The sequence below is a fragment of the Sinohyriopsis cumingii genome, chromosome 5 (assembly GCF_028554795.1).
Source record: "Sinohyriopsis cumingii isolate HCF-2022 chromosome 5, ASM2855479v2, whole genome shotgun sequence".
NCBI lineage: Eukaryota > Metazoa > Mollusca > Bivalvia > Unionida > Unionidae > Sinohyriopsis > Sinohyriopsis cumingii.
In genome coordinates, this window is record NC_142965.1 from 12,655,518 (window position 1) to 12,761,752 (window position 106,235).

The following is a 106,235-nucleotide window of genomic DNA, read 5'->3' on the forward strand; positions in this document are numbered from 1 at the left end:
AGTGTTGTGATGCACGTCTATATTTGTTTGTAACTCACTGTATATTCTGTTTACTTTTGTTCATGACTGTAAATTGTAATGATCATCTAATATCAAGATATTAGTTACGTTTTATACATGGGTATATTGCGTAGGACCAATGAATATTGTTGACGTACGTGTTTACGAACATTAATAATAAAAATATTAATTTCAAAACCTGCTAACAACGTCGGGATAATTTCTTATTGGCTGGTGGGGTCATGTCTGTTCTTAGAGGAATTAAGTTGTTTTCTTTTGGATGGGTTTGGTGAGGTGGGTTCTTTTACGATGTTGGATACTTGCATATTATCACATTGTGATTAAGTGCAAATGCGTTTTCACCATTTTTGCTTGGATATAAGTAAATGGAGCTCGACGATTTCAGTCAGTCTTATTTCCTATGCTTTTGTTTTAACATCAGCCTGAAGACGTATGTTTAATGTTCTGCCTAGACATTGTTTAAGAGGAAACATTTGTTTAGATCATTCGTTGAAATTACAAAGCACTCATTGGACTAAAATATTATCCTTGGACTATTGAACATTTATTCAAAAGAGTTCTGGACAATACCATTGTGATACATCAGGACTGGTGGCAAACCAGTCCATTCGAAGACCTGAAATTCATTCGAAATATTCTATTCTTTAGGAATTGTGATACAGCGTTTGGAATTATTTTGGATTCAATTCATAATACTGTAATTTGCACTTAAATTTTCATTTTATAACTTTGATAATTAAATTATTTGTTACGTTTTTACAAACCTTGATGGTTTTGCTTCTTTTGTTACTTTGATGATGACCACAAAGTCGTAACAGTGTTGTTTCCGTGAACTTTTAACAAAAAGCACATTGATCAGTAGTAGACATTTCAGTCATAAAATTCTGAGTAACACCACATTGAAACCATTGTAATTTTGTTATTTTAAAAACATTAGTATACATGTTAGGCCATATATCCATATTCAAATTTACAATTTTATTCCATTTATTTTCACTAGTTGGTTAGCATGTATTAGTCTGATACATTTAACATTTAACATTTGTGAATATTCTTTAATAATATAGGCAATATTTCTGCATATAATAAGAAGATGTATGGGGTTAATTGATCACCGTACCTACAACCTCTGGAAATTTGGAAAAACTCTGAAAGAAAGCTAGTCATGATTAACTTACTTCTCCATCAAAGGGTTTTCTTTCATCTGTAGTTAACTTGAACCAACTATCGGCGGTAAACGTTTATATAAATATCCGAGCTTTGGGAGATAGGATCTGCGTTATATATTTAGCGTAGTGGCAATTGTTTCCGCGATGTCTAACATTTATGCTTATTTACAATTAAAACAAAAACAACAACAAGAACAGCAACAACAACTTTAGAAACAACTAAAGCAAGAACACGAATAGCGTTATTAATAGTAAAGGAAAGGGAAGAGAAAAAGAAAACAAAGAAAAAAACAAAACGAAATGGAACATTTATAATTAAGTTTATTGACTGCCCGTAAGTACATACTAAAAGATAAGCATATTGCATACATGTGTAATGTATTCAATTATAATATAGAACTAAGTGGCATAAATGTTTATCGAATATATATTTACAATGTAAAAACCTTTTTGGCATAAACGTGTTGTATATCCAAGTACTGTTATGTGCCCTCTTAGTTTTCAGATTTCTGTATTCTGAGAAGGTCCCAATGTATAACCGTAATATGTTCGTCAACCTTTGACCAACTGTATTATTTGTATGCTGACATGGGTAGTGTTGGACACCGATCACAAACATTGTTCCTTCTCAGATATATTTTGATGTTCACTTCCTTTGAAATGAATTAATTTGAAGTCTAAGAGCTTCATAAATGTAAGTCTTGCAAACTTAAGTTTCGTGTTGCTACTATAAAGGTATTGAACATGTTCATTCTGAGACGAATGAAATAATCATAATAATCCTAGAAGAAAACGAATAAATCAAACTAACACTGCAACTTCTTCAGACATTATTAAATTGCAAAATATTATATTCCAATACATAGTAAATCAATATACATCAAATAGTGAAATACATCTGCTTTACCGAATTGCGTTATTTCTCGGTGAATCCTGTGTACTAGTGAGACATCGCTTGTTGTACAGAAGATATTAAGACGATCTGCAACACTATTAACACATATACCTGAAAACCTGCGGTTTTTAAAAATAACTAACCGGATGATGTTGATATAGTTAAGCGTCAGCACATTACATTATAAAACATTCTGTCTAATAGTACGTTCTTAAATCTGGTGGGCTGATTGTGACAGATCTGCAACCGAGTTTATATCTGGACAGAATGAACAATCCCTATAATCTCACATCTGAACACAAACAACATTAACCAATAAATGTCCTCAATGACTATTTTTCATTATATGCCGAACTCCTGGTATCAGTTTCATCTAAGAACCCTCTGTAGCTAAAAGCAAATGCATATACTTATAAGGGTATAGCATTTTATGATTTTATGATTTATAGTCTCCACACTACTTCAGGACTATCACCTGACGTCAGAAAATAGTAACTAACAAATGACATGTCATGGTGAACATATTAACAATAACCCACACTTATTACAATCAATATTGGAATAACTAAAATAGTATCAATAAAACGTTTATATGCGCATTATGGATACAAAATAGGATAGGAGACAACACCCTGTCTGGTCTTATATGGATGGTTACCGGAAATTACTTAAAAAATCTTGGTGATACATAACGAAGAATATCTGCGTATAATATTTACGGCATTCTAAGCTTCTTTATACCGCCGCACGTTTCTGTGGAGCAATTTTATGAACCTAGATGAGTAATTAATCTTGTCAAATGCCCGTTAGTGTCAAGCAGAACGTAAACAAGACTTCATTATCAAATGTAAACTTAATTATACCTTAAAACACACATAGACGTCTTTTGATAAAAAGGGCTTCACTGATTCTGAATTAGACTGAAGTGAGCATAAACAGCTCGGGTTAACTCGACTGTAGTGTCTTGAAAGCTTTAAATATACTTACATATGCTTTAATTCCGATATATCGAATGAAAAAATTAGACCTAACAATCGCATATGAATCTGTTATAAAAAGATAAATTGCAGTAGAACATTGACTAAAATAGTGCAATTATTTAAATGAAAAAAGTTCTACTTTTTCATAGTGCAAACTTTTTAAAAAAGTTGTGTTTGTACATATATGTATATTTCTTACTTTATTGCCTTAGGAAAACAATCTTTGTATGAAACAATCGCTAAAATAACAGGATATCAAAACATATCCAGTTCGCTTGATAGAAGTAAATATATTTAGAATAATAAAACGAACATGCCGATAGAAGAATGTAACTAAACACCATTTTGAAAGAAATAAGATACCATATATTAACTTTGCCCCTATGAAATACTTATGAAAAATAGGGCGTCGACTTGTGTATATAATTTACATAGAACACAATTTTGTCAACCGCTATTCTCAAAAGGAGTGCCTTGACTTCATATGAGCAGTAAATATTTACAGTGTGTTTCATAAATTGGTTCCACTAAGTAAGAGGAACGAAAGGAACGCAGAGCAAGTTCAGAAGATTTTTTATGGAGATAAACATAAGGATGCATTTCTCCTAAACTGTGAAGTTATCTTATTCTAAGGTGAAAAGTCGGGTTTTTCGAAACCTATTATGATGGGAAAAACTTTAGGCAAATGGTCCAAATGAAAATAAATGGATTTCAAAACTAGAAGTGAAACATCGATATCAAGGTTAGTAATCAGACACTTAAAATCGATATCAGGCTTGTAATCAGACACTTAAAATCGATATCAGGCTTGTAATCAGACACTTAAAATCAACCTCAGGCTTGTAATCAGACTCTTAGAATCTTTCCCACCTTTCATATTGATGAGTATCATTTCATGTATCATAAGAGGATGAGACGTGTGACCATAATATCCTTATTCTAGCTTCAGACGCCAAGTCTGATAATGGAATTTATGCTAATTGGAGTGGATAAGACTTGTGTAGTGGATCGTATATCGCAGTGATTGTCTTCCATTCAAGTTCAAACGTCTCGTCCAACAAGCCATTGGTACAGGTGTCATTTCTAAAATTCAAAAGTTATCCTGCTATAAGCGAGTAAATAAATTAGATAATTTTAAATCATTAGAAATTTGGCTCTGAAGTCAATGAAAACTGGTAGGATTTGAATCCAGTAGTTCGAATTTCGACATCTAGATACTGTGCAAATATCTAATATCTTTGTGACCGATCATAATGAAAACTTCTTCCATCAGGATATCGCCCTTGGTCTGAGGCACGGGGACCATAGTATCCCCTTGCTTGTTGTTCAAACATATCCCAAGGCTGGTAGCGTGTAGATACATCTGAATTTGCAGAACCTCTTAGGAAACTCTCGGAGGAACTTTTTAAGTATCCATGATTGTCTTCTTCAGGGAGTGACACTCTTAAGTCATTAAGGCCTTCTTTTAAGGATCCCGCAATTGATGCTGTCAGGTAGTCATCATGGATAGTCTTTGAAGGTCTATTGCTATCGACGATCTTCCGCTTGTAAGGATCCTTCTCTGAGAGTTTTTCGTAATCTCGCTGCGATTCCGAGAGCTCTATATAAGGTGGTGTTTGACCATTAGCCGTTTCACTGGACAACGTGGAATCATTAATGCAATCGTATACTTCTTCTAGCTCTTGTTTTTTGAACGTGTCAACACGAGGTACTGGCACTGGAGGTCGTAGTCTATCTATTCCTCTAGGTACCTTTTTAGACCTGCGAAATATTACGCATGGAAAATAGTTATGTTTCTTATAAATCACATTTTGGTTTAGCAAAATCAGATAATATAATCTTGAATAACTCTAAAATACCTTTACACTTAAAACACATATTTGTACCAAAATCTTGAAAAGAACGTTGGGGATTATGCTTGTATTGCGTTTGTTATACGACCAGACTATACTAAACGAGAAGTTATTTTTTATATGATTGTTGTCGTTTTCAAGACGGAAAAAGAAATTTTAGAATGTGTGAAATCAGTACAAATTTAATATTCTTCAAATACGAAGTAAACCATACCTTCTGCGTTTGAAATACACGGCTGTAAGAAATACTGCCAAAAGAAAACAGCCACCTCCAACAGTCGCTCCTATGATGATAGGGTAAGGTAGATCTGAAAAAAGACTGTCTAGCATGATTAACACACAAACTCATGTCAATTTATACACATAGGCATGCAATTAAAGCACTTTCAAGTTCACTGAGAGGACACTTTTGGCTGTCTTTCATTTATGTACGAGCGTCACAGATATAATGCTCACAACAAAGCGAATTAAAACACTTTAACATAACTCCAGGAACAATGACTACAAAATCCAAAATATTCTACATGAAACGTTATCACATTTGCTCTTCAAAATCTCCATTTACTGTATGTACATGACACTGAATGGCTTATCTGTTTTGTCATCTCAAAATATGGTAGTTTACATGAAACGCAACATTATCTATATGTATATTCATATGACCATTGGCTTTAAATCTATATCCACCAACCAAAAGGTGCTATTCATATCCACCAACAAAGAAGCGCTTGGACAATTGAGAAAGGAGTGAAGAATTGACACCAGAAGTGAGCAGAATTGATAGATAACACGCAGATCAACAAAAGTGTGGTGAAAAACTCCACAGGCATAGTCACCTGGTCTATCTACATGCTAAGTCATTCTATGTCATTCCTAGATAAAGCTATCGCAACATGTTTGATGACATGACAATATTTGCAAATATACGTAACATGACTGACTAAGTAGGTGTACAACATGCGTGTATAAAGTTTTTAACATTAGGATCCTGACTTAATACTTTTCAGACGCCATCAATTGTAAATGGCTAATTTATAATTAGACTATATACGTTGAAAACAGTATAATCAAGCAGGTTAGAGCAAGGTGGGCAAAATACGGCCCATGATCTAGTTCGATCCGTTAATTTACATCATAGGATGTGGCTTTAAAAATCATTTATCTGCCTGCGCTCTGGAGGAAGTTGCCCATGCTTGGGTAAGAGTGTTACACCTTGTTTCAAGATCGGACAATGGGTTTTTGATGCAAGGGCTGTGCGTTCCAATATTTTCACAGGCCACTCAGTGTCATCTGACTCGGTGTGTCTATAAGAAAGGCAATCACCTCCCAGTTATGAGAATGATATTGCCAATGTGTTAAAACCGACCAACTTACGAATAAACCAATCATTTCCAGCAACCTCCTATCGCCAAGTTCTATTTCGCCAGCGGCCTCATCCACTCGGTCAGGCAATCGATTGCAAATACTAAATGTTCTAGAAAGCACACCGTAGAATTTATATTGGAATGAGAAAATCTAACATGTTCTCTGAAGCCTTTAGAACCCAGCTCTGACACGAACAAGGAAGTATGAATATTCGATTGTATATATTTGAGAAAAAAAAGGACTTTTATGTAAAGATAAAAACCTAATTTGCTATCTGAATCCTTCGGATCTCTACTCTTCTCGCATCATTCTCTTTAACACTAGTGTCTTATACAGTCAGTTTCTTGACACTTCATTATTATTTTTGCATTAATGACAAATGTGTCATACTATATAGAACGTGTCTTCTTTGCGCGCATATGAGTGTTTATGTGTGTGTGTGTGTGTGTGTGAGATTTGGATTTTTAACGTAACGTTAACAATGTTTTAGTCATATCGCTAGGAGTCTGCAGTGTGACAGTTTATAGTGATGTCTAACACTGGGGCATCATGCCGCAGTCATGAAGCATGATGTCTCACCAGTCACATATCTTGACACCAGGCCAACCAGTCCTACCACTAACCTCTTAATGCTGAGTGCCAAGCGAGGCAGCTGTTAGTACCATTTTTGTAAGTCTTTGGTATGTCTCGGCCGGGGATCGAACCCACGACCTCCCGCATCCGAGGCGGAAGCACTAACCACTAGGCCACCGGCGCGGTTTGCACGCATATGAGAACAGTTCGCAGTTCTAGTCTTCATTGTGCATACAATTTTATCCGTGATATTTTTGGAGTAGTAATTTTAATGATTTAAATCACGGTGAATGTGTGTGTATGTGTGAAGCAGCTTTTTTATTTATCAACGTGTGCCTTTTCGTTGTCCGCCAGTTTATATTTATCTTTCGCTTTTGTCAGTGTCTCTATATTTAACACATTATGTGCTTTAATAAAACCAGTAATTTATTTAAGACCATCACCGTCGCTTTAAATATAACGCATTGTTTGTGAACTTGTTTTCATACATTCTGTTTTTCTTATTTCAGCTATGTAAAATATCTCTTCCTAACTTATCACGTAGATATTTTAGCTTTTTACGTGCCGGTTTTATTCCTGTAATTTTGTCTTTTTCCCCCCGACAAATGATTTGTTTAGCTCTGCATCCAACTGCTTTCCAGAACAAGGTGTATTCTCCTTTGCGTAAGAATTTGTTTATGTGGATGTGCAACGTTATTCTACAATGAAAATATTATAAAGTTGGCGTTTGCTGGAAACGTTCTGAGATTCTTTGATTTTGAGATGCAGTGTGATTAACCTGACAGGCTGTAATACATGCTGCTTGTACTTCAAGCTGAAGAAAGTTTGGAACTTTTATTAAAAAATTGCCATATTGTTCAGTTATATTTAATTACTATAGGAAGACATTTTATCAGCGAGAAAGGTCACGGGCTGCAGCAAGATTTGCTTTTTATGTTTGCAACATTTCCGCGTTGATGGATATGTTATGTGAATTTTTATTGAGTGTGCTTATTTGAGAATAAATAAAGCACAAGAAATAACGGAGAAAATTTGAAAATATACAAGATGTTTATGCTACATACTCGATCCACTTTTTTCATCACGTGCAAAACAAAATGTTGTTTGCGTTGACGAACATATAGGTTTGGTTTATTCTTTTAAAGATATATTATGTTTTTCCTTTAATCAGCAAATTTTGTGAGGCAACTAACTTTTATGCCAATATTCAAGGGGTGAGTCTGCTTAGTTTTCCCCGAATCTTCGGCAAAGCGTTTATCTGAGAGATCAATTAGCACGTGTAGGTGTATTAGAGCTTTCATGACCAAATGATCATTTCTGAAAGTTTAAACGACAAACTAATACTATCATTTTAATGACCAAACTGTGAATAATTTAATTACCCGGATGCATTGACGGATGATATACAGTAATAAAATGGAGATGAAAACAGGACATTCGGACCAATTCAACTTTAGCCGACTGGTATTAAGCTACGAAGAAACATTTCATATAGGTAGTGATGACTATCTTGAAGAAACATACCAGGTTTACAGACTTCATCGGAATAATTCCAGTTTCCAAGGCCGCCACACTTTAAAATAGATCTGCTGACAGTAAGCTCGAAGCCATGCTTGCAGGTGAAGGAACAATGGTGATTGTAGCAGGGGAGACAGGTCCTTTCCAACTCAGCATTTGGAATGGAAAGTGGGCATTCCTTTTCTTAAAAAAACAGAAGTTTTATCTTAGCATTCAGAAAATGATCATGTAGGAACGACTATGCAAATCATTATCGTACTTATAACCCAAACCAATCAAAATTAAGGTAGCAGGGCAGACATCTGAAAAGAGGAAGACATTTTTAAAACGTTTTTCTGTTTGTAACTGGACTGGCGTCGAATAGGAAACGAACAGTATTTTAGACAGAAAGGACGGAAATATTAGATAGACGTGCTTGACAAAGTTAAGGCCCTCTGCACCTTCTGCTGTAGCTTCGCTTTTATCGTTATGACTTACCCTTTTATTATCCAGTTTGCTGGGGGATTTTTGTTAGTTGAACTTGAATATGTTGTCATGTCCCGTTGGACAATGTGCAATTTACATAGCCTTTGTTCCTGTAAACAGGAAGCGGTCGTCTACAGCCATCCGGCTGATCCATTACATACACAAGGCTTGACGTGATACACTGTATCCATTCGTCGAAAAGAGGTTGTATGGTGGTGGTGGTGCCTCACCACTTTCCATTGGCTTTCTTACTTAGGAAACTGAAATATTAAATTATTTCAGCCAAGCTACTATAACCACTCGTCGCATCTTCGCTCGTTTTGACTTGGCCAGTAGTAGGCTTTATTCCATAAATTCAAGTGCATTCGGGGCCCTGAGTGGCCGAGTGGTCTAAAGCGCTCTCCGTTACGGATCACTGCCATCTCACGTCTGTCTGCGTGGGTTCGAGTCTCGGATTCGGCCAATGTGGGTATGTGAGAAAGCTTGCCAGTAGCTTCTTGTGGGTCGGTGGTTCTTATGAGCTTGTACTCCTCAACCGATACATCGGAATCCTCTAAGGCCTTTGACATGTGATAGACTATCGGATCAATGACACCTCGACCTCCCAGTGATCCTCTCATGTGGAGCTGTTTGAATGCAAACATTTATCCAAGGTATTTTGCCATGCATGTACCAAACAGAAATGTTCATCGATTGTTTACTGATCAAGAAGAAACATAACTAGGACAAATATGTGAGTTCTACAGGTGCTATAAATTAAAACAAATATTATATATGAAAATAGACCTTGACGTGAATGACGAAAACATAATGAAAACAAAATCCGCTATTGTTAACATCGAATTAACAACGCTAAGACAGCTAGAGAACACAAATTGTTGGAGAATACACGCACACACACGTATATATATATATATATATATATATATATATATATATATATATATATATATATATATATATATATATATATATATATATATATATATATATATATATAATGGTTGTCGATTGTACTATAACATAATGGTCATTGGGATACGGGATGTTTACAAGAATATCGTTTGTCCATAGTTATAAGTTGTAAGTTAAAGGTTGGCTAACATTTGAATTTAGAATATTCTAGAAACAGGCTTGTTTACAACTTGATTGGAATTTTCCATCGGAGTTATTCACATCTACATCATTTGAAAATGTGCATAAATATGGACTTAATAAACAATTAATTCATTATTATTTTAGATAAGACTTTGCATTTTAGTTGCCATCAGAGTTTGAATTTGAGTTCTAGTGTAATTCGAGAGGAAATATTTATTTACAGTATCACTGGAATTGCTAAGTGCTCATTGTTGTATGATAAACACATTGTTTTTGAGCTTCAAGTATACAGACAACGGGAACTCCGAATGAGAAAAATAAAGATTTATTTTGTCTGAAATGGTTTATTTCTCAATAACGAAATTAATATAACAGAATATACATGACCTGTTATTATGTTGCCTCTATTTAATTACATGTAATAATAACCAACAATCTCAACAACTTGTATCAAATAATAATATTGATGACAAAGAATTTAATATTAAGACTTAAGAATATTCATTAGAGTAACATTAAAGTCCCAAAACAATTTCAAATAAATATAACTATAATGTGATATGGATAACCATTTCTGATAATAGTCATGCAAATGTGCTGAAATAGCGTCAGTTTTATGATATTCCAATATCTCTACGTACTACTCCACGATATTTTTGGTGCAAGACGTCGATGATGCACATTATGTTGATATTGTGCGATTTTACAACACCACGCTGAAAAAGAGTTGACATCAAAGTATAAACTGTCTAAGCCTATATATTTTACCAAATTGTTTAGATCCCCATTATACCTATGAAGAATCGCGCCACTCTTTTGTTGGTCAGTGTCTACATAGAGACCATGCAACTAATGCTCTGTTTAGGGTCTTGAAACGTTCTGGCGTCATCCTTTCCCGATGATATTCTCTGCATGGCAGTGGCGTTCTACGCCTGCATGTACGTCATCTCAAACTCTCAGATAACCACCGAACTGGGGAAAGTCGCATAAATTAAATAATAAAAAGAAAGAAAGAAAATGTATGCATGCTTTTTTCAGAAATAAAACGTACACTATGATAGTATGAGGGTAAAATCGCCTTCGTAAAATCCAGTTTTGTACTCAATTTCCAGGTCACGAAATATGGGTCTTTTAATTTTAAAACTTACACTCTAATTATATTCTCAACCGTTAACTCGTACAAAACGTATGCAAAACTTGGTATTTAAAGATGGCTGGGTCTTTCTGGTCGCTCTCGGCGAAGGACTACTTTTCTGCTGTTTTATATATTTCGTTAGATGTTCAAGGACCTCGATTCTCTATATCATTATTATCAGCTGAGTTTAAAAAGAAAACCAAATATTCTCATCCGGGTAGTCTCTTCGGGTGATACCATGACCATACGATCAAGATTATTATCCAAATCTATAATTGACCGATCTGTTGAAGATGACTATTGGATGCTTCTTCCATGAAAAGGATCGGGAGTCTTTCTTGGAGGCGCTACGTGGAAATGATGTTATTCGTCAAGACCAGCAGAGAACTCTTAAAACAACAATTCCTGAGGTTACCCATATTTATATATATGTTTGAATGTCATTGATATTGTTGGGTACATTGCTAACAGTCAATCACGTGACTGGCTTTCGAAATAACGTCATGATTTTCTCCAACGGAATACTTTCCAGTGTACTTTTGTGTCGCTAACCAAGCGATGTTTAGCCTGCCAATTGATTCCTAAGAATAAGGATGCATAATATCACTTCTGGATAATTAGTGCTACATGATGTATTTGGATTGTACGACAATTGCATTGAGATCGTACGATAGGATCCAATACATGGCAGACGCTTGCATTGAGATCGTACGTGAGGTCCCAATACATGGCTGACGCTTGCATTGAGATCGTACGTGGGGTCCCAATACATGGCTGACGCTTGCATTGAGATCGTACGTGAGGTCCCAATACATACTGACGCTTGCATTGGATGAAATGTTTCAAACTGCAAACTCTCAGCAAATAAAGCACATAAAATAGATTATAAGAATATACATTCAGACTGGAATTAAGGCATAATTACTCTAGAAAACGGGCACGTTTTAAAAAGATCTTTTAAAGCAGGCATGCCACATTTATTGATTAAACATTCGTCATTCATATAAACTACCACTGAGGAGAGTTTCGGACTCAGACATGATGAATCGTTCTTGTAATGTTAGTGTTGGTTTAATTACATTTAGCATCGATCACTTCTACTTGAAAATAGTTAGTCAAAATCTATTGTATATCGAAGTTAGCTTCAACACATTTAGTGCTGATTTAATTAAATTTAGCATCGATCACTTCTACTCGAAAATAGTACGTCGATATCTATTGTATATCGAAGACACATTTATGTAACAGGACCATATAATTACGGATATAACAGTGTGTAGGAGTAAGGTCTTTCGGTCATACAAACGGTCCTTAGTACATATGATTGATATAAACTCCATATGGAAAAATGTCCCGATGTATCTCGTATATATCTCTTTCTGAGTACGCCGACAACCCAGCCACCCATGACCATTAAGACAGTTAAAAAATGGGCAGAGATCTTTATTATTCACAAATATCAAATATACGATATCTGAAATATGATATGTGAAATGTAACATATCCTATATTTAATGAAGATCCGAACATCCACCATACCATCCACCATCTAGAAATATTTCACGCTAATGTCAGATATCAAGTCTTACCCGAGGAGCAGGTTCTCCCATCATCGTTCAGCGAAGAACCGTCTGTGCATGCGCACTTCTTCCTACTTCTCAAAGGCAAACAAAATTTACAGCATCTTCCGTTTGAAACGGAGCATTCCTCATTCACTGAAATTGGAAGGGTATGAATTGTAAATGCAAATAATGGTTTGCATAGGTATTTCTTGTTTTGATTTTTCCAGCTAAAATATGTTCATAGCTTGTACTGTTCATAATAAAGCTGTAATGTTTAGTACATTCTCTCTTTAATTCAGGGGACATGTGAATACAATTTATCTGTACATTGTTCAAGACGGCAAAATTAATTTGAATTGATTGTTGGAGGTATAATGTAGGCAGAATAAATATACATGTGTGTGTATGTGTATGTTTATGTATATATAATTGTCAAACTAACTTACATGCACTTAGTGGATTCTGATATACAAACAAAGAGGCTAGTCCTACAAGTGGAGACTCGAAAACTGTGCCGAAATCTGCTCCTTTCGTCTTTATTCTCCGGTATATAGCTCTTGAATAAATAAATGTAAATACAAATGTTGAAAAAAATTTAATAACAACAAAGTTTCCAGCACTAAAAAATTATACATATCTGCATATTCCTCTCATTTATTACACAGTTCATGCGCTTTCAAATATGTTTGCAGTTTGTTTTATTTTTCAATGTCAGCATGTCAATATATCCCGTTATGCGCAGCTGATTGTTCTAAATAAGCCCATCAAATTCCAGCGCAAAATTCTTGTTACTAATTGGCTACAACAGTGGGAATTTTCCTTACTCCCCCTTCTTTTTCTATATTTACTATCAACATACTGGCGGCCATTTTCGCTTCAGTTACTCAAGGAGCGTAGGGGAAAAAATATTACGTCTTTCGGAATATGGCCAAATTTTACCCCACAGAGGCTCCTTACAAATAAAACTAAGTCTATCGGTCAATGAATAGAGGGCGGGTGGTGGAGGGACATATAACACGGACGCCACCCTAGGACAAGTGTGATTTAAATGTTAACTACTAGGAATAAGTAAACTCCACTCCGTTTAAAGAAAAATGTGGACACATGCCAGTCTCACAACTGACAGAAAGTTATCCAACCACATCATTCTTTTGCAATAGAATACCTCGAACAAGCTAATGTTTCTTTTCATTTGATACACGTCGGACTCTAAATAGGATTCGTCGATGCCTACCAGTACTGTTCCAAATCAAATAATAAAAACATCCGCTCACAAATACACTACAGTTATCTGGAATTTCTGTATCGGATAATATCCTTCACATAATGTCCAAAAAATGGAATGATTACTAATAGAACGGACACACCTATAGTTGAAATATTGTAAACATTCTCATTGAAATAGATGTATATCGCCCATCTAACCTAACGCGATTCAACTATGTAAGATCACATAGGAATTTCCATCGGAGATTCATTGTGTGAAAATTATGCTGTCTGTGTCTAATCTACTGTCGATTTGGAAGGACAGTTGCTATTTCAATTATATCTTGTAAAATATACGTTTAAATATTACTAATTAAAATCATGCGCATTATTAATTTAACTAGCGTATAGGATAATTTGTTACGCACAACAAATACAAGATGCAGAGTTCGAGGAAGAATGAACGAAAATATTTCTTTTTCTTTCTAAAATATCTCCATGAAAATAAAAAACGTGATAAACAGAATTTCAAATGAGTTATGAGTTAATATTAAATTCATAAAACTCGCAAGGCTCGCAAAGCTCAACATTATTTAACTTGGTTCATAAATTCAATATTAAATCAGTACCCATTTGTGATCCTCTATACTGGTACACACACACACACACACACACACACACACACACACACACACACATATATATATATATATATATATATATATATATATATATATATATATATATATATATATAGAGAGAGAGAGAGAGAGAGAGAGAGAGAGAGAGAGAGAGAGAAAGAAAGAAAGAGAGAGAGCTTGTTGGTTCTCTTATTATTTCGGGTTTGGGGTTTAATATTTTGTATATTTCAGCACGTTAACATATCACTTTCGTTGAATCCAATGTAGCCTATCAATTTCATTTTGCAGTATTCTTCTGATTGGTTGACTACGACCATTGGAAGTGTCTTCACAACGCCTTCTGGAACCATTTTGCTTTAATATTACCATCAGCAATATGGAAGTCTACTTTCCAATTGTTAGCTGAATGTTGATTGATGTAAAAAAGTAGCAGTCACAATAGTGGTTTCGTATGTCGGTATGTCCTATTTATCCTACGTAGAGCTCCCCGAATCATGAGTAAATCCGCCTAGTTAAAATGAAAACGCGGGAGAACTGAGAAAATCAATAATTATGTCCAACATGGAAAACAAAAAGTCCGTGTAGAGATATGCCAGGCAGCCTGTGAAATACAGTTTTTTGACATTGCTCTTTCCACGAGATATTGAACTTCCAATTTATCCCCCGGACAAACGTGGATTAAGTGCCAGCCTAAAGGCCATAAGACAGGGGTGCACAACCCCCGGCCCGCGAAGGTGTTCTGTCCGGCCCTCAGGGCAACTTAAAAAAACACAGAAATCTGGCCCGTGAACAGTAATTATATTAAAGAAATTAGTGTTTGCGACCCTCGAGTGGTCTTAGAAAATGCAATCTGACTCTTGGCCAAAAGAGGTTGTGCCCCCCTGCCATAAGAGTAAATATACTCACTTTCCCTATATAGAGTTTGTCGATGTAGACTGGTATCTCAACTAACACAAGATAAACCTGACTACAGTATCCATCCAAAATAAAATAATGCAAACATCCAATGAAAAACCCCAAACATTCAATGTAGAAATCGTTGCACCAACAGCTTATAACACCTTTAAATTTAGTACTATTTATGCTCGGTAGTATTACAATAGACTTCAACATATGAGTTACAGTATAGGTGTATGCCTAAAAATATTTAATCTGCGGCAGAACATGTTATTACGAATAATGTAAATCGCGTTTGATTCCGTTACGTATTGGTCTCGGTGTTCAGCCATGTCTTAAAAGTGGTATTGGAGTCAAGTCGATAACTAGCGTTGCCGACCATGGGGATCTGATTACGAAAATTATCGTGCCCGCCGGCGAAGATTTGACAAAACAACAAATGCAGAACCTAAAATTGTAGACATACCCAGCAACAACAACGCCGTTGAGAAAAAAGACACAATACAATAATACAAGTATTGAACCGATGGCCGTTTAAGTCCTGGTAAAATAATTGGTAAAATAATAATATTTTTTTAATATAGGTGAAACATGTAATTACATAATCATTTTCTCTTATAGTCATCAAATTCAAGAAAGTGAAGCTGAAGTTGGCAAATGAAAGAATTTTATTATGATAAGATCAAAACAATTTACATGGATCGTGTCAAAATGCTTTACACGGACACCGACCCACTTGCACAACGCAACTGACAATGTATATACTGGTATGGCATCGGACATACTTGCATAAGAATTTGACGCAAATTTGACTTTAAAATTTTATGTTGAGTAAAACAGTCCCAGACAGCATTTGAAGCATTATTGCACAATTCGTGACCAATAACATTTTTTGAAAAGATTGCTTTCGTTTTTATAAATTACAATTAAAAATCTAGCTTCTTGTCAGTAAAACATTCGATGTGCAACACGGATGTCCAGCCGAGATTTATATGTAAGGTCATACAGTTCACTCAGTTACGGTCAGCTTGAGTTGTTGAGGGGACCATACACATGGATTTCTGGCAGCTGTTTACACAATGTACACCATTTTCCATATGGGACTGTAACTGGTGATAGGGATGACAATACTGGTGGTATTTAAGGACAATAATTTTTAACAAAATGAAAAGATTGTGTTGATATTTAGCACATTGTTTATTTATTTCGTCCAGCCCCAAAAGGTACGACCAGCCTTGTATGAAATCATTGGAGATGTGATAAGATGGTTTATTAAGAATGCTAGGCAAACAGTTTCTTTCCTTACTTAACATACTATCTGTTTTATCATTAGTGGTTTTATTGTTTGAATTTCTGTTTAAGCCAAGTAGAAAACAAAACATCAGATCAGGATTTGTCTGCAGCCCGTGTTAAATTTTCTCTTCTTTTTGTGTGATTTTAGATTGGACTCGATATGTTTTTATGTTGTTATTGTTACGCTACATAGTGATTAGACTTTAGCTGTGCTCTGAGACTGCCACATGTCTGTTAAAATACTTGTATTGGATAGTACTGGCAGATATTCGGCGCACAAGCTTCATCATCATGGCAGTAGAAATCATCGACGGAGTCCATGCAAAAAGTACGTACGTGTCCTCTGGAGACGAGGTATTGCAAACAAATATAAAGATCATAATCCTTCTTTGCATGATTTATAACCACTTTGTCTTCGTTTGTCACATATTATTTCCGAAAGCACACTCACATACTGTTTATCATCATATGGACCACCGCTCTTCAAGCTCTCATCACTGATGACAGAGATTATCCCTTGCTTAAACATCTGGTTCTGTTTACGTAAAGTGTTGTGTTACCCAATCATACCATTACTGTTCATCACCATGTCATTCAGCAACGAAATGATACCGTTACCATAACAACATATATTATGTATCGCTGGAAGCATGCCTTGATGTTTTCACCTCTTTCGTAACATCTACCTAAAAATTAATAGCTCGATCAATATTTTAAGTATTCAATAATGTCGAAATCAATTGTTCAATAAATGTTATATTGTATATTTCTGCATCTACAATACAGATTGTATAAGATCTAGTGATCTGATCATATCTATATATGATCTCATTACTCAACCTGTTGCTTTCATGCGGAAGAAAGTGTATCAAACCTATTCGATTGTCTTTTTCTCCCGTAAAATTTCATTTTTTCTATAGACAATATTTTTCAGATTTAAAACGGCACTAGGTCTATGCCAATTATGAGATTCTAAGACAACAACAAATGTATGCTCCCGAAAATCTTTGTTTAAAGTTTTATGTTCTTCCGGCCCGTTATCTGCGAATCATTAGTTCTTCATGTTGGTCTCTCCAGCCATTCTGTGGCGGAATTTTTAAAATTACTGATGATCAAATTAAATTGTTTCATAGCAATACTACTGTTATTTGATTTGAAGTCTCGTGATAGAGTGAAGGTAATTTTCCTTTTGACAACAGTTTTCGCACGAAATTTAGATATTGACTTGACTAAGAGTAGCATGGTTTTGACTATTAAATTTCATTATATCTCATTCTATCAGTTTTAATCTATTGAACTCGTAACAATTTACAACAGCAGATTCCACATCCAGATGTTAACATTCATATTTCCTGGTTTAATGTGTTTTTTTTTCTTTCAAATTCTATGTCACACTGGGATCTGTATATTTTCTAGATGTTGTATTATCAAAAGTTGAATGTGCTTCTGCGATGTTTCATAGTTTGAATGTGAAAAGTTGTGTGTTCATCTAGTTAAATATGGTTGCACTATCTGGATACATTGTAACGTTAAAATGAATTGAAGGGCAAGTGTATTGTGCTAGACATGTAGGTGGTTTAACTTTGTAGCAAATATATATATAGATAATAAATCATTAGTCAGGTTTACTAATAACATAGGAGGACATTAGCTTCCTCTGTTTACTCTGTTCTACATTCACATGTAATTCTCTGCTGATTTTTCTCTATAATCTGTATTTTTCCTCTATTGCAATACCAGATTAATCTATCCGAGTTGCTTTATATTTGCATCTTTGGTATTCTGCATTTCATTATATCTCATCTATTTATCAGTTTTAATCTATTCAACTCGTAACAAATTACAACAACTGTTGTTCCTTAAGGACGCGTGTCTTGTAAAGTGACTCTACAATTTATTCTAACAGTTTAATGTAAGCTACACTGGACGACTTCGCTGTGAAAATGGAATGTTCCAAATCTGCAGACCTGCATACTATGAAAACTTGCACTAGTTTTAACTTCATCAAGTGTACAATGTATGTCCATTTCATCGGGTTGATTTAGTGTAAACCGTTTGCGATGCAAGGTTTGATAAATGTGACAAATATTCATGCAAACTATTTTGTTCAGAAAAGTGATCACTTGACCAAATTTCTGTCGAAATCGCTTTTATCCCATTTTTTAATGAAATTTAAAAGAAATTTAAATATTATCATGATTGCCTGACATTTATGTGATTTTTTCCGTGGCATGTAACGTAATCAGATATGAAACGTTGTTTCCCGTGCCCTCGTCACTTGGTGAAACAAGATTAACACGCATGTATGTATGTATGTATGTATGTATGTATGTATGTATGTATGTAATGTATGCATGTATGTGATGTATGTAATGTATGTATGCATGCATGCATATATGTATGTATGTATGTATGTATGTATGTATGTATGTATGCATGTATGTATGTATGTATGCATGTATGTATGTATGCATGTATGTATGTATGCATGTATGTATGTATGTATGTATGCATGTATGTATGTATGCATGTATGTATGTATGCATGTATGTATGTATGTATGTATGTATGTATGTATGTATGTATGTATGTATGTATGTATGCATGCATGTATGTATGTATGCATGTATGTATGTATGCATGTATGTATGTATGTATGTATGTATGTATGTATGTATGTATGTATGTATGTATATGTGTGTGTGTGTGTGTGTGTAGGTAGGTTGGTGGCTAGGTAGGTTGGTGGCTAGGTAGGTAGGTGGGTAGGTCGGTAGGTAGGTAGGTAGGAAGGTAGATAGTAGGTAGGTAGGACCAGTGGTGTTTTAATGTGGTATGTGCCAATATTACTGGTTGGTATGCAATTATTAATTATATTTCACGCAAAATGTTTTAATATCGAGATACACGAATGAAGTGTGTAACTTTAACCATTTCCATTTTATAGAGTAAAAATTAATCGTAATTAAATTTAGAAAAGGACTGTAAGACTGGACCTGTTAAGTGCTATTTGGGATTATTGACGTGCATTCGACCTTCCGGCCCTTGAGTGTATTTTACGAGTGTTACCTTTGAAGCGTAGCATTTTGCACACACGCACACACGCCAATGAAAATTTCAGATCGATGCCATTTGGCAATTATAATGAAAATGCAAATCTTGTCGAACTCATTTGAGATTAGACACCGAATTAGTTTTCAATATAGTATACGTAGAAATTTGGATAGTTAAAACACTACAACAATTCACCAATTATATGGAGTATTCGATATCATAACAATTAGTCTCTCTCAATAGGATAAACGTACAAAGCTGCAAGAGAACATAAAATAAATTTATTCAGAGATATAATCAGGCAACTTCGAGAGTTACAATCGTCTCATCAGAAATCGAGCATGTTCCTCAAACACGGTACCTATCGTCTAGTTCACACCCCAACACGGTCAATCGTGTGCCCAGGTCCCTACAAATTATAGAACAAGGTCAAGGACAAAGACTCTTGGTTCACAAGACCTCATTCGTTCGGCAAATGGGATGCAGCTCTTTATGGTAAGCACAGACCAAATGAAGTATTTTCGGGGAATTCACTGAATTTATCCGAATATATATTCATAAACTGGCATATAAATAACAAAGAGCGAGGAACGAGCTTATCCCTGGGTTCCTAATTGTATGCACAGATGCATGATTATATGAAATAAATTTTTACAGAAAGAAACAATGTAATTAAAAAGGAAAGATTTAAAAAGGAAAGACGACATATTACCCGTGTAACAAACGTTTTACGTGTTCCTGGGTAGTAAGTGTTATTTCCTAATTGTTTATGCCTCAAAAGTAAAAGAAATGGCTATTATTCCCCACAAACTTTGCTTTTGCAACCAGGGCAGTGATATTTTGAAATTTACCTATTTTCCAGAACATTCCAGATAGATTCAGTGGTGAGTGAACTTGGAGTAACTTCTAGAACTTTCCAGTAATATAAATAGTAGTATAAATACAGGGACCTTAAGTCCACCAGTTCAGTTACTTTCAGCTGCCTAAGAGGCTACATATCTGCATTTTTTTTGAGATGGCATCAATAGGCTGTAAGCATCCGGCAGACGTATTTTGCTATGTCTGCGGCCCATTTATCGAGACAAGAGCGAGAAAGTACTCCATGGAAGCATCTGCTTAATGTGTAAGGCCTACGAGGCATATTTCGGCATGCCTGTAGAGGATCAAGACAAACTCTGGGCACCTCATTTCACCTGCAAGCACTGCAAAAAAACTCTGGAAGGTAAGATGAACAAATGTTGCTCGGAAATTTATGTTATAAAATTTGCTAAAATTTTAAATATTGTAAACGTTTTTAATTTTAAAATGTTTTACAACTTTCAATGTTATTGAAAAAATGTATCATATATGAAAAATGTTGCGAGAATCTCTTCCACATTAGTCATGGGTAAAATAAATGTATTTTTGTAAGAAGGTACAGAGGGGAAAAGAGAGCCATGAAGTTCGCTATCCCAAGAATTTGGCGGGAACCCACTGACCACTCAAGGAACTGCTACTTCTGTATTATGGACCCTTCCAAACGTCGGACTGGCAAGAATGCACCTGCTATCACGTATCCGGACCTTCCATCATCCATCGTCCTGGTTCCACATTGCCCTGAGCTCCCCGTACCCACTCCTCTGGAGAGAGAGCAGCCGTCGTTAGAAGAGGGCAGCAAGTCAGAGAGCGGGAAAGACGTTGTAGATCCAGATGACAATTTCAGAGGTGGAGCTGAAGAGAGAAACCAACACTACCCCATCCAAAATGACCTCAACGACTTGATCAGAGATCTTGGTCTCACCAAGTCCAATGCCGAGCTTTTGACGTCTAGGCTCAAGCAGTGGAACTTGTTACACGAAAGTGTGCAAGTCGCAGATCAAAGGAAGCGTCACCAAGCTTTTTCCAGCTTCTTCACCCGTCAAGATGGGCTCTGCTTCTGCCACAATGTAGCCAGTCTGTTCGAGGCAATCGGAATCGCCTGTAACCAGAGCGAGTGTCGCCTCTTCATTGATAGTTCATCCAGGAGCCTCAAAGACGCGCTGCTCCATAATGGGAACAAGTACCCGCCTCTTCCTCTGGCCCACTCGGTGCACCTCAAAGAGAATTACAACAGCATCAAGACCTTGCTGGACGCCTTGAAATATGATGAGTACGGCTGGGAGGTCATCGGAGACTTCAAAATGGTGGCATTCCTGATGGGTCTCCAAGGCGGTTTTACAAAGTTTCCCTGCTACCTTTGCCTTTGGGACAGCAGGGACACCAAAGTGCACTACCACAGGCGGGATTGGCCACAGCGTACCGAGTTCTCTGTGGGGAACAACGTCAAGTGGGAGCCATTGGTGGATCCCCGGAAGATGCTGATACCACCACTGCACATCAAACTGGGCCTTATGAAACAATTTTCAGAGCTCTAGATAAAGGATAGACAGCCCTCAAGTACCTTCAAGACTTCTTCCCTAAGCTGTCTGAGGCAAAGGTTAAAGCCGGTGTCTTCGTCGGCCCACATAAAAAGAAGATCCTGGAGTGCAATGAATTCCCCAGGAAGCTGACTAGTAACGAGAAAGCGGCTTGGAACAGCTTTGTCGCAGTGGTTCGGGCTTCCTGGGCAATCACAAGGCCGAAAACTTTGTGGAGATGGTTGAGACTCTGGTGAAGAACTACGGCAAAATGGGCTGCAGGATGTCCCTCAAAGTCCATTTCCTTGATGCTCATCTTGATACATTCGAGGAGAACATTGGAGTGTACTCGGAGGAGCAAGGCGAACATGATGGGATACTACGCTTAGGGGCTGATTCGTGAAAGTGATTTACAGCATAATCGTGAATCTCGAAAAACTACTCACTTTTAAATCTTTTGTGGTCATTTTTTTTATTACTTTAGTATAAATATGTGCTAATTTTGATTCATATGTTGCTTTTCTGACTTTATGTGAAGGAAAAGACACAAATTCGCCCGTTTTCTCGTACATTTCACAATATCACTGTCCTGGTCACAAAAGCAAAGTTTGTGGGGAATAATAGCCATTTTCTTAACGTTTTAGGTATAACCAATTACGAAATAACACTTACTACCCAGAAACAAATGTGGTGTACATATTATTATCTCTCTCTCTGTATCTATCTATATATCTATCTATCTATCTATCTTGTATGCTTGGATGCATGATAATATGGAAAAACGTTTTACAGAATGACAAAATATAATTAAAAATGATGAATACAGTATGTCTGTCTGTCTATCTATCTATCTATTTTGTATGCTTAGATTCATGATTGTATGACAGAAAGATTTACAGAATGACAAAATATAATTAAACCGGAATGATGAACACATTCTCTCTCTCTTTATATATATATATATATATATATATATATATATATATATATATATATATATATATATATATATATATATATATTGCCACCATAACTAGATCTACTTTTTATATAATTCATTCTTAATAATTTTGCTTCACTCAAACTTTAATACCATTTGCTAAAACAAATTTCTAGTTTCTAGATTAGAAACAGCGTGTTACTTTTTCCCTCCCTTCAATCGCTATATCTACTGATCAAACCTTCGCTGCAGCCATCTTTCTCTTCATAATGTCTCCAAACTCTAACTTGCCTGTATATGCAATTAATTGATTTTCCTGTATGTATGTATGTATGCATGCATGCATGCATGCATGCATGCATGCATGCATGCATGCATGCATGCATGCATGCATGCATGCATGTATGTATGTATGTATGTATGTATGTATGTATGTATGTATGTATGTATGTATGTATGTATGTATGTATGTATGTATGTATGTATTATTCTTCCACTTTGTGCCTAATGTGCAATAGCTCAAACCTGGAAACTTACCTGATATTGTTGGAGCTGGTGTAATATAAATATTGACCGGCAACGTAAATATTCTTTGGCTTTTCAGCAGTTCCTGAGACAATTACCTCAGTGCTAGCGGTCAACAGTTTTGTTCGTCCGATCTGATTTCCATCACACCAATATAGAGCTTCATCTATTACAAAAAGAGAAGATCTTTTGGTCCTTGCACTCATTGTCTTGTTGGCGTTATTATACATGATACTGATGCTGTAGTAGTTGTTGAGGTGGTAGTAGTAATAGCATTGGTATAAGTTACATTGGTAGTAGTACTTGTGGTTCTTATGAAATAAGATGGCGGCGAGAAAAGGACGAGGACAAATGCATGGAGGCAACTGATCCATAACCACCATCAGCAAGTAATCTCTAATTTGCAAATGACTCGAAATCTACTTATCCATTAAAACGGTCAAATATAAATTGTGAACAATAGGAGAAAATATTAAAATGCTTGACCACGTTATAGATTATCTCGTTAATTAATGTGATTAACAACTAATGATACAAATGAAATACCTTCATAGTCGAATGTTATGTCACTTGGACTTGTGATTCCGTCGGGTGTAAAGTCATTGGGTTCTGTACCATCCATTTTGGCCTTGCGGATTTGAGATCCCTCTATCCATACCATTTCTCTTTGAATGATATAAGGAAAATATACAAAAAGCAGCTCCGAGCAGGTAAGTATGAATACGTACATAGCATTCACAATAGCATTTAAAGTTACATATTCGTTAACCAGCACATCTGTACATTTAAGACTATAATTATTGTTACTATGAGAGTAAAGTGTTTTGCACAGGAATACCCAAAGGTGGCATACGGCATAACCAACCTAGTTTGGGTAGGAAACTCACCCAGATATGTGGACTTTACTTAGGTTGAGTCTTGAAATATTTATTTAATAAAAACAATATATGACAGGTTGGGGCGATATTTTCCGGTTTCTGTTTTTAAAAGAAATTGTTTTACGTACGTATGCTTATTCCTCAAGATGCTTATGTCCTAACTGTTATTTGTATTACGAATAGAAAATTGCTTTACGTATGTATGCTTATTCCTCAAGATGCTTATGTCCTAACTGTTATTTGTATTACGAACAGAAAATTGCTTTACTTATGTATGCTTATTCCTCAAGATGCTTATGTCCTAACTGTTATTTGTATTACGAATAGAAACTTGCTTGGAAACTAATGATGATTCTATTTACTCTTCTTACTTGTAGATCGAACCAAACTTAAACTTCAATGTGATAAATGCAAACAAGTATGGCGATATAAGAGTAAGTAGTTCTTACACTGGTTGGATAATTACAATTGTAAATAGTATAAGAGAATACACTACCCTAATTTTGGAAAAACTATCAACTTTCCGGGAGTTAGAGATGTAGTGATTAATGTTTTGACATCAAAGTCAGGATCAATGACTGCAATCGTTTTATTAAATGTAACGTAGAAATTTCCAGTGCTGACATCAACGGCCACATGCGAAGATTGTGTAATGCCTGAAAAACAGAAATGAGAGATTCAAGGATACTTTTATGCTTTTAAAGCTGAAGACATTGTAACATGCAAAGGATCTTGAAGAAGCTTCCTGCCGAGAACAACAAAACAAAACCTGTGTGAGACTGGCTTGAGGTCGCGGTTTGCCTATTTTCAATAACTTGAAGACAACAGTTGTTTCAAATTGAATGGTACTCAAATGCGCCGATATAATTCATACTTTTATCTAATCAGCTAACGACTAGACATTGAAGAGGGCCTAATTTCACTCTTACATGGTTTTTCTTCTTTCATATTTGGTTGATTTCTAGTATGCTTTTCAAAGGTGCAGATCAGTATATTATGCCAGGTACTACCGAGTATGACCCAGACACCTAATACGCAGATTTAGTCCCCGTCTCAAATGATCAAACACCTATACTTGAGAATATCACCATAATTCCCTAAGCTCAGAAATTAAGGAAGGTACAATTTATGACACTATTCTCGACTGCTATTAAGTCCCGTGGCTATATATCTATGACGTCTGCTCCTAGTAATTGGACAAATGCTCGATTTGAAAAATATCTTTCCAACACCGACTCTTCAAAAACAAATAATCATAAAAATCTAACAAAATTATTTAGGGAAACATAAGTACAAATATTACATACCGTAGGTTTGTTGCAGCATGTATTGCGTAGGTATACACCATTTTCCAGTATAGTGTGATATCTTAAGATTTGAACTGAAGAGATCAATGCAGTTAGGATCATACTTAAAAACTGAAATTAATCAAAATATTTTCTTCACAAGATCATCGCAAGATATTATCCCATGTGATGATTCATCATGTTAGAATCTTAAACCAAAGTTTGCCATCAGACGTGCACATTACCTTTTACATTTCTTTCTTTATTCAGAAGATTTCAACCATCCTAATCAGACAATGCCAATTGACTTATCTAACAAGAATTTGCTCTATACTGTTTTTAACCTTGTAAGTTTCAAAAAGGGCAGAGGACAGGTCATGTGAGCCGTAGGAAAAATTCCTCAGTAGGCCTTTTTGGGTTAGCAATTGTAACGGCAGTAGACCACTGCCCATTGATGGCCCCCAACGTTTTGTCCTTGTTGTCCTACACTGTCCGTGTGTGTGTGTGTGTGTGTGTGTGTGTGTGTGTGTGCGCGCGCGCGCGTGTGTATGCGTGTGTGTGTGTGTGTGTGTGTGTAATTCGGATTTTTAACGTAGCCTTAACAATTTTTCAGTCATATCGCTACGATATCTGCAATGTGGCAGTTTATAGTGATATCCAGTACTGGGTCATCATGCCGCAGACATGTAGCATTATGTCCCACCCAGTTACATTATCCTGACACCAGGTCGACCAGTCCTAACACTAACCTCTTAATGCTGAGCGCCAAGCGAGGCAGCTGTATGTACCATAAAGTCTTTGGTATGACTCGGCCAGGGATCGAACCCACGACCTCCCGCATCCGAGGTGGACGCTCTAACCACTAGACCACCGGAGCGGTTATCACTGTCCATGACTCTGGTTTAAACAGAGTGAAGGAGCTTGCTCCATCATGTTATTCTGATCAGTATTTCACAATCACCATAAAATGCTACTTGACCTATCTGTATATTCTGGACTGAAGCGGCGTTTGCTTGTCATATTTTATTCTTACATATTTCTGTACTGAAGTCTGTGTGATGTTGTCTCAGAAAGAGGTCATAAATACATTGAAGGTTGTGAGGATACTTACATGCCCTTACAGCACTACTTGAAGTGTGGGAATCTTGATTTGGTCTTCTCCGTGCCCACGTCCATTTGTCCGTCCGTCTCGGAATGCTAATTCACATAATCGCGCATGAACTACTTATACAGAGAGATGCTTTATCTATGTGTTCTTTGTATGTGTTCGTGTTACGTTTGCCAGAATTTAATGCAAGGGAATTATAACCTAGTTTTAATGTCCCTGACAAAACAAAAGTTGCAACCGGCTTTGTTTACCAACCCATGTAAGGTTAAATTAGGTACAGTAGTGTTCTAACGAGGAAGGGGATGGCTGACGGGGCGTTTGTCCCGGAGCCAGAAGTCTTGGTGCGTCAAAAAGTCTTTGTGCTATCATCGTCGCCCCTAGCGCCGTTTATCCTTAGTTATCCACTGATTCGGTCATCTTTTTGAAATCGTACGGGATATCCTAGCTTTCGGCAATAAGTTACCGTTTGAGAAGAAATCTTTAACGGGACACGGATGGTCTCTTTACATGTGAACACAACTGTATTAACAAATGAGAATCTGAATATATATATATATATATATATATATATATATATATATATATATATATATATATATATATATATATATATATATATATATATATATATATATATATATATATATAATAATAATAATAATAATAATGATATAGGTTCATTACCGTCCTTCTTCTCTGCTCTTTCTCCTTTACCGCTTAGCTGGAAATATTTGATTCGCTTTTCCGATTGATCTATCAAAACTATGCGCTGATTGATGGGGTCGAAATCAATGGATGATGGTAAAGTCCCTTTGCCCATTTTAAGTGCATTTATGTTTTTGCCGTCAGTGCTGATTTGATATACTTTGTGATCAATGGAATCAATGGCCAGAATGAAGTCTTCCTGTCTAACATCTGTAATATACAAGCGTACTGTGTTGGAATGAAAAGTGACTGAAATTAGATATCATCTACAAGAGATACCTATATCGGATTTGATTACTGTGAAGCCTTAGTGGCTAATGACGGAAATATTGATAAGTAAAGCTTAAACCATGAACGATCAACAACCAATACGTACCGGCTATTCAACCTACAGCTGAGTGTTTCAGGCGACTAACCAAGGTAAGCATTTTCATCTCTGTGTGAAATGCAGGTAACTAAGGTTAACCAGTTGAAACAAGCCCAGTTGAAATGTAATGTATGCTATCTACCTCATCTAGTCCAAACCGCCTGTGGATAAATCCATCTTAAAAGAACCTTAATTCCAATAGTCATTATTGTGAGATCAATTCCATATAATCAGAGAGCGGAACAGATTTCTTAAGAAAATATTTCAGTGGACAATTCATCTGTATGTGGTTTTACTTTGTTTTTAAACACAAAGTACCAACACCTCCCCCCCCCCCATCAACAAAACTACGAGTGCAATGTAAAGAAATTTCCTCGTCAAATAGTTTTACTGTGAAAGTTGCACTCGCATGACATAATCATTTCGCATAATTGGACAAAAATACGACTTTTATTAGAGTAAGGAAATAGATGAAGTAACCGCATGTGGTCAGATTGGGAGATTTTCCAATCACTGTCTGGACTGATTTTTAATATACATGAAGGTTAACAGACTGATACTTCTACAGAGAGATGAGACCATGTCAGCTAAATTCATCCGGAACTAAATTAATCTCTTTTCTTTTAGTTTATACGAAAATGTCATTTGAAAGAAGGATCTTACAAACAAAAACTCATTAAAAATACGCGATTTCCTATTGTCATACAAGATTTCCAGAATATTGCATTTCAAAATATTGACACAAACCAATAAAATCATCATCATCATCATCATCATCATCCTTTTTCACACATCCGATATCATGTGCATTTTAAATTGCTTCATGTTTTCTTTGCATTGTCTACGGAACGATTCGCACCCCTACTTTTATTCACTGGTTTTGTTTCATTTGAATTAAGTATTTTAAGAAGAAAATAACGATTCATAATATTGGTTTTGATAAAAGTAAAAGATGTAGCTAGTATTATATTTTGTAAACTCACCTGCCGTACATGTCTTTCCATCCTCATTGAGCTTATAACCAACATAACAACCGCAAGTTGTGCTACTCTCTGGTTTGCAAATCTGTTCACACCCACCGTTATTCCTCTCACAGGCCTCTTTATAATAATAAAAATAACAATACTACTAATAATAATACTAATACTAATACTAATACTAATAATAATAATAATAGTGTTTATTTGTAATATAGCTCACTGGGCCATGACACATATCCATACATCATGCGGTACAAACAGATGTTATAGTGCGTAACAAAATAGCGTCGTATTATTAAGAAGTAATATACATGAAAGCAATCATTATTGTTTTTGCGGATATAGGTAAGATACAAGTATATACTGCACAGTAATCAAACAAACGGATTTTAAGGGTAACCCTAAAACTTGTGTGGAGCAAGATTTGTGATACTGATATAAAGTCTCTTATAGCAGGATTCATTGATAAAAAGGTTTCTCTAATCTTTAAGGCTTTTATAGTAACATTGCTAAATTGGTCATCATAATTTTACTAGTATCATTATGTATAAAGGACATACATTTTTCTAAAGTTGGATTTTTATATACAAAGGTGGGTAGGTATTTTATTCGTAATTCTCTATTAAGATTAATAAAATGCCCCCCCCCCCCCTTTAAAATTTGACACAATCTTTCCTCATAGCAAATATTTTCATATTTTCCCGTGTTACCTCTGATTGGCAGGTTCCCAGCTCTAAGCATAGTGATTATATAACAAAGATCGCTATCACCCAACAATTCTAGATATCTTTGACAAGTAAATTATATTCCCAATGATCTATAGAAACGCAGCCTTCCATCGACTTAATCTCATGCTGCAGTTCTTGCCAATTCCAAATGTAAATAGAAGTTTGTTAACATAGTTCGCTCAGACATCACCCCCCCACCCATATTAACCGTAAATGGTAGCATTGTTTAGGATATCTGTCTTCTGGCACTTTTAGAATTCTTAGCCAATATTTCAAAATACGTTTATATCGGATACATTGCGTAATGATTCTTCCCAGTTCTTTATATACGAATGTATTTGGAGTTGACTTAGAGGTACCAAGGATATATTAAAAAAATTACAAATGAGCTTTTTCAATATCATTGGCATCATAAAACCCCCATTATCATTGGCATCATAAAATCTCCAATATCATTGGCATCATAAAACCCCCAATATCATAGGCATCATAAAACCCCCAATATCACTGGCATCATAAAAACCCCAATATCACTGGCATCATTAAACCCCCAATATCATTGGCATCATAGAAACCCCAATATAATTGGCATCATAGAAACCCCATTATCATTGGCATCATAAAACCCCCAATATCATTGGCATCATTAAAACCCCAATATCATTGGCATCATAAAACCCCCAATATCATTGGCATCATAAAACCCCCAATATCTTTGGCATCATAAAACCCCAATATCATTGGCATCATTAAACCCACAATATCATTGGCATCCTAAAACCCACAATATCATTGGCATCGTAGAAACCCCATTATCATTGGCATCATAAAACTCCCAATATCATTGGCATCATTAAACCCCCAATATCATTGGCATCATAAAACCCCCAATATCTTTGGCATCATAAAACCCCAATATCATTGGCATCATAAACCACCAATATCTTTGGCATCATAAAACCCCAATATCATTGGCATCATTAAACCCACAATATCATTGGCATCCTAAAACCCACAATATCATTGGCATCATAGAAACCCCATTACCATTGGCATCATAAACCCCCAATATCATTGGCATCATAGAAACCCCAATATCATTGGCATCATAGAAACCCCATTATCATTGGCATCATAAAAACCCCAATATCACTGGCATCATAAAACCCCCAATATCACTGGCATCATCAAACCCCAAATTTCAGCTCCACAATTAAGTATCGGAGCTATCTTCGCGTCAAACAGATTTCGGGTAATCTGCCAAATTGTGAAAGAATTTAGTTTCAATATATGCACAGTTTTCAACTCCTGCAAGGATAAGGTTTTCTAGCACATATACCTAGAGTTGTTTCCTAAATACTTATATTATGTTTCAATCTTTACTTCTGTATGGCTATAGTACCAATTTTCGTAACTTCCAAGACAGTCACCTCTGCGAAATAATGCCACACTTGTCTTTTTCCGTATTCACCTTTACTTTCCACTTTAGGCAATATGTATGCAACCTACTGAGCATATTTTGCAACTGGTGAGCAGTGTCAGCAAAGACAATTAAATCGTCTGCATAAGACAGGGATAATAGTTTTAAGGTTTCTACAGACACTCCTTCAGTTGAAAGGGTTTCAAATCATTCAAAAATAAAGAAAAGATTAGGGCTATACAATACAACTTTAGTGCACACCAAAGGGCAATTAAACACATCTGTGATAACACTTTTGGACTTAGCACATGCATTTACATCAATATAAATTGCATTAATGATTCTTAACATTTTTCCGTTATTATTGTCACTAACTAGCTTTTGGTACAGTAAACGTCTCTCCATCATGTCAAAGGCTTTTTCATAGTCAATAAATGCTACATAGAATCTACCCCTACGTTTTTCTAAATATTTACAAATTAATGTATATAATACAAATTTATTATCAGCTGTGGAATACACCGCTATAAATCCTGCTAGCTCTTGGCCCAGTAATTCGTTTTCCTCCACCCATTCATTCATTCTGTTATTTAAAATCGATGTAAACACTTTGATTAATACATGCAGTAGACTAATGTCTCTGTAATTGGAGGGTTGATTTGCATCCCCTTGCTGCAAAATTCGTATGATGATAGCCGTTTACCAATATTCTGGATAATATCCAATATCAAATATTTTATTAAATAATATTGTCAATATTGGTGCTATTATGTTTCTTGTACATATAAAGAAATCGCTGGATAAAGTATCGATTCCCCCAGCTTTGTCTTATTTCAGTTTACTTAATAATAATAATAATAATAAAATCCCGAGACACCATATGTTTTGGCTAATTTGTTTCAGTCAGTGGATTCAGAAGGGAAACATCTAAGTTTGATCACAAAGCGTAGTAAATACATACTCATGGCAGAAAGATAAATACACAGTGAATGGTAAAAGCAATGCATTTGTATCCGTGGATTCTAAATATAAACAACTCGCTGATGTTATTCATACAACTATAATGCCATTTAAGCTGTTTTTGTTAGAGTTGGTTTATATATGAGTAATTGTAGTCCAATTAACAAGGAAAATATCATATTGGATGCTATCTTGAATCATTATTGATTCTTGATGTATTATCCATTGTTAATATCAGCTGTTTACACAGCTACATATTTGTATTTCATCTGAAGATCATTTGAATTTGAAACATGAAAAGGACTAATAAAATGAATCGAACTTGTTTTCTTTTCCAGTAATATCGGTCTTATAACTTATGACAACCATTTGATAATAAATACAGTGTAAGCTATCTATATTTTGTGAATTACTTCAACAGAATAATAAGATCTGGTTTTCAATATCGTGTACATACATACATACATACACACACACACACACACACACATAGATACATACATACATACAAACATGCATACAATACATACATACATACATACATACATACATACAGTTTTATGCTCTTAGTCGCAGATACCAAAAATTATATACACAAATATATGCATATCTATCTATCTATCTATCTATCTATATATATATATATATATATATATATATATATATATATATATATATATATATATATATATATATATATATATATATATATATATATATATATATATGAGATTTTGATCGGTATGGAAATAACAAAGATATACATTTACAAAATAGACCTATACATGTTTAAAATATTACGCTGAAGAAATAAATTGATACCTATTGTTAATTGTTGATCATACACTTTTAAATCATCGACCCTCTTCAGGTTTGGTAATTGAAAGTTAATCTGCTTCGTAGTTTCTCCGTCCAGCACGACGGTAAATGCCGCATCATTCGGGTTTTTTGTCACAGTGTAGCCTATAATAGTATAATTCTGCAACATAAAGAAAAGAAAGTAAAAATTAAAGAACTTTCAGGACAATCTCTATTTAGTTTAATTTCAAATACCTAGGCATACTGAAAATATATCCGGTATAGGAATTATTTTTGAGTTTAAGGTTATGATCAAAATAGTTTTTGTATCCAATATATATAAAAGTTACCTTAATGATGAGGTTATAATTTCAATATAATTTTGCTTAAAATATTGAAATGAAGGTCGAAGCTTAGGCCTAAAACATTGATGTGTATATGTCATTTAAAGCCCAAAATATCAATGTCTGTTCATCATTTAGTTTCTGAAACTTAGACGTTTGTTTGCTAATTAGTAACCAAAAACATCGATGGATCCTTGCCAATTAATAACCAAAAACATAATGGGCCATTGCCAATCATTAACCAAAAACATCGATGTACCATTGCCAATTAGTAACCAAAAACAACAATGGGCCATTGCCAATTAGTAGCCAAAAACATCGATGGGCCATTGCCAATTAGTAACCAAAAACATCGATGGGCCATTGACAATTTGTAACCAAACAAATCGATGGACTATTGTCATTAAGTGACCGAAACATAGGTCATTAAGATAATATAGTAAATCAACTAGGTGTTTTCTCCCCATTGTCTTTTCGGGCCACTTTCTTTTCTTTTGATCTTGTTTTGTTAAGGATGATTTCGCTACAGAAAGGTTATAATGTCTGACATGCTCAAGCAACTCTTCTGTTTTCATAGACTGTAAGCCTCTCTAGGTAGGACTTGAAACAAAGTTTACTACAGTAGATACAGCCAATGAGTACTGGTTTCACTAAAGATTTCCAAAATGTGTGAAATTAATGGCTTTAACAGGGACAATGAAAATACCGAAAAGAAGTCAATAGGAATTCTGTAATATCTCTAAAATGTTCTAAAGAAGTTCAGATCTCGGACGAGCCCAGATACTGTTCTGACTCAAGTTCTTAAACTATGTAATAGCCAGAAGCGAGACCAAGTTTAATAAAAACAAAATTGTATTTCTCTAAGCTACAAAGTGAAACTTAAAAGCTACGCTTACAGTATTGCGAAATAAATCCCAAGTAACCCTAAATGTACAATCAGAGGTCCAAAAATAGAGACTGTTCCGAATGAATTCCAATAGTCTTGAATATCCTGATGTACCACAATGATACAATCGAGAACGTCTTTGAATAAGAACCCAATGATCCCATAGTAGTGTTTTAGTCCAAAAATTTAATGAGCACTTTGCAATTCAGGTGAATATGTATGATTATTGATTCCTAAGGAATGATGTGTAATAGGAATAAATAATTGATTACCTACTCTCCTTTATATACAAATAACCACTTGACCTAGGACGCAATATATTTCCAACGGAAAACCCCACTAACGAATCAACAAGGCCATGTCATGAACTCTGATTCAAGTATACATTTTGTTTACTTCTTACAGTCGATGCCAACGTGAGGTGCGCTAAACTACAACCTTCAATTACGAACAAAAGATAAGCACACAAGGAGGAAGGCTTTCGCCTAGTGATCTGTGCTATCATCACACTATTTTACCCATAGTTGGGAGCACACAATAACGATATACAAAACACAAAACTATCTAAAAGATACCGGAAAGACTAAATATCTTGTCCTTATTTTGTTTTTCTTTTGGGTCCCGGTCTCCGCTGACCTTACTTTTAATTTCTAGTTCTTTCTAGATGTACTCTTTAATAGTTGCCTTACAATGTGGTTATGATAATGTGCCCTCAATATTAAACAGTTTTCTAGATAACTACCGCTACAAATAATCAAGTTGCAATAACTTGTTTAGTTTCTAAGTGTATTACGAACCATTTTTAATTTCTTGCATTCACTTCGCAAGCAAAAGAGATGATTGATTTTAATGTCGACTTTGTTATGTAAGGATGGACAGTTTGTGTTAGGTTCTTTTAGCTCATGATAAATACTCAATATATCGTCAACAATACCCATGCCGTTAGTTCTGCGACAAACTACTTACAGTTAATTTAGCAGTAACTCCTTCAGTTCTTGAGCTGTTGTCTCACTTTTGTTTGGGTTCTACGCAAGCCGCGACCACTAGTAAGGCAAGTACGGTTAACACCTTAATGGAGAATTTGAGATAATGTCGACATACCTTAAGAACTTTTTGACAGTCTCGAGCTTTTACCGTTCGTATGAAACGACCAATGCGCAGCCTCCAGATATCCAACGATACGCCCATGTACAAGTATTTCACAATTTCATACGTGTCGCACTAAAACCATGACGATATCGTGTACTATATACGTGCCAAAGACTTATCTTAATGAATCATGTATGTCATTTCCCTTTTCGTTTTCACATTACTCAGCAAAACATATTTTGTGAAAATATATATCACTGGCAAATATATTTGTATTTATTTTTGTCATTTCATATAGTTGCATGTGAGCAAACTTTGCACGAGATAGAGAGACTTTTCAGTTAACATTTTTTATTCAGCGTTTCTTCTCTTGTGCCCTGTTTAACTGGTTGCATCAATTTATTACTATTTGTGTACGCAGTGGGGTTTTCGATACCGCAGTTGAGAAACCTTAAATGTTCTTTGACGTTAAGTTCAAATGACATAAAGCATGCAGTGTTCCTGATAAACTATCTGTGTTTTCAGCAGGACTAAAGACCAGGACTAAAGAGACAATGTCAGAAACATTCCTTTATATTCACAATTTAGAATGTTTCTTAAATCTGTTTCAAACTATTTCGGATATTTATGATATTGTGACAGTCCTATCGTTCAGTTCTAAAACAAATTGTATGCGCGGTCGCTATGTGATATTTGAAATCTAACATTGTCTTTTCGTCTTCAAATTCTCTCAGTTTTGTAAAATCATTCGTGGATGGGTGTGGTAAAGACTAAAAGTTGTTAATCTAGGTAAAAACAATATGTGTACTTATTCCTTATTTTGCAGTAATTTGATTCTATCAGGTTTGCAGCCATTTCGTTCAATGTTGTCAATATAAACAGTAATCTGTATAGCTAGATTTGTTTCTACAAAGACGAAGTCTACAAAGACGAAGTCTACAAAGACGAAGTCTATAAAGACGAAGTCTATCTTTTAACCTTCTTCAATTATTGCAGTATTAAGACATCATTAACTCCATCATATAGCATGTAGAAAGGAGAAATGATAGAAATATGATATCTCCATGTATTAATTTACTGCGTGGAGACTCTAATATTTCAAATTTCTAAATGTTTAACACCCTTTCTATTTACACAATATCTTATACTTTAAGGGCATAGGAAGCGTATTGTTCTCTATCGCAATATTTTGGGAAATAAAATTTGGCTATACCGATATCAATCAAGTTGTGTCGTATGGATTAGATTTTTCCATTACCTTGAAAACTGTAAGACTGTGGTGTGTCCTAGTGCTAGTAAGACCAATTCGTTTCTCATTTGTTCCATCGGAATTCATCCGTCCCATGAAACCGTCATCGGTCCAAACCAATCTGAAATATTAATGTTAAGTATATTAACATTTATTACGTATGCGTAATCCTATATATTATTTGGTAAATGATATTGTAATAAATTTACAATTAGAATTGGATTATTTTCTTTACTACTACAAAATTACTGCAAAATAGATTTTAGTTAGAGTTTAGCTTTGCAGATTTTGAAACTTGTTGAAATCTTTACGTATGGTGCTACAACTTGTAGATATTTTTAATGCAAGTAGAATTTATACAATATTAAAAAAGTTCTAAATAGCAAGTATTTACTTTTACTAGTATAAACGAATAAAAGTAAGAAACACAATCTATAATATTTATTTAAAAATGTATTCTTTATATATATATATATGTGTGTGTGTGTGTGTCCAATGCAATAAGCTAGAGGTCACTCAGAAAATGTGTGTTGGGTGTACCTGTCTGTCAACCAGTCATATTCCAAGTCTGTGGGATTTCTCATAATGGAAGAGGCAATGTTCACTGTTCTGCCATCTGCGGTTGTATTGTAGAGCCTGACCGTTGAATCCATACTGTTCGAAGCTATCCAAAAAAGTAACCTGTGCCAAATATGCTCAGATAGTAAACTTATACAATTATAACAATTCAGTGATTATTCATTCAATTTGTATGGTGCAGACTATTATTTTATGAATTTTCTGCGTCCATAGGAATGGTTTCATGACCTTTTCAATTATAGCAGATCGTTCTGTTATCTATTTTGGAAGCAGAAGGGTCTAAAACATATGTACCATGCTTTCTGTGTTGCACATTTCCCCAAACAACTATCGAACAAGAGGTGTTAGTAAGTGATTATTCTAGGGAGGTATGTTGGAGGAGGGCAGGCATGGACTTAAAATTCCTCTTTTGAAAGTTAGCCAGACCCATATCAAGCATTCAATAGTATACGTGTAGGGCATTTGCATTGTCGAACCTTAAGAACTTAAATCAATAGCCAGTCACAAAAAATGAATAAAAGTAGATCAATAGCCATTCATAAATAAGTTCCAGCTACCTAAACCCCCCTTTTCTTGTTTTCGGAAGACCAATTATTCAGATTAAGGATTACATAGTTTCGTCATTTTTTCTGACCTAAGAGACATGCAATAAACTCTGTAGCATGATTAGTATTTATGAGTCTTCTTATTGTTTCTTAATCATAATTTCTCGAATAAAGCAAATAACGGGACGACAATAAAATAAATTTTAAATTACCTAATTGAGTCCTATGCACATTCGCTGCATTGTGTTAGTTTCATATTCCATTACGTGAACTTACTGAGAATATGGGTCAAAAGTCATTGTGACTGGTTTTGTCGTAGTGTTTATGAATTCTTCTCTCGGAGAAGATGGACTGGTTTTCTTGTAGCAAAATCCACCATCAACATCCCACTCAAACCAGTAGACAACTCGTTTGATCCAATCGTATGCTAAATCTATAATAATAATTATAATAATAATAATAATAATAATAATAATACAGGTGGAGACATGCACTAAGATTACTCATTGCTAATTGATTGTATTTGTTCTATAAGCAAGTTGTTCATACAATCCCCAACGGAACATTATAACTATGTAGCCTAAATTCTCAGTTCTCACTTTATTAAGCGTACCATTTTATAAGTGAAAGTACTAAAATCGTGAGACAAAATGCAGCTGAAGATTTTGGTAGAAAGTGTTGGGGCCTCGGGGCCAATAAGCGAAGACGACGAAGTATTCTTGTTTCCGCCGGCTGAATGAATTGTTACGCGCCAGTTGCTTTGCAATTTTCCTCGTTAATTTTATTGATACAATGTTTCTGATTTAGGCTAGCGATATACGATATATAGGTAATAACATAGCATATAGGTCATAACATAACATGACCAGGCATAGATGTGTCTTCTTTAGCTGATAATAAGAACGGCATAATATATACGTACATGTTTGCATCTTAAATTCCTTAAAATGCACTTTCTTAGTGCTGCAAATCTGAATTACATGAACTATTTTATGGGTTCTAAAGCTTGATTACACATTTTGAAATTATAATGTAATTTCGACTACATTCTAAGTGCAATAACATTCTCCTTACTGCACTCAAAATGAAATGAATGTGATATTTCATAGCGTCTTTTTGATAATTACAACTGAAAGAGTTCGTATTTTCCCCACATTATGATTCCAAACATACAATACAGAACAGAAACACACATGAAGCGAAGTCGAGATGCGTCCCTCCCTGCTCAATTCACAGAGACATGTATTTTGAGTGGAACTGACACAGCTGATAAATCCAAATCCATAATCAGCGGAATTGAGTAGAAGTAGCACCAAAAATCCATTCATTCCAGACCAACTGGAAAAGCTGTTGCAATCCGCATTCATTCAAAATATGTTTCTAAATTTTAATTTTAAGTAGATCAAAACGACAATTCTATTTGAAAGTTGTGTCGAGCGCGCGAATAAGTTCAAATTTCGCTTGGCGGAGTTATGTGTGCATCGATATTGTTGTTGAGTACTGATGAATATGCTTTTGTGTATTTATTTAGAAATACAGTATGAATTCAATTACTTTGTTTCTTGTGTATTTTTATATATAATTAAGCCTTATGTAGAATACTAAAATGAGTATATAATAAAAAGGTTACTGCATTTGTATGGGAAAATATGAACTCGTTTTGCCTGATGGATACTGCACACCCACAACTCGTGCACTATCCATCTGAAAGAACTCGTTCATATTTTCCCATACAAATGCAGTAACGTATCCATACACGAGAACACACGTATTATTTATTTGATTTATATTTAAACAATGCCTCCCTTTTTTTGTCGATGATGACTGAATATACAATGTGAAAAAGATATCTTAAAAGTAATGCATTTTCACATGCACACCTCAACAAAAATCACTTAAAATGAACAATGCATTTCAATATTAGTCTAAATGCAGTTAATGACGGACTTGAAAAACCATATTAAACAAGCTTCTTTAATCAATGTAAGATTTACAATTATTTTACATTATTCTTTGTGATTCTACTACTACTACCACTACTATTGTTACTAATTTTGTTATTAAACCACAGTATATTGCTCTTGTCTTTATGATTCTACTACTACTACTACTACTGCATCTTATTTTGTTATTAAACCACAGTATATTGCCCAAGAATTTAGGATTCTATTACTACTACTACTACTACCACCATTGCTACTCATTTTGTTATTAAACCACAGTATATTGCGCTTGTCTGTACGGTAATATTCATAACATTCAATGTTTGAATGAATCACGAATTTCTTTTGTGCTATGTTCTGTATCAATGACATTTTTCTAGATTTTCAGTTTGCATATTGGTTTATAATTCTGTTTTGAAGTACAGCCTTTCATGGAAAGTTTGTGTCATGCTTACCAATTATCGCTTTGTTCGTCGAATACACCTCTTGGGAACCGTTGATTGAAAATTGTATCTGATGGTAAATCTTGTGCCCGTCCGTGAAGTAGAAAGTTCTGTTGTGTGTATCGATCGTAAATCTTGTGATGTTGTTGGTACTGTTTACAATGGTACAACCAACCTCTGGGGTTAAGTATTGGTGACTTGTGATAACATTGATACTCACAAAACAGATCTTGTTCGTGTCCGTATATACAATCTTTCTTTGCAGCACTTGTGCTTCAGCTGTAAGGATATCAAAACATGAACATTTTGTCTGCATATCACACATTCTTTCATTTACTGCTTCACGTGCTGAAACATCCAATTTCTCGCCCAAGTCAAAAAGGCATGGGATGAAATTAAACAACCGCTATAATTTAATCGTTTTAAGCAATATGGTATAAGTTGCCCCATATAGAATGCATGCACACACAGGAGGGATCAAAATATGTGTTGCTTTTAATTTTTGTAGTTAGGAAGAGGGAATGCAGTTTTCGTAAACGTTACAAACGCCGCAGGCGCTTGAGATAATAAATTGCTCTTAACTCATCACGACTCTGAAAGTGAGTTTGTTAGTCAAAAGAGCTAAATAGTGAAATTAACTTAAGGCACTTCACCTTTAAGCGTCTCGAATTGTTACGATTACTGTTGGGTAAATGAAGCCTCCACAGTAAATGTCATATTATTTCAGACACAAGTTCTTTTTCTACTGTCTTTGGGGTTTACAACACCATGTCAGATCTTTTGTGAAAATATTACAATAAATCATACCATTTTTATATGTGTATGAGTTTCCTTTTGTCCGTCTGCCCGTGTGATATGATATTTGTGAGGATGAATAGTGTACCTTTTTCTCTACCTACCTATTTACCAACCTATCTAGATACCAACCTTTTTATTCATCTGATTTAATTACCGAATTGACTCAAGGCGTCAAAACGGACATACGCTAGACAACAATGCTTTCAGTGTTCATAAGTTGTGAGACGCAACAAATTATCAAAGCTTTGTTGATTTCAGACTCGTTATTTGATCTCAGTTGTGGAATTTTCCGGCGTTTGTCACATTTACAGGATCTACAGTGGTACTGCCATTAAATGCTATGTCACTAGGCTTGACGTTTATTAGTGTTTGTTATATATACAGCTGGTTAAGTTGCCAGTAAATGTAATGACGTGACATTTACCAGCTCAGGTGGCCTAGTGGTTAGTGCGTCCACCTCGGATGCGGGAGGTCGTGGGTTCGATCCCCGGCCGAGTCATACCAAAGACTTAAAAAATGGTACTAACAGCTGCCTCGCTTAGCGCTCAGCATGAAGATGTTAGTGTTAGGCCTGGTCGGCCTGGTATCAGGATAATGTGACTGGGCGGGACATCATGCATACTGAGTTCATGGCGTTTATGGCATTTACAGGAGTAGTACATTGATTACTAAATCAAGCTAGTAATACGTTTTAGATACAATGTACCTACTCTACTGCGTTTTAAAAAATATGTTTTTGTGGATTTATTTTATAACAGTGTATTATATTTTGAACAAAGTCTGTAATCTATTGCATTTTCTTCTGTATTTTAAAAATGTTTTAACTAAGTGATTATAGTCCTCGATTCAACCTTGATATAGCCTTGACCTTGATATAGCCTTGACTTTTCTGTCATAAATGATAATGAGAAAATGAATTAGGAACAAAAAGGAAAGAAAAAGAAATAACAATATAATGACAATTACATATCCGGCTTTCTCTTTTCAATTATAAATGTGAGAATACAGGGTTCTCTTTTGTTTTTTCTTGATTTGTTGGGATTTTGTTTTTGTTATAAAACATGTGACGACACAAACAAGACAAAGCCGAATACGCTTACAGTTAAAATTGCCTATTATGGACAAACACATTTTACAGAGAAGGAAGTATGTAAACTTTAATAAAAATATTTAAGTTTGGTTTTCATGACCAAGTGGTTTTGTCTGAAGTGTCCTCTAAGGTAAATTTCATGTTCTTCAACATATCTTAAAAATTCTTGTTCCTTACCTTCACATGTCCTTCCATTCGGATTTAACATATAGCCGTCTTCGCATGCGCAGTCAGCACCCGTTGAGTTTGGTTTCTCGATACACAGGTGTTGACATTCCATAGTATCACATCGTTCTGTTCATCAAATAAAAACTACAGGGATATTATCTTGGTAATATTTACTTCTTTACATTTTATGACATGGAATTTATTATGTATGTGACAATAACAAGAAGCTATTTTGCATTGATCTGTATTTTATGGAGTCTAGTGTACGTGTGCATATTAAGTAGAAATATTTATATTGGACGAGACGCCAAAGACTTCTGAACATAATATGGAGGAATATAATACAAATTCATAACACACAAATCACTCTATCATAATCTTTCTCTTGTAAAACAAAATTATAAATCTAATAACACAACAAAAGTATGTTTGAAAACACCCCGTATTTTGCATAGTTTACCAAAGCAGAAAAATGTGCAATTAGTACTACTGAATATAATCGAGGACGAGGACATAGGCACATACATGTCCATATTATTATCGGTTCAGAATAATAGACATATATCAACCCGTTGTATTAAAGGTCCAGAAGATTAGGCATATAAAAGCCACTATTATTATACGTTTAAACAACAGGCATATATGTCTCTAATGTTATTATTACGGAAAACAAACATACACAATTTACTTGTATGTTCATAACAATAGACAGACATAAGTCCCTAGTATTATTGGTTAAGAACAATAATTTATGTCAAACGTAATAGAATAATAAAGATAAGATAAAAGTACCTACATAATAACATTTAATATTGAAAGCAAACAATGGGATAAGATTTTAACCCTATGATGCTATTTTAATTTACTGTTTCAATATTATTGGTAGGATCACACTAGTCTGCTGTTTTGGTTATCATTGTTGCTGTTATGCAATTGTGATTGTTGTCGCTGGTGCTGCTGTTGCCTTTAAATGTTGTCAAGCTCTTAATGTAATGGCGGTAATTTCCTCCCATTAATAAAATCATCTCCTTTGAACACGACGTAAAACGATGCTTTAAAAAATAAAACACATTTTGGTAGCGGACATAGATCTTTGTTACGGGATATACTTTTTATTTCTCTTTAAAACAAATTCCAAATACACCTATGAAAACAAAATTTTGGTTAAAACCATAGAAGGATGGGAGTTTGTTTTGTACAAAATATGACCGGATTTAATTTGAAATTGAGGAAGATTTAGAGAGTCTGGCCATTAATGATTGGGAATAATTATTTGTTCCTTCTAATATAGCTTATACACACATACCTAGAAATTCAGACCGCGCAAAAGGAAGTATATATATATATATATATATATATATATATATATATATATATATATATATATATAATTTTGAGTGAAAGGTTAGACAGTTAGACTGTTTCAAACCATTATTTTTCAATATATCCTTGATTGAATCGATCAAATGATACAAGGAGTAAGATTTTTGATTTCACACTTTAACAAGTGCAATTGCTTCTATCTCCTCATTGAAATTTTTTGTATTCGAAGTATTATAGTGTTATATTTATATTTGTTTGCCAGGCATAAAACACAGTTTATTAAGATTTCAGGTCACTGCCGTGATCGAAATACTACCTTACCTTTAATTGAATGAAATGATCAGAGTATTATTTAGTTTGTAAGTGTCACCCCCGCAATGTTAGGTTTTGAAAGCTCAAATTAGACACATATTTCAGCTTGAAACTTACGCGATGAATCCATGGGCTGTCTTCGGCTGTCATAAACAGCTAGAGAAAAGGCAGGGTTTCCTAATAATATGAGAGGTCGACCCGTCTGTTTACCATCAGCAATACTGAATAGCTTGAGAGAGCCATTCACATAGCCACTGGACCATTCAGACACAACCACTACTTCCTGAAAAAATGGTGATAAGTGAATAGATGAATACATTACTGCTAGTACAAGTGTCTGTTGCAAACATTACAAGATGTATTTGGGCAAACGAGACACAATGCCACTCGAAGGTTCTCTGCCGTAGGTGTGGCCTACCTGTGTAGAAAACGAAGTGAATTGGTATGCTGCTCTTTTTCACCTCGAAACGTTTTCGGAGTCAATATAGCTGGTTTGTTTCCCGTTCTAAAATGGACAAACCATGACTATTAAAAACTACATTTCGTGATGAATAACGTAGGCTACTTGAATGTATAAAAGTAAAATATATTTAATCAATGTGGCCGCAAGCAGTAACCTAAAAGATTCAACATACACTGGTCTAGGTTTTGTTTTTTCAGTGCAATGATCAGCGATAGAGCATTAACTGTATCAAAACGGTTACCGTTTCACCACTACGACGTGGTAGTACAAATTATTCAGGCCGACCAGATGTCATAATAATGCGAGATCTTTCATCTTCATGCACCGGTCAGATGCAATATACAATCGATGTAACGTTCCCCATATACGCTAACGCCATCTAGAACACACATGATTAATGCTGATGTCAGTGGAAGCGACGCTTTCAATAACATACACAACTGAGTTCAATATATTTTAAACATATGAAATACACAAATGCAACAGATAATAAGATAACAAGAGGCGCATAAAAGACAGCCGTAAACATTAAATGTGCTTCACAAAGTTCAGGATATAATGATATAATATACTAGAAAAATAATAACAGCATTCAATATATAAAATAGGATTGATATGAATATTAATTACATCTACTTTATTTATGTCGCCCTCACGAGCGTCCTATCCAGACTTCATAACAACGGATAGTTATCCAATGAGAAAGCCACTATATACCGCACTGTCGACATTTTTGAGTAATTATTTGTTTCTTTGGCTAGTAAGTTTTATATCATTCATAGCAAAAACAAAGTTCGTGCACTTTTAATTTTATTACACAAGACCACTTACCTGAAAGATATCGATTCCATAGAACGAAGATCCGGGATTATAAACCATGATATCTCTTCCATTTCCATGCAGATCGCTGTATTCTACTGTCCCCCTGCCTGGATCTGTCCAGTACAGTCGGTTTTTAGAGTAGTCGATACATAATGAAGTTGGCCGAATAACACCCTGCCATACGAGTAACTTCCTGTCTTTTCCTGTCAGTGACGAACGTTCGATTTTCGGAATTTTTCCAGAGTCCGTCCAGAACAAATATCTGTGATGTTGATGTTAATAATATCAAAGATCATAAATTAAACGATAAATCAAACGATGATATAACTAATGAAAGTGAAGAACTATATAGGTAGGGCATGATCAAAGATGTCACTGGGCCATAAATCAGAGACCCTTTATGTCTCCTGTGAGGTTAGGTTTTTTATAAAAGAATGTTGCCAGTTTATGCCACCAATAGAAGGTTCTCTTGCCGTAATCTACCATAATTAGATCTTATCTTGTATTTATGTTTTGGTTTGGAAAGAAATTGTTCGTAGGATAAAAGGTCTAATATTACACAACCAGACGAATGAACGATATCTTCTGCATGATATCACTGCGTCGCAAATAGCCCTTTCTTTGAATTATAGGGCAATATTTGCTTTCTCCTAAGCAAGGTCACGTGCTGGTGCCGCTATATTGGATGAAATTTTAACTAAGTTCCACGCTGGGTTTCCTAATGCTACTGTTGGCTGAATACAGGATTATAAGAAAACAACACATTGTCCAGCTTTATTTATGAATGCGACGTTATAAACCAAATAATTAATATTAATAAAACTTACCCCAGTTCTGGATAAACTGCGATGCCTGTCGGTACGTCAAGATATGTATCTACTACCATCTTGAAGTTAGGATTTCGAGAATCAAACCTGCTGAGATCTTTTGGAATAGCCTGCATCACTATCCAACCGTATACTGTGTCTACCCAGTAGCAGTTACCGCTCACCCAGTCCACTGTAAGTTGACCAACACCTGAAGTAGAGATATTTAAATTATCTAAACGTTATAAATAAAGCCAGACGGAAACGCTAGGGTACAGCCAAAATAGAAAGAAAAAGCAAACAAAACAAAACAACAAATAACGAACAAAGAAACATTATAAATACTCACAAAAGACAAAAAGCCAACAACAACATAGGAAAATAAACAAACGAACAAGAACAACATTAATCAAAAAGGGGCATGATCCTAAGACTTTGTTGGATTTCGCAAATAATCTTTGTCCAAAATTTAGCCATATAACCTTACCATCTCGCTTCTTTGTGGAGATATATAAATTTTATTTAAAAATGTATGCGCCTTCTTATCATGATGTAATTGCAGAGTTGGAATTTTCATACCAGTGCTCTGGACATCAAAGTCCTTGAATATTAGATTATGATCCTTTACAACGTTTGAATTCTTTGTCATTTATTTAAGTGGGTATTTCTCAGCAGTGTGCATTATAAAGTCATCCAATATTTCTTTCTATCTGCAACAAAACACCATAGATAAGGTGAAAGTCTCATTTCTGAGTCAGAGAAGTATTCAAAGGTTGGTGTATGATATGCAGATAGAATTAATCTCTGTAAGATTCAAACGTAAAACATTGGCAAACAAAACACTCCAGCTTTGTATAATACCATATACTCTTTCGTCTTGTGTAATGTATATATTTCTTCAGAAGAGTTTCGCATACAATTTGAATGAGAAATTCCCACCCCCGCATTAACTGAAGCTATCAGAGGTTTTAACGTGTTATTGTTTTGTCCTTAAGCGATCATTAACATTTCCGGAGCTTTGCTGACCAGTAGATTTGCTGACCAGTAGAAAACATATCTTGTATTGAATAAAGAGTACCACTATAGCCTGAAAGAAAGATTATATTTTAATTCAGCTCTGTGACCTCTGCTTATGATAAGCGAACAAGTGCGAGTTTTGGCCGATTTAGGCGGTAGCTTGTGTGTGTGTGTGTGTGTGTGTGTGTGTGTGTGTGTGTGTGTGATCTGGGTTTTTAATGTAGCTTTAACAATGTTTCAGTCATATCGCTACGATGTCTGCAGTATGGCAGTTTATAGTGATGTCTAGCACTGGGACATGATGCCGAGGACAATGAAGCATCATTTCCAACGCCGCAACATTATCCGGATACCAGGCCGACCTGTCCCAACACTAACCTCACAATGCTGAGCGCCACGCGAGGCAGATGCAAGTACCATTTTTATTAAGTCTTTGGTATGACTCGGCCGGGGTTCAAACCAGCTACCTCCCACATCCGAGGCGGACGATCTAACTACTTATACCACCGGGACGATCAGGTGGGCTGGGAATAAACGTTCGAGTCATTTCATTAACATGTAACCTTTGCAGAGATTAACCACTTTGTGACATATCCCATTCTGATTTGTTCATTGTTTGTCTTTATCCTAAAGCTATTATTGCTATTGGCGAGCTTGCAACAAATGACTGGATTATTAAAAGCAGAGCAGTTAATGTTACGAAACTTGTTTAATGTATTGACGACCAAGGTTCATTAAATGATAAGGTTATGAAACTTGTTTAATGTATTGACCACCAAGGGTCATTAAATGATAAGGTTATGAAACTTGTTTAATTTATTGACGACCAAGGTTAATTAAATGAAAAGGTTATGAAACTTGTTGAATGTATTGACCACCAAGGGTCATTAAATGATAAGGTTAAGAAACTTGTTTAATGTATTGACGACCAAGGTTAATTAAATGAAAAGGTTATGAAACTTGTTGAATGTATTGACGACAAGGTTAATTAAATGAAAAGGTTATGAAACTTGTTGAATGTATTGACCACCAAGGGTCATTAAATGAAAAGCTTATGAAACTTGTTTAATGTATTGACGACCAAGGTTAATTAAATGAAAAGGTTATGAAACTTGTTGAATGTATTGACGACCAAGGTTAATTAAATGAAAAGGTTATGAAACTTGTTGAATGTATTGACGACCAAGGTTCATTAAATGAAAAGGTTATGAAACTTGTTGAATGTATTGACGAACAAAGTTCATTAAATGAAAAGTTTATGAAACTTGTTTAATGTATTGACGACCAAGGTTCATTAAATCATTAAATGATAGTGTAATGAAAGCTCTTCTGAAGTTAAAGTCAAAGTTAAAACCTTTATTCACCCCAGTTTTGTTTTTCTTTTGAAGTCAACCTACGGACCAATGTATTAGTGCAGATTGACTAACAAAAGACAGGGGAACCAATTCAGCACACAACATTTTTTGGCGAATTTACATACTGAATGAGATACTCATTTATATCGAAATAAGAAAACTTATATATATATATATATATATATATATATATATATATATATATATATATATATATATATATATATGTAATGCGCGTATATTAATTTTCGTGAATTACATTTTTCATGGATTCTTCATTTCGAATCAGGTATAAAACTGAGCAGGTTACATAGCACATATTTTTGTGTCTACACAATGCTAAAGCTGTGTTTTATAACGTGTACGAGTTTATCCTTCAATGATCAATAAGAAGAACTATTTTGTTCATTAGGACAAATATTTGTTTCGAGACTGCCTTTTTTCACGACGTTTTATTAAAATCGAGATTTATAAATGGTTTTTATAAACCTGTTTTACCTATATAAATGAGAGCTAGAGGGTTGGAAGCAGACGGCAGTTTGATTGAGCTTAAGTACAGCATTATACATAACATAGACAGCTGTTTGAATAATCTTGAGAAAACCATGATACATACCCGATGACGTTCCTATATGGAAGACTACCGCCTGCTGTGTAGGACTTGTGCCATTGATGGCACTAATGGTTGTAAAGTCTGCGTCGCTAAATATGAAAATCTCTCGCCTTTCTCGATGGATGAATGAGAGTCCTCTGGTATTATTTAAGGGCCCAGAACCGATTGTATAAAACAATGTGGCATTAACGATATTATTTTGTACCCAATCCTCTAGCCCAGAAAACACAAGAAGGTTACGGCTGTGAGTTGAAATCACAAGACTTCTGTTGGGAATCACTGCAAAAAAGGAAGAAAATCGATAATTTAAAATAACGTCAGCACTACCATTAAACCGTTCAGGAACTGTAATTTGCACCGGCTCATTCAGTCAGAGGAGTCTTGTCAGGTACAAATATAACCTATCATTATTCAATCACTTTGGTTGCACGCTTGCACTTCCTTATATTTGCCATTGTAACTGCTATGTTACAAACTTGTTCTTTCCGGTTCAGAGACCAGATAATGCGTGGAAAAGATTTTAACATTTCACTTCATTTGGAATCTTCGTTCAATTTAAAAGACATGAGTGATCAAACTCTGTCGCCATAACACGTATCTTTCAAGGAACATCCACTAAAGTCATTCACTGGTAGAAAGGTCAGGAACAACAGCACTATATATCCAATCGAAAATAATTTTACAACAGCAAGGTCATGATAATATGAATGCACATCATACAAGTTTCCTTTTACCAAATGGGTGGCAATTGCATGCAGTCTCTATGACTACACTAAAAGAGTACACTTCTAAGATCTTCATCACTGTATGACTTTCGGTTGCGATTTCGACCATTTTTACGGTGTAAATATTCTTTGAAAGATCATTAAATTATATCACTGAGTCTATGCAATCACCATGTGTTTGCGACTGCATGCAAGTTTAAATCATATCGTAAAAATAACTTGTTGAAGTAAGGTTAACTGGCAGCTTAGATTGCTTTATGAAAATAGGTTTCGGCTGCCTGAAGTTTGAACCTATACTGCATTAAGATTCTTGTTTGTTTCCAACAAGAATAATCTATCTGAATTATATGACCTCAAACTCATCCCTTAATGCATGCAACGTATAACTGAATTCAATTTATCTGTTCGGTTATACAAACAGCTGGCTGCGTGATATTATTCTGTATAGGTCTACCTCTGTAAAATTTGGAACAAATTATGAAAGATCCAATATATAAAACTAGTCTATCACATAAAACGGATAGCAAGAAAGAATACTACAGTTGAAGATTATTCCCGTAAAGTGGACATTTTCCTGAAATAAATCGTTGCATTGTGTTAAGAAATCGAGAACGTACTCCACAAGAACCTTGCTTGTGGTGAGAATCCATGGCCATATAACTCTTGGCAATCGAGCTTCTCACTGCAGGAATTTAGCGCGTGCAGCTATATATAAACCGAGCAGCAGAGAGACTGAGCCCACCAACTATTTCGTCCAACAGGACCATCTATTGAAAACTTTTCCAATAGAAGATCTTATTTCACAAAATAAACCCTCTATTCAGAAAACTATGATGACTAAATCCTCTTTTCTGAATAGAAGGGTTATTTCATGAAAAATAACTCACTATAAAAAATATTTCTTGACGGGGTGACGTCGACGAACTTCTCGTGGGGCTCGGTCTCTCTGTTGCTCTCAGCGAGAATATTTTTTAACTAAATAGTGTATCAGTGGAATTAAAAATTTAAGTTAACAATAATGGCTAACATTGGAGAAGCACATTCTGCTAGACTAGCTCGAGAGCGACTAGAAGCAATAAAAAAATTTCTTCCTGTGCGAGATAGTGTCAGAGAAAATTTACAAGTGAGACAGCAAATTCAGGAAGGTTTCGCAGAGACCACAGGGGAATTATTTAAACCTATCACTGCAGTCACTGGAAAGGTTTTAACTGCTATCAAAGGAAGAACTCCCGAGGAGGTTGCAATCGAGGGTGGAAAACCAGAGCAAGGTTTGCTTCAAGAAATAGAACAACTTAGTGAACAACAAGTAGCAGCCGCAGCTGATCCAGGTGCAGTAGGTCCACTTGCAACTGTCAAGGAAACATTTATTAAAAAAATTACCGAAGATGGCATCAACGAAATAAGAAATATTCCACTGAGTAACGTAGAGGAACTTAAACAGTTTTCTGTTTGGATTGTTGATAATTTTCATCGCAGACATAAATTTCTAAAACCAGAAGCTGCTACAGGTATATCTCAAGCTGAGTGGGCTGATTATGTGTATAAAATAAATCAAAGCCTTTCCCGAATATCTAAAAATGATAATACTTATAATTTTATAAAAACAGGTATAATTGGGTATAATAAAGAATTACAAGATAAAAAAGCAGCAGAAAAACAAGCGAAAAAAGAGAAAAGCGAGCGAAAGAAAGTTACAGCACAGAAACATCAACCACTGCCTGAACATCAACCACTGCCTGAACAACAACAACAACCTAAACGACGTGGAAGACCTAAAAAAGAGAGACCAGCGTCATATTACTCTGCTCTAGAAGTAGAAGAGGTTCCGGAAGAAAGAGATGTTCTTGAAGATCTTGGGGTGCTGGAACCTAAAACTGGATCGGGTTTTATTCCCTGCCCCGATAATATCATCAATGATGTATCACGGTTAGAAGTTCTCATCGGAGGAAAACGAGCCGGAAATAATTCTCCGGAAATAATTAATGAAGCCGCAGATATCTGTCAGCGACTATTTCAACGTGGTATCATGGATACTCATATCTACCGTGAACTTATTAATGAACTCGCAGACGGTTACTACAGCGACTGAAGGTCACAGTAATTTTAGTTAGAGAAACAACAGTTGAATAGCATGATTATAAACAACGCTCGACCCATTCCAGTCAGAGTAGTAAATTCACGATTACCGGTCTATCAAGCAACATACGGAGATGGTCTCGGTGATATTGTTACTGGTTTGTTTAGAAGAATGGCCCCCAAGGAGTTACCGATTGCAAAACAATTGGCGATGAAGGCTATTGATGTTGTTAAGGATAAAGCTATTGGAACTGCTGGTAATCTTGCCGGAAAAGCATTTACGTCAGTCAGGGATAGACTGTCACGGTTAGCACGCAGACCAAAAGCGGTTAAACCACCACCAGTAAAATTACCGAGCACTGAAACTATGCCCGCGGATGTCAGTAAAGTAATAAATGAAGCCGCAAATCAAAAACTCACATCTCTTGTAACTCAACAACCCGAACAAATAAATACGAGTCTGATATCAGGAAGTGGTCTTCGTTTTAGACGTCGATAATTTATATAAAATGTTCAAACGAGTATCAGATCCAGCGTTCGATATGGATGCACCAATACTTAAAGATGTGTCTGTGCGCGATTATCAGTATTATTCTTATGAAGCAAGATTACCCAATCAACGCGGACGAATTGAATTACAAGTGCAGGATACAAGTAGATATTTCTTACCCGCTGAAGCATTCCTTGAAGTCACGGGTGAAGTTGTAACAGATGTTCCCCTTAATACACCATATGGAGCTAATTTCCATGTTGGTTTTGTTAATAATGGTATCATGGCGCTATTCAGAAGTGCTTCATACAACATCGATGGAAAAGAAATTGAAACGATTCAGGATAACGCTGACGTTGCTACAACAATCGTGGGATTAGCACGATACTCAGATGATTACACTAGATCAGCTGGTCCGACTATGATGTTCGCTAAGGATAATACTGATCATCCGAATGGAAGACCTGTTATTAGATATTCAATGTTAGCTAACTCTTTTGCAGCAACTAACGATAAATTACCAGATACTCCAGACAAACCAGCAGCTGTCACAGCTGTCTCGGCGCCAAATCCCGAGTACAATCTTGGTTTTGCTACACGTAAATCAATGTTATTGGGTAATCGTAGAAGATTTTCATGTACAATTCCGCTGTCTCACATCTTTGGATTTTGCAGAGGTGTCAAAAAGGTTATTTTTGGAGCCAAGCATACAGTTGTACTTGTTAGAAAAGGTGATGATAACGACGCTATCTGGCGAGAAGGTGATGATCCTGCTGTTAATGCTGGTAAAGTAATATTATTCAAGATTGCGTTGTGGATGACAGTAATGTCCCCATCGTAGGCTGAAGAGCAGCGGTTACTCTCTTTCATGGACACAGGTGGTAAATCATTGTTATCATGGTTAACAGTGTCTACAGATTCCATTCAGGGCGCCGGTGCTGGGCAATTCACGTGGCACATAGCATCACAACAAGGAGTTTCAGCACCACGACATATTTTCGTTGCACTTCAGGCTAACGCGAGAGTAAATAATCAAACACGTTCGCATATGATATTTGACCAACTTGGTGTCTCTGAAGTTTCGCTGCGAATAAACGGACATCAAGAACCATCCGAGGATATAGTGATAGATTTTAATAATAATCAAGCTGCACGTGCGTATCATCGTCTGATGACATTTATGGGACGTGATCAAAATATTGATACCGGCTTGCAGATATTACGGTTGGATTTCACAACGTTGTATCCGATTTATTACTTTTCGCTGGAACATCTTGATCTAACCAAACAATCGGTCGTTGATATACACTTCAAGGCTAACGTTGGTGAGTTTCCCGCTGCAGTTGCTGGTCCACCTGCAATTCCTGGTGGTTTTAGAGCGATCGCTGTCATACTTTCCGATAAAGCAATGCTACTTGAAGGTGTTGGTGGACGAATGAGAGTCATCAATGCTCCGGTGGAAAATATGTAACATTGCTAGCAGCAACGTGTAAACAATTAGATCAATCTCGTATTAAATAAAATGTCATACAGTCATGTTAATGTCACTCTGACTCCTGGTCAGGTGAAGAAATTACAATCGAAAAACGCGAGCACATGTGGGACATCAATAACACTAAAACACGATCAGCTAGCGGGTGGTCCAAACAAACTGTCATTGACTAAAACCCAACTAAAACATTTCAATAAAGCGAAACAAGCAAGGACTGGAGTTCGACTTGACCTCTCTCCAGCCGCGGTCAAAGATATGGTTAAAACCGGTGGAATACTTCCATTTATTCCAATAATTTCCGCAGCACTAGCACCAGCAGCAGCCGCAGCAGCAAAAGCAGCAGCGTTAGGAGCAGTTGGAACCGCAGCAGGAATGGCACTTAAGAAAGCAGTCGGAAAAGGATACAAAAAAGAAGGGATCCGGTCTAAGACTACCGGGAACTCCGGCGTCATGGTATCCAAAAAAGTTCTAAGTGTTTTTACACCGATGTCAAATTTTGATTTGCTTGATGCTGTTAAACAATTGCGTATAAAAAACTTCAGAGGCGCCTTTATGCGAGATCAATTACCAGCACGACCGAATAATCCAGAAACAGGAATTATTAATCTTGATAACAGCGATGGGCCAGGAACTCACTGGGTTGCTTACGCGATCGATCCACGTGGAATTATCTATTTCGATTCGTACGGGCTAGCACCGCCAGTTGAGTTTCTCAGATACACAAAAAAATCCCCTTGACGAAATCAAGGACAAAGACAGGGTCGGGTAAGGTTTGGTACTCAACGCTGCCAACACAAACACTAACTGATCCTCCGATATGCGGTCGTGAAGTATTAAATGTTCTTGATGCAATCTCAAAATCAGCGAGTTCTCCTCACAAAGTCGTGCATGAATACACCACAGATGTGATTTCCAAATTTAAACAACCCCATAACTAATAATGGTTGATATTTACGGAAGATCAAGCAAAACCAAGGAAGAAAAAAAAGATATCGATTTATCAAAGTATGCGACCAAAGATGAAATTGATGATCTTTTGAATCTATCCGGAGTAGACCCAGATGAGGTTGTAATTTTTCAAGACCGACACGGCAAACTAAGAGCCAGTAACATTAAGTGGAATGATATAATTCGCAGAGTTCTTGGAGCTGTCACGGACAACATCGTTGTATTCACTGACAGCGGCAGAATCAGAGATTCGTCGATATCGATTGCAGCTCTCCGAGATGATATGCAAAAACTTGCACTATCCCGTGTAGCGAAGACCGGTGATACAATGACAGGTGAACTCAGTATGAACGGTAACAAAATAACCGTTTTAAGAGATCCAACATCCCCGGAAGATGCCGCAAACAAACAATACGTAGACACCATTGACGGTAAACTAGCCACGTTGCGGGCAGAGTATGATGATCACATAAAAGCGTTTACAAATCTCCGTAGAAACTTTAGGAAAGCTGATGAGTCCATTGATAAGTTCTTTGGGGTTCCTCCAGTCATCGACATAAAACTTTCTGAAATCAAGACCGACATTGACACGATCAAACAAACACAGCAGGATATCGTATCGGGAATTCCTGAGATCGTTAACAAAACCAGTCTGATTAAAGTCCCCACTGGAGTTACCCCCGGGCATATCACCAACATCGTATATACGGTATCATCCGGATTCGCACCATGGTCCCGACAAAATAATTCACTCAAATATACAGCAACAGCCACTGGCGTGTACAGGTTGTCTGTGTTTTCCGCCGCTAAATTTGAAATATTCACAACATATCCCTGGAGACATTCCACTGACAAATATTCCGGGGTTGTAACTGTAATACTAAACAGCGGAACCGAAGAAATATTTATACTGGAAGCCGCAGACAGGAAATTAACCGCAACATCCTACTGGTGGTGTTTGGAATTCGTCGCAGAAACGCCTCAATTGGTTACCGCGTAAATTAATAAAATGAAATCAGCATCAACGACAACACTAATGACAGAGTCATTAGGCGCTCAGCAATATAGATATGATCAGGTACGCGAATGGCAATCAACGCTAAAAACCACTATTGACAAATGCGCAACAAAGATAAAAAAATACAAACGGCGTGTAACTGTATTAGACACAATAGTGTATTCGGTATCCGCGGTAGTTGCATCTACTGGGGTGCTATTATCAGCGCTGACACCAGTGACAATTGCAATCGCGATTACAATCACAATTTCAGCATCAACGACGATTGCACGAGTTGCTAATATAATTGCAAAAAAAATATCCTCGTGCGCGCTAACAAAACTGCACGAATATGAAAAGTTAAACAACGCGGCCAACAGCGCCTACTCGAAATTGTCCTCGCTGATATCATCCAGCCTTGACGATACAGTTATATCAGATTCTGAATTTACGCTGATGTCTAGCATATACAACGATTACGAGCGCGCAAAGAATCTTAATTTGAAAACGATGAAGATAAATAATGACAGAGATACTTCAAGAAATAGCCGCGAATACAGCTCCGGCAAAAACATCAATGATAACAATATCTTCGACGCAGCCAGAATTCAATATTGATTTTCCAACTGCAATTCCAGTAAAAGAAATCGCGCTGGCACAATTACGAGTATATCACAGTTGGCCCAACATCAGGTCGACATAATTTCACGGACAATCGCCGAATAACTCATTTGTTTTTTCGTATCAGAATAAACCAGGTACCAGCGACACACCAGATTGGAATACTATCACACTTCCCACAGGAAGTTATCAGATAGAAGAAATCAACAAAGAAATACAACGTCAAATGAAGCGTATCACCACAAAAGAAGCAAAGATCAATATAATCGCACACGAGCCAACGTTGTCAGCGCTCATCGAAATCTCAACACCGGGTTACGCCGTAGACATTTATAACAGTTCAATAAGAACAGTATTAGGATGGCCTAAAAATCCACCGCAGACATCACCGATACCACCTGCACCCGAAAAGTCTGATTACGTAACTGACTCGCAGTCATATCACACAATTACACCACAATACCGAGAACGTCTTGATGAGATCCGCAGGGATAATTTACAAGGTAAGATTTTTCCTGTCGCGCGCGGTGTCGATATTGTGTTTAATTTTACTCGTGACGACGCAGGGTGGGTGCGTGTTGGAGTTACCATGTATCTAAACGACATCGTTGAATACTTGAAAGGTATTAATGACGCGCATGGAACGCACCGAGGGTATCTACGGCAACATCTCCAAAAACATATATCCGCGGTGACAGGTTCACGCGGAGAAATTATTAAACAAATTGAGATATTAAATCAACTTGCCGCGGATATGGAGTATATTAACAAGCACGTGGTTCAGGCGGTAATTAGCAGTATATCCCCCGATAAACAAAAATTTCTAAATAAGTACTCACTGACCGAAGCTGAACTGCCAAATTTTAAATTGCCAGGATATGTTTCTCCGGTCATCTTACGAAAATACGTCACTGATATCGTCGATGAATACTTCGATGACATACTTGCACAATGGAAAAAAACACTAGCAGAACCCGTTATCCTCAGACACGATAATTCCACAGCGAGCGATGGCCGGCATATTTCTCCAGGCGTAGTAAATATCACTGATGTCGTCGCGGTCAATCTTGTATGTGATGTCATCGATGGCAGTTACAACATAGACACGACAACATCGAATCAAGCCCAGCAAGGGTATATATTGTATTCATTTACTCCTAGAGAACCACCTGGATTTTTGATTGTGCAAGAACCAATCAATCCAGTATTTCTGCGGTGTCATAATCCGACGCTGACAAGGATGAATTTTAAAGTCACTGACCAACAGGGTAGACTTTTGGACCTACGTGGCGAGACGGTTAGTATTAATTTGCTGGTGAAATCCTAAAGGATTTCCATCGTGAAAACACGAAGTATTTTTCAAGGACTTTCAATTAATAATATCATATCATAATAATGTCCAAAAAATCTTCGAATTACCAGAAGTATGATGATGACGATGAAAATCTCTCTGACAGTTCTGACGCTAGCGTAACAACACAAGGTGTTTCCGACGACAGTGATTTTGTTGGCAGTGATGAAGATGTCTCTGACAGTGATTTTATTGACAGTGACAGTGAAACACAAAGTGTTTCCGACGATGATAGCCCGGTGGGAAACGCTAGCGTTTCCAGAGACATCACCATCAGCGACAGCACTGTCGTAATAAATTATATTAAATGAACGCGAATAACATAGCAAATGTATCAACACGTGAAATGTTCCATCGTTGACAAGCGCACGCTTGAAGAATTCATCCGAAAATTATTTACCGGAAACCATTTACCGGGTTATGTTAATATAATCATCGATAAGTACGGCAATGATGATTTTTTACTGACAGATTTTCAGCTGAAGCAATTCCGCGAAAACAATATCACGATGATTAATTGTGACGCAGACCAAATCCTCAATTATGTTCACTCGTGCATTTCACGTTATCATCTCGATAAGATACTGCAGTGAAAATCCTTTAGGATTTTTAAAAATATCTTCGATATTTCCATCCTTTGAAAATATTTTACTTTATATATATTTTTTTTACCACTGACAATTTCGCTGATTTTCATAGGGTATTTGCTAGTAAAAATTAACAAAACAGACCAAAGTCATAGATTTGATAGGGTAATTGCTAGTAAAAATCAGAGAAATCGTCCAAAGTCACAGATTTGATAGGGTATTTGCTAGTAAAAATCAGAGAAATCGGACAGTTGCATAATTTTATTATACACATTTTTTTAACATTGACTATTTCACTGATCCTGATAGGGTAATTGCTAGTAAAAACCAGTGAAAATCATGCAGTTTGTATAAATTTCATATAATAATTATTTCCTCTGCGGGATTTTATTTTTTATTATAGTATTTTTCTGCAACAGACCAAAGTACTCATTTCATAGGGGTATTTACTAGTAAAAACCAACGAAATTGTCCATTTCACTGGTTTCATAGGGGTATTTGCTAGTAAAAATTAACAAAACAGACCAAAGTCGCAGATTTGATAGGGTATTTGCTAGTAAAGTGACATCAGACAGTTGCAAAAAAAAATACTATAATAATTATTTTTCCTGCGGGATTTTATTTTTTATTATAGTATTTTTCTGCAACAGACCAAAGTCACGGATTTGATAGGCTAATTGCTAGTAAAAACCAGAGAAATAGTCCAAAGTCGTAGATTTTATAGGGTATTTGCTAGTAAAAATTAACAAAACAGACCAAAGTCACAGATTCATAGGGGTATTTGCTAGTAAAAATCAAAGAAATTGTCCATTTTCCTCGATTTGATAGGGTATTTTGCTATGAAAACCAACGAAATCGGACAGTTGCATAATTTACACAGTAAAAAAAAAATTACTTTTTTTTTTACTTTCGATTTCACTTCTAGGTACCCGATTTCACTTCCAAGTAATGCAATCAAGGTGAGGTATTTACTTCCTCTTGAGGGACCCCGAGTGGCCGAGTGGTCTAAAGCGTTCTCCGTTACGGATCACTGCCATCTCACCTCTGTCTGCGCCGGTTCGAGTCTCAGATTCAGCCAATGTAGGTATGTGAGAAAGCATGCCAGTAGCTTCTCGTGGGTCGGTGGTTCTTTCTGGGGTTTTCCCGGGTTCTTCCTCCACCATTAATACTGGCCGCCATATATAGCCTATCGTGTGCTGAAAAATGGCGTTAAACCCCACAACAACAACAACAACAACAACAACAACTTCCTCTTGACTTCGTCAAGGTGAATGACTTCGTCATCCGTGACGAAGCTATCATTGACTTCAAAATTCTCTGGATTTTCATCCTTGACGCTGTCATCCTTGACGAACGGGGCGATAACGGAGAAAGTTGTGCAACTTCGTTGGGTTTCGAAAACCCCAATATAGTATTAGGACGATATCGTATATAAACTGACTGATACCCCAGAAGTTCAGAAACAGCTCAGCGTGTTAAAACGCTTTTTTTCTTAAATATGATTGTGTGAAAAATACAGACGAACCATAAACCCGAACAAGTGTAATAAAATAGTGATATTGTCTGTGAAATAAAAGATAAATACGAGTTTATTCTTGATGCTGTCAAGGATAAAATCACTCTTGCGCTGTCACCTTGATAAAATAAAGGGAAGTTATTTACTTCCTTGTGCAGAATATCGTCTGCTCGCACCTGTCAAGGTGACAACGGGGAAATAATTGCATCATTGATTTTCACACAGTCACTGCAGAGTTATTTCCGTTTGGAAAATCCTCGTGATAACGAAATATAATTTTCTGATTATTATACTTTTTTGCCAACGCGGATTTATATATTTTTTCTGCAACTTTTTGTACTGAGGATGCACAAATACCGAAATACTTGCCAGCTGCATATATCAATTGAAATTCTCTTTCTTCATTTGTATTTAAATTTATGGAAACAACCTTCCTGGCTCTTTTATTGTTATAGCAAGCATTCCCAGCCCTACAATTTTCGCTCTGCGTCACAGCTCTCAGATTGGATAAATTATTATTAAGTTTCTGTCCATAAATGTGATCAATTACAAGACCTTTTTTGATCTCTCCGCGGAAACACTCGAACACAAACCTGTGATTATAATAGTTTTTACCCCTAGAAACCTTAAAATGAAGATAACCAGCATTAGTAACAGCACCAACTGGTTTTTTCAGCCTGCTATTTCTAACTATTCCCTCGCGAGATGCTTCATAATTCTTAATGGTTGGATGTGAGACAAATTCTTGATTCATTTATACTATAATATACTTGTCTAATTTATAATTTGTTTGAAAACCTAGTTATATAATCACTTTCGGATTTTAGCGCGTCTCCGTTATTTTTTTATTGTAATATCGCTTGAGTTCACGGTATCGTTTCCCCCCGCACCCCGCATATAATTGTGTTTTACCCCTGACACCAATGCCACATCGCAGGCAGGGAATAGGTCCTGTGCTTCCTCGTTTGATACTCTGTATATATTCACCGCAGAATTCCCTTCTGCAGGACTTACCACAGACTGTTACAGAGCCAACCTTTAACCACTTGCACTTATTCATTTGTATATACAATATTTTTTATTTAAATATTTGTCTTAAATATAATATGACAGTATTTTCGAAATTATCCGCAGTTGACGCTGGGAGATTCGATCTTGACAGGCTTAAAAGGGATCCACGACGACGGCATCTAACTGATCTGTTTAATATTATCAACGAGGGTAAAAAAGAATTCCACGACGACGGCGCCTTTCATGTATGGTCGACATTTAAAATTATCCGCGATATTAACAAGGTCAATATCATTGACGAACTCTTCTTCGGTGATGAGGGCATCATCGATGCTACAATGACTGATGCCCGAGCAAAAACAATTATTGATTATATTGATTTTCATCAGGGTAAAAAGAAATATTTTTTCAGAATAAAATTTATCGTGAAAGTAGATTCCGATGAGTGGATTATCCGTGACAAACTTGACCCTGTTCTTGCTAACGGAAAGACCGCTCTGTTAAGTAGCAATTCCAAACCAGGAATGCTGACCGGGATTGATATACCATATTACGATCGATCGTATCCTGTAACCGCAGTCATTTATGGAATATATCCGGTAAAAAAACCAAAAATTGATAAACTCGCTCCGATGAAAACTTCGACGATGTTGAATTGTGTAGCCGAGCGAGTAATGGAACATTTTAAAAACGCAAAACGAGGAAACGGTTTAACCGATTTGCGACGTGAAAAAATAACATCATGGGGTGAATCGGTTAAGAATACCGGGGCAACAATAAATGATGTTGCTGTGCTATCAAGTAAATTAAAATGTTCAATAGCAGTAAAAACACTACCCGGGGAAATATTATATAATTCGAAGCATTATAAAAAGTCAGGAACACCGATTGAAATTATTGATCATAATTCGCACGCGTGGACTGATGCGGTTACAATATTTCCACGAGATCGTGTTGTCAAATTTTATCGCGGAAATATATTTGATGCTATTTACACGCTGAGTAAAACTGACCCTGTGTCGGTGTGGTTATTTAGAAGTTCCGAAGATTCCGAGTATGATCAATTTGTGAAACCCAACGGGGAATTATACAGAACGGAATCGTTGTAACAACAAATGAAAAAACTCGCAGAACAATATGTGAGAAATGCTAGCATTTCCAGCGACAACATTGATCAGTTATTGGTTAATTGTTTTACAGTTCCAAGTGTTGCCGCTCACGCCGCCAGAGAAAGAAATTCGTGGAGACCAACCCGAAGTCAGTTTCTTTCAGATATACAATTAAGTTGTGTCGAGTATGGGCATGGCGGGTTGTGGAACACCCGATATGACTACCGGGATATGATTTCCGTGGATATGATTGCTTGCTACCCAGGAAGCTTTCTCGGGAACGGCGAGTGCAGCGAATACTTTAAACGATTCGGACATCCCACGAACTCGATGACACGAGTCGCCGTAAACGGCAGTTTACCCAATTTTGATTTGACAGGATTTGCTCGTGTGACTTCGTTTGAATTCGCCGCGGGACTTCATCCAATTTGTTATGTTTGGTTTGGCAGACACTTCGTCGAAATGCGCTGGGTACCAATAGTGTTATTGCGATATATGCTTGACAGCGGCATGCTGTTGTCGTTGACCGTCAGCGAAGCAATTATATGTTATCAACCGCAGACATCAGTTTGGTTACCAACACCAGAACGTGTAACTCTCGATGAAGTTATCGAAGAATGGACACGAGCACGTCCAGAAATTCCTATTGATGCTATCCTCGAAGGAGCTCCTGAAATTCTCAAGATTAGACTCAAAAACAGTGAAATCATAGCGAAAGATCTTGGACGAAGAATAATCGGTAAATTTACTCAGGGTGCAGCATTTGATCATAAAATGCATCACTCGCGGTTGATTATCGATGAAGCTGAATTGGATTTTATAATCGCCGACGCGGTTGCCAGGGACATATTTTGTAACAGGGAGGATGTGTTCTTGTCCGACGGGAAAAAGGAAGAAGTTGGGCACAATTGTAAGTTATATCGACGGAGAATCGCCTCAATACACTCATTTGAGATCTTCAATGCTGGCTTATGTTTCTATAAATTTGTTGTCGATGGTAAATCGATTTCCAGACCCATACCATACTGGTTAGTACTAATATTAGTACCCTTACTCGTACCTCGTGGACAGGGTACTAACATGAGCATATACGTGTTAATGGAGCAAGCCGGGTGTGATTCACACCCGGCGCTCATTTAGCCTAAAATAACACTTTAAACATATTCCTTGCATATAATCCAATACATTGAGTTGTCCTCTTATTTAATACCGGAAGTATCGAAAATCATTGTAGAAATAGTTGTAAAATCTCGTTTACCTTTTTTAGCCGATATTTTCGTTTAGATCGTCCGCCATATTATTTCAAATAATGATTACTTCCCTTCTCAGCCTCGTTTGTTTGTGTGCCATATAACGACATTGACGCCTTATTTGGAAATGTAAACAAATCGTAGTAAAATTTTGGCGCCGTTTGGGTCAGAAATTCTGCGCATTAAAAGTAAATACGGTTTATCGGCAACTTTGAAATTCCACCAAGAAGCGATTATTCGCACTTGATTGATAATAATATAGCGTAGAATATCCGAAATATGGTCTGGCAAGCCTTACGTAGAAAAGGGGTCACGACGAGAGTCTCGCGTTATCTGTCATGGCGGACAGGATACAGTTAGAGTAACCATGCCAATTTATTTTATCGTGTAAGGGCTTAATAAATTCAACATAAGCCAAACTTCTTTCACAACATGATTATACTTATGTAGTTGATTTCTACACTGTTTGTTTTTCTCACTTTAGTGATGATTTTTGTTTGCTCCATTACATGATATGGGATCAGTTCGTAGCCTCAACCACAACAAATCAAGCTGAGGCTACGACATCGTAGCTACATACTGGTATGGCAGTCAGAGTTGCCACGGATTCATTTTATATCGATAAAAAATATTCAGAATCACTGACCGATATAATGAAATTCTGCGGCGGAGATGAATGGAGTTCGTGAAGAATAAAAGCCGAGATGTTACACGAGTATTGTGAATCCGCTGATGTTGCAATAGAGGATAATTATTATAAATCCGAGATGCCAGAAATATCTTCCGCACCGTCTGTGTATGATCCTATCACTAGACACAAAACCGTTTATTTAAATGGGCAGGGAGGGTCTGGTAAAACAACTCGAGCGATTGAATTATTTCTAAAATCAGATATGATTGTGCTAACACCTACACACAGACTTGCCAGGGAGATGAAACAACGAGGAGTCAATTCTTGTACTTATCACAGCTTTTTCAAATACAGCGGCGGTGTATGGACGTCAGATCGAATGGGAACAAAATATATCAATGATATAATAATTTGGGATGAGATATGTACGGTACCGCTGGAAACGTTGAAAACATTTCTTGATTGGCTGCTAACGAAAAATACTGCAGTGATTATGTGCGGCGATCACGGTCAACCACCTCCGTTTGTCGGCGCATCTCCTCATGATTGGCTGAGGAATTTTGTTGACTATTACCAGGAAGTAACTGATGATTACCGAGCACTTGATGCAACGCTGAAAGAATTTAAAACACTAATCAGGCTACAACCGAATAAAATTCAATGTGAAATTATGCGCGAGATGATTCCTGAAACTTCGATGAATGACTTTTTACGCGTGTGGAAACCAGACGATTTGATAGTGGCAAGTAGAAAGATGGTCAGAGACACACTTCAACAACAGCTATTTCGGTTGCAACAAAAAAAGTTTCCAATGCTGCCAACGCCGTTATGTTATAAACCAGCTGATACGCGGTTACAAAATATATATGTTGATATTCCAGGAAAGACAGAGAAACAGAATTTAGTACTGAATGATATTGTGCTAGTTGACATCGATGCTGTCGAGGATGCACTAGCGATGAATAAATCCCCGTGGACGCTAGGATACGCTATGACCATTCATTGTTCTCAAGGACTGACTATCTCTGATACAACTGTCTGGATCATTGATGATCGAATCGAATGGTCGAACTTAGTTTACTTGGCTGTGTTCAGAGTCAGAAGAATATCTCAACTGCGAAGAATTGTCTTGGAAGATTCAAACGCTGATAAAATTAATAATGAAAACAACAGCGATGATGATGTAATAAGAAAAAAACTCGCCGGTTACAAACAGAGTGAAAAAAAATAATCGCGATTTTGATCTTGATGTTGAATTTATTAATGCGTTGAAACAACAGCAGAATAATCACTGTGCGAGCTGTAATTGTATAATGCTATGGCAGTATTCGAATAAAAATTCAAGACAATTTACCGTAGACAGAAAAGATAACAGTCGAGGTCATACACGTGATATCATGTTGACCGGTCTTGAGTGTAATCGACGTAGAGGCGCCAGCGCTAGTTAAGTGATCGAAATCACTTCAGTGATTTGGGTGGTAATTGTGTGTCCTCGGGAATTACCTGAAGTTGTTCACGTGTGAATCCGCGTTGAGGAGCAGTTGAATCTAATCTATAGATTGCTGGTCTGCCAGTGGATCTTGTCACGGTGGATATCTTATGTGTGGTAACACTCCAGATGGGATCAGTTGCTCTTCGTTTACCGCGTTCAAGTTCGCCTGGTTCATATAAATATCTTACAGTAACATTACCCAGTATCGGCTGTGCTGAAGAATCACGTCGTACGGGTATATTTTTTTCGTGATCGCGATGGTAGGTTTCATGTTGGTGGTTCGGGTAATTTCATTATTTAGCGCAGTTATCACACTTGGTAATCTTGCAACCCATTCGCGCGATCTCGTATCCTGAATAAATTCCTTCGCGTATTGATATCCAAATAACCGCTCAGCAAGTGTTCGATTGAATCGCTCAACAATTGCCTGATCACGATGAATTTCAGTGTGTCCTCGTCGTATGGTGACGTTATGTTGTTTCATCAACGATGATACTGCACCTTGAAATTCTTTGCCAGGATCAACTTGCAATAAATTTGGCCATCGCAGAGGTCCTCGCCGATAAATTCTTTCAAACGCAGAAGCAACCTCAGATGCTGTTTTAGTCGTTAACGGTGCAGCATCTTTGTATCTACTGGCAACATCAACTATGGTTAACGCGTACTTGTATGTCCGTCTTCGGATACTATCATGTGGTAGAAATAATATATCAGCTTGATGAACCTCATTTGGTACACTAACATCGAAATGCGCGAAGTTGATTTGTTTAGGCGGTGGTAGATAAATTTGCCATATTTCCTGTTTTGATAACCAATTTTTAGCAGTAACTTTTGTAACTTTTGCTGCTTTAGCGACTTTACTAATTGCCGCGTTACCTCTCCAGTATCCGCTTGGGGAATAATAAGTCGACTCCATTGGAAATGCTTGCATTTCTAATTACGCAGCGCGGAAAGCTAGCTTTCAAATACAAGTTTAGATTTCATTGCGGATTTTACTAACCAGGATGCTAACCTCTCCTTGAAAGATTGATCAGGGATGGCATTTAACGCGTGAATTAATTTCACATCCGCGAGATGGCGCTGTTGCAAATCCTTGCTTCGGTAAGCTACATCATGAGCATGACACGCATTATCAATAGCGTTTATCGGATACTCACCGGGTTTTGGCTGATCCTGAGCATCAAGTCTGATATCAAGTCGGGTTCCTGGACCACAGTAATTATATCCTGGAAGATGTTTTTCTCCTGGGTATTTAGCCCACGGTGTTCCTGGTAATTTTCCTAACTTGGCTGCGATGTCACCTCCTTTTTTTTTAATAAATCTAAATTTTTTTTATACCGCATCGTTCACACTTGCCTGTGAGCGCTTGTCGATTATTTTTTGTTGTAATTGTTGTTGTATCCCCAGTTGGGGTATGTGCTCGGCATTTCACACAATATAAATTCATATTTATTTTATGATATATGTAATGGAGATCACTGACTTTTCTGCGTGAAAGCGACGACAGCCAATCAAACATAACTCAGTGCTACCAAATTCAATCCGAATGATTATTATAGGTCCATCTGGGTCGGGTAAGACGCAGTTGTTACTTAATTTAATAATGAAGTGGATGAAGTGGGATAAATTATATTTGATAGCCCCGTCTGTGGACGATCAGCGATGTTATCAAGTGCTAAAAGATTTTAACGAAAGTGCAAAATCGATAATGGAAAATCAAAGTGATTTTCACGAAGATGTTATTGACTTTATAACTGATATCAATGAAGCACCGAGTATCGATGATATTGATGGGAGTATTAATAATTTAGTCGTGTATGACGACATCATGTTGGACAAACAAACAAATCCTGCCAGGATATTTTCCCGCGGTAGGCACAAAAATGTTGATGTGATTTATGTAACTCAACGGTATACACAAATTCCGAAAGTGATCAGAGATAACTGTAACGTTCTCGCGGTGTTTAACGGAGTTGACGCACACACGTTACAAAATATTCATCGAACTTGGTGCGGCGGTGACATGGACTTTAATAAATTCAGAAATTTCTTTAGTCATGCTCAACGAAAACCACACGGTTTTGTGACGATAAATTTACATGATCCTCGGACACGATACCGAGTTGGGTTGGATACAATTTTTAAATAGAAATCCTTTAAGATTAAAAATATTTACATCGCTAGCAGCAGAGAGACTGAGCCCCACGAGAAGTTCGTCGACGTCACCCCGTCAAGAAATATTTTTTATAGTGAGTTATTTTTCATGAAATAACCCTTCTATTCAGAAAAGAGGATTTAGTCATCATAGTTTTCTGAATAGAGGGATTATTTTGTGAAATAAGATCTTCTATTGGAAAAGTTTTCAATAGATGGTCCTGTTGGACGAAATAGTTGGTGGGCTCAGTCTCTCTGCTGCTAACCGAGTTGTGTTTTTAAATAGCTAATGCTAAAAATAGACCACCCTCGGGTAACGCTGTGCGCAGCAATGACACACGAGTACATGTTTTCATATGTAATGCATACAATTTTACTCCACACAAGTTCGTGACAATGGCAATTACACAACAATTTATAACGAGGTTCAGATTCTGACAAAATGGATTGCGAGTGCATGTTATTTTAACCTCTATTATACTAAACATATTTTCTTTGAGGAATATCCAATTGAGCACATGTCGGTAGAAATGCAAAGCACACACCAATTTAAATAGAAACTGTAGCGCCAAGTACAAAGTAAATTGTTTAAATATCTTAAGATTCAACACGAAATTTGTAATATCTGCATACATTCATAATATAGTTCACCTATACACATTATGATCACAGTGTCAGAAAAAAATTTGCAATCAGCTGTACATTATCACAATAGGGGTTGCAGCTACACGCGATTTAACACATACTGTTGTAACAACTGTATTTGTTGGGGTTATTACAGTTGTATTTTGACCGCATACATTTCAAGCCCAATTGAAATAACATTTTTGTTACGAGTAATATTCACCCATATCACTGATCAGTATAAATATCAGTATAAATATCAGTATAAATATCGATATAAATATCAGTATAAATATCGGTATAAATATCGGTATAAATATCAGTATAAATATCAGTATAAATATCGGTATAAATATCAGTATAAATATCGCATCTAATATCAAAGAACACTGTTACGTTAAAGTCATTGTATTATGATTGCACCTCGTATGATTTAATACAAAATGGAACACAAGTCCATGCTATCACAACATTTCTTTAAACTCAACCTTGCTGCTACATTGGTTACGTTTGGATACAATTTCATGCTCTGTAAAATAACAACATTGTTTGACAGCGCATTCAGATGACCTATATAACATACGAAAAATTGATTTTTCCTTGTTTGAATAGAGAGTGAAGAGATTGTTTCTAAAATATCCTTTATCAGACAGACCAAATTCATAGAAAACTTATCGCAGAAGTATTCCACCAGTACATATGACAACCAAGACGAACGATACGTGTTTCTCCTATTAATACTGGCCGCCATGTATAGCCTATCGTGTGCTGAAAAATAGCGTTAAACCCCACAACAACAACAACAATTCGCATATTGCACAACAATATCGCTTATTATTGTTCAATGATTCCACATTATTTTATTGTTGTTGTTTGGTGAAGAGATTAAAAGGTCGATGCAATGTCTGGAGTTTTGGGGAAAAAAGGTCACATGGAAAGATAATGGAGTGAATATAGAAACATTGCAACACACTTAACGTCAACGAATATCATTTTACATGTGACAGTCATTTACGAGTTTGTGTAATACTTGTACTGATCAACATGTAGTGATTTGGACGAATACTGAAGTGAAAAAAATTATATTCTCATGGACAAAATATATTTGATAATAATCACTGGTTGATGCACCATCCGTGGTGACTGAAGGGATATCCCTTGATGCAGCTGCACACGTGTTTCTGTTCTGTCATTGATAGCCTGTAATAATAAGGTGGGACAAAATATGAATTTGTTCATTGAAATCCTCAAAACAATCCTGATTCAATAACGTTTGTTAGGGAAAAATCACATTCATTTAGTTTTTAATGCATTAAGTAGAATGTGATCTCTGTTGGAAATGTAGTCGAAATACAGTACAATTTCGCCGTATGCGTCATTTTATGGATCCCATGTAATTCGGATTAGCAGAAATTACTAAGAAAATACATTTTTTTAAAAAAAATACAAAATTGAAGATGAAAAAAGGTAAGTATGTTTATCACCATTGTCATTACCAGCTAAAGACGTCTTATGTTTATGCCCTGCCAATTGGAAGCTCTTTATTGGAGGGACAGCAACTATTTAAATGACCCAAATGACTTGTATCGCTACTATAAATCTCATCATTTTCTCAAAAAAGTAAAACTGGGAAAATTGCTTATCGGCTCTGAGGCTCCTGGTTTTCTACTAAATCCCGCCTTGTGCAGTTATACATTTTTCGACTTTAGTGTTTGGACTGACTTTCAAAATGCTCCTTTTACTGACCCTTGAGAGTACGGATCATAGCCTGAAACATTCGATATGCGAATGGCTATAAATATTTATCCTAACAAAATCGTGTAAATGATCATCGTGATATTTTCAATAATGAGCGTCTCACGTTTGCTGTGACACTACGGATATCACGTTCAGTCGTTAACTTCGTTGAAAGTTTTTTCTTTCGTGACTCATTAAACTGATCCCCATCGCCAACCTTATCATCTCTACTTCCAAATTGACCAAACAGCTTGTTTAGTTTATCCGTAGGCAAACTTAATTAAAATGTTCCGGCGTCTGCAACATGAGAGTACATTGTTTGTTTATAATCAAAAGGAGTTCCTAAAATACGATACTAGTTGCAGACACACATGTCGTGTAGTATGAAGTAATGCTGTATGGAAAAATCCTGCATAATTCTGACAATGTAAAGTTAATGGATTTAAAATATTCATATAATGTATGTATGTATATGTATGTACGTATGCATGTATGTACGTATGTATGTATGCATGCATGCATGCATGCATGCATGTATGTATGTATGTATGTATGTATGTATGTATGTATGTATGTATTGCACATATAAGGCTTAACAAGACACCAACGCAATACTGGCTATAGTGGGGCCAGTAGGCAGTATTTACGCAGTATAAATGGTAAAATAAAAAATAAAATACTTAGTTCAAATCAAGTACGCAGACTGAATGACTTGAAATATAATGATAACCTGTTAGAGTTAGAAAACAAACCACACCCATCCTACGTTCGTCTCGTACACCCACAAAAGCAAGCACATTGTATAAGAATTTTATCTCTCAAATAACAAAGCTAGGAAATTGGGGTATTGCGCTGAATTTATATCCGTGACATATATCGCGTTTTAGCCAATACAGGTTGACCTTTGGGGTGACACGTTTTTTTATTACTAGTACAGTTACTCACCTGTGATTTTGTTTTAATATGGTCTCTCCTCACTTAGAGATTACTTCTATTAAGGAAGGATATGTCTTGAACAGACAACGTTTTGTGATTCCTTGCATAAAGTTTATTATAATCAGCCACCTTCCCTGAGACGACTGCGTCGAACAAACTAACTCTGCATCCAAAAATTCGCCTATCAATCAAGTGGCACGGTCATATTTCCAATGATGCACGGTCATTATCGTAGATTATAAATATAATTAAAGAGTAAATGAGATTGCTAGATGTAACAACGTGTAGGAAAAGAGATCGGTTCTGCATGCAAAGAAATGTTATGAGGTATTTTAGTTTAATTTAATCAACGACATAAAGGATGGGGAGGGATGGGTGGGGGATTTATCATAAAGCAGGCGTCGCGATTTATCATAATCCACTACAATCTATCACAATCCACTACAGTCTACCACAATCCACAACAATCTACCACAATCCACCACAATCTACCAAAATAGAATAAGAAAAGACTTCGACCAACCACAGTCTTCTACAATCAAGCATGAAAATAACACAATCGAGAAGTATAAACCACAATCCACTACAACCTACAACGATCCACAGCAATCTTCCACATCTACTAATATCAAGCGCGAAAAGGCCACAGTATACCACTGCAACAATCCCCACAATCTATCACAATCCATTACAATGTACCACAATAGGAAGCAAGCTGCGTTATATCAAGATGCACATTTACGGTAGAAACATACAGGAATACTTCTGCCATGTAGACAGATTTGGCATAGTAGCCATTTGGCATAGTAGCCATATAATTAAAGCTCAAGTTGTTTGCCACATTTACATTGTTTCTTGCCCTCAAAATAACATTTTCATTTGAAGACTTAAAGGCTTTTGGGAATAACTTATATCGTCAAAACTGTTTATAATTTACATATAAACCAAACGGTAGAATGGTAGATTTCAGTGGTTTGCAAAGTCTTTTAAAGCACTTGCCTCTTACGATCACTGTCATTTCACCTGTGAACGCGTTCGTTTGAGTCTCGGGCGTGGCCAATGTGGATATGTGTGAAAGCGTTCCGTGGGTCGGGGTTTTGCTAGGATTTTCATTAGTTCGTCTTTCACCATTTATGCTGGCCGCTATGTATTGCCTATCTTGTGCTGTGAAATGGCGTTAAATCTAAAAGAAAATCCCAAAATATAAACTGTCGAATTTCCATTGTCGTAATTCTTGACGGTATCGCTCAAATCCTAAGTCATGCCTTATACTCCCAATTCATGTGCGTGCAAAAGACACTTGTGTCGTTGTAAGCTTTCGCCGTATATTTGCAGCTTCATATTGAACATCGTAGGGAAAAAAGTATCCATCCATCAATGACAACTTAAATACTTGACTGTATTGTTTGAACGTAACACTATGCACTATGGTATACATATAAACACCTCATAACATTCTATAATTGACTTTTTGTCTAACAGTTTAACCCAGAAAAGCATTGTCTCGCTCTACCTTCTTGTTCTGCCTGATTATATTGGTAATAGTGCACTAAGCATAGGGTGTTGTTCATAGAAAAGGCAACAGACAATGATATATGTTGCCTTTTCTCCATGCTATTATATGCTTTTTGAGGGAATGACTGTGGTCAGTAATTGAGTTTAGCGCCTACCTAAAAAAGTCCTGCTAATTTTTAAGAATAGACATTACATACCTAATATTTCTCTATGATATTATATAATGTTTTAAGACCATTATTACTGGATGCAAACATGCTTAATTTTATCTGTGTTTAGGACATTAGTTTTTCTCTTGGCATCTCCTGATCATATTGACAACTTATAATGTTCTAGAGTTCTAGAAGCAAGTTATTTATGAAGTCGATGGAAAGGCGACCCTCATCTTGGGTCTATTATTGTGCATTAGTTTGATTGTTAATGTTGTTTACTTTAAAATTACCCATTCCTCTTTTAACATCAGACTTTAGACGAGTCACGTTTAGATGTGTTTCACTTAATACTTGGGGGAATTTATTTTTTAAATGATGCAATGAAAATACAAGGTGCTCATTAATATTTCTTGGGATTATTGTGAATTCATTCACGGACATTTTGGATTATATCATTGTGATACATTAAGGCTGTTGGTACATTAGCACATCCGAGGCTATTGGCACATCAGCACGTTCAATATTGGAATTTATTCAGAACACCACTGAAATTCATTAGAAACTCTATACCTCTCTGAACTTGTTATAGAACTTTTATGACTATTTATTTTGGATTTAATTAACAATAAAATGCAAGTTTTTATAAATAACTTTCACACTGCATTCTAGGGAAATAAATGATTTGCTGAACTGTACAAAAGATGTTGGCTTTCGCTCTATTCTGTTACTTAGTTCAAGATCATAGAGTCGTAACAGTGTGTGCATTTTATATTAACGTCTCCATTTATGGCTTTGCTTGATCTTAGAATGCATTTGTTGATTATGGAGGATCGGTGTTGGGAAAATATTTCTCAGCCAGAGTATTTAGCCAATTTCTCCGCGTATACTTCATTATTTACCATATAAACTCGATTTTGTAACAGCATAGATTAATTTTGTAAAATGGAAATCCCTAAATTCTTAGCATATGGAAATATCTGGATATCTTTAGGTATATATGTTTAGTAATTTGGGATAGGAACTATTCTTTGGATAAGGTGTTTGAATCGAGATTTTACTACATGGTTCGAAGTACCATTATTCAGCTCAGAAAGACTTACAGAGGAATCATACAATCTGAAACAAGAAAAAAGATGCAGGTGTGAACTTTTGGGAGTTGCTTAATATGTGGATTTTAGGTGATTAGTAAAACGTGTTGTAGAGCTTGCGTGTTTATAAGCCTTTCAGTTGAAAACGATTGTTGAATGTGGTCCTTGCAAATAGGAGGGACATCAACTGTCAAGACCAGTTTCATGCAGAAATTGTTTAAAAATATAGGGCGTGTAGCTTTGGTGACTACACCCCTGTTTATAACTTTGAAAGATTTTAGTGATTATTTGATTCATTATGGGAAACAAGTGCTGGGGAGATATTTAAAAAAACTGAGCAATTAACTACGTGCTAGTAACAGGTGTCATAATGTATAGTATTCAGGAGTCGAATTGATTCGTTTCGGAAAAATAACCTATCATAATGTCTTTACATAAGGAGTTATCGGGATATTCTCGTGTATAAGTGTTAGTAATTTGAGAACGGATTTAGTCTGTGTATTAGACGTTTGGGTCAAGCGCAATGATAAGTCATAGGACTGTGAAGCAAAGAATAGACAAACAAGGAAACAACAACAATATGCAATTGTTATATTGGGGTTTCGTACGTGTGTGGTCGTTAGTTGATTTGATGAACTATTTTTGAGGCATTGGCGCATTGAACGGACCCTTCAGGTGACAACGACTATTGTATAGAGTTCTTTGGAGATAGCGAAAACATCGATCTCAAACCAGTCTCACACAGGTGTGTTTCATTCGTTGTATAGTAAAGACCGTAATGCCCTATAAGCTTTCAATATTGCTTGAAATATATAAACCTAGTTCTCAGGTATTTTTTTACGATCTTAATATGTTTGTCAGCAGTAGAAGAAATCTAGGTAAAATAACTTTTATCAAACTTTTCGTTTACAGTCATTTTATATACATTGGAAGTGCTTATGAAGCAGCAGAGAGACTGAGCCCAGGAACTATTTCGTCCTAACAGAACCCTTATCAAAAAGTATTTTATAGAAAGGTCTTATTTCACAAAATAAACCCTCTATTCAGAAAACTATGATTAATAACTCTTCTCTGCTGACCAAGAGAAGTTATTTCGACAAAGATAATTCACTATAAAAAATATTTCTTGACTGGGGGTGGTGTCGACGAAACAATTGAGGGCTCAGTCTCTCTGCTGCTAGCTATGTAAATATTTTAGGATTTCTATTTAAAAATTGTATCCCACCCAACTCGGTATCGTGTCCGAGGATCATGTAAATTTATCGTCAAAAACCCGTGTGGTTTTCGTTGAGCATGACTAAAGAAATTTCTGAATTTATTAAAGTCCATATCACCGCCGCACCAAGTTCGATGAATATTTTGTAACGTGTGTGCGTCAACTCCGTTAAACACCGCGAGAACGTTACAGTTATCTCTGATCACTTTTGGTATTTGTGTATACCGTTGAGTTACATAAATCACATCAACGTTTTTGTGCTTACCGCGGGAAAATATCCTGGCAGGATTTGTTTGTTTGTCCAACATGATGTCGTCATACACGACTAAATTATTAATACTCCCATCGATATCATTGATACTCGGTGCTTCATTGATATCAGTTATAAAATCAATAACATCTTCGTTGTTTATCGATTTTGCACTTTCGTTAAAATCTTTTAGCACTTGATAACATCGCTGATCGTCCACTGACGGGCTATCAAATATAATTTATTCCACTTCATCCACTTCATTATTAAATTAAGTAACAACTGCGTCTTACCCGACCCAGATGGACCTATAATAATCATTCGGATTGAATTTGGTAGCACTGAGTTATGTTTGATTGGCTCTCGTCGCTTTGACGCAGAAAAGTCAGTGATCTCCATTTGATATATCATAAAATAAATATGAATTTATATTGTGTGAAATGCCGAGCACATACCCCAACTGGGGATACAACAACAATTACAACAAAAAATAATCGACAAGCGCTCACGGGCAAGTGTGAACGATGCGGTATAAAACATTTAGATTTATTAAAAAAAAAACGGAGGTGACATCGCAGCCAAGTTAGGAAAATTACCAGGAACACCGTGGGCTAAATACCCAGGAGAAAAACATCTTCCAGGATATAATTACTGTGGTCCAGGAACCCGACTTGATATCAGACTTGATGCTCAGGATCAGCCAAAACCCGGTGAGTATCCGATAAACGCTATTGATAATGCGTGTCATGCTCATGATGTAGCTTACCGAAGCAAGGATTTGCAACAGCGCCATCTCGCGGATGTGAAATTAATTCACGCGTTAAATGCCATCCCTGATCAATCTTTCAAGGAGAGGTTAGCATCCTGGTTAGTAAAATCCGCAATGAAATCTAAACTTGTATTTGAAAGCTAGCTTTCCGCGCTGCGTAATTAGAAATGCAAGCATTTCCAATGGAGTCGACTTATTATTCCCCAAGCGGATACTGGAGAGGTAACGCGGCAATTAGTAAAGTCGCTAAAGCAGCAAAAGTTACAAAAGTTACTGCTAAAAATTGGTTATCAAAACAGGCAATATGGCAAATTTATCTACCACCGCCTAAACAAATCAACTTCGCGCATTTCGATGTTAGTGTACCAAATGAGGTTCATCAAGCTGATATATTATTTCTGCCACATGATAGTATCCGAAGACGCACATACAAGTACGCGTTAACCATAGTTGATGTTGCCAGTAGATACAAAGATGCTGAACCGTTAACAACTAAAACAGCATCTGAGGTTGCTTCTGCGTTTGAAAGAATTTATCGGCGAGGACCTCTGCGATGGCCAAATTTATTACAAGTTGATCCTGGCAAAGAATTTCAAGGTGCAGTATCATCGTTGATGAAACAACATAACGTCACCATACGACGAGGACACACTGAAATTCATCGTGATCAGGCAATTGTTGAGCGATTCAATCGAACACTTGCTGAGCGGTTATTTGGATATCAATACGCGAAGGAATTTATTCAGGATACGAGATCGCGCGAATGGGTTGCAAGATTACCAAGCGTGATAACTGCGCTAAATAATGAAATTACCCGAACCACCAACATGAAACCTGCCATCGCGATCACGAAAAAAAGTATACCCGTACGACGTGATTCTTTAGCACAGCCGATACTGGGTAATGTTACTGTAAGATATTTATATGAACCAGGTGAACTTGAAGGTGGTAAACGAAGAGCGACTGATCCCATTTGGAGTGTTACCACACATAAGATATCCACCGTGACAAGATCCACTGGCAGACCAGCAATCTATAGATTAGATTCAACTGCTCCTCAACGTGGATTCACCCGTGAGCAACTTCAGGTAATTCCCGAGGACACACAATTGCCGCCAAAATCACTGAAGTGACTTAACTAGCGCTGGCACCCCGACGTCGATTACACTCAAGACAGGTCAACATGACATTATCACGTGTATGACCGCGACTGTTATCTTTTCTGTCTACGGTAAATTGTCTTGAATTTTTATTCGAATACTGCCATAGCATTATTCAATTACAACTCGCACAGTGATTATTCTGCTGTTGTTTCAGCACACTGATAAAATCAGCGTCAAGATCAAAATCGCGATTATTATTTTTGTCACTCTGTTTGTAACCGGTGAGTTTTTTTCTTATTACATCATCATCGCTGTTGTTTTCATTGTTTTTATCAGCGTTTGATTGATCCAAGACAATTCTTCGCAGTTGAGACATTCTTCTGACTCTGGACACAGCCAAGTAAACTAAGTTCGACCATTCGATTCGATCATCAACGATCCAGACAGTTGTATCAGAGATAGTCAGTCCTTGAGATGAAGGAATGGTCATAGCGTATCCTAGCGTCCACGGAGATTTATTCATCGCTAGTGCATCCTCGACAGCATCGATGTCAACTAGCACAATATCATTCATTACTAAATTCTGTTTCTCTGTCTTTCCTGGAATATGAACATCTATATTCTGTTACCGCGTATCAGCTGGTCTATAACATAACGGCGTTGGCAGCATTGGAAACTTTTTTTTTTGCAACCGAAATAGCTGTTGTTGAAGTGTGTCTCTGACTATCTTTCTACTTGCCACTATCAAATCGTCTGGTTTCCACACGCGTAAAAGTCACTCATCGAAGTTTCAGGAATCATCTCGCGCATAATTTCACATTGAATTTTATTCGATTGTAGCCTGATTAATGTTTTAAATTCTTTCAGCGTTGCATCGAGTGCTCGGTAATCATCAGACACTTCTTCGTAATAATCAACAAAATTCCTCAGCCAATCATGAGGAGATGCGCCGACAAACGGAGGTGGTTGACCGTGATCGCCGCACATAATCACTGCAGTATTTTTCGTTAGCAGCCAATCAAGAAATGTTTTCAACGTTTCCAGCGGTACCGTACATATCTCATCCCAAATTATTATATCATTGATATATTTTGTTCCCATTCGATCTGACGTCCATACACCGCCGCTGTATTTGAAAAAGCTGCGATAAGTACAAGAATTGACTCCTCGCTGTTTCATCTCCCTGGCAAGTCTGTGTGTAGGTGTTAGCACAATGATATCTGAATTTCGAAATAATTCAATCGCTCGAGTTGTTTTACCAGACCCGCCCGGCCCGTTTAAAAAAACAGTTTTATGTCTGGTGATTGGATCATACACAGATGGTGCGGAAGATATTTCTGGCATCTCGGATTTATAATAATTATCCTCTATTGCAACATCAGCGGATTCACAATACTCGTGCAACATCTCGGCTTTTATTCTCCACGAACCCCATTCATCTCCGCCGCAGAATTTCATTATACCGGTCAGTGATTCTGAATATTTTTTTATCAATATAAAATGAGTCCGTAGCAACTCTTACTGCCATACCAGTATGGTATGGGTCAGGAAATCGATTTACCATCGATAACAAATTTATAGAAACATAAGCCAGCATTGAAGATCTCAAATGTGTGTATTGAGGCGATTCTCCGTCGATATAACTTACAATTGTGCCCAACTTTTTCCCGTCGGACAAGAACACATCCTCCCTGTTACAAAATATGTCTCTGGCAACCGTGTCGGCGATTATAAAATCCAATTCAGCTTCATCGATAATCAACTGCGAGTGATGCATTTTATGATCAAATGCTGCACCCTGAGTAAATTTACCGATTATTCTTCGTCCAAGATCTTTCGCTGTACTTTCACTGTTTTTGAGTTTAATCTTGAGAATTTCAGGAGCTCCTTCGCGGATAGCATCAAGAGGAGTTTCTGGACGTGCTTGTGTCCATTCTTCGATAACTTTTTCGAGAGTTACACGTTCTGGTGTTGGTAACCAAACTGAGGTCTGCGGTCGATAACATATGATTGCTTCACTCACGGTCAACGATACCAGCATGCCGCTGTCAAGCATATATCGCAATAACACTATTGGTACCCAGCGCTTTTCGACGAAGTGTCTGCCAAACCAAGCATAACAAATCGGATGAAGTCCCGTGGCGAATACAAACGAAGTCACACGAGTAAATCCTGTCAGGTCAGCGTCAGGTAAAACGCCGTTTATAGCAACTCGTGTCATCGAGTTCGTGGGATGTCCAAATCGCTTATAGTATTCGCTGCACTCGCCGTTCCCGAGAAAGCTTCCTGGGTAGCAAGCAATCATATCCACGGAAATCATATCCCGGTAGTCATACCGGGTATTACATAACCAGCCATGACCATACTCGACACAACTTAATTGTATATCTGAAAGAAACTGACTTCGGGTTGGTCTCCACGAATTTCTTTCTCTGGCGGCGTGAGCGGCAACACTTGGAACTGTAAAACAATTAATCAATAACTGCTCTTCGCTAGCATTTCTCATATACGTTTTTGCGAGTTTTTTCATTTCCTGGTGCAACGATTCCGTTCTGTATAATTCTCCGTTGGGTCTCACAAATTGATCATAGTCGCCATCTTCAGAGCTCCTAAATAACCACACTGACACAGGGTCGGTTTTACTCAGCGCGTAAATAACCTCGTATATGTTTCCGCGATAAAACTTGACAACACGATCTCTTGGAAATATTGTAACTGCATCAGTCCAGGCATGAGAGTTATGATCAATAATTTCAATTGGTGTTCCTGACTTTTTATAATGCTTCGAACTGTATAATATTTCTCCGGTTAGTGTTTTTACTGTTATTGAGTATTCTAATTTACTTGATAGCGCAGCAACATCATTTATTGTTGCCCTGGTATCTTTAACCGATTCACCCCATGATGTTATTTTTTCACGTCGCAGATCGGTTAAACCGTTTCCTCGTTTTGCGTTTTTAAAATGTTCCATTACTCGCTCGGCTACACAATTCAACACCGTCGAAGTTTTCATCGGGGTGAGTTTATCAATTTTTTTTTTTTTTTACCGGATATATTCCATAAACGACTGCGGTTACAGGATACGCTCGAGCGTAATATGGTATATCAATCCCGGACAGCATTCCTGGTTTGGAATTACTACTTAACAGAGCGGTCTTTCCGTTAGCAAGAACAGGGTCAAGTTTGTCACGGATAATCTACTCATCGGAATCTACTTTCACGATAAATTTTATTCTGAAAAAATATTTCTGTTCACGTTGATGAAAATCAATATAATCAATAATTGCTTTTGCTCGGGCATCAGTCATTGTAGCATCGATGATGCCCTCATCACCGAAGAAGAGTTCGTCAATGATATTGACCTTGTTAATATCGCGGATAATTTTAAATGTCGACCATACATGGGATGCGCCGTCGTCGCGGAATTCGTTTTTACCCTCCTTGATAATATTAAACAGATCAGTTAGATGCCGTCGTCGTGGATCCGGGTTTAGCCTGTCAAGATCGAATCTACCGGCGCCAACTGCGGATTATTTTCGAAAACTCCTCCATTATTATATTTAAGACAAATATTTAAATAAGAAAATATTATATATACAATGAACAACTGTAAGTGGTTAAAGGTTGGATCTGTAACAGTCTGTGGTAAGTCCTGCAGAAAGGAATTCTGCGGTGAACACATACAGAGCGTCAAACGAGGAAGCACAGGACCTATTTCCTGCCTGCGATGTGGCATTGGTGTCAGAGATAAAACACAATTATGTGTGGGGTGCGGGGGGAAAAGATACCGTGAACTCAAGCGATATTACAATAAAAAAAATAACGGAGACGCGTTAAAATCCGAAAGTGATTATATAACTAGGTTTTCAAACAAATTATAAATTAGACAAATATATTAGTATATAAATGAATCAAGAATTTGTCCCACATCCCACAATCAAGAATTACGAAGCATCTCGCGAGGGAATTGTGAGACACTGTAGAGTGAAAAAACCAGTTGGTGTTGTTAATAATGCTGGTTATTTAGTACTTATTGTTGAAAAAAAAAAACTCTTCTTATTCACAGGGTTGTGTACGAGTGTTTCCGCGGAGAGATCAAAAAAGGTCTTGTAATTGATCACATTGATGGTAATAAACTTAATAATAATTTATCCAATTTGAGGGTTGTGACGCAGAGCGAAAATTGTAGGGCTGGGAATACTGGGGGGAAGAGAGAGTCTAGGGCAGTCATATCTATAAATTTAAATACAAAAGAAGAAATAACATTTCGCTCAATGACCTCAGCTGGCAAGTATTTCGGTATTTGTTCACCCTCAGTACGAAAAGTCGCGGAAAATATTACCAAATCAGCTCTGGCAAAAAAGTATAATAATCAGAAAATTATATTTCGTTATTGTTAGGTAATTTACTGTAATCGAGAGAATTTTCCAACGGAGATAACTCTGCAGTGACTGTGTGAAAGTCAATGATACAATTATTCCCCCGTTATCACCTTGACAGCGTCAAGGATGACAGCGCGCTATAACACTTCCGCATTTACAGGTATCCAGTGCGGTATTTTTTTTTACTGTATACAGTCTCGCATTTGTCAGTATTTTCATAAGTCAGTGTTTCAATTCAGAATTTGTTAACTTACCGCTACAGGTATTTTATCACAGCGAGCAGACGATTTTCTGCACAAGGAAGTAAATAACTACCTGTATAAATTTCACAGGTAGATCAGTAATTTTTAACCTTGTATTATCAGATTGGAAAGTGGCACAATGGTAACGCGTTTGACTTTCGTCCCGACGCTATCAAATGTCATGTTCGAATCCTCGTTACGGACATATTGTTCGACGGGCCCGATTTATAGGGTTTTTATAATAGATGGGGGGTCGAACCCCAACGAAGTTGCACAACTTTCTCCGTTATCGCCCCGTTCCGGGGTAATCTTTTACCCCAAAACAGGGTTGATTTCAGGGGTAGGGGTGCAACTTCGTTGGATGTAGAATTATAACCCCGCATCTGTCTGTGTTGTCTATATGTTTGTACCGTCCTAGGATAAGTTATATGTTTGTGTACCGTCCTAGGATAAGTTATATATACAATTGTAAAATACAACTGCTCTAAATAGCTTCTACTGCTGTAAATACAGCTGCTGCTGTAAATAGCTTCTACTGTAAATACTATATGTTTGTGCCGTCCCTAGGATAAGTTAGAATTAAGTACTAGGATAAGTTATGTGTTGTCCCCATATGAGCCTTGCTAGCATATCAAATGGTAAGCTAGGAGGTTCACAAATGGGGAATGTCTCGTCGTTCGCAAACACACCCTCTGGGCTTTCTAGACTGTTATTTGATAGTTTAGGAGCTCATATGGGGGTAGTGTTTCCGCTCCCTCTTGAGTTTGGTAGCCTATCATATGATAAGCTAGAAGCTCAAGGAGATGTGATGTTTTTTTATTTTAAAGATATAAAAATATACATAAATATGAATCGAGAAAATATCAATAATGTGATTGATGCTATTAAAAAATTAGAAAAACAAGGATTTAAAATATTACTAAATGTTGAAACTATTCTGTCAGATTTTGAATCATTATACGAAGCTAAATGTGCAGGGCGTTATATTCTTCCTGCTCAATATCGATTCATAAAGATGATTCAAAATAATTTGTATAATTCACTGGTCAGCGTAGCGGAGGCACAAATACATGAATTTGTTCCACTGTCTCGTGCAATCGAAAAGATCAGGCTGGCACTAGCAGCTGAGTATGAAACAAAGAAGATAATTAATAGTCGGGTCAGAAAATTGAAACATTGTATGTCCCTTGATAAAATCAAGTTTGAAGTCAAGGACGTCACTGACGAGGAAGTAAATACCTCACCTTGACTTCGTCAAATACTTGGAAGTGAAATCGAAAGTAAAAAAAATATTACTTTTTTTTACCGTCCAAATTATGCAATTGTCCGATTTTTCTGGTTGCTACTAGCAAATACCAGCGAAAATTGTCAGTGAAAAAAATTATATTATAATAAAATTCTGCAACTGTCCCCGGTTGTTGATTTTTACTAGCAATTACCCTATCAAATCTGTGACTTTGGACTGTTTTTATCATTTTTTCTAGCAAATACCCTATCAAATCCGTGACTTCGGACTGTTTTGTTGATTTTTACTAGCAAATACCCTATAAAATCTGTGACTTTGGACTGTGGCAGAAAAATACTATAAGAAAAAATAAAATCCCGAAGGAAAAATAATTATTATAGTATTTTTTTTGCAATTGTCTGATGTCACTGATTTTTACTAGCAAATACCCTATAAAATCTACGACTTTGGACTGTTTCTCTGGTTTTTACTAGCAATTACCCTATCAAAACCAGTGAAATGGACAATTTCTCTGGTTTTTACTAGCAAATACCCTATCAAATCGAGGAAAATTGTCAGTGGTAAAGAAAATGTGTATAAAGTAAAATATTTTCAAAGGATTTTCACTGCAGTATCTTATCAAGATGATCCCGTGAAATGCACGAGTGAACAACATTGAGGATTTGGTCTGCGTCACAAGTAATCATCGTGATATTGTTTTCGCGGAATTGCTTTAGCTGAAAATCTGTCAGTAAAAAATCATCATTGCCGTACTTATCGATGATTATTTTAACAACGCCCGGGAAATGGTTTCCGGTAAATATTTTTCGGATGAATTCTTCAAGCGCGCTTTTGTCATGTATAAAACATTTCACGTGTTGATACATACTATTATTTTCGCGTTCATTTAATATAATTTATTACGACAGTGCTGTCGCTGATGGTGATGTCGCTGACAGTGCTATCATCGTCGTCGTTGTCACTGTCAATAAAGTCACTGTCAGAAACGCTAGCGTTTTCAGAGACATCTTCGTCATCACTGACAACAAAATCACTGTCGTCGGAAACACCTTGTGTTGTTACGCTAGCGTCAGAACTGTCAGAGAGATTTTCATCATCATCATCATACTTCTGGTAATTCGAAGATTTTTTGGACATTATTATGATATGATATTATTAATTAAAAGTCCTTGAAAAAAATCGAAGTATTTTCAGGATTTCACCAGCAAGTTTATACTAACAGTCTCGTCACGTAGGTCCAAAAGTCTACCCTGTTGGTCAGTGACTTTAAAATTCATCCTTGTCAGCGACGGGTTATGACACCGCAGAAATACTGGATTGATTGGCTCTTGTACAATCAAAAACCCAGGTGGTTCTCTAGGAGTAAATGAGTATAGTATAAACCCCTGCTGGGCTTGATTTGATACTGTTGTGTCTATGTTGTAACTACCGTCGATTACGTCACACACAAGATTGACCGCGACGACATCAGTGATATTTACCACGCCTGGAGAAATATGCCGGCCATCGTCCGCTGTGGAATTATCGTGTCTGAGGATAACGGGTTCTGGTAGTAATCGTTTGTTGTGCGCGGCAAGAATATCCGGGAAGTATTCATCGATGACATCAGCGATTTGTTTTCGTAATGTGTCCTTGGAAATATATCCTGGAAACTTATAATTTTCAAGCTCATTTTCTTTGATGTGAAGTTTAACTAATGCCTCTTGAAGAACACACAGACCTGCTTCGTTTTTTACTGTATCTGCGTAATATTTTACGTTAGGATTTTCTTCTAGGAAATTGGGAAAATTATCGATGAAATGCTTAAATTTTGATATCTGTAACTCAGCGTACTCTATTATTTTTTTTTCGTTCGTGAAGGCGTTGGTTAAGGCTTCAACTGCTCTGCTGTTTACATTGTCAATGTATTTTGAGATTATGTTCAAGCTCTTGATTTCGTTGATGATATCATCGCGGGGTCCTGTTATATCACCGATATGTTATTGATTTCGATGACCGCGGACAACGTTGGCTCGTGTGCGATTATATTGATCATTGCTTCTTTTCCGGTGATACGCTTCATTTGATGCTGTATTTCTTTGTTGATTTCTTCTATCTGATAAGACCCTGTTGGTAACGTAACGACGTTCCAATCTGGTGTGCCGTCAGGTTTATTCTGATATGAAAATACAAATGAATTATTCGGCGATTGTCCGTGAAATGATGTCGACCTGATGTTGGGCCAACTGTGATATACTCGTAATTGTGCCAGCGCGATTTCTTTTACTGGAATTGCAGTTGGAAAATCAATATTGAATTCTGGCTGCGTCGAAGATATTGATATCATTGATGTTTTTACCGGAGTTGTATTCGCGGCTATCTCTTGAAGTATCTCCGCCATTATTTATCTTCATCGTTTTCAAATTAAAATTCCTTGTGCGCTCGTAATCGTTGTATGCTGCTGCGATCAGCGTGAATTCGGAATCGGATATTGTTGTATCGTCAAGGCTGGATGATATCAACGAGGATAATTTCGAGTAGGTGCTTGTGGCCGCGTTGTTTAACTTTTCATACTCGTGTAATTTTGTTAGCGCGCACGAGGATATTTTTTTTGCAATTATATTAGCAACTCCTGCAATTGTCGTTGATGCTGAAATTGTGATTGTAATCGCGATTGCAATTGTCACTGGTGTCAGCGCTGATAATAGCACCCCAGTAGATGCAACTACCGCGGATACCGAATACACTATTGTGTCTAGCACAGTTACACGCCATTTGTATTTTTTTTATCTTTGTTGCGCATTTGTCAATAGTGTTTTTTAGCGTTGACTGCCATTCGTGTACCTGATCGTATCTATATTGCTGAGCGTCTAATGACAGTGTTGTCGTTGATGCTGATTTCATTTTATTAATTTACCCTGTGACTAAATCACAGGGTAACCAATTGAGGTGTTTCTGCGACGAATTCCAAACACCACCAGTAGGATGTTGCGGTTAATTTCTTGTCTGCGGCTTCAAGTATAAATATTTCTTCGGTTCCGCTGTTTAATATTACAGTTACAACCCCGGAAAACCTATCGGTGGAATGACGCCATGGAAACGTTGTGAAGATTTCAAATTTAGCGGAGGAAAACACAGACAGTCTATACACGCCAGTGGCTGTTGCTGTATATTTGATAGTATTATTTTGTCGGGACTTTGTTGCGAATCCCGATGATACAGTGAATACGATGTTGATGATATGCCCGGGGGTAACTCCAGTGGGGACTTTAATCAGATTGGTTTTGCTAACGATCTCAGGAATTCCCGATACGATATCTTGTTGTGTTTGTTTGATCGTGTTAATGTTATTTTCTATCAACGCGATTTGATCTGAAAAACTTCTATCTGTTCTGACTACACCTAACAGGGTATTAATCTTGTTGATATCGTTGGCGTTAACGGTAAGATTTGGTATGATTTCAGAAAGTTTCATGTCGATGACCGGAGGAACCCCAAAGAACTTATCAATGGATTCATCAGCTTTTGCGAAGTTTCTTCGAAGTCTTGTAAACGCGCCCACGTGAACATCATACTTTGCCCGCAACGTGGTTAGTTTACCGTCAATGGTGTCAACATATTGTTTGTTTGCGGCATCTTCGGGACCTTCCGGATCTTTTAACACAGTTATTTTGTTACCGTTCATGCTGAGTTCACCTGTCATTGTATCGCCGGTCTTCGCTACACGTTCCCCTGCGACTTTTCGTGCATCATCTCGCAGCATCGCAATTGATATCGACGAATCTCTGATTCTGCCGCTGTCAGTGAATACAATGATGTTGTCCGTGACAGCTCCAATAACCCTGCGAATTATGTCATTCCACTTAATGTTACTGGTTCTTAGCTTGCCGTGCCTGTCCTGAAAAATAACAACCTCATCTGGGTCTATCCCGGTCAGATTTAAAAGATCATCAATTTCATCTTTGGTCGCATAGTTTGATAAATCCATTTCTTTTTTTTCTTCCTTTGTTCTGCTTGATCTTCCGTAAATATCAGCCATTATTAGTTATGGGGTTGTTTAAATTTGGAAATCACATCTGTGGTGTATTCATGCACGACTTTGTGAGGAGAACTCGCTGATTTTGAAATTGCATCAAGAACATTTAATACTTCACGACCGCATATCGGAGGATCAGTTAGTGTTTGTGTTGGTAACGTTGAATACCAAACTTTACCTGACCCTGTCTTTGACAGGGGGATGTTTTTTGTGTATCGAAGAAACTCAACTGGCGGTGCTAAACCGTACGAGTCAAAATAGATAATTCCACGTGGATCGATCGCGTAAGCAACCCAGTGAGGTCCTGGACCGTTTTTGTTGTCGAGATTAATAATACCGGTTTCTGGATTATTCGGTCGTGCTGGTAACTGATCTCGCATAAAGACGCCTCTAAAATTCCTTATACGTAATTGTTCAACAGCATCAAGCAAATCAAAATTTGACATCGGTGTAAAAACACTTAGAACCTTTTTGGGTACCATGACGCCGGAGTTCCTGGAAGTCTTAGACCGGATCCCCCCCTTTTTTGTATCCTTTTCCGACTGTTTTCTTAAGTGCCATTCCTGCTGCGGTTCCAACTGGTCCTAACGCTGCTACCTTTGCCGCTGCTACTGCTGCTGGTGCTAGTGTTGCGGCAAGTATTGGAATAAGTGGAAATATTCCACCGGTTTTAACCATATCTTTGACCGCGGCCGGAGAGAGATCAAGTCGAACTCCAGTCGTTGATTGCTTCGCGCTATTGAAATGTTTTAGTTGGGTTTTAGTCAATGACAGCTTGTTTGGACCACCCGCTAGCTGATCGTGTTTTAGTGTTATTGATGTCCCACATGTGCTCGCGTTTTTCGATTGTAATTTCTTCGCCTGACCAGGAGTCAGAGTGACATTAACATGACTGTATGACATTTTATTTAATACGAGATTGATCTAATTGTTTACACGTTGCTGCTAGCAATGTTACATATTCTCCACCGGAGCATTGATGACTCTCATTCGTCCACCAACACCTTCAAGTAGCATTGCTTTATCGGAAAGTATGACAGCCATCGCTCTAAAACCACCAGGAATTGCAGGTGGACCAGCAACTGTAGCGGGAAACTCACCAACGTTAGCCTTGAAGTGTATATCAACGACCGATTGTTTGGTTAGATCAAGATGTTCCAGCGAAAAGTAATAAATCGGATACAACGTTGTGAAATCCAACTGTGATATCTGCAAGCCGGTATCAATATTTTGATCACGTCCCATAAATGTCATCAGACGATGATACGCACGTGCAACTTGTTTATTTTCAAAATCTGTCACTATATCCTCAGATGGTTCTTGATGTCCGTTTATTCGCAGCGAAACTTCAGAGACATTAAGTTTGTCAAATATCATATGCGAACGTGTTTGATTATTCACTCTCGCATTAGCCTGGAGTGCAACGAAAATATGTCGTGGTGCTGAAACTCCTTGTTGTGATGCTATGTGCCACGTGAATTGCCCAGCACCGGCACCTTGAATGAAATCTGTAGACACTGTTAACCATGATAACAATGATTTACCACCTGTGTCCATGAAAGAGAGTAACCGTTGCTCTTCAGCTAACGATGGGGACATTACTGGCATCCACAACGCAAGCTTGAATAATATTACTTTACCAGCATTAACAGCAGGATCATCACCTTCTCGCCAGATAGCGTCGTTATCATCACCTTTTCTAACAAGTACAACTGTATGCTTGGCTCCAAAAATAACCTTTTTGACACCTCTGCAAAATCCAAAGATGTGAGACAGCGGAATTGCACATGAAAATCTTCTGCGATTATCTTTTAACATTAATTTACGTGTAGCAAAACCAAGATTGTACTCGGGACTAGGCCTTAATATTGAAAACGCATCACCTGGTCTATCCACAAATCCAGCTGGTTGTGGGTCCACAGCAGTGTTTCGTGCTGTTTGTACCGGAATAGCAGATCTGTGTTCAGGATGATCAGCATTATCCTTAGCAAACATCATAGTCGGACCAGCTCATCTAGTGTAATCATCTGAGTATCGTGCTAATCCCACGATTGTTGTAGCAACATCAACATTATCCTGAATTATCTCAATTTCCTTTCCATCGATGTTGTATGAAGCACTTCTGAATAGCGCCATGATGCCATTATTAACAAGACCAACTCGGAAATTAGCTCCGTATGGTGTATTAAGGGGAACATCTGTTACAATTTCACCCGTGACTTCAAGGAATGCTTCAGCGGGTAAGAAATATCTACTTGTATGATGCACTTGTAATTCAATTCGTCCGCGTTGATTGGGTGATCTTGCTTCATAAGAATAATACTGATAATCGCGCACAGACTCATCTTTAAGTATTGGTGCATCCATATCGAACGCTGGATCTGATATTCGTTTGAACATTTTATATAAATTATCGACGTCTAAAACGAAGACCACTTCCTGATATCAGACTTGTATTTATTTGTTCGGGTTGTTGAGTTACAGGAGTTGTGAGTTTTTGATTTGCGGCCTGATTTATTACTTTACTGACATCCGCGGGCATAGTTTCAGTGCTCGGTAATTTTACTGGTGGTGGTTTAACCGCTTTTGGTCTGCGTGCTAACCATGACAGTCTATCCCTGACTGACGTAAATGCTTTTCCGGCAAGATTACCAGCAGTTCCAATAGCTTTATCCTTAACAACATCAATAGCCTTCATCGCCAATTGTTTTGCAATCGGTAACGCCTTGGGGGCCATTCTTCTAAACAAACCAGTAACAATATCACCGAGACCATCTCCGTATGTTGCTTGATAGACCGGTAATCGTGAATTTACTACTCTGACTGGAATGGGTTGAGCGTTGTGTATAATCATGTTATTCAATTGCTGTTTCTCTAACTAAAATTACTGTGACCTTCAGTCGCTGTAGTAACCGTCTGCGAGTTCATTAATAAGTTCACGGTAGATATGAGTATCCATGATACCACGTTGAAATAGTCGCTGACAGATATCTACGGCTTCATTAATTATTTCTGGTGAGTTATTTCCGGCTCGTTTTCCTCCGATGAGAACTTCTAACCGTAATACATCATTGATGATATTATCGGGGCAGGGAATAAAACCCGATCCAGTTTTAGGTTCCAGCGCCCCAAGATCTTCAAGAACATCTCTTTCTTCCGGAACCTCTTCTACTTCTAGAGCAGAGTAATATGACGCTGGTCTCTCATTTTTAGGTCTTCCACGTCGTTTAGGTTGTTGTTGTTCAGGCAGTGGTTGTTGTTCAGGCAGTGGTTGATGTTCAGGCAGTGGTTGATGTTTCTGTGCTGTAACTTTCTTTCGCCCGCTTTTCGCTTGTTTCGCTTGTTTTTCTGCTTCTTTTTTATCTTTTAATTCTTTATTATACCCAATTATACCTGTTTTTATAAAATTATAAGTATTATCATCTTTAGATATTCGGGAAAGACCTCGATTTATTTTATACACATAATCAGCCCACTCATCTTGAGACATACATTTAGCAGCTTCTGGTTTTAGAAAATTACGTCTGCGATGAAAATTATCAACAATCCAGACAGAAAACTGCTTAAGATCCTCTACGTCACTCAGTGGAATATTTCTTATTTCGTTGATGCCATCTTCGGTAAATTTTTTAATAAATGTTTCCTTGACAGTTGCAAGTGGACCTACTGCACCTGGATCAGCTGCGGCTGCTACTTGTTGTTCACTAAGTTGTTCTATTGTTTGAAGCAAACCTTGCTCTGGTTTTCCACCCTCAATTGCAACCTCCTCAGGAGTTCTTCCTTTGATAGCAGTTAAAACCTTTCCAGTGACTGCAGTGATAGGTTTAAATAATTCCCCTGTGGTCTCTGCGAAACCTTCCTGAATTTGCTGTCTCAATTGTAATTTTTCTCTGACACTATCTCGCACAGGAAGAATTTTTTTTTATTGCTTCTAGTCGCTTTCGAGCTAGTCTAGCAGAATGTGCTTCTCCAATGTTAGCCATTATTGTTAACTTAAATTTTTAATTCCACTGATACACTATTTAGTTAAAAAATATTCTCGCTGAGAGCAGCAGAGAGACTGAGCCCTCAATTGTTTCGTCGACACCACCCCCAGTCAAGAAATATTTTTTATAGTGAATTATCTTTGTCGAAATAACTTCTCTTGGTCAGCAGAGAAGAGTTATTAATCATAGTTTTCTGAATAGAGGGTTTATTTTGTGAAATAAGACCTTTCTATAAAATACTCTTGATAAGGGTTCTGTTAGGACGAAATAGTTCCTGGGCTCAGTCTCTCTGCTGCTTATGACCTTAATGATTTTAAGAACACTTAGTGTTTTATTAACGTTACTAACACAAAGAAAACGTAACTGTAATGTTAATTATAATGAAAATTTTTATCTACCTGTGTCAGGAGACAATTTTGAAAACAAAAAGTAAAAGAATGAAAAATTAGGATAGAAAGCGAAAATTCGTTATCAAGCAAATACGTTATTGTCTAAAGATATTTCAATAGGAACTATACAGTTGTTGAAAACTGGACGGAACACTTTTGCTTAACAAGAGCAAGAAATCCACAGCTCACTCACCATGCGTTTAAAATGTAATGTTTTGTCTGAATTCGTGAACTGTCACTTTACGTACGGAAAATAGGGTCGCTTCAGGGTAATTAAACATTGACTATCTAAAGAACTATCAGTAATTAAACAATGCCAATAACCGGTGTTGAATGTAAAATACAAAATGTGTATACAACTAACATTAGTTACGAAAGAATTCCTTTAATTTTTGGAATTTGTGTTAAATAATGATTTGTGTTGAGTGAGCATGCGCATTGCATGAGTGGTATTAAATAAAAAACATTCTACATATTACTACATTCTACAACAAAGTACTAAATAAGTGAACGTCATTGCATCCCTCACGGTACTACCATGCATCTCAACACACTAACGTAGTCTGATTATCCAATTTCTGATTATAAAATGCCAGTTTGCAAGGTTTGGAAGCTCTGCTCGTTTAAAAAGTCTGACATGACAGCGGATTGATTCATCGGTGCACTGGCATGCATTACCTGGATAAATTCCTTGAGTACTCTGACGAGTAGTTCGGTAGTGTTCCACAACTTTTGTTAACACGTTGGAGGTAATAAACAAATTGACACTAATAAAGTCAGACACGTGTGTCTTGTTTGCCTGATATTTTCCATCGCAAACTTATCCATACAAAACTCTCTTGATAGTCCAACTATTTTTGTGGTCTCTGCAAGTTTCCTCTCATCCAAACTTTATTATTTTCTCTGGAGTCGGGTTCAAGATAGTAAATTCACATTTCATCACGTTTGACAATCATTCGAACGTCTCTGGTCACAATTTTCATGCTTGTGTAGCAGCTACTTTTCCAAATGCAACCCGAATCTGTTTCTGATTAGGCGCCAACACATGTGGGAGTCAACTTGCAAAAACAAGCCTCGAATGATTCTTAAGTGTATTAAGAAGAGCTGAGGATAATATAAGTATGTTCCACTGTGTATTGAGCATCTTCGTCAATTGATCTCACGCAATCTGCCACTTCCCGCTCACTAATCTCAGAAAACGCTCTTTTTGAATGGGAGTGGGGGATGGGATGGAGTTAATAGCCTACAATACGCGAGCTTCTTTAAAGCTCAGAAAAAACATCGGTTATATGAAACATACTTAGATCTTTTCAAATAGAAACAAACCGTGTGCCTGTATGGGTAACTGTGTAATGAGATGAGAATCAATTACAGCGTCGACATGCGAGTGCCTGCTACGCACGAATGTCAATACCATCAACTTTGTAGCATCATTTGTTGGCGATGTTTGCCTAGTCGGTATGGTAAAGAGTTTGGTGCTTACTGGTAAGGCGATGGGTGTAACCTGTGAATTCTGATTCGAATCTCTTTAGACTACGAATTGAAATTCTCCAACTTGTATGATAATATTATGTATTCATAAAAGTCATGCACAAACACACAGACACATATCGTGTGTTTATTTTGGATTAAATGTATCATTGTCTCAAAGGATGGTGGAGGTATGTGTTTGAATATATAGTTCTCCACTCTTTATTGGGTCTTTTCGCTGGCCCTTTGTGCACGTTTGATATATAATAGGCCGTAAACGTTCCTCGATATAGTGGACAAACCTTTTCTATCATATCTCAGTGACGGATGGATTTCTGTTATGATGATGAAGAGACATAGTCATGATCGGTGCGCTGCACATGCACGTATATAACAATATTCTCTTCAAATACAAAAGCCTAACTAACAATTTATACACGCTTGAATTTTAAAAGGTTTTTCTCAGGGAATTCACCTAAAGAATAATATTTCCGTTAAACAATTACAGGCTAGAAATGTTAACGCCAAATTAAAAATCAAATCTACTTTTGTTTTAAGACACAACAACAAAAACAATAACTGCATACCGTGATTTTTAACATATAGAACCTTTGTAGTGGGCGAAACTCACAGGGACGAAATTTGGCATCTTTTGCGATTACCCACGGTAAATAATTGGTTCGCAAAAATTTCTTCTGAAAACAAATCCGGATAAGAAACTATATTAATCCAAGAATTTTTTTTTTTTAAATCCACGATAAATTGCTGTAGATTGGTAGGTGTATACTATTGATTCCTGAGTGTCAGAAGATTACGCGACTCGGGCGACTTGACATGCGACAAGTCAGCTTTAATCCTTTGGTGATGTAACAGTTAACGATATCGCCGAGAACCAAGAACATTCAGTTACTAGATAGCTTTATGACATCAGAAGTAATCTGATTCCTAGCACTTTAGATATGAATATGCATTATACAGAGAATGACTCAACCAATGGTGAAAGGTCCGTGGATGGCAAATCAGAAATCAGTACAACATTAAGATTTAGAATAGATCACCAAGCGTCAGCTACAAGAACATATATGAAAATAGTCTCTCTCTCTCTCTCTCTCTCTCTCGGGAAAAGAAGGCCACGAATAAAGTCACTTCAGTTATAACCCATTATAAAGGCGATAAGACTTACAGCTAGTAAAACTCGTGTATCAGATACAGAGGCCGTTGACCAACCGGGTACAACTTCTGCCCCGACGAAGCGAACAACAATTTGAAAAAACACAACTATGTATTTCGCGGGGCTTTCGTTAGACACCGAGAATTCGCATATGTTTGCAAATATTAGCATAAAAATAACACTGAAGAATAGGTCAAACAAAAATAAATCCATTAGTCCTAACAAACAAATGCCTGGATCATTACACTTGTAAGGCTTAAAAGAGATTATTGTATCATAAAGTGTTTTGTTGTACAAACAATGTGACATTTCGTGTGTATACGAACGAAACGCTTATACTATAGATACAACCAATCTTCAATAAAATGACTTTTTTCACTCAAGGTAAGAGATAAAATATAATGGTAAAATGAGGTACATGTAGAGTTGTCTGTCTCGCGTTATGCAAATAAGTCCAGACTGATTGAGATTATTGTTTTTTATCAAGCTCAATAAGGTTCTCTTTAACATTTTTGGAAATCCTAGTTTTGATGCAGTGTATGTGCCGATGACATATTCTCGCTTGCATAACCTAGAATTAAACTTGATGTGTTTGAAATAACAATAATTAATATGCATATTTCAGAAAAATACGTCCTTGTTATTGGTGAAATCTATTTTATAACTCACCTTAAACAAGCATGATTGTTTCGCACGTCAGCTTGATTTTGATAGTACTGTCGGTGACTATTTTAATATGTAATCTGCAAGTGATCATTCTACTCATGCGAATTATTGCAGATCGCAGGATACTGTGATCAACAATGAAGGTAACATACTTGAAATGTGAAAATGTTTTAAATTTATATAATGAATGGCAAGTGTGGAGAGAATATGAACATTGTACGAAAACATTTCCTAATACCTTTGTTATGAATTATTTATAGTTTCGGCAAATGTTGTATATAATATCAATGGGCATATCCTATCAGACAGACAGACAGATAGACAGACAGAGACAGACAGAGGCAGAGATTTATTTATTTTTTTATTTATATGTGATTTTGTGTAACCTGTATGCTGCTCTCGATATACACCGCCGGAAAACTTTCTTAGAAACTATTTTGAAAGTTAATACAATCACAATAGTATAACTATTGTAATATTTTAGATACTAAGCTAAGCCGGATGCAACTTTAAGTTTTTATTCATTGGATATAAAGATCAGGACAAAATATATCCGAAAAAGATAATAATAACCTATTTTCAGCAAACCAATAATGGTTTAAATAAAGCAATAATCAAAGATATATGTCAAACAATACATTGACATTTCACTTTTTGAGCACAAGAAAGAAAACCATTTAGAAGTATTTGAAGGTAAGTTAAAAAATTAAATCTTACGTTGATCACAAGCACTGTATTTTATTTAAATATCACACAGCACGGAAATGTATCTTCTAGTTTGAACAATACAGAATATGGATCCATCATTATGGACGTAAACTAATCTAAACGAGGCAGCAAAGAGTTTGAAGAGAACAGGAATCACTAAAATTATAATTACATTCGTATAACGCCACTAAAATTAAAGTCACATTAAAATTTAAAAAAGCTAAACAAATGACAAATCGATCAACGGCATGATACCCCAGTGCTAGACATCACTATAAACTGCCACACTGCATACATCGTAGCGGTATGACTGAACAATTGTTAAAGCTACGTTTAAAATCCAAATCACACACACACCACTATCATTAAATGCTGGAATGTTGAGGGAGAATTTTGCTTACCTAATGGCATTACTTTGTGTTTGTAGAGTCCATCTAGAGTTGTAAAGGCCTAAATCTCTTTTGCTCTTTCCATAAGTATCAATACGTTAGAATCAGGGGTGCTAGAACTGAAATTCTTTTAAAGCTCTTTTATAATCTTTAATATGACAAAGAGCCGTACTCTGAAAAACACAGATCCTAAGGGCGCTATATTTATATGTATTCGATTATTTACGGAATATATTAAATATATTTATATATCAAAGAACCGTACTGTGAAAAGGTCAGAATCCCAGAATAAATAATTTAATTTATCATTTCTTTTATTTAATTTTATGTACAAAACCTATTACAACTTTCAATGAGAAAGAGAGGTAGAATAAAAATGTTGAGCAAAACTGATACTTCATGACTTATGTTACGAGTATATGCTCTAAAATAAGTAACAGAAAAGAGTGAAGACAATAAGCTTTGTACAGTTAAACAAATACTTTTTTTCCCCTAAAACACAAAGTGAAAAATGATAAAAAGAACTTACGGTATTGCGAATTAGATCCAAAAATAATCCAAGAATTAAAGACACAAGTCCTAGTAATAAGAAGTCCTAATAAAACTCAGTTCATGTCCCGAAGAGATCCAAAATTGAAGGCGATGACGTGTCTGTTATAGCCCACGAATTACTGATGTGTCAATAGTTTCTTGTTGAATCACAGAAATATTATTCCAGGTTTGAAATCAGCATAAATTCCAGTGAATGTCTTTATCCAAGAATTTTATCAGAGCAATTTTGTATTTCCAGAGAAAATAATCACTTGAATTCAATAATTTGAAGAAAATAAAATGTAGTCCAAACTGGTCACACCATAATACAACTTAAAGTACTAGATGTTAAGGCACGACTGGTAAAATCGTCACAATCACAAGATAGTATAGTTCTCTGCTTGACTTCAGGTCACAATTAGCATTTTCTAAAAGCAACCATTATCTAATGGAAAATAACCTTCTAGAATGATCTAATGAACCTTGTTTATTTACAACATAATCGCCTATAAAATTAACTTAGGAATCTCCAAAGCCATGACCATGATCAACATATTTACCACTTCTTGTTCATCTGAATAATACTTATGTTAATAATTTCATATACATAGAGAATAAGGAAGCTATTATTAGTTGTTTACGTAAATGAAATAAAACAAATGTAAAAAAGTCAATCAGGTCAAGCAGAAATGAACTCAATTTTGGATAAGGTCAGGTCAAGCAAACAATGTTACATTGCAATAACATGTAATGAAATATAAAAAAAATTAAAACTAACAAGCAAAAAATTACATTAAATATGCATAACACTTATGTATGTAGAAAACAGACGAAGAATAAAAAAGATAAGAAATAAAGGGCCATGAAATAGCGACTCCTCGTGGTGTGGCTTGGATACATATAGATAAATGAAAGTAAGTATTCCATTACTTTTCAGCTCGTTTTTTATTAATTGATCCAAATGAATCAGAACACTCTTATTCAGAACTTAAAATCAGATGTACGAACGATAACTCTGTCGTCATTGTAAGGGATTAGGTAATAAGCTGAAGCCATTTCTTGGAGTTTTGAATTTTCAGTTTTTGGGATATTTAAGACTAAATTCAGTGACGTTAATAAAATGTGTCTTTTTTCAAGTCTTGGGGTGTCATGGTGCGTCTTAGGATGATTAGTTGCAAACAAATGTGCTAATTCAACCTGAAACAAGTAGAAACAAGATATGTATAGTCTGTTATCTGAAGTTTCAGCGGTGTGCTGTCAGTCGGAACACCTTCGGCTCTTTCTGAATCACGCCAGATAACTTCGTCTGTTTGAAATAGACTGGGAGGTAATCATTGTGATACTTCCTAAATTGGTCAGTTTGTGACGGACGAAAATTCGACGAGATGGGCAAAGACAACATCCTCTTTAAATGATTGGTGTTGAAACAACATTGGACGAAGATCTAACAATTATCGCACTACCTGGTCATTCCATTTTTCGAGTTTGAAACCTGTGTATGCGTATATGAAGAAATCGTCCGGTTTCAATAGTTGCAAACTATTGCTTACGTTGCTACTTGTAATTACAGGCAATACAAACCGCGGGCTTGTGGGTAATTTAAACTATTCATTATTTATGAGGTCGTTTCTAACATGCGGCTTTAAACGCAAGCGACATTCCTCTTGAGTTTGATATGCGCCGACATTTGTTGGAATACAAGAAATTTAATCTGATCAAAAATAGATGGTTGGACAACTTTTCCAAGACATCGGCAAACATGTGCCTTGATTAAAACACGTTTGACTATTATTTGTACAAACTCAATTGCTGTATGCATAAATTACATAAAAATACATATAAACATGAGGTTTTCTAAACATATTAAAACTTATACTCGGAGCTGTTCCGATGTATGTGTTACTGGTGGAGGAAGAACCCGGGAAAACACCGGTAAGACCCACCGACCAACGGGAAGCTACTGACAAGCTTTCTCATATACCCACATTGACTGAGCCCGAGACTCGAACCCATGCGGACATGGTGAGATATCAGTGATCGGTACTGGTGACCGCATTAGGCCACTTGGCCACCCGTGGAACGTTCGCGTTTGCCCACCTATGTATGTATGTATGTATGTATGTATGTATGTATGTATGTATGTATGTATGTATGTATGTATGTATGCAATAGTTTTTATGGGATCTTAAATTCATATGATTTTAAGAAATTGTTTAAACTACACAGCAAATAAACAAGAGATGTGGTGATGCTGCCTGAAAGATAGATAACCTGTAGCATGTTTGAGACAAATAAAAGAATAAATAAATAAGCATGAAAATGGAAGAAAAAATCTGAAAATAGAAGCCCTTACGCATGGCCTCACGAGCTTTTGAAGTCTACGGCTGTACAATATTCCAGGCTTTTTAAAATGAACCCATTGGTTTAATGGTGATACTTCCTTTCTTATTTATTATGCTTTAAGCCACACATGCACGTGTTACTGTGATAAATTAATTGACAACAAAACATACGTGAAAGTGGATAATTGCAGAGAGAAAAATCTATGATTTTCAGTATGCGTATATATATAAATAAATAAATAAATAATATATATATATATATATATATATATATATATATATATATATATATATATATATATATATATATATATATAAATATGTGTGTGTGTGTGTGTGTGTGTGTGTGTGTGTGATTTTTAACGTAGCTGAAAAACTTTTTCAGTCATATCACAACGATGTCTGCTGTATGGCAATTTATAGTGTTATCTAACACCAGTGATATCTCGAACATGTAGCATCATGTCCCACCCAGCTACATTATCATGAAACCAGGCCAACCAGCCCTTACACTAACTATTAATGCTGAACGTTTAGTGAGGCATCTGAAAGTATCAATTTTAAAAGTTTTTTTGCATGACTCGGTCAGGGATTTAACCAGTGACCTCCCGTTTCTGAGGTGGACGCTCTAACAACTTAGGCAACCGGAGCGGTCTGCAGTATGTATGTCATTGTCCTTAAAAGAGGAGAAAGAGAGAGAACTTACATACTTACGTGCACAATATACGTATGTTGAGTATGTCAAGAATAAAAACAGAAGTCTCCGTTCCAACATTTTCATTAATGTGAATTTGTCACCAAATATTCCATTCATATATATTATCCCATAATCCTTGTTCCGGTATTACTGTACTTAAATAAGTCTTTCACAGTACTGATCTGACTGAATGAAGATAAACGATGTACCCGTTTTTCCCGAAGTCAGTAATGCATGCAATATACAGCCGAACTAAGGTCGAATCCGTGATATAAAACTAGAGACGCTTAAGAAATAAGTAAATAACATTCTACGTATCTGATATACTTCTAAAAATTTTATGTGTATAAATAATTTATGTCTCACTGGAGAACGTTGTTTAATTAGAGTATGCAAACTATGTATAAAATATATTCAGGTGTTTCGGCATGGCTACAGACGGTAGTACATTGCATTCATTGGTTACAACTAAAACTTCCTTGTTAATAATATGGTCTAGCTAGCTTAAACAGGTTTTAAAAATTTTCAGACCAAATATAGAGAGTTTGCAGGTTTGTTCAATATAAAAGCGATATGCTTAATATTATGGACATTGTAATTGCCTTGAATGATAACTATCATTTATCTTAAAATAGTTATCTCGATATGTTCAGATCAGCTATAGTTGGTAATGCAGATACAGTGTCTATATAGCCATTACTGAAGACATGTTGCATGAGCCGCACATGCTGCACGTGTAGCTCTGGAGCAAACTAACCTACCATGCCTTGCCAGCATATCAATTTCAGTCTAGATAGCACGGAAAATAGGTGTTTTCTTCACTCTTAGTATATGTGTCCTTATTTCTAATTATCATGTTGTATTGATTTCTTATTTTCACATTAATATGTACACGTATATATATAAAGAATACAAATCATATGGCGAATAACAATCCTTTCAAGTGCACTGGGTCCAGCAAGGGATCACGTGTGTCAGGGATTGATTGCCTTGCCAGCATATCAGTTACATTGGTTACAACTAAAGTATATATATATATATATATATATATATATATATATATATATATATATATATATATATATATATATATATATATATATATATATTAGACAGTGGGTCGAATTTATTTGGCAGTTTGATCATTACAGTTTCTTATTAGGCATACGAGGATATTCCTGGACTAGTCATTTTATAAACAAAAGCGCCTAAGGAACACCATGATGGCTTAGAGTGAGCATGCATTCCGAAAGCTGCTATCAGACACGAGAGAGCACTAAAGTTACTATAAATTATTCACTAATTTTCACTGAATTCTACATTTAGGCTCAACTATATGTTAAAGTGATCGACTTGGAAAGGTAGCTAACCTTTGGAATGTATAATCATAGTAATACATTTTATGGAGTTCTAAATGTATAGATGTGTAAAGCTGGCAGTTTGAAGACCGATACTTCTCCCTCTGAGTCCCTCACCTTTGTCTGTGTGGGTTAGAATATCGGGCTCAATCAATGTCGGTGTGTGAGAAAGTTTGCAGTAGTTTCTCGTGGGTAGGTGGCTCTTACCGGGGTTTTCCAGGGTTCTTCCTCCACCATTTATACTGGCCGCCGTGTAAAGCCTATCTTGCTCTGAGAAATGGCATTAACCCGCACCCCTTCCCAAAATACCCCTCCCCGATAAAAACTAAAATCCACAAAAACAAAACGAACAAAAGCAACCAGCAAGTCTGAGACTTATAGCTTCGTTTGTTTCGCTTTACTCCTCGTTCCTCTCATCGACTGCATAACTGTTGTGTAACAATCTCCACTGTCTGATTCTGTAAATCTAAACAGTCCCCGTACTGCCTCAACACTTCAAAGGACATGAAGTATGTATAAAATCATGTTAAAAATAAACCCTGATTAGAAATAAATTCTACCAGCAGAGACAACTTTAAGATAAAAAGCTGCTATTAACTAGACAATTTCAGTTGCTTAGATAAAGTGCAACAAAATTAAACAACAAAACCACCAAAAAAAAAGATCTGCGCCTTTATCTAGAAACGAAAAACAAAATTGGAGATGAACGCCGCCGGACACAGTAAGACTAAGAATAAGAACTGAAGATTACTACTACTCCATGGTATTAAACAGTTTTAAAAAACCCAACTAGTTTAGCAATATTCAACAAATAATGTCATTCTTAATGAAAGAATTTCAAGAGGAGCTTACAATATTGTTAATTAAATCCCAAAGAATTATAAAATTCTATCACGTGTGTCGTTCCGAACGAATTCCAGTCTTGAACGAACTGATGTATCAATAGTCCTTTATATCGCTACTGTTTTTACAATATGGCAGCTTATTGCGATGTCTAGCACTGGGGCATCATGAACGCTATCTTCTTAATGCTGAGCCCCTAGCGGGGCAACTGTTTGTACCATTTTTTTAATAAGTCATTAGAATGATTCAGCCGGGGTTTGAACCCGCGACCTCCCGCATCCGAGGCGGACGCTCTAACCACTTAGGCCATTGCAGAGAGAGAGAGAGAGAGAGAGAGAGAGCGTACAAGTTTAGTCATTTAGAATATGTATAAATAAAAGAGAATATTGTCAAAATATTTCGCTACAATGTAGGAATGTACATGCTATAATAATGGTATTAGTTTTGCCTGATTAAAGTTTTGATCAGTCACCGCTAATGGAATGTTTTAATCACATTTAGAAACAAGTTCTTAATATCCAAGCTCATTTTTGTCAGCAATATCTGGGATACATAAAATCACTAAAGTATAAAGAGTTAGTGAAGATTGGACAAAAGAATGTTTATTAAAAATTAGTTTTACGTACTACTAGTATAATTCGAAATCACATAATTGCTCAGGGTATTTCTTTTGACGCATATTTGTGATAAAGTTTTGCTTTAACTTATGCATCTCTCTAAAGATATGTAATTGCCTCGTGTCGCACGAATTTTGCCCGGCTGACAAATGTATTCCAGGGTTTATATACATAATAAAACCTCCAATTCTCGATTCGTTGACAGGTATTGTTAGCTGCAAAGATATTTATCTGACATTACATGGTAAGGTCCACTACTCCTGTGTTCATTGATTGCTGACCAATGAACGTCATATTCAGGTCAGTGATATAGTGTCTAAATATTCATACATTGGGCAGCGTATACGGCATGGCTGTTCTGTTAGGTTTTGTCGGTTTTGACTAGTACTGGTTGCCACTGATACATATTATATGCATTTAGAACAAAAACTAAGACAGAAGGCACATATTCATTGTCATGTGATAGAGTTCTTGTCTAAATGAGAGGCTTCCAAGCGAACATATGATTGGGACAGCGGGTGAAACGGTTTTATGACAAAATCGTGCAAGTATCTGATGCTAAAAAGAATCCCCAATCCCTCCACTCAGTACTTGTTAACTCACCCAAATTGTAAACAGAATCATTTAAATTAAATCCTTTTAATAAATAAATTCCAGCCCGAACACAACATTAATACAACTGATTCTGCTCAGGTCTTTCACTACGAATGAATAATTTCAAAATAAACGAGCTTATATAGTCCTCTACTTGACATCATGTCACAATTAGCATCCCCCCCCAACCCCCCCACAACAAAACAAACCCTATTACCATATGCAAAATTTATTCTCTAAAGTTCCAAGTGTTTCCAAGATAAAATCTTAGTTTTAATTAGGAGGTCTGTTACTAAAATTATAATATAAAATGTGGTATACAACATGCAGACCCGGCATTTCATGGGGAATTTACAAAGGTCTGAACTCGGATTGAAATAAACATGTTGGTTACAAAACTAAAATCAATGATTCAAGTCAGGTAGAAAATGAACTTGACTTTGGACATTAAATGGTATGGATATTTATATTTTGCACTTGACTTTGGACAAAGTCAAGTCCAAAATATAAATATCCATACCATTTTATGAATAAAAAAGTTAACAAACAATGCACATTAAATATACATAACAATTGTTATTGCACGAATAACTCTCCCGAAGGAGATGAAAATCCCGAATAATCAGCAACATACATCGCAAATCTTTATAAAATATCCTGCAAACGGATGATAGATAGAAAATGTCTATAAGGATTTATTTCCTCAGTGACAAGATTATGCGACTCAAACAACTCATCTCAGCAAAGAACGTGCTGAACAGACAATACATCTGTAATGCTTACGTTGATATCATTTTTAACGTTAACTCTTAGATCGCTGAAAACCCCATTGCTAGCGAGATGTTCAACAGTAGAAGTAATTTGAACTATGGCACTTCAAATATTGATATGGATGGTACGGAGAATCTCAACCAATGATGACAGTTCCACAGATGTCAAATCAGAAAGCAGCACATCAGCAAGATCCCGAAGCTATCATTAGTAGTCAACCTGACCTGACCAAAACGAGTAACGATTTGACCAATACAACTTACATAGAAGAATGCGAAATTAAATGTGAGTCACTTCATGTCCTTAAAAAGTAGATCATTAACTCCTGAATTATGTGATTTTGTACTAAATGTGTAACATCGCACGCATAGATGATGTAATTTTCAATCATACCCATAAAAGGATTCGAGACGTCTTTTATTGTTGGAATGATGGTAAATCTAGATTAAATTCACATGTGAAATCAGGCTGGAAATCGGCGTTCAACTGACCCAAGGATAAAGTAGGAAAATAGTTCCTTGTATTTGGTGTTTGAGTTGTAGTTTGTATTTATTGTAGTTAAGTACTGACGTTGCATTACGGAAATCTAACAAGGAGAAACCATGCAGTTGTGATGTTGCCATGCAATTGTGAAGCTGTTATGCAAATGTGAAGGTGGGATATTTTGTGGTCATTGACTCTTTAAACGAAATCATTTTTAGTATTGTCTCATTATTTGAACGTTCAGTTAACAACGATCGTTGTCGAGAAGTCCTTCAAAATAAGGGGAAAACAAGGGATTTCGAGCCGAACCCACGCGGGTATGGTTTTGCTTGCTAATAATAATAATACATACATACATACATACATACATACATACCCCGTTATGTAACTATAGTTCAGAATGATTACACAATTTTGTTCAAACTTAATAAATCTATTTTCGATAATGACGAAGATGCTGATTTTTTGATGCTATGTTTATGTTTCTGCTGTCATCAGTAATAAAGGTAGAAGAAGGCTTTCAATTTTTAAAAGTAATACTCTTTTTTTTTTAATGACCTATCTAGCGAGGAAAGGAACATTGGTACAGCAACATTTTAGCAATATATTACAAAACTTTAAAAATTGTTTATACAAAACTCACAAAAAGCATTCCTATCTACATGCAAATTTTTCATAAATTTTAAATGGATGGATTTTCCATTTCGAAATGAGAAGAGGAAACCCGCAAAAGTCTTGGGATATACTCTGTGACCTATGATCAACTCGAAGTGGGGATCAAGTTCCATTATTTTATTGTATGTGTGGTTTTTCTTTTCTTCAAGAAAAGAGTGAGTCACTCATTTCTTCTGCTAATTTTACATTAGACTAAATTCGAGTAAGCCGAGGGAAATACTCTCCATAAAAGCAAATAAACAATAATGATTTTATCGAGATGAGTTATAATACTATGAGTGCATTTGCATGACTAATATTATGAGTGTATTTGCATGACTAATATTATGAGTGTATTTGCATGACTAATACTATTAGTGTGTTTGAACGAATTATGAGTGCATTAGCATGACTAATATTATGAGCGTATTTGCATGACTAAAACTATTAGTGTGCTTGAATGACTAATATCATGAGTGTATTTGCATAACTAATATTATGAGTGTTATTAGCATGACTAATACTATTAGTGTGTTTGAATGACTAATATTATGACTGTTTGCATGACGAATACTATTAGTGCATTTGCATGACTAATACTATGAGTGCATTTGCATGACTAATATTATGAGTGTATTTGCATGACTAATACTATTTCTTTGCATGACAAATATTAATAGCGTATTTGCATGACTAATACTATTATTGTGTTTGAATGATTAATATTATGAGTGTGGTTGCATGACTAATATTATGCGTGTATTTGCATGACTAATACTATGCAAGTATTTGCATGACTAATACTATGAGTGTATTTGCATGACTAACATGATGAGTGTAATTAAATGACCAATACTATGAGTGTACTAACATGACCAATACTATGAGTGTACTTACATGACCAATAATATGAGTTTACTTACATGACCAAAACTATGAGCGTACTTGCATGAGCAATACTATGAGAGTACTTACATAATCAATACTATGAGCGTACTTACATGACAAATACTATGAGTGTACTTACATGGCCAATACTATGAGTGTACTAACATGACCAATACTATGAGTGTACTTACATGACCAATACTATGAGTGTACTAACATGACCAATACCATAAGTGTACTTACATGACCAATACTATGAGTTTACTTACATAACCAATACTATGAGCGTACTAACATGACCAATACTATGAGTGTACTTACATAACCAATACTTTAATTGTACTTACATAACCAATACTATGAGTGTACTTATATGACCAATAATATGAGCGTACTTGCATGAGCAATACTATGAGCGTACTTACATAACCAATACTATGAGCGTACTTACATGACCAATACTATGAGTGTACTAACATGACCAATACCATAAGTGTACTTACATGACCAATACTATGAGTTTACTTACATAACCAATACTATAAGTGTACTTACATAACCAATACTATGAGTGTATTTACATGACTAATACCACGAGTGTACTTACATGACCAATACTATGAGTGTACTTACATGAGCAATACTATGAGTGTACTAACATGACCAATACCATAAGTGTACTTACATGACCAATACTATGAGTTTACTTACATAACCAATACTATGAGCGTACTAACATGACCAATACTATGAGTGTACTTACATAACCAATACTTTAATTGTACTTACATAACCAATACTATGAGTGTACTTATATGACCAATAATATGAGCGTACTTGCATGAGCAATACTATGAGCGTACTTACATAACCAATACTATGAGCGTACTTACATGACCAATACTATGAGTGTACTAACATGACCAATACCATAAGTGTACTTACATGACCAATACTATGAGTTTACTTACATAACCAATACTATAAGTGTACTTACATAACCAATACTATGAGTGTATTTACATGACTAATACCACGAGTGTACTTACATGACCAATACTATGAGTGTACTTACATGAGCAATACTATGAGTGTACTAACATGACCAATACCATAAGTGTACTTACATGACCAATACTATGAGTTTACTTACATAACCAATACTATAAGTGTACTTACATAACCAATACTATGAGTGTATTTACATGACTAATACCACGAGTGTACTTACATAACCAATACTATGAGCGTACTTACATGACCAATACTATGAGTGTACTAACATGACCAATACCATAAGTGTACTTACATGACCA

At 36.4% G+C, this 106,235-nt stretch overlaps 1 protein-coding gene across 1 annotated transcript; it reads right to left on the bottom strand.

The window, feature by feature from the left end:
- Nucleotides 1–1,494: 1,494 nt before the first annotated feature.
- On the bottom strand, nucleotides 1,495–99,080 carry LOC149798647 (low-density lipoprotein receptor-related protein 6-like). Its single transcript, XM_089957483.1, has 21 exons — nucleotides 98,729–99,080; nucleotides 48,641–48,916; nucleotides 45,674–45,863; nucleotides 44,856–45,108; nucleotides 43,679–43,844; nucleotides 41,936–42,052; nucleotides 39,883–40,149; nucleotides 37,761–37,917; nucleotides 36,901–37,041; nucleotides 36,370–36,481; nucleotides 32,817–32,973; nucleotides 28,890–29,006; nucleotides 27,519–27,749; nucleotides 24,937–25,096; nucleotides 24,109–24,227; nucleotides 23,575–23,728; nucleotides 13,081–13,190; nucleotides 12,662–12,787; nucleotides 8,381–8,557; nucleotides 5,133–5,226; nucleotides 1,495–4,826 (listed from the first exon to the last, which is right to left on the bottom strand). Exons 1-21 carry the CDS (start codon nucleotides 98,826–98,828, stop codon nucleotides 4,295–4,297), a joined length of 3,756 nt encoding a protein of 1,251 aa, XP_089813609.1. The 5' UTR covers nucleotides 98,829–99,080; the 3' UTR covers nucleotides 1,495–4,294.
- Nucleotides 99,081–106,235: the final 7,155 nt, after the last annotated feature.

Excerpts from the sequence above, each read along its gene's own strand:
- LOC149798647 (XM_089957483.1), bottom strand. The coding sequence starts at position 98,828 with ATGAATGGAATATTTGGTGACAAATTCACATTAATGAAAATGTTGGAA. Across the intron at positions 25,097-27,518 it reads AAGAGCAGAGAAGAAGGACG|GCATTACACAATCTTCGCAT; the intron begins GTAATGAACCTA and ends TCTGTTTTTCAG. Across the intron at positions 5,227-8,380 it reads CGATGAAGTCTGTAAACCTG|ATCTACCTTACCCTATCATC; the intron begins GTATGTTTCTTC and ends GTCTTTTTTCAG.